The following is a 144,179-nucleotide window of genomic DNA, read 5'->3' on the forward strand; positions in this document are numbered from 1 at the left end:
GACTCACTACATGCCAATGGTTCTTACAAAATAAAGCATTACCTGCCATCCTCTACTAGGCAATATTATATATTCTCAATAAAATCTTGCCTGGGGACTCATTACTTCATTGTTGATAGCTGAAATGTGAGTGGATGAGATCCCAGGGAGGTAGTACAAAACAAGAAGACAAGAATGAGGCAAACTGTATCCAACTAAAATTTGAGCAAGTGGCACAATTTAAGGATATGACAGCTCAGGTGACATAAGCAAAATTGTTTTTTCCTGTATCCGTTTTTTTGAGATGAGTAATTCTCTAAACTTTAAAATCTCAAAGCCTCTTTCACTATTAAAAACAAAAACAAAAACAAATGTGTGGTCATTTTGACCTCTTGCTTAAAGTAAAGCAATGAGTTGGAAATATCTATGTATGACTTTTCTGCAATACAGCTCAGCACTTAGGATTAAAACAAAAATACAGCCATTCCCTATTCTTTTTTTTTCCTCTTTAAATACAAAACTTGTGGTTCTGCCATAAACTCTCCCCTTTTTCCAGAAGAGATGCTTTCTGCTTTTCATCCGCTACTTATCAATCCTCCAACAGACTAAATCCAATGATTAAAACACTATGGGGTGGGGGTAGAGAACTAATCCAGGAAACAAAGGCTTAATAAATTGTTATTTCTCTAACAAGTGCTAAGTCTTCCTCATGTATAAGGCAAGGGTCTCTTCTACTCATTCTACTTGGGAACATACAGCAAGAAACTCTAAACATTTTGGGGTTTTTTCTCTCTCTCTTTCCTTCTCTTTTTCTCTGGAGAGAAACCTTCCACTCATTTCCAGATACACATTAGTTTGCACACTGACAAAGCATAAAGAACAGTCTTGAACTCCCAATAAAACAAAGTTCTACTCTTGTCACTTTCTTGTACCATGCAATTTTTCTTTAACCTATACAATATGCATCCATAAGTAAGATTTGCTATCTTACCTTGTACACACCTTCATGAAGTCTGTCCTATGTAAGACAAGGTATAAGGATATGGATGTGACTAGGAAAGAATGCAGTTGGTTCTGTCCAGGGTACAGGTAGAGGATAAATGAATGGACTGAAAGTCCTCTACAAGCCCTTTCCAGCTCTGTGTTGCTGGTACTCATGGCACAAAGCAACAGTGTACCAGGCAAGCACTGGGCCCAGAGCCTCTGCAAGAAAAGCCTTTCAAGGTAAGAAGTTCCTTAGCCCAGCTACATGGACTGAGTCATAAACTGCTTATGATCCTTTCAGACTTATCTTCCAGGATCCAATAAGGGATGGTTCCCAAGGTGAGAAGTTTCTCTAGGAATGGAGCACTGATAATAACTCAGCAAACATGAGTCAGTTAACAAACCAATCCCCATGAACAGCCAGTTTGTAGATTTTAGCAGTTATGGCAAATGTCAAATGATGGGACTTTCCCTCAGAAATGATTTAAATATTATGTCTTAAAACTTCAGGAACCCCAAGATTACACAAGGTCACAATGCTCTGTCTTCTACCAGTATAAGCATCACAATGTTTCTAACGCACACCAAGGGGAAAAATCAGGTCTTTTTTCCACTTTATTCAAATATGCTTATACTTCCTATGCAAGGTGATTAAGGAGATGCTGTTAAAGCATACTTACCATGATAAATATGTCCAAGACATTTTATGATCCCCAAATCCAAGTGTGAATAGCTTCTACAACATATAATTTCCTCTTTTGAAGGTAGAAATTATAACTGAACAATTTAACTGACTCAAATTCTTTATTATTCTATAAAAAAAGATTGGAATAATATATAAAACCTTACAAATAAATTCTGCCACCAAATAATTTCTACCCCACGTTACATTATATATCATCGCTGTGGTAACACTAGCGATGAACTTACACATATCTTCAGTATCTACAAAAAATCAACAAAGCTGTGACAATGAACATGTTGCCTGCCCACATTATCAAATCATTCATTTCAGGACAGTGAGTTGGCTGTCTTGTTTAGAGACAGCATACTCGCAAGTAAAAATTCTCTGCATTATGCACTGAATAAGGCAATGAGCATTTTAATTCTATTTCTGATGAATTCTCATGTCAATGGGTTAACATATTAAGTTACTACGGTGGAGGCATCTACTATGTGCCATGTGCTTCAGGGAGCTTCAAATGTTTATTCATGAGTATAGAAACATTTGTGAGAGGGGTGCCTGGGTGGCTCAGTCGGTTAAGCCTCCAACTTCGGCTCAGGTCATGATCTCACCATTGGTGAGTTCAAGCACCACAGCAGGCTCCATTCTGACAGCTCAGAGCCTGGAGCCTGCTTCAGATTCTGTGTCTCCCTCTCCCTCTGCCCCTTCCCTGCTCTCTCTCTCTCTCTCTCTCTCTCTCTCTCAAAAATAAATAAACATTAAAAAAAAGTTTATGAGAACTTGTTAAAAATGATGATTCCAAGGCTCCAGTCCATGAATCTGACTTGGTATATAGGGCTAGGCCAGGAAGTATCCCAAAATTCCCTGGAAAATCCTAATGCAGCACACATTCAGAAATCCTGACAGTTATGATTTAAAAATGGTGTAAAGGGGTTTTAAAAGCAGCAGGGTGTAAAAAAGGAAAATAAAATAAAATAAAATAAAATAGAAGAGAAGAGAAGAGAGAAGAGAAGAGAAGAAAAGAAAAGAAAAGAAAAGAAAAGAAAAGAAAAGAAAGAAAAAATCAGCAAGTATTTCCAGACAGAGGTCAAATGAAAGATTGATACTAACAGTTTATTAAGAGACTTGGTTGTTTAAATCTTGGTCCCTCTGACCTGCAGGCAGGGACTCAAGCCCAGGGATTCAGACTTCAGATGAAATTCAGTTTTCTGAAGAAGCTCTTGGGAAATCACTGACTTTTCTGTTCTTAACAATGGGTAACTTGACATGAATCTCTTCTGTCTGTAGAGAGGAGCTGGGCAGGAAGATAGGCAGCTGCTGATTGCATTTGATACTTTTCACTCTGTGGGTCAATGACCACAACTGCTGCAGCTGCATTTTCAGAGATGGAAAAGGTGAGTGAGAAAGTAATTCCAGAAACACTTGGCTCATCTTGCATTATTGACCTGGAGGCTGAGGGCTCGGGAATAAAGGGCACTAGGCCTGGAAGTTTCCACAAAAGCAGAGTGGCAGTGGTCTCAACCACAGACCAAGGAGACTCTGATGCTCCACAGCCCATCTGGAGGAAGCAAAAAATGACCTAGAGTCAGAGCCAAAGTTCTGGTCTTATAATTAATCAAAACTAAATACTGAATCACAATGGGGACCAATCTTGTGATCTGTACATGAAGACAAACTTATTTGCTCCCCTTACTCAGTCCTTGGTGGTACAGAGGGGAGGTAAATGGTGTCTCTATTTAAAATCATATTATTTAATGCATTCTGTGACTCATTAATAAAAATGTGCAGCAAGACCCTCCACTGTCATCAATAATACTTTTAAGTCTCACCAACGTGTGTGTTAAGGGTATTTGAAAAATAAAACTGGCAACCAATGATTTGAAGGCACTAGAGTGGAAAATAAATAAATAAAACAAAGTAGAAAACACGTACTAAGAGCTGCAAACCTATTTACCTCCTAGCAATCTTGTTTGCAAGGTTTCATGCATCCTAAACTGAGCCTGTTTTGTTAAAATCACTCTTTCTTGAACTTCTGCGGAAAATGTAAATCTGTGGCCCACATTATCCTCAGTGGCCCATTGGGGCTCAGCACTTTCTTCAACCATTCCCATAGCAAAACCCAGCGCCACCATCTATCTTACTGAAGTGGGGCCCCTGCCACACCTCCCGACCCTTCATGCTTTTCGGTACAGTACTGACTTTTAATGCAAGTTGAAAAGCATCCTGATGGGTTAACAGATGGAGGAGAGCTCTCTTCACTCCTATGGAGTTCCTAGTCTCCCTGGCATGTCACCAAGTGTGGTAGTGCTGCACATCTCGCCCTTCAGATCTATAACTAACTAACAGAGTGCCAGTAATTAAAAAAGAAAACAAAACAAACAAAAAATCAGAAAGTACTCAACTGGGATTCATAGGCTTTTAAGGTTATACTTGCCAGGTTATACTCCCTGGCAAGTTTAATGTTCCAAATGCGTGTCTTCAGTGTCAGTCCAGCCCTCCAACAGGAGAAAACACAAACAGCAAAAAGGAGAAAAACACTAAGAGATAGTTCTCTTTGAAATGAACTTCAATAGAGATCCACACATTAAATAGCTGTGGAATTATGCCATGTTGCAGATGACTTGGTGGCACTGGCTTTACAATGACAGGGTCGGGGATGCACATTTCCTGTCTTTGTATGACAAACAAACACCAAACAAATAAATATATTGTTATGAATGGTGATAAGCCCCCTGATGATAAAAAGAAAATAAAAATAATAAGGCCAATGTACTCAGATTGGGTGAAGAATGGTCTCTCTGGGGAAGGGACATTTAGGTTAAGACCTGCCAAGAAATAAACCATAGGGAGTGAGGGAAAGAGTATTCCAGGCCAAGCGAATGGCATATGGAAAAGCTATGGATGGGAAAAAGCTCGATACATTTAGGGAATTGAAACAAAAGGCAAGCATGGCTGAAACATAATGCGCAAGCAGGAGAAAGACAGGAGCTGTGGTGGGTGAGTTGGAAAAGAGCCAGATCACTTGGGGCTTATAGGACTTTGGATTTCATTTGAGCCACAATGGGAGCCATTGAAGGATTTTAGGAAGAATAATGAGATATCCTGAACTCAGTTTATTTTTTAATTTTTTTAACATTTATTTATTACTGAGAGACAGAGAGACACGGAGTGCGGGCAGCAGAGGGGGCAGAGAGAGAGGGGGAGACACAGAATCCGAAGCAGGCTCCAGGCTCCGAGCTGCCAGCACAGAGCCTGACGCGGGGCTCGAACACAGGAACCATGAGATCGTGACCTGAGCCGACGTCAGATGCTCAACCGACTGAGCCACCCAGGCGCCCCCTGAACTCAGTTTTTAAAGTCCACATGGCTGAATAAGTGGAGGAAGCATGATTATAAGCAAGTAGAGAAATACTATAGGCAGATAAATATGGCACATAAGGTGATATGACAGAAATGGAAAGAGAGAGAGAGAGAGAGAGGTAAATAGACAGATAGAGAAAATCTTCTCCCAACCCAGAAAATCCCCCACAAAGACAGGAAAGAAAGAGAACACTTTTATTATGGAATAAGCATTAAGCCAGACTGTGATGCACATCACAGGCAACCTGCTAAGAGACTGCAAAGATGGAACATAATCTCACACTATTATATAGCTGAGCAGACACAACCATTTCCTGACATGTTCTCAAGATTAGCAACAACTAGCCCTCAAGTAAGAGGCTTTGACAGCACCATTTGTCATGCACAGTTCATCCTAGATTCATCCGGTAACTGCGGTGGCCTTATGTGTTTGTTAATTGGCTTTACCCAAAGGAAAAGTAAATTTCTCATTTCATTAGCAAGGAGATGGCTTTACACCTTGCAGCGAAGCACTGCCAAGTTAGACTCCTACTCTCCCACAGAGCCTGGGAGATAGGGGCACAAGCTTCCTCGATGATATCTCAAAGACATGGCTTCCAAGTCTTTGAGAAAGACATCCCTGGATCATAAAGCTGGGAAGAGACTATTTTCTTTTAGAAAGCTTTCTATACATTTCAAAGAGACATAGTTTACAAGTTTTCTGAAGTAAATTCTCCAAGGGAGGCGGGAAGGTAGTTAACCTCTTCCCTTATTTTCAACAAAGGGAATTAAACTTATTTTTCATTTGTTTTTGCCCACCAAATGATAGATTATAGACAGATTATATACAGATTATAGACAGATTATAGATAGATGTCTATAGATTATAGACAGATGATGGATAGATAGATAGATAGATAGATAGATAGATAGAAAATAGCAGACAGATAGTAGATAGATTTGAGATTAATGTATATCAGATTAGATGTGAGGATTGAAGAGGGAGGGGAAGTAAAATGATGACCATAAATTTGAACTATTAAGTCAGTTATACTGAAAAGATAAAAAGCTCTGTGTTCTAAAACACATAAAATGCATGTCTATAGTTGGAAGCAGCTGTCCCATGAGAGTGTGATGAAAAATACAAGTATATGCAGCATCTCCAGGAAACTAACTTCCCAAGGTTGTCCTCCAATAGCATTTAACACCAAAGAACCCAGGTGTTCAGCTCAGCAATTACACAGGCAGCCAGCCCCCAAAAAGAGCAGCCACTCATCTGAAGAGTAATTTGGGCACATCCAAGGGACTATTACTGAAGCAGGCAAAGAACTTTTTCCAGTTATGAAACGATTTTTCTCTCGGCCACAAAGTCACTCCTCTGTACTCTGCTTTGAGAGAGCAAGCATGACTTGGCAGGCTCCGCGGCTCCTTTAGCCTGTGAGTTCTTACTTGACTGAATCCTTTTGGGTGAGTGAGAGAAGTTTAGTGTAATATGCTCCTTAATAAGAGGCACTTTCACCTTTTCTTGAGCTCAGCCTCAGCTGTAACGATGGCAATTATAATAGTAGTAACATTGGTTAACATTTAGTGACTGCTTATTATGCTGTACATGCTAAACAGCTTAGCTCATATAATTCTTTTGACAGTGCGATGTGGCAAAACCTCATTTTGTAGATGGGGAAAGTGAGCCATTGAGAGGTTAAATAGTATACAGCTAGGATTTAAAGTCAAGTCCACTGCTGACAGACTTTGTCTGAGACTGTTCCGTTTTCATGGCCTCTGCAGACAGGTTTGTTTCCTCCTGCCTGGGGATTTCATAGCTCCTGCTCTCTGTGTGCTCTGTGGAGTTATGGCCTGTTTTTCTGTCTCCCCTGTCAGAATGAAGCCTGTGTGAATAGAAAGTATGTCTTGTTCACTGTGGCCTCCCCAAAGCCTAGTACTATACCTGGTACTCAGCAGACACTCAATGAATATTTTATAAATGAATTAATTATACATTTTTTAACGTTGCCTCCATAGTTACTTACCTCAGCAGGTTACATATTTTATTATTCCCATATAACTATGGCTAATTCAAACTTCAAAAGAATAACTTGGGCCTATATGATGCTTGAGTCCTCTATCCAGGAAGGAGAAATGAACTACAGACAGCTAAGCAAGATTTTAAAATTATGTTTAAGATTACTATCTGGCATGTATCATCTAGAGATATATGTGTTTGGCATTCTCCCAGATCTTTTCCCAGTGAAGATACTGTAAGAGTATACTATAACCACTGTTTAAAATGTGGAAAGAAGTTTCAGGATTGCCGAGGGGAAGATGGCGGCGTAGGAGGACGCTGGGCTCACCACGTCCTGCTGACCACTTACATTCCACCCACATCTGCCTAAATAACCCAGAAAACCGACAGAAGACTAGCAGAACAGATTCTCCGGAGCCAAGCACAGACGAGAGGCCCACAGAAGAGGGTAGGAAGGGTGGAGAGGCGGTGCGTGCTCCACGGACTGGCGGGAGGGAGCTGGGGCGGAGGGGCGGCCCGCCAGCCAAGCAGAGCCCCCGAGTCTGGCTTGCAAAAGCAGAGGGGCCAGACGGAGTGTGTTCTGACAGCAAGCGAGACTTGACATCTGGAAGGTTATAAGCTAACAGTTCTGCTCAGAGAATGGGAGGACTGGAGGACAACGGGAGGGAGAGTTGTTGAGCCCCTGAGGACAGAGCTCAGCTTGGTGGGGAACAAAGGTGCTCATGAGCACCGTCTCCCTCGCCCATCCCCCAGCCAAAATCCCAAAGGGAACCAGTTCCTGCCAGGGAACTTGCTTGCACCATGCAAACACCCAACGCGGTGCTTCTGCGGATCCATCCCTCTGGTGGGGGGTCTGACTCCCTCCCGGTGCCGCAGGGTCCCTCCCAAAGTGGATCACCCAGCGATAAGCAAGCTGAGCCTGCCCCTCCCACCCCCGTGCACCTTGCCGATCCACCCCAGCTAACACGCCAGATCCCCAGCACCACAAGCCTGGCAGTGTGCAAGTAGCCCAGATGGGCCACGCCACCCCACAGTGAATCCCGCCCCAAGGAGAGGGGAAGAGAAGGCACACACCAGTCTGACTGTGGCCCCAGTGGTGGGCTGGGGGCAGACATCAGGTCTGACTGTGGCCCCATCCACCAATGCAAGTTATTCAAGACAACACAGGGGAAGTGCCCCGCAGTTCCACACCACTCCAGGGACTATCCAAAATGACCAAACGGAAGAATTCCCCTCAAAAGAATCTCCAGGAAATAACAACAGCTAACGAACTGATCAAAAAGGATTTAAACAATATAACAGAAAGTGAATTTAGAATAATAGTCATAAAATTAATCGCTGGGCTTGAAAACAGTATAGAGGACAGCAGAGAATCTATTGCTACAGAGATCAAGGGACTAAGGAACAGTCAGGAGGAGCTAAAAAATGCTCTAAATGAACTGCAAAATAAAATGAAGGCGACGACCATGGCTCGGATTGAAGAGGCAGAGGAGAGAATAGGTGAACTAGAAGATAAAATTATGGAAAAAGTGGAAGCTGAGAAAAAGAGAGATAAAAAAATCCAGGAGTATGAGGGGAAACTTAGAGAATTAAGTGATGCACTAAACAGAAATAATATACGTATAATTGGTATTCCAGAAGAGGAAGAGAGAGGGAAAGGTGCTGAAGGTGTACTTGAAGAAATAATAGCTGAGAACTTCCCTGATCTGGGAAAGAAAAAAGACATTGAAATCCAAGAGGCACAGAGAACTCCCTTCAGACGTAACCTGAATCGATCTTCTGCACGACATATCATAGTGAAACTGGAAAAATACAAGGATAAAGAGAAAATTCTGAAAGCAGCTAGATAAACGTGCTGTAACATATAAAGGGAGACCTATAAGAATCGTGACCGAGCTCTCTACTGAAACTTGGCAGGCCAGAAAGGAATGGCAGGATATCTTCCATGTGATGAACAGAAAAAATATGCAGCTGAGAATCCTTTATCCAGCAAGTCTGTCATTTAGAATAGAAGGAGAGATAAAGGTTTTCCCAAACAAACAAAAACTGAAGGAATTCATCACCACTAAACCAGCCCTACAAGAGATCCTAAGGGGGATCCTGTGAGACAAAGTACCAGAGACATCGTTACAAGCATGAAACCTACAGACATCACAATGACTCTAAACCCATATCTTTCTATAATAACACTGAATGTAAATGGACTAAATGTGCCAACCAAAAGACATAGGTAGGAAGGGAAGGGACCCAGAGACCAGGTCAGGAATTGGTTTCACTTACAAATTCAGGGGTCATCAGTGTATAAGTGGAAACAGTGGGGGCCTTGAAGCCAAAAGGGAGAGCGATGGGAATAGAGTCACCAACATTTATATGTAATGAGGATACTCAAATATGACCATCACTGAAATACTGGCAGTCAAAAAGTAGTATTAAAGAAAAACATCAATGGAGAAGGTGGCCCTTGACATGACTATCCAACAACATACTGGTTTGGACCAAAGTCCCACAGGGATTTAACCTGACTTAATTTGTCAGTCAAGAACGTTATGACCATGGTAGATTTTACTTCTGTTGATATTGCTTTTCTCAATGTTCTATTCATAAAAGCAGTTTCAATCTTTTCCCAATAAATTTTGCTGCAACAGTACTCCCTGCCAACTTTTGAGATGTAGTTTTTATTTTCATGGGGAAGCCACTTTTTCTGTGCCCTAACCTTAAGTTGAACACTGTTTATTACTTTGTTAGAGGCAACAAATTATACTGGAGACTGGCAACACAGGGAAATCAAATGTCAGCTTCTAAATGATCACAAGTTTCCTTTAAAGTTTACCACTTGTCTTAATGGAATAACTGGAGATCCTAATACAATAGGCCAATCCCTAAATTCCTTTTTTTTTTTTTTTTGCTCAAAATAAATACAAATATCTGGCAGTGACAGCTCTTGGCTGACATTCCTCATGCAATCACAGGAAATACTTACTGATGATGCTACTTAGGAGCCCTGGAAAGAAAGAATACATCAGGGGTTATTATTCTTCTCTTCATGAGAGCATCTTTCCCTCTGTCTCTGTCTGTCTCTCTCTCTCTCTCTCTCACTCTTTTTTCCTCTCCCTCTACTTTCTCTCTCCTACACTCTCCCTTTGTCTTTGCTTTCTTCTTTCTTGTTTTCTGTTTTTCTTACTCTTTCTCTGACAGTCTGAAGGTTCAATGCAGTTTAGCAAACCCAACATTTATCATCACTATTTTAAGCTTTTCCTTAGTTTGCTGATATTGCTTAAATTTAAAAAATAAAATTTTTCAAAATGAATAGAAACAAAGGTAATTATTTGTATAAGCAAGTAATTACTTAGTAGTGATAATAACCAAATATTTGTAAAAGCTGGTTTCTTTACCTCAAACAGTGAAAACATAACAGATTTTTGTTTGACAATATTCTTCCTTTTGTAGTTTAGATCCCCTTTCCTTCAAAATGCATTCAACATTAGTATGTCAAAGTTTTAGACAATTTTATGAATCTCAATTTTTTGAAAATCTGACAATGGATAACCCCTGAAAATCTATGAGATAGTGGAATTGCTCTTCATTTTCTGTCCTGAGGTAGGAGTCTACAACCTAAACATACAAAATCCATTTAGAATCTCTCTTCTTCCTATATTTGAGTTAACTTTTTAGAGTAAAAAAAAATGTAAATAATCTGTTGACATTAGGACTTCCATTTCTAAAAAAATCCTATGTGTGTCTATATATATATCAGGATCAGGTAATTCTTTTTCAGATAATGATTTGATTTGCATAAGGAGGGAAGAGAAAAGTATTGATAAACATAAAGATCAATACATTTTTTCAAGTCCTAAGAGTAATATCCATTGAACTCATATCTATACTTCCTCCTGCCCCACTTATACAAATAAAAAATCTGAAAAAGCTATCTGAAAATATTTCACAATTTTGCATATATATGTATGCATATACACAATATCTTACATGTATATATATATATACACACAATACACTTATTTCTATTAGGTATATATATACACAAATGCATATATAAAATAGAATAGGGATGTAGTTATGTCTCCAGAATGATTAATAAACCTATAAAACTAAGTGCATTTAAAGGGAAAATTGAATTAAGTACCTCTACTAGTATATTGGAATCTCCTTCATGCCAGTGATGTGTTACCAGTGTGGAAAATACACTTGAACTACCTTGTAATTTATGTCCTTATTGATTTTCTCATTGTAGTTTTTGAAATGCCCATTTAAAGCCTGATTTCTCCATATCATATTTCACATGTGAGAACAGAAAAGAAGAATTTGCCAAATTGCAAATTTTCCATGCTCTCACTTAATTTCTTCCCAAAGGCCCAATTTACCAATCATTCAGTATTAACATCAGGAATGGACGTGGAAAAGCACAGTTGTAGCAAAACAAGGGCTGCATCTTAGCCAGTTACATCCTCCTAAGCAGCCAGATAGATAACACAGAATTCAAAACAGAAAAATCTTCAATCAGCACTGGGAAGAAAAAGTAAAACAAAGGGCAAAGTGGTCTAACATAACCTCATAACTGAAAAGCCAGAAATCTAAAGATTTTCCCCTTATTCTTTCCCTTATTTTCCCAGTTCTGCTCCACCAAGAGCTAAATAAACTTAACATTATTCCTGGGCCTCCTCTTAGACTATCTATTGTTTTTGAGTCTAGATGAATTTAAATGAACATCAATTAATGTATGTTAACTGACTGACTCTTATTCAGAGAACGAAAAAGCGATCAGCAATTGCTGCAATTGAACTTTCATGCTTAAGTTGTACATCTGAGTAATTGCTGTTTGTAATAACTACAGAGAAGCCTATTATCTTTTTTTAATTTTTATATTTTCATTTTTTAAATTTTATTTTTTATTTTTTTAAATTTACATTCAAATTAGTTAGCATTTAGTGCAAAAATGACTTTAGGAGCCTATTATCTTGATGACAGATGTTAGTATGAAAATATATTTGCACTTCACAAACATGGTAGGAGTTTCACAAATCTTACATCTCAGAGAATAATATTAAATTATCCATTAACTAATTAGCATTTGAAAAGCTACTTGCATTTGCTTGCTACCGACAAATATTTAGTTTTACAAATATATAGTTATTATATATATAACAGGAAAAAATTTAAATACACCTAAATTTCTATATGCATAGTTGTCTCTATATTTAATTTAGAATTTATGACTCCAATATAGACACAAAAATATTCATGCATCCATTGATTTTCACTGGAGGTTATAGTCTAATAGAGAGAGAGAGAGAGAAATACACCAAAGAAATTAAAAAAAAAAAAATACACAGAATGGCAAATGGGTGATGGGCATTGAAGAGGGCACTTGTTGGGAGGAGCACTGAGTGTCATATGTAAGCCAATTTAACAATAAATCATATTTAAAAATACACAGAGAACAAAAAGGCTAGGAAGAAAATTAATGGGTAGATGTATGAGCACAACTGGATGGTTAATTTAGTTACATGGAAAACAGTACTTAGCCTAACCTCACTGAGGAATGTTGAAGGATGTGACTAATCAAATGCCAAAATACATGTCAGAGGCGACCATAGAAGGTACTACTAAAGAATTACATAAAACAGAACGTCAGGATAGCTTATAATGTAAATACTATCATAAATATGTACCAACTATATACTAAAAGTAGGATAATGTATAACAACTGTAGCTTTAATTCCATATAAAAAGAGCTGAAAATCCATTACTGCTTTGCATCCACCTGCTGGCTATCTGTATGCATTCAGGGTGTTTCTTTTGCAAAACAAAATCAGTTAATTCTATATTTAATTTGAGTTGGCATGTTCCTTTGGGTCTTGATTTCTTCCTTTCTTTTTTTCCCTCCCTCACAACAGGAAGTTAAGGAAGGCTTCTGTGAAAAGGTGGACATTTCATATGATTATCTGAAAATCATGCAGATAATCAGAAGATAATTTCAGAGAGAGAACAGTTGAAAACAATTACTGTGAAAACTAATAAGTCACCAATTAAATATCTCCTTTAGCTTTGACTTTAGACTGCAATATTTTGTATATTTAGTGTCGGTCCATACAATTTATTCATAAGGAAAGTTCTCCTTACTTCTGGGTTTTAGAGTAAAGCAGATTGTCACATCACATAATGACCTCTCTCTTTTGTTTTGATTAAGTTAACTTTTCATAAGTACTCATGCACAATGAAATAAAATACATATAATAAAAGCTTAAATAATTAGAAATTGAATTTAAACTGTGCGGGGTCCCTTGGGGACATTTGCTAATGACAATTTCCAGCCAATCTTTTTATCCTCAAGGTCTTCATTCCTGCCATTTATAATTTATTTCTATTATCTGCAAAAGAGCTACCTCTAAAACAAATCTCTGACATTTTTTTCCCTCAGATTTGTAAACAATGTGATCTCCAGTAAAAATTAACATGCATTGGGTGCTTTCTTTTTTTTTCTAAATATAATTTATTGTCAAGTTAGCTAACATACAGTGTATACAGTGTGCTCTTGGTTTGGGGAGTAGATTCCCGTGATTTTATCACTTACATACAACACCCAGTGCTCCTCCCAACAAGTGCCCTCCTCAGTACCCATCACCTATTTTCCCCTCCTCCCCACCACCCCCCATCAACCCTCAGTTTGTTCTCGGTATTTAAGAGTCTCTTTTGTATTGGGTGCTTTCTAACAAAACAATGAATATTCTGATCTGTTCTGAGTGCTCACAGTCCACATTAATACCAAAAGATAGTTCTGGCGAGGAGGTATGATATGGTCCACATACCTTTCAGATGGAATCTGAAAAAGCTGAATTCCTGTTATCTAGATAACTCAGGCATATGCCTTTGAGTCATTTATATAATGTGGAACTTTTTGTCTATGAAATCTTGTGGTCAAACGGGAGTTATGAAAAAAATAAAAATAAATAAAAGGGAGTTATGTACCTATTTGAAAAGCATGGCCAAGGGGTGCCTGGCTGGCTCAGTCAGTTGAGCATCTGACTCTTGATTTCAGCTCAGGTCATGATCCCAGGGTCGTGGGATCAAGCCCTGTGTTGGGCTTTGCGCTGAGTGTGGAACCTGCTTTAGATTCTCCCTCTGCTCTTCTCCCATGCTTGTGCCCTCTCTCTCTAAAAAAAATAAAAATAAAAAAAATTTTGAAAAAATTTTGAAAAGCATGGCCAACCCATACAAAATATGTTATATTAAATCAAAACTATTCACATTTATTTTTAATATTTGAAAGTCATGCTTTATCTAAGATTCTGGCTATTATTTATGGAATAATTCAATTTGGAACATATCCACTCCAGCCATATTGGGGGGGTGGGGAATGAAACTTTATTAGGTTACAGTTAGCAACTATAGGTTATAGGTTTTAGGTTATAGTAGCAACACTACTCTTAAAAATATTTCATGGGTTTATATAGAACTATTGACAACAGCATGTAAAGCATAAAGAGAAATAGAAGTATTACTTTATAAACTATGTTGTATGTGAAAGAAAAATCTCCCTCTCTTTTCAGTATAATAAACTTAAAATTTTTAGAAGTATTCCAAATTTTAAAAATAAGTTTAAAAAAATAAAAATAGAGTTCAAATTTCAATTGATGCCTTCTATATATAGCTGTATTATAGAACTTATAAGTATATCCATATGTTATTTCCGATTAAACTGTGAGCTCTTTAAAATCAGGCACCAATTTTATTTATCTTCATATCCTGATGGTACAGCACAAGGCCTTGCCCATATAATATGTTTAACAAATAAATGTATATTGAATGAAAAAGTTAATTAATGAGTGGTGCCTGTGAGCAAAGGCTCCCAGTGTTTGTTTCCACATCCTGGAGTAATCCCACAACAAGCAAGACAAGGATATCTGAGAATCAGGACTCTTCTCTAAACTGTGCCCATTATTATGGGTAAAATGCACAGACAAAGAGTATCAATAGTTCTCAAAGAAAGCTAATCATCAAAATCACTTATGAGCTTAAGATTTGTTTTTAATATCAGGAGATTCCAATTCAAAAGATCTGATTGGGGTCACAGAATTGGTATTATTAAGTTTAATAACCACAGTTCCATGGGGTGTGATACCAGGGCCATTGAGAGGACCTCTTAGTGTGGATAGCTCCTCACAGATGCCTCATTTCCAGATAATCTACCCTTAGTACCATTAGAGGCACTCTTCTCTTTCAAATGCAAAGATTTAACTCTACGGAAAGATGTATATTAAATCACTAAAAATTTAATATGTGCTAAAGATATAAATAGAGATGATAGATGATAGATAGAGATAGAGATGATAGATAGCTAGATAGCTAGATATAGAGATGACACATAGATGATAGGTAGATAGAGATGATAGCTAGCTAGCTAACTAGATAGATAGATAGATAGATAGATAGAAGATAGATTCTAGAGCTTTGTTCTATAAGGCAATTAAGTTACTTGGAAAGAATCTGATCCTCTTGAGACTTGCCTTTTAAGTCTTTTGAGGAGAATGCAGAGCAGTATTTAGTCTAGGAATAATTTTTCCTCACTACTTAGGCAATGCTTTCCTGAGTATTCCACCCTATGAACCATGAGGTACTAGGTTTTCCACTCTGGCTGGTGGACACAATCTCTTTCCACCTTTTTGTTATCTCTGTATGTTGCTCCTTTTGGATAGTTTTTTTCCCTCACCTCAGATCATTTCCTAACATTCTGAAGACTTGCTAGATGCCATCTGTGAATCACTGGAGCTCTCTCTCTGCAATGCTCTCTACTCTCCAGTATTTGCCCCCTGAGAATTCTAGTTACCCTGGGCTTCCCTCAACTTCTATCTTTGTTTCCTCCACTCAAAAAGACAGCTGGACTCCACCTGGTTCTCTCCTCTGCACAGTAACCTGGGCACCCTATCCAGGCAGAAAGCTGTGATGATTGTAGTATTCACCACATTTATTTCCCTTCTTTTGGGAACCACTGTCCTTCCTTGCCAAATAGGCAATGTTTTAGAAATTGTTGTTTCATATATTTCATTTAGCTTTTTAGCTCTTCCCATTCTTTTCAGTTCTTTTAGTTCTCTAAATTGGTACTTGTTGCTGCATCTCAGCTAGATATAGAAGGGATTTTTTTTTATTCTACTTTGGCAAAGTGGTGGGGGATATAGTATCAGAGGTTTCCACTTGGCCTTACCTAATATGATGGCTTGACCAACACCAACCCCAGGTAGACTCACTGTAAGGTTTTCTACAACTGCCAAATATGTCAATCCAGCTAAATGTTCAGGTATTGGGAAATGACCAGAGCGAGACCACAGACCTAATAGACCCAGTGTAAACTGGATATTGTTAAGGACCCTATTTATTGCCTGGCTTCCCCTACTTGTCACCTCTCTAATAGGGAAAATAGGTGGCATTTCAGGTCTTCTGTGTTCAACACCTAGAAATGTCTGGGTATTCTCTTTTACTCACTATGTAATCATCTGAGTAAATAAATGCATGAACATTTTGGGAAGAACTGAGGGAATCATTATAGTATATATTTGCCACAGTGTTGCAGGGTTCTACCTCCTGGAGACTGAACAACCTCTATGGTCAACGAGTACTGGGTCTAAATATTGTTTCCTGTCTGGGTCTAAATATTGCTTCCATGTAATTTTATTGAGCTGAACACTCTGGTGTCCTATCCAACCATTCTTGCTTTCTTTTATTTGTTTGTTTAATTTTTATTTATTTATTTTTTACAAATAAAAATTGTATCTATTTAAGGTGTTAAAAAACTTAATTTAGTAGATCACTTTATGTTAGAGAGCTCTGGAGAACTGGTGGGGTGACAAAAGGGCTACAAAGGAAACCCAAAGAGAAGATGAAAAGAAACCACAAATAAATACAGACAAGAAAACAATTTACCAGAAGTCAGGATGGCCCTAGACTTTTTCTCTATGATGCTTAAGCTGAATAACAATAATCTAAAGAGAATAGACTGACCAAACCAGTGGAGATTCCTGATTTGCTCAATCTTACCATATGAAAATATTAATTCATGTATCAGGTGCTATCTACAAATTGACCAAAGTATAGTAGAGGGAGAGGGAAACTGTAAATGTTGACAATCCTGTTTCATCATAAGGATCTGAATTTCATTCACCATGTTCTGTTAGAGAAGAATGCCATCTCAAAACTGCACCAGTCACACTAAGGAAGAAGCTAATGTTCATTCAGACTGAGCAAATAAATGAAGGAGAAAGAATGATAAATGCTGCTTTATTAGGATTCTCTTTAAGATTCATTTCTTCTTCATCAGTGATTCACTGTTTTCTCTCCTGATTCTTAGGTCATCTCAATAAGCATTTGAAGAACTTTCACTTAGTAAAGGAAATAATGCCTGAAACCACTTCTCTTAAATAATTATTGACACTTGAAATTGTACTGAAGCAGTTCTCTTTAGCCTCCATACTCTGTAAAGAAGCTATTCCATACCAAACCTCCAATGTCATCACAAGGGGCATTTTAAATTTTGTTTTGTTTGGGAAACCTTAATTTTCCATTCCCTTTCTGAAAACTGATAGTAAAAATATATTCTACTTAATAATTGTTTTTATACTCTGAGGGAGGAGGCATCTTAGGGAATATTTAATTTAGTGCCTCTATTTTACAGATAAGTAATATAAATTCATGAAAAATGAAATTTTGCAGCATATGATGAAGTTGAATTCATAAAATGAATTATCTAAAGTCACATACTAAATTGGGGGCAGAGTGAGAGTTATATTAATAGCAAAACCACACTTACTTCAAGATATTTTCTTATCTCTAGAATTAAATTTATATGGTTTAAGCCATTTACTGCATATTAATAACTACAAAGCAATACTGAGAAAATAGTCATATTTCAATATAGCAGTGAGGTGAGTAATCGCATTCAGTCAAGGTAATGGCTTTTGTTTTTACTAAATGATGATAGGACTTGCATGTTAGAAAATAGAAGAGTTGTTCAAAAATATGTTTATCAAATTAATCACCAGTGTGTGTACGGCATAATAGTTTTGGTGGTGGTATACTTTTAGCCTGAATAGTAATTTTCTAAGCTGTGTTTGGTGTACTTTTATTTTCAAGAGCTCCATTTTTTAAAAATTATGTTTATGATAGAACCTACTTCTTTCTATTAAAAAATTATTTAGTGAGAAGTACTGATTCCAGGGTTTTGAGTGAATGCCTATGTCCTGATTATCAACTCATCAAATGTCAACATATTAGTTTTAGCCATAAAGTTCTTCAGATTTCAGAAAGATTTGACAGATCACTGAAATTTTTATTACACTTTATAGTTGATGTTATGACAATCCACTTGATACATTATAGAATATCCATGGGCTGTGTAATAGGCACAAATTTTGGTAAAAGCTGTAGACATTTGAAAGATTTGGTATCACTCTTTAAAGATGTGCTAATACTCCTACTATGAAGGAAGCTGTACTTTACAAAATTATAAAATGATTTCCCATGGGCAGTGCTAGCTCATAAACAGAAGCAACTCCAATGATATGTTTTAAAGTTTTCTTTTCTTCTTATGTGAGTGTCCCCAACCGTATAAGTCATGAAGCCCATTACTTTCCTTCTTAGATCTCAAGGTCAAGACAGGTATAGAAAGAATCTTGAAGAATTATTTTTTTCAAAGTGGTAAATTCATATTTTGTTTTTAAAATTTTTTTTAAGGTTTTATTTATTTTTGAGACAGAGAGAGACAGAGCATTAATGGGGGAGGGTCAGAGAGAGAGGGAGACACAGAATCCGAAACAGGCTCCGGGCTCTGAGCAGTCAGCACAGAGCCCGACGCGGGGCTCGAACCCACGGACCACGAGATCGTGACCTGAGCTGAAGTCGGACGCCCAACCAACTGAGCCACCCAGGCGCCCCCATACTTTGTTTTTTAAAACTAATTCTAAAAGTAGCACGTGGATGTCTGTTTTATGAGGTGAATTTAACCTCATGTAGGATTAAACCCAGCCTCAGCTTGTTTGCAAGAACTCAGAGGGTAAGTTACATCTCAGAGTTGTCCCAAAGGAGGCAAGGGATCTGAAGTAAAATGAGAACTCTAATAAACACATAAAATTAAAGATAATGAATTATGTGCTCCCTTTGGTAGCACATATACTAAAATTGGAACAATACAGAGAAAATTAGTACATCCCCTGTGCAAGGATGACATACAAATAAAGATAATGAATTATGGTCTTTATCAGTCTTTTCATCCACACCTACATCCTTTGGAGTTCCAGATGGACTGCTTGCTCATACTGTTTCAGATATATGAGCTCAGCCAGAGGAAGCCCTGGGAACTGGCATAATTTCAAGTCAGCCACCAGGTAGTCAGATGGACTCTTGGGTAAATGATCCATTATTGCCTAGGACTCATTAGCTTTGGAACAACCCTAAAACCAGTGGCATTCTCCTATATAAAGAGAGAGTTCAAGGCCCCACTTCCTTCATCACTTAGTGTCAAGGACAAGATACAGGTTGTCCTCAGTGCTAGTAGAAATGTTTTAGAGACATCAAAAATTCTTACTTCTTTGTAGATAGCCTATATTTGAGAGATTCTTCTCATGGTCTTTTTTTTTTTTTAATTTCTTAGTCCTTTTATGTTCTAGTCTCTTTTCTTACATGCATCTGGGGCAGTAAGATGAATTAGAGCTTTCTAAAAGACCAAGGCTCCCATTTTTAGAAGGCTAATCAGGGATCAGGGTGGAAAAAAGAAGACATGAAGTAAATGCCTTAGGCCATTATCATAGGCTTAATGGCATATATTGATATTAAGGAATGATATTAAGAAAAAACAGTGAAGGTAAACTACTCTCAAGAAATTTTCAGAGAAGCAAGGGCTGGAGATGAGACAGGTAAATTAAAATGTACAGGATCAAAGTATAGAAGTGTTGTATTCTACTCTGTTTAGTTACTACAGTAAAGATTACCCAAAAGAGTTAATTTGCTGAGAAGGAAAAATTAGTAATAACAGACAGTTGGAAGATGGAAAATCAGGAGACAGTAATTGATAAACAACTAAGAGGAAAAGCTTATATGAGAATACACCAAAATCACAGGTAAAGAAGTCAATCTTAAAATGGAAGAATCTTTTTTTCTTCTAAGAATGGGGATAAAAAGAGAAATTAAAGAGAGAAAAACTGTGAGGCTGAAAAAGGGAAGTATACACAAATTTCTCAGTAAAATAAGAATTAAGTATATCTGCTAAATGTGAGATAGACCTTGAGGATACTGAGGACTTAACAAATATGGAAAGTTTAGGTGTATTTGCCCTAAGGGAGATAATAGAGAATAGTCAAGGGACTGAATTAACAGTTTACAAATAATAGCAAGAACCTAAATATGTCTAGATAGCTTGAATTTTTAATGCATTTACTCAACAAAATTTTGTGAAAAAGTGTTGGTTCCTTAAGAAGGAGATCTGTTGGGGCACCTGGGTGGCTCAGTCGGTTAAGCGGCCAACTTCGGCCCAGGTCATGATCTTGCGGTCTGTGAGTTCGAGCCCCACGTCGGGCTCTGTGCTGACAGCTCAGAGCCTGGAGCCTGTTTCAGATTCTGTGTCTCCCTCTCTCTGACCCTCCCCCGTTCATGCTTTGTCTCTCTCTGTCTCAAAAATAAATAAACGGTAAAAAAAATGTTTTTTTAATTTAAAAAATTAAAAAAAAAAAAAAGAAGGAGATCTGTTGAAGTGATAGGTTACCTACATTTGGGGCAGAGGGTGGGGGATTAAAGGTCCAGGGCAGAAACTTCTGTGTAATAGAAAGTGCATAGTTGCATTGGATGACCATTGAATCCATTCTGAGTGAGACAGAGTGGGAAAGCATTAGAAAGAAAGAGTGGAACCAAGTTGCTGGATGACATACTGAAGGCTATAAGCAAAAAAAGCAAAGAGCTGGGAGAAGTGGTAGTCATGGAAGTTTAAATCAAATAAGGATATTTCACTGACAGGCAATACACACATGTCCTGAAGACAGACTTTCAGCAGCCAAAGCCTAGCTCTGCCTCACTAACTGTGGGACTGGGGTAAACAGAATCGTTTTGAGAATCCATACGTAAATACATGTAAAGTACTTCGGTCAGGATCTCTAATATAGCATCCATTTGATAAGTTATAGTTGTCACTATAGTCCAGAGTTTGCCATTGTAGAAGTAGCATAGCCCCAAAAGGTGAAGCATAACTCAAAATGATGAGGTATAATTTCAGTGATGTAATGGTTTGCTGATGGAGGGGCATCACTGAGAATAGATGGCGTTGTGTCATCAGAGAGCTGAAGTTCAGTAAAGGTAAAGTCAGTGGATTTAAGTAAATGATTTATATTCTATATTCTGAAACTCTACTATCAGTGTATAGGGATGACAAAGAGAGGACACATTAATGTTGATAAATGGAGAAGTATTTAGATGGACAAAATCTAACAAATTACTTTTTACTTTTCAGATTATTCTTACATTTGTGTACCTCAACACCTCAGCATTAAGTATGTCTCCTTGTCAAAAGACACATGTAATTAATTCAAAATGAAAACTTTCACATTTCTGAGTTGTCCTGCATAAATACTGTCATGCCCTCTTCTTTGCACTGTCCTACCAAGACTTAGGAGAAATCTGAGTAAGTCCACTTGCAAGATCATGAAGCTCCCTCATTTAAACTGAGATATGAGTTTGACATGCTTCGTAATAAAATGTTATGACAATTCAATTCCAATTATGAGTTAAGATATATCTTGGATACATCTCACAAAATCAAAATGGAATTGATATACTAATTAGATTAAGCAAGTCAGCACACCATCTACACCTGTTGATATACTAAATATCATTTCATGAGCAGAATGAAAAGAGAATCACTTCCAATTAGAACCTCATATGATTTCAGTGTGATTTTATTCAACTAATTAATTGTGTAATGTCCCTTTATGTTTACTATCTCAACAAATAGTTATTTAATGTTTATCATGTATATAACATATGCTACTTACTACCAGGAATAAGTGATAAAAATTGGGGCAAACCTTCATACCTTGGAACTTACATCTGTGGTAGGGACAAACAAATATATGTATTAATACTAGAATACAGGCCAGAATGTATAAATGTGAATACTAAAGGAGCAATTGATTCCACAGGGAAGGCTCACAGAGGTGACATAAACACAAACATCCATGGGGTAGAGATACTCAAGGCTAATGACCAACATGAGAATAAAGAAGGTGAGGGTATAACTTGGGGAACATTTGTATGAGTCAGCATATGTCTTTGCAAATTCCTAGCCTATTCAACAGCAGAGGACTGCTGACCAACACTGTGTCAAATTCACAGTTTTCAAACACTTCGTAAAAAGTAGTGCCATCTCTGGCCCTACCATTTTAATTTATTTTATCTTTTATCCTTTTATTTTATTATCATTTTATTTTTTTAGTCTTTACTTATTTTCAAGAGAGAGAGAGAGAGAGAGAGAGAGAGAGTGTGTGTGTGTGTGTGTGTGTGTGTGTGTGTGTGTGTGTAAGTACAGGAAGAACAGAGACAGAGGGAGACACAGAACCAGAAGCAGGCTCCAGGCTCTGAGCTGTCAGCACAGAGCCCGATGTGGGGCTCAAACTCACAAACCGTGAGTTCATGAGCTGAGCTGAAGTCTGACGCTTAAGCCAGACTTCAGTCAGGCATCTGAGCCACCAAGGTGCCCCTCATTTTATTCTTATTTATTTTATTTCATTATGATAAGTATACTCTTTAACCCCTATCCCATATTTCCCCCATCCACCCACCCACTTCCCATCTAGTAACCATCAGTTTGTTCTCTATAGTTAACAGTTCATTTCTTGGTCTGTCTCTCTCTTCTTTTTTTTTTTTTTCTTTTGCTTGTTTGTTGTGTTTCTTTTTAGTTAGTTTAGTTTCTAGTTAGTTAACATATAGTGTAAGATTAGTTTCAGTAGAAGTAATTCATCACTCATATATAACAGCCAATGTTTATGACTAGTGCTCTCCTTAATGCCCATCACCCATTTAACCCATCTCCCTTCCAGCAACCCTCACTTCGTTCTCTATAGTTAGGAGTCTGTTTGATGGTTTGCCTCTCTCTCTCTCTCTCTCTCTTTTTTACCTCTATGTTAATCTGTTTTGTTTCTTAAATTCTACATGAGTGAAATCATATGGTATTTATCTTTCTCTGAGTGACTTATTTCACTCAACATTATACTAGCTCTACATTTTGTTGAAAATGGCAAAGATTTCTTTCTTTTTTATGGCCAAATAGTCGTGTGTGTGTGTGTGTGTGTGTGTGTGTGTGTGTGTGTCTTTTTTATCCATTCATCAGTCAATGGACACTTGGGCTTCTTCTATAGTTTGGGCTATTCTAATATTGCTGCAACAAACAGGGGCACATGTATTCATTTAAATTAGTGTTCCTGTATTTTTTGTGTGTATAAATAACCAGTAGTGCTATACCTGGATCATAGAGTAGTTCTATTTTAAATATTTTGAGGAACCTCCACACTGTTTTCTACAATGACTACACCAATTTGCATGCCTACCAACAGTGTACAAGAGTTCTTTTTTCTTCACATCCTTGCCAATGCTTGTTGTTTCTTATGTTTTGATGTCATTCTGACAGGCATGAGGTGATATCTCATTGTACTTTTGTTTGCATTTCCCTGATGATTACTGATGTTGATCACCTTTTCATGAGTCTGTTGGTCATCTGTAAGTCTTCTCTGGAGAAATGTCTGTTCATGACTTCTGCCCATTTTTCAATTGGATTACTTGGGTGTTTGCATGTTGAATTGTATAAATTCCCTATATATTTTGGATACTAACCCTTTATCAGATATGTCATTCACAAACATCTCTCATTCAGTATGTTGTCTTTTAGTTTTGTTGATAGTTCCCTTTGCTATGCAGAAACTTCTTATTTTGATGTAGTCCAAATAGTTTATTTTTGCTTCTATTTCCTTTGCTTCAGGAGGCATATCTAAAAAAATGTTGCTATGGCTCATGTCAGAGAGATTATTGTCTGTTATTTCTTCAAGGATATTTATGGTGTCAAGTCTCATATTTAGTTCTAATCCATTTCAAGTTTTTTTTTTGTCTATGATGAAAGAAAGTGGTCCAGTTTCATTCTTTTGCATGTAGCTGTACAGTCTTCCCAGCACCATTTGTTGAAGAAATGGTCTTTTCCCCATTGTATATTCATTCCTCCTTTGTCAAAGATTAATTGACCCTATAACTGTGGGTTTATTTCTGGGTTTGGGTAAACTTTATTCCTAGGTATTTCTTTGGTTTTGGTACAATTGTAAATGGGACTGTTTTCTTTATTTCTTTTTGGTGCTTCTTTTTAGTGTATAGGAATGTAGCAGATTTCTGTACTGAATTCCTTTTTCAGTTCTAGTAGGTTTTGGGGGGAGTCTTTGGATTTTCTAAAGATAGTACCATATCATCTGCAAAAAGTGAAAATTTTACTTCTTCCTTACCAATTTAGATGTCTTTTATTTCTTTACGTTGTCTAATTGTTGTGGCTAGGGCTTCCAGTCCTATACTGAATAAAAGTGATGAGAGTGGACATCCTTGTGTTCTTCCTGACTTTAGGGGAAAGGTCTCTGTTTTTCACCATTGGGTATGATGGTGGCTGTGGTTTTTTCATACAAGGACTTTGTTATGTTTAAGTATGGTCCCTCTAGACCTACTTTGTTGAGAGTTTTATCATTAATGTTGTACTTTGTCATATGATTTTTGTGCATCATTTAAATGATCATATGGGTCTTATCTTTGTTTTATTAATGTAATGTATCACATTGATTGATTTGTGAATATTGAACTACCCTTTGCAACCCAGGAATAAATCCCACTTGATTGTGGTGTATGATTTTTTTAATGTATTGAATTTGGTTTGCTAATATTTTTTTGAGGATTTTTGCATCTATATTCATGAGAGATATTGACCTGTAGTTTTCTTGTGTGTGTGTGTGTGTGTGTGTGTGTGTGTGTGTGTGGTGTGGTGTCTTTATCTGGTTTTGGTATCAGGATAATAATACTGGCCTCACAGAATGAGTTTGGAAATTTTCCATCCTCTTGTATTTTTTGGAGTAGTTTGAAAAGAATGGGTATTAACTCATCACTAAATGTTTGGTAGAAATCACCTGTGAATTTGTCTGGTCCTGGACTTTTGTTTTTTGGGAGCTTTTTTATTACTGATTGAATTTCACTGCTAGTAATCAATCTGTTCAAATTTTCTATTTCTTCCTGATTCAGTTTTGGTAGGTCATATGTTTCCAGGAATTTATCGATTTCTTCTAAGCTGCCCAATGTGTGGGCATATAGGTTTTCATAATACTCTGGTACAATTGTTTGTGTTTCTGTGGTGTTGGTTGTTATTATTCCTCTTTCATTATAATTTTGTTTATTTGGGTCACCTCTCTTTTTTTATAATGAGTCTTGTTAGAGGATTAGATTTATCAATTTTGTTATCTTTTCAAGAACAAGCTCCTGGTTTCACTAATCTGTTCCATTGGTTTTTTTAGTTTCTATATCATTTATTTATGCTCTAATCTTTATTATTTCCTTCATTTTGCTGGGTTTGAGTTTTATTTGTTCTTTTTCTAGGTCCGTTAGGTACAGGATTAGGTTGAGATTTTTCTTGCTTCTTGAGGTAGGCCTGTGTTGCTATAACTTCCCTCTTAGAACCACTTTTGTTGTATCCCAAAGACTTTGGATCATTGTATTTTCATTTTCATTTGTTTCCATGTAATTTTTTATTTCTCCCTTGATTGTTTTCTTGACCCATTCATTGTTTAGTAGCATGTTATTTAACCTCCATGTATTTGTGGTCTTTCCAAACTTTTCCTTGCAGTTGATTTCTAGTTTCATAGTATTGTGGTCAGAAAAGATGCATGGTATGACTTCAACCTTTTTTTAATTTGTTGAGACTGGTTTTGTGGGCTAGTATATGACTTATTTGGGAAAATACTCCATGTGCACTTTAAAAAAGTGTGTATTCTGTTATTTTAGGATGGAATGTTCTGAATATTTCCGTTAAATCCATCTGGTTCAGTGTGTCATTCAAAGCTGCTGTTTCCTTGTTGATTTTCTATTTGGATGATCTGTCCATCCATGTAAATGGGGTGTAAAAGTACCCTAGTAATATTGAATTACTATTGATTATTTCCTTTATGTTTGTTACTAACTGTTTTATGTATTTGGGTGCTCCCAAGATGGATGCATCAATATTTACAATTGTTATATCCTCTTATTGGATTGTCCCCTTTATGATTATATAGTGTTCTTCTTTGTCTCTTGTTATAGTTTTTGTTTTAAAATCTATTTTGTCCAATATAAGTATCGCTACTCAGCTTTCTTTTGGAATCCATTTGCATGATAAATGTTTCTCCATCCTCTTAGTTTTAATCTGCTGGTGCCTTTTGGTCTGAAATGAGTCTCTTGTAGGCAGCGTATAGATGGGTCTTGTTTTTTTATTCACTCTGTCACCCTATATCTTTTGACTGGAGCATTTAGTTCATTTACATTCAAAGTAATTATTGATAGATATGCATTTTTGTCATTTTGTTACTTGTTTTGTGATTGTTTCTATAGATTTTCTCTGATTCTTTTCTTGCTCTATTTCATGGTTTGTTAGCTTTCTTTAGTGATATGCTTAGATTCCTTTCTCTTTATTCTTTGCATATTTATTAGTGGTTTGGGGTTTGTGGTTACCATTAGGTTTATATATAAAATCTTCTGCATATAGAAGTCTATATTAAGTTGATGGTCACTTAAGTTTAAACCTACTCTTTACTCCTCTCTCACACACATTTTAGGTATATAGTGTCATATCTCACATCCTTTTGTTTTATGAATCCTTTGATTTTTATGGAAATACTTTTACTGCTTTTGTGTTTTTTTATTTTAATACTATCACTTATGGTCTTTTTCCACTCAAAGAGTCCCTTTTAATATTTCTTATAGGGCTGGTTTAGTGGTCATGAACTCCTTTAGTTTTTGTCTGAGAAATTCTCTTACCTCTCCTATTCTAAGCAATAGCCTTACTGGAAAGGGTATTCTTGGCTATAGATTTTCCCTTTCAGTTCTTTGAATATATCATGCCACTCCCTTCTTGGCCCCATCATTTTTAGATGTGAGTTTACAGGCAGGAACTGGCACCTTTTTTTACAAATTTGATTCGAATTTTTGATATTATAATTATTTTATCCAAATATCAGAATAGCCTCTCATTTTAACCATAAGCCTTGGCATTTAAATTTTTTAATATTTATGTCCAAATATAGCATGTAAATAGCATTTATTGTATATATCATTAATATTTGATTGAGTATTAAAGATTTGTATATATTTTTTCAGTTGCCAACTTTCAATTTAATTGCCAAATTTTAGTTGTCAACTCAAAAAAGCTAATATGTATTCTGTCTCTTAATAATATTTAAAAATTCCGAAAGGACTGACTTTTTCCTCTTTGTAATTAATTAGTTTGGGGCAATTCTATTTTTTTCTTTCTTCTATCACAGTCTCATTTTTATTCAGTCATAAGCTTTTGTTTGGTTTATCCCAGCATAGGAATTACCAAGGGCTTACAAGTTATATGCTTCTCTTGCTGTAGAAAACCAATGCTAAAAATACCCATTCTGCTCTGCATAACATTTCTCCTCCATTTTGAGAGACTCCACTTTCATTGCCATGACCTCTTCCAGATAGGGGACATGCTGACAAGCTCAAATCCATTATTTACTGATCATAAGATACCAGAGTCTTATATGTCAAATGTTACATCATTCCCAGAAGAAATCCATGTCTAGATTTCTTTACATTCCAAAAACTAACCGTCTGCTTTCATTATCTAGGAATGTTATTGCAAATTTAACCTGATGTCATCCTTTGATGTTACCCGTAAAATCTCTCTTTCAGCAGAATAATTGCTTCTTACTTATAAATTCAGACAGGACGAGTGGCACCCTGAATCTTATGCCAACTCCCACTTCTGGATCTGTTTAGCTCATATCAAAAATTGTTGAAGTTTTTTTTTTTTAACTTACAACCAAAAATTAAAAGTCAAACATACATTACTATTTAATCCAAGGACAAAACAACGCTCCTGAGAGAAATTGAAAAATTTCCCAAATTTAATAGAATTGGAATTCCAAAGTATCCTGAACATTAATGAAGTATATAATTAGAAACTTTGATTGTGTGGAGCACCTGGGTGGCTCAGTCCGTTAAGCATCCAACTTTGGCTCAGGTCATGATCTCACAGTTCATAAGTTTAAGCCCCGCGTCAGGCTCTCTACTGATAGTTCGAGAATGGAGCCTGCTTCAGATTGTGTGTCTCCCTCTCTCTCTGCCCCTCCCCTACTCGCACTCTGTCTCTCACTCAAACATTTAAAATAAAAGAAAACATTTAAACATTTAAAATAAACATTTAAAATAAAAGAAACTTTGTGTTGTAATATTTTTTTGCTAATAAAACATATAGGAGGCAGGGGCGCCTGGATGGCTCAGTCGGTTAAGTGTCCGACTTCGGCTCATGTCATGATCTCGCGGTCCGAGAGTTCCAGCCCGCCTAGGGCTCTGTGCTGACAGCTCAGAGCCTGGAGCCTGTTTCAGATTCTGTGTCTCCCTCTCTCTCTGACCCTCCCCCACTCATGCTGTGTCTCTCTCTGTCTCAAAAATAAATAAACGTTAAAAAAAATTTTAAATATATAGGAGGCAAACAGAAATACCACTTACTATGTTTGCTTACAAAATTATAAGCAGTCATGTCAGGAAAATAGTGAATGGTTCTTCCATTTGAAATCTGTTATGAAAACCTGGGTGGTTTCCCAAGTGCACATCTCCACAAAGAGAACCCCAGGAGTCTTGCTATGTCTTGGGGTTGAGGAGTTTGGAGCTACTAAAGATCACTTTTCATTTTTCTCCATGCAAAGCACCAGTGAGAACAGGCTTTCTCTACCTGACTAGTTAATAAAGGTTTATCTATTAAGTTTGCAAACATATTTGTAGGACGTGCTACTTAAACACCCCATACTCTTTCCACTACAAAAAAAAAAAAAATCCCCTCACCAAATAGGACAGGGAGATTGGTGCTGATTTGACTGCCTCCTCAGCCTGGATTTTATTAAAATTGTAAATATATTAATCTATTGTCAAAGAAAGGGCGTGGTAATTCTGAAAACGTTGTGGTAATAGGGAATGATACTGAATACCCTAGAGGACATTTGATGTTTATTAGTTGTCTCTAGATAAAGCACTTAGAGAGTATTTGTCCAAATGAAGCCAGAAAATAATTTTAGGCTATTTACATTAAAATTAAAACCAATGATAAAGAAGTGACATGTTTAGTTACTTGTTACATGCTCAGGTAGGAGTACCCATCCTCTTACCTTTAGTCCACAAGTGCTAATAGAAACCAAAGACACAAGAAGAAAAACAAAAATTCACCAAGCCTAAAACCGCAGTTGTTTCCACTGAGTTATCTACAGAAAAATAACAAAATGGACTGCTTTTGTATTAGGTTTGTTTCCTTTCAAGTTTATTTGAAGGCAGAAGTGAGACAGTAGTATATTTCCATGAACAGACACTTGAAATACGGAGGAAAATTAAAAGAATTCTATTTCTGAAACCAATATTGTACTGTATATTAAGCAAAATTTAAATTTCAAAAAATTATCAAAAACAAATAAAAGTAAAAAAATCAAGGGGAAAAATCTTCTTGAGAGAAATTATACTAATATGAGAAGAAATATATATAGTAATGCAAATAAACTAGCATAATGTTTTATAATACTATTGTATATGTAACCAATAAATTCTAAAGATGGAAAAACAAAACAATCTAAAAATCCACATATGAATAGTTCCTTCAATTAATAATTTTTAGAATATAACTACTTAGTTGATTTAATGAAGATATTTTAATTTGATTTGGGCTTGACTTCCAGATTTTGATATGCCCCTATTTCACTAATGTAATATTCAAAAGATACCAAGCAATGTATATATATATATATATATATATATATACATACACATACATTTATCTCTCTCTATATATATATTCATTTATTTATATAATTATTTACTTATATATTTATATTTTAAAATATAATTTATATATTTTTATAATTTAGTGTTACTTATATATTTGTATATATAATTTACTTAAATATATATAATTTATCATTTCATTTCTCACAACTATCATTTACCATCTGCCCTCTAAGTAAGCGAGCATAGAGAAAAATCAAATCCCAGAGGTGTGTACAATCAGCCTGAAATGAAATATGCTTTCATTTTTCCTTCCCATGCAAACATAGTCTGGTTTACCCTCCTGCTATTTGTTATACTCTGGATACCATGGGAATATAAACAATCTTTAGAAATAGACCATGCTGTCAGCAAATACAGAACACTAAGCAAAACACTTACAATAATGATTATAAAGACTGGGTCAAAAATATTCTTCCCTTGTGACTTTTACTATCTCCTAATATTCCTACGATATCATTTACTATAAAGCTCATCTACCCAGATTTTCATCTAAACTCAACAGTTCAAACATCAATGGCAAAACAAAAATAAAACCACCACAGTCTTTGAATCACAATCAAACCTATTTCCCTTAATGCTGCTGATTATGGCAGTAGAAATAATTTCTCCTAAAAGGGTTAACATACATCTGAAAATAGATCATTGTACCCAAAGATTTGCAGAAGTTTCCCATTTTTTCTGCTTCTACTCTCAATGTACCTTCTTCATCACATGCACCCACACATCATCCTCTCTGTTCCTTCCTATATTGGCTAATGCCATCAGCATCCTCTTGAAGACTGAGACTCCAACCTCACCAAATGAGTTCTTGTGTCTTTTCTCTCATAAACTCTGTCTACATCCCATTTTTCTTTCCTGCTAAAGTCCAAGCTCCCATCATCACTCTCATCTGAACTATAACAACTTTGTAGTTAATCTTTAGGTTTCTAATTTCTCCCCTTCTGATTCATCCTGTGTTTTGCTCCCACCAGTTGTGTCCTTAAAACAATGGCTTATAGAGTCCCTGTTCAAAATTCTTACATGGTTTTCCTTTCCACTAAACACAAAATAAAATACAATCTCCTCAACCTGGAATTCAAAGCCTCTACAACACAAACTCAGTTTTCTTAACAACCATTTGCCTGTAGACACACAATGGACACACACACACACACACACACACACACACACACACACACCATATTCTCTCCATTTCTTACATTTTACTGTGTGGCTTTTATTAAGCTATTATCTCAACTAGAAAGTTTCTCTTCCTCCTAACTCCTCTCCATTCCTCAACATCCAGTTCAAATGCTAGTTTTTCTCATATACATTAGTTCAAATAAATTTTTCCTGCATTTCCATAATATTTTATTTGTACTTCTATTTTGATACTGAGCACAATTTTTCCTATAATATATATGGGTGCATCCCTATAGATTATATACAGACTTTTGAGTTTCCTAAAAGTTGGGGAATATACCATAGTAATCTTGATCATTTGGCGTCCTAAAAATAGTGTTTATTAACTTCTATTTCAGGATGATTATCAGGCAATGATATTTTCCAAATAAGAAAGACGAGAAAACTTTATTTTAAGTTGTTGATATTTTGGCTAATTGACTTATAAAATGTGAACTGGAGTACAGTGTAGGGTAGAGGTTAGATTAACACAACTGTGGAAATGCCTACAAAATAGAAAAAAGAGAGGAGCCCAATTATCTGACACTTTATGAATTTTTTACAATAAAATATAACTGAGTCCATCTATTCTTCCTTTCTATGTAAGACAGAAAAAAAAATGTTTATTTAATTTGCACCAGAGTCTCCTGACTACTTCTGCTACTCCAACAATGTTGCCAGTGAAGAGCATGTCATAGTCAAGGATATAATGGGCCTAAAACCTGAAGCTGAGGGTGAATATTCAATGAAAACATGCATTCTTCTTATTTACTTCTAGAAGCCAATTATGAAATATTATTATTTCTTCCATTTCTTAAATTCATGTGTCTTTAGTTATTAATTGTTCTTACTAGATTACACCAGGGTCAACTTCTAGAATATTTGACTACTATTCATTTTTCAGTTCACAGCCAAAGATCCAATTTCTATAAATATTTTCATGTTTTCCCTTCTGGATCAATGCATAAAGTTATTTGGACTTAGTTAAAAATATAGTTTTCTAGACTCACAAAGTTAGATAACAATGAATTTACTAATTTTAGAGAATTTGGTGTTTATTCAAAACATATGTTTCTTGGTTGTGATTAATAGGGGCAACTTTATTCATTTCAAAAATGAAAATCATACAGTCACAAGAAGTCAGGGGAAACTCTGAGCATTATTACCACACAATGAGTCATCATAGCATATCCAGCCTTAAAACAGCTTTAGAATTTTAAGAATCTAGGGGCGACGGAGTGGCTCAGTTGGTTAAACGTCTGACTCTTGATTTGGGCTCAGGTCATGATCTCATGGTTCATGAATTTGAAACCCATGTGTGGATGGAGCCTGCTTGGGATTCTCTGTCTGTCTGTCTCTCTCTCTCTCTCTCTCTCTCTCTGCCCCTCCCCGTGCACTTGCGCATGCTCTCTCTCTCTCTCTCTGTCTCTCTCTGTCTCAAAATAAATAAATAAAATTAAAAAAAAAATTAAGAGTCTAGGTTACTTTTGGTATGAAAGAGTAAATTCAGTTTTATCTGTTACTGTAATCCAGAATCTAAGTGTTCTTGCTATCATGTCTAATGTAGGTCCCATATTTTGGAGAACGTATTTTCTGGATTTTTATTTTTTGATAGGGGTAAAGGGGAGCTGCAGTTTGGCTCAAAATTGTATGAATCGGTCTCTTATTGAGTTGCAGTTGAATGCATAGGCCCTTCAGCCACGTAGAGAAAACTAGCCATTGTGCCATTGGGAGGTATTTTGTCACTTAACAATCTACTGCAGAAGAAAACAAGAAAGTAAATTTTTCGTGTCTTTTTTTTCTTTTAAGTATTTCACTGAGACCTACAAACCATTATATTGTGAATATATCCTTTGGCACTAGCCAACATATTTCTTTTCTATCTCTAGCTCCAGTAACTTCTGCCTTTGTTGAGACGAAGGTATGTTACCAGTGCCTTCTGGGGTCTATAATTTATCTGTATAACATTTTGTGGTACAGAGAATTGTCTATAGGTCTTTCCTGCCTCTGATTTAAAGTAAAATAAGGGATGTATACAATGTGAATTTTAACACCTGTTATTATGAAGGGAATAGAAATGAACACAAAAACCTGTAATTTTTTAAAATAAGAATACTGAATTGATCTCAAAGTAGAATAGGGAGTTAGAGTTATCAACTCTGCATTTAAAAACCAATGACAAGGCAATGATAATCTAAGACAACATTTGCACTGTTGCTTTATCAAGTTTTAGCTTTGGAAGGGAACTGTTGGAGACAGCACTGGATTCTGTAAAATGAAACAGTACCTCCTTAAAGGGGCTGTTGAAAGGATTCAATGAGATTAAATTTCTAAAGCACATATCCTGACACAAGGAAAACATAATAAATAGCAGCTGAAAGAAGTAGAAGCAACAGTAATCAAAACATTTTCATCACCTATTACTGGGCTTGAGCGTGTCAACATGTCTAATCCTCAGAATCTTCATAGAAAAAATAAATTATAAACCATACTGTACAGATCTTCCCCACATTGTTGTGAAATCAAACAAGCAAATTATACTGAAGTATCTTGAAAAGTATAACTAGTTGTAGAAATATGTTTTATATACATCTAATAGTTCAGCAACACAATCAGTAAAGAACTCATTTCTAAAACATCTAAATCAGATCATGCTTGAATATCAGAATGATTAGCAACTCACTACTTATAGTTCCAGCCAGCTCATGGAAAGCCAGGATGCACCCATAGACATTGAAGAATTTGTACTTTCCTTATCCCTCTTCCTGCTGATATTTCCCTGTTGTCAGTGGCCCATGAACTACCTTAGTGGGTAATCAATAGTACCTAGAGTTAGAAAACAAGGACATGGGGATGCATCCCAAAGTCTTTCATTCATCTCTTCAGAGCCAAGCCATATACAACCAAGAGTTTACTACATACATAAATTCAAGATAAAATTCATGAGAGTTGAAGGGAAGACAAATCTGTGAGTAATTACTATCTTCTAAGTCTTATCTTGACATTCCAGACAATATCAGGGAGACTTTGTCTTATTAAGGAAATTATTGATATTCCATTAAAATTTATTTATTTGGCTATCACATCCTATCTGGCCCTAATGAAAATAATTTGCTTTCTCTTTCAGGCATGTGTACCTTTTGTTAAGGTAGAACACAAAATGAATTGTATAAAATCAGTTAATTAGGTAGATTATAAGGCCATAGAGAGGCAGAGAGAAAGGAAGAAGACATAAGAGTTGCAAATGCTTTTAGATTCTGCTGATATCAATGGATCTCTAAAAATTAGTTAAGACATTAGGAAACTGAGAAATTAGACCAACTCTTCATTTTCTTTGAAGGCTAATTGACATGTTGATCTGTGAATTGGGCTGCAGGTTTAGAAAGGAGCTATGCACTGATTAGAACTGTTACAGTGGAAAAACTCTTCTATGCTCCATTATGGAGCTGCTTATAAATAAAAGTGCTGCTCTTCAACTTCAACATAAATAATTACACTCTAAGTATACGGTAAACAAGGAGTAAATAATACTATGTTGCTATGGTGTTATTAAACAGTCACTTAAATGTTGCACTATTTGTATAATTATATGCTAGACAAGAACACTTACAAAGTGCCTACATTAAAAAAAAAAAAACTGGAGTATTTTAAAAAGCATCAAACATTTTAACATAATGCCCTACTAAGTAGAATTGAAAATAGCAATGAAACCATGTCAAGCCTGATAAGATACTCAGGGCTAAAGGTGATGAATATAACTATGAATTAATATTTCCACAAGACTAAACTTAGACCAGTATCTACTTTGATCCAAAAAATTTCCTGGTATTAGGCTGGATGTGTGATAGACAATCATGAAAGAATCTAAGACTTTTTGAGACATGAACATAAAAGGAGTTCAGTGCTAACTTCTCAGTATTAAATATATCTGCCTTTAATTATTCAGACTCAAGCAAGGTATTAATAGAATCCATAAATGAACTAAAAGTGAAACAAATTGAGAAGTTTCATTGATGCTGAAGTTTGAAAGGGTTGACCAGAGTTTTGAGAGAAACTTCTAAAATTATCATCATCAAGTAAAGCTGATATATGTTGATCTGAGAAAACCTCTACCTGACCTTCAGTAAAGCTCATCTCCACATATAACCTTGTTTTAAAAATTACATTTACTAGAATTGAAATGTGGTTGATGAATAAAACATTTTAGAATAATGAAAATTAGAATCAATCTATGTTTTTTTTTTCAGCTGACCTGGTCGAAAAGTAATAGCCTCAGATTGCAACATAAAAAGATAATTGTCAATATAAAATAGTATGTATTTTAACAAGGTTATTATAAAAGGAAATGAATGAAGGCAGAAGTTCAATAGCCAAATTCACTAAAATTATATTACTTTTCTATCTGGACAAGTTAGGTATGCTCAAATAATTGATTTACTTCAAAATTGCCTGAAAGAAAACCAAGTTGGGTGTAGTGATTCTAATGCTACTCTCTATTTTTCAAATCTGAAATGTATACTTCTTTCCATCTGCAGCAGAGGGCCTGGATGGTATACTGCCACATATACTAGCTGTAAACACATGACAGAATCTTATAGATGAAAAAGGCCTTAGAGTTGTTTATTGTGGCCTGAGGAATAGTTCAGCAGACTGCAAAAGATCACATTATACAAGAAAGGTGACTACAGAATCTTGATTATTATAACCATATTCTCCTACTCCAGCCCCCAGTCAGAGCCCATTGCTATTCCTGACCCTGGGTCTGTTTTCCCTCATTGGAAAAGTCCAATGACAGGCAAATGTCAATAGTAGAACTAAGATATTTAAAAATATATGACCAAGCTTTCTATTATCTCTGAATCCCACCTAAATTAATAAGGTAATATTGTACTTTCAGTGTCAAAAATTAATAGAGAAGTTTTTATCTCAATCAGAAGCATGAAAAAGTTGTCTTTGCATATTAGTCAGGGGGGAATGGAATATTGAAATCACCAGAATGAGGGCTTGAAGTGATGTAACTTTTAAAGAAAGGCAGCCAAATCAATCATTTATGTGCAAGATGAAAGTTCCATGTTAATAAGATACTACATTGTATTGCATTTATAAAAACCTATCTCTTCTTCCCGAAGTTTATACACACACATACACACACACTTGTACACCTACTCATATGTGTGTGTGTTGGAAGAGAAGGAAGATAGATAAATCATTTAATTTTTGCAACAAAACAATCAAAAAGTTAAGTATTATACTCTTTTATATAATTTATATCTTGTGAGGTGAGAAATAGAATATATTTCATTGAAGAGGGATCAGAGACACTGGAAAACTAAATTCAAAGGCAGGCAAAATACTGAAAGAACTGGGATTAGAATTTGAATCTTGTTAATGTAACCAAGTTTCCTTTATACTAGATTAAGGCCTGTTTAGAAAGTATTATTTCAAGTTGATAGGACAGTATTTTTAAGTTATAACTCCCCTTTAGGTAAATAAAGTGATGTCGTCTAGTGACTCTCTTTAAAACAGCATTAAATTCAATTTACAAAGTCTTTACTGTAAAAATGCACACTAGGGATGTGTGGGTGGATCAGTCAGTTAAGTGTCCAACTCTTGATTTGAGCTCAGATCATGATCTCACAGTTTGTGGAATACAGCTCCACGCGGACAGTGTGTGTACCCTGCTTGGGATTCTCTCTCTCTGCCCCTCTTCCCCATTCATTCTCTCTCTCTCTCTCTCTCTCTCTCTCTCTCTCTCTCTCTCTCTCAAAATAAATAAATAAACTTAAGTAAATGGACACTAAATGATGGACACTAAAAAGTCACCTCACTACTTGGATACAGAGGGAAAATGATTACTGAATGACAAGAATCTAATACACCCCTGCATTTAAATAAAAGAACACTGGTATCAAAGCTTAGGTCTTTGCCCTGATCTACAGTTGCCACTTAGACATACTATGTATATCACTGCCATGAAATTCAAGAAATAGCTATTTGGATTGATTATAAGTAAAAAAAAAATTAGACTTTCATTAAAAAAATCTATTGCTGTGCTTTTTTATCATCCAATCTTCAATCTTCAACACTCTCACCAGTTCTCCTTTCTCTTGTTGATAACAAATCTAATCCTTTTTCTTAGTCCTTTCCTCTTCTTTATGGAACATTTGATCATATTAACAATTCTTTACTTTTATAGCCTCTCCCCCTATAAACTCCTTGGCATTTTCTCCCACCTTTCCTCTTTCACACTTGGGACCAAACTGCCTGATTTTTCCTCTACATGTGTGAAGTCCTTCAATCTGCAAATATTCAAATTCTACATTCACCCAGGACCTTTTCTAATGCCATCTTCTTCATGAAGTTTTCACTGCCCCTCCTAGTTAGTACTTTCTCCATTCATTGAATCTTTTATAGCATTCTATACAATTAGTTCCGAGGCCCCAACACCTAACCTAAGAAGCATCACATATGGTATCTATATATGGCTTGTCTATGGACATGAATACATGGTAATCTGAGATAGAGACTAATCTATGTCACATCAAAGCTCTCTTCTCCCACCAGACAACTAAGTCCTCATTACTAAGTTAGTCTATCTTCCTCATAAAATGAGCGCACTTCCAAAAAGGCCCACAGTCCCTATTAAAATAGACTTCCAGCACACCCACTAATTTGTCAGTTAGGGTTGTATATACTTACAATATAGACTCAAACTGGATTTTGTTTGTCCATCCCCATTCTACCTGTTCTAATTCCTAATTAAACTGTGGCCAATTTGAAGAGTAGGCTCTATACTTTTGTCATCACTTTTTCAATCAATCATAGTACAGAGATTATACACAGTAAGAACTAAAAAACAAACCTGGAGAACTAAAGATAGAATGCAAAACCAAATTCCATTTTTATCTATTTTTTATGAATTAATATATCCCTTCCATGTTGAGATAGCTATTTGTAATTAGTAAGTTTTTTTGTGTATAAATGATATGTAAAGATTTCAAATAAACCCTTAGGCTAAAAATACTTCCCCAAATTTATCACAGAATATGTTACTACTGCTATATGGGAAATATATTCTATCACAGAGTTTGATTAAAATTAGATTACATTTCTTAAATGTTTATTTATTTATTTTGAGAGACAGAGAGAGAGAGAGAAAGAATCCCAAGCAGGCTCCATGATGGGGCAGAGCCTGATATGGGGCTCATTCTCATGACTATGAGATCACCACCATGAGATCATGACCTGAGCCAAAGTCAAGAGCTGGAAACTCAACTGACTAGGCCACCCAGGTGCCCCCGAATTAGAATACATTTAAAGGTAAATGGGGAGCCAAGGGTTGTTGCTTTCCCAAGTCTTGTTCTATTTTAAATAAAGGGGAATTTTAAAATTATGTAAATAAATGCATATACTTGCATGGAGGTGAGTCTTTGTTTTCTATGCTTTGCAGCCTATATTTTTAGATTCTGTAATATAGCAATTGGGCTGTAAGTGGTATATTCTCAAAGAGTTCTGCTTTAGGGTGAGATTTTTCTTGGTTCTTCAGAGGAGCAACATTATCGTGGTGGATGTTATGTCAAAACACACTACCCACAAAGTCAAAGCTTGAGGAATAAGTACAAGAAACAATGAAGAAAACAAGAAATAAATGTTTATGAGCTAAGGTTATTGGATTTCTTTCTCTATTAAACAAAATTTATAATGGGAAAATCTGGTGTCTTCTGTGCAAGAGACCAACTTAAAAGAGATGGGGTTTTTTGTTTGTTTGTTTTATAGCTAGCTGTTCTCTTCATCACAGGCTGAAAACACAGTAAAGACAATCAAAAAAGTCTTCATTATAATTAGTGGAAATATACCATACATTTCATTACTCCCATGTAGTACATTTAGACACCCAATAGCTGATCATTACAGCCCACAGTATCTCTGGTTATGAATAATTATATTAACATCTTTATCCTACATCTTTAAATTAGCAGTAAATCAAGTTATTTTGTAGGTATGGCAGAATCTGCTAGATATTTCCCAATATCCACTTTCACTTTCTCTCTTAGTTGTACCCTAATATTTCAAAGTATTTCTACCTACATAAGAAATATTTTTTACCTCTTTGAAACTAGGTAGCCACATTTTGGTCTATTTCTATACACTAAATTTACTGCAGTTTGAAATTGTATTTCCATGCTAAATTTATCACAGTTCAAAATTATATTTTTCTAAACATTCAGACTTTTTCTTCTTGACTATTTGGATAAAATGTTATACAATATCCTGGCCTCTTACAGTTTCTGGTCCAAGTTTCCAAAACATCCCTAGTATGGGGGCACTGAAGCCAGAAAAATTTTAAGTCAGTTTCATATTTAATGTTGTCTGGTTCTTTACTTTTCTATTTCACTTTTTTTGTGACAATTTTGAAGTTTAATATTTCCATGAATAGGAAAGTCTCACTATAGAGTGGGAACCTGAAGAATATGTGCCAAGAGATCAATTCTAATGGGGGAGGGAGGTGAGGCAGGAAGAGGGTTTCTTTTTTTCTCCCAGCTTTAAGATATAATTGACATATAAAATAGTGTAAGTTTAAGGTGTACAAGGTGATGAGTTGATGTCTGTATATATATTGCAAAATAATTACCACAATAAGTTTAGTAGCATATTCATTGTTCAATTACTTCTCTTCTTTGTGGTGAAAATTTTTAGTATCTACAACCTTAACAACTTTGAAGTATATAAAACAGTATTGTAATCACCATGTTGTAATTAGATCCCCAGAACTTATTCATCTTATAACTGGACTCTTTTACCTTTTGACCAACTTCACCCATTTCCCCAGTGTCCCCACCCCAGGCCACCAATCTACTCTCTGCTTCTATTAACTTAGGTTTTTTAGATTCCACATTTAAGTGAGATCACACAGTATTTCTTTCTCTAGCTTATTTCACTTAGCATAATGTTCTCAAATTTCATTTATGTTGTCACAAATGACAGGATTTGCTTTTTATGTCTGAATATATAATATCTCATATATATTACATTTCCTTTATCCAATAATTGGTTGGCAGACACTTAGGCTGTTCCCATGTCTTGGCTATTGTAAATATTGCTGCAATGAACATGGGAGTGAGGCATCTATTTGAAATAGTTATTAACTTTCCTTCAAATATATACCCAGAACTGGGATTGCTGGATCATATTATAATACTATTTTTAATTTTTTGAGAAACTTCAATATTGTTTTCCATAGTGGCAATACCAATTTACACTCCTATCAATAATGTACAAAGTTTCTCTTTTCTCTGCATCCTCAACAGCACAAGTTATTTCTTACCTTTTTGATATTAACTATTCCAACAGGTATGAAATTATATATAATTTTGGTTTTGATTCATGTTTCCCTGATGATTAATTATGTTGAGCACTCTTTCAGGTACTTTTTAGACACTTGTATATCTTCTTTGGAAAAATGTGTATTCAGGTCCTTTTGGTCCATTTGTAATAGGATTATTTGTGTTTTTGCTATTGAGTTGCAGGAGTTCCTTATATATTTTCATATTAACCCCTTATCAGATATATACACGAGTTGCAAATATTTTCTCCCATTCCACAGGTTATCTTTTCATTTTGTTGATTATTGCTTTTGCTGTGCAGAAGCTTTGTAGTTTGATATAATTGCACTTATTAATTTTTGCTTTTGTTGCTTATGTTTTGGGGGTCATATCCAAAAAATCATGGCCAAGACTGATATTAAGGAGTTTTTCTCCTATGTTTTCTTCTAGGAATTTTATAGTTTCAGCTCTTATGTTTAAGTCTTTATCCATTTCAAGTTAACTTTGTGAGTGGTGTAAGATAAGGGTCCAAGTTAATTTTTCTGCATGTGGTTATCCTATTTTCCCAACAGAATTTATTGAAGAGATGATCCTTTCTCTATTGAATATTCTGGTTCCTTTGTCTAGTATTAGTTGACCATATATGCAGCAGTTTATTTTTGAGCTCTTGATTCTGTTCCATTGGTCTATGTATCTGTTTTTTTTTTTATTCTAGTATCATACTGTTGTGAGTACTATAGCTTTATAGTATAGTTTTATACCAGGATGTATAATGCCTCCAACTTTGCTCTTTCTCAAGATTGCTTTGGCTATTCAGAGTCACTTGTGGTTCCATATGAAATTTAGGATTGTTTTTTCTATTTCTGTAAAATTTCCATTGGAATTTGGATGGGGACTGCATGAAATTTATAAATGGGATTGAGTAGTATGAACATTTTAACAATATTAATTTCTCTGAACCATAAACACAAGATATCTTTCCATTTATTTGTGCCTTAAATTTTCTTCATCAATTTTCTTCATCAAGTTTTAGTGCACAGACTTTTTACCTTTTTGGTTAAATTTATTCCTAACTATTTTTGCTGTTTTTGAAACATTGTGAATGGTATTGCTTTATTTCTTTTTCAGATAGTTTGTTGTTAGTGTATAGAATGCAACTGAATTTTGTATATTGATTTTGTCCTGCAACTTTACAGAATATTAGTTCTACCAGTTTTTTGGTGGTGTCTTTAGGGCTTGCTATATATTGGATCATGTCATCTGCAAACAGAGATAATTTTACTTCTTCCTTTATTATTTGGATGTCTTTTATTTCTTTTCCTTGCCTGATTGATCTGGATAGGACTGCCAGTACTATGCTGAGTAGAAGTAATGAGAGTGGGCACCCTTCTGTTTTTCCGGTTTCTAAAGGAAGAGATTTCAAACTTTCCCCATTGAACATTATTTTAGTTGTGGGCTTGTTTTATATGGTCTTTATTATGTTGAGGTACACTCATTCTGTACACAATATGTTGAGAGTTTGTATCATGAAAGGATGTTTTATTTTATCAAATTTTTTCTGCCTCTATTGATGTTATCATGATTTTTATCTTTCATTCTATTAATGTGATGTATCACATTTATTGATTTGCATGTGTTGAACCAACCATTCTTGCATACCAGGGATGAATCCCTTTGGATCATAATATATGATTCTTATAATGTTCTGTAGTATTTTGTTGAGAATTTTTGCATCTATATTCAACAGGGATACTGGACTGTAGTTTCTTTTTCTTATAGTTTCCTTTTCTGGCCTTGATATCAATGTAACACTGGCCTCATAAAATGAATTTAGGAGTGTTGCCTCCTCTTCCATTTTTTGGAAGAATTTAAGAAAAATTGGAATTAATTCTTCTAAAAGTGTTTGGTAGAATTTACCAGTAGTCATCAAGTCCTGGGCTATTCCTTGTTGGGAAATTTTTTTTTAATTTTGTTTTTTTATTTTTTTAAATTTACATCCAAATTAGTTAGCATATAGTGGAGCAGTGATTTCAGGAGTAGATTCCTTAATGCCCCTTACCCATTTAGCCCATCCCACCTCCCACAATCCCTCCAGCAACCCTCAGCTTGTTCCCCATATTTATGAGTCTCTTCTGTTTTATCCCCCTCCCTGTTTTTATATTATTTTTGTTTCCCTTCCCTTATGTTCATCTGTTTTGTCTCTTAAAGTCTTCATATGAGTGAAGTCATATGATATTTGTCTTTCTCTAACTGACTAATTTCACTTAGCATGATATCCTCCAGTTCCATCCACGTAGTTGCAAATGGCAAGATTTCATTCTTTTTGATTGCCGAGTAAGACTCCATTGTATATGTATACCACATCTTCTTTATCCATTCATCCATCGATGGACATTTGGGCTCTTTCCATACTTTGGCTATTGTTGATAGTGCTGCTATACATGGGGATGCATGTGTCCCTTCGAAACAGCACACCTGTATCCCTTGGATAAATGCCTAGTAGTGCAATTGCTGGGTCTTAGGGTAGTTCTATGTTTAGTTTTTTAAGGAACCTCCATACTGTTTTCCAGAGTGGCTGCACCAGCTTACATTCCCACCAACAATGCAAAAGAGATCCTGTTTCTCCACATCCTTGCCAACATCTGTTGTTGCCTGAGTTGTTAATGTTAGCCATTCTGACAGGTGTGAGGTGGTATTTCATTGTGGTTTTGATTTGTGTTTCCCTGATGATGAGTGATGTTGAGCATTTTTTCATGTGTCAGTTGGCCATCTGGATGTCTTCTTTGGGAAAGTGTCTATTCATGTCTTCTGCCCATTTCTTCACTGGATGATTTGTTTTTTGGGTGTTGAGTTTGATCAGTTCTTTATCCATTTGGGATACTAACCCTTTATCTGATTTGTCATTTGCAAATATCTTCTCCCATTCTGTCGGTTGCCTTTTAGTTTTGCTGATTGTTTCCTTTGCTGTGCAGAAGCTTTTTATTTTGATGAGGTCCCAGTAGTTCATTTTTGCTTTTGTTTCCCTTGCCTCCGGAGACATGTTGAGTAAGAAGTTGCTGCAGCCAAGATCAAAGAGGTTTTTGCCTGCTCTCTCCTTGAGGATTTTGATGGCTTCCTGTCTTACGTTGAGGTCCTTCATCCATTTTGAGTTTATTTTTGTGTATGGTGTAAGAAAGTGGTCCAGGTTCATTCTTCTGCATGTCGCTGTCCAGTTCTCCCAGCACCACTTGCTGAAGAGACTGTCTTTATTCCACTGGATATTCTTTCCTGCTTTGTCAAAGATTAGTTGGCCATACGTTTGTGGGTCTATTTCTGGGTTCTCTATTCCTTTCCATTGATCTGAGTGTCTGTTCTTGTGCCAGTACCATACTGTCTTGATGTTTACAGCTTTGTAGTATAGCTTGAAGTCTGGGATTGTGATGCCTCCTGCTTTGGTTTTCTTTTTCAAGATTGCTTTGGCTATTTGGGGTCTTTTCTGGTTCCATACAAATTTTAGGATTATTTGATCTAGCTCTGTGAAGAATGCTGGTGTTATTTTGATAGGGATTGTATTGAATATGTAGATTACTTTGGGCAGTATCGACATTTTAACAATATTTGTTCTTCCTATCCAGGAGCATGGAATCTTTTTCCCTATTTTTATGTCTTCAATTTCTTTCATAAGTGTTCTATAGTTTTCAGTGTATAGATTTTTCACCTCTTTGGTTAGATTTATTCCTAGGTATTTTATGTTTTTTTCTTTCATAAGTGTTCTATAGTTTTCAGCGTATAGATTTTTCACCTCTGGTTAGATTTATTCTTAGGTATTTTATGGTTTTTGGTGCAACTGTAAATGGGATAGATTCCTTGATTTCTCTTTCTGTCGCTTCATTGTTGGTGTATAGGAATGCAACCGATTTCTGTGCATTGATTTTATATCCTGCAACTTTGCTGAATTCATGAATCAGTTCTAGTAGTTTTTTGGTGGAATCTTTTAGGTTTTCCATACAGAGTATCATGTCATATGCAAAAAGTGAAAGTTTGACCTCCTCCTAGCCGATTTGGATGCCTTTTATTTCTTTGTGTTGTCTGATTGCAGAGGCTAAGACTTCCAATACTATGTTGAATAACAGTGGTGAGAGTGGACATCTCTGTCTTGTTCCTGACCTTAGGGGAAAAGCTCAGTTTTTCCCCATTGAGGATGATATTAGCGTTGGTTCGTTCATATATGGCTTTTATGATCTCAAAGTATGTTCCTTCTATCCCTACTTTCTTGAGGGTTTTTATTACTGACTCAATCTCCTTACGTGTTATTGGTCTATTCAGATTTTTTCTTTCTTCATGATTCAGTATTGATAGTTTTGTTTCTAGGAATTTATCCATTTCTCATAGTTAGGTCAATTTGTTGGCATATAACTCTTCAGAGTAGTCTCTTACAATACTTTGTATTTCCGTGGTTGTACTGTCTCCTCTTTCATTTATAATTTCATTTATATTTTTACTTCCCCCCATGCACATTTTAAATTATTGATGTTACAATTTATATTTTTATATTGTGTAACCAATGATAAATTATTGTAGTAATAATTACTTTTAATACATTTGGTCTTTTTATTTTTTTATGTTTATTTATTTTAGATAGAGAGACAGAGCACAAATGGGGGAGGAGCAGAGAGAGAGGGAGATGCAGAATCTGAAGCAGGCTCCAGACTCTGAAATGTCAGCATAGTGCCCGACACAGGGCTCAAGCCCATGAATCATGAGATCATGTCCTGGGTCGAAGTCTGACGCTCAACCAACTGAACCACCCAGGCACCCCAGTACATTTGATTTTAACTTTTAAACTAGAGTTATAAGTGATTTATGCACACCATTACAATATTAGAGAATATGAATTTGACTATATATTTACCTTTACCATTGAGTTTTATATATTCAAATGTATATACAGGCAGGGCTACAGGTTGTACTCCATAACTGCTCCCGGTTCAAGTGTGATCTCAGGCTTGTGCTCCCTGACCAGATGGTACCACATGGCTAGACTCCATATTCAAGTGGGGCTGCAGGCTATACCTTGAAGGTGGGCAAGGCTATAGGCCATGTTTTGAATTGTAGAAGCTACTGGTTGTGCTCTGCTTTTGAGGAGATCACTGGCCACGGGGCTTCCACCTGTACTCTGCAGTTGGGTGGAGCTGGAGACAGGGATCCATGGTTAGGCTGAGTTGCTATTCAGGCTTCGTGGTTAGGTGGGGCTGCAGGCTAGGCCCCTCAGTTAAGCAGGGCCACTCAGTGGGCTCCCAGCCTGGGCCTGGCCACAGGCTGTGTTCAGCAATCTAGCAGGGCCATAGGCTGGGCTCTGCTGCTGGGTATGTTTGTAGGCTGGATTCTGCAGCTGGCAAGACTATAAGCTGAGCTCTAAGGCTGCTCAGTTTCATTGTTCAGGATCCATGGTTACAAAGGGCCAGAGGCTAGGCTAATCAACAGGGCAGGGCTGCTGTCTTGGCTCCCTGCCCAGGTGGACTATAGGGTATTCTCCACAGCTGCCAGACATCTATGGCCAGTTTTCTCAGAGGGGCAAGACTGGAAGTTATGCTCAGCAATTGGGCAGGACTACAAATTTTCTCTCCTGCCAGCCAGGGTCATAAAATAGGTTCCACAGCTAGTATGGCCTATTGGCTGGGATCTAAATCAGGCAGAATTGCCAACTGAGCTCTCTAGCTAGACAGGGCCACCAGCTTGGTTCTGCAAATGATCAAGGCTGCTGACTAGGATCTCTGCTTGGGTGCCATTGCAAGCAGAAATGCAATCCACCAAGATCTGACTGATGTTTGCTATAATCTGCACTGCACTTCTCTATCTCTATCCATTCCTCAACGGTCAAGCTTGGTAGATTCCCCCAGTTATCCTCATGAGATTACACCTGAGTGGGCCTCCCAGAAAATGTAATGCAGTGCTGAGAAAGTTTTATGTCCACCTTGGGCTGTCTTTTTCCCATTGGAGAAACAATAGGCCCAAGAAGAACTCTTGGTACAATGCTGTGTCAAGTTAGAGGAGGAGTGATGTAGTCAAAATGAAGCCACTCATCTTACCCTTTTTTTTTAATGTTTTTATTTGTTTTTGAGAGAAAGTAGCACAGAGTGCAAGCAGGGAGGGGCAGAGAGAGAGAGGAAGACACAGAATCTGACTTGGGATCCAGGCTCTGAGCTGTCAGCACAGAGCCTGACGCAGGGCTCCAACTTGGATTGGTGAGATCATGACCTGAGCCGAGGTCAGATGCTTAACCAACTGAGCCACCCACATGCTCCTCCTCTTACCCTTCTTAATGCAGTCCTTCTCAGTCCCTGTGGTCTCAGGGGGTGCTTCAGCCCCCTCTCTGGGTTCTAGAATTTTGAAAGTGGTATCATGTCTACAGATAGTTGCTAACTGATCATTTTACGATGGGAGCTGACACAGGAACAACCATCTTAATGATGCCCCACGTCAGCAAGATGCTTTTAAAAACAGCAACAAAAAACCATAAGCTAAGTTGTGACAATAAAAAGCATTTGGTCAAGAGTCTAAAGCGGGGGGAAATTTTGTGGCAAATATAACATTTACCAAGGAGGCAGGCTGTGAAGTAAGGGGAGCAAATGTTCTATAGTTGCAGGCAGAAAGTTAGAGATCATGCTACAAATGGAAAACTAAAGCTCAGATAATTAAGTGCCTGGCCTCACATTATTGGGCTATAGGTTGCTGTTATCACTTTATAGGGCTGCCTTGGGTAAATATGAAGTGGAAAAGCTGTTGGAACCCAGGTCTAGAAACTGATTTCAACGCAGATACTACAGAAGGCAATTAGAGAATCACAGAGGTACCAAGGCAAAATATCCAGAACAAAACATAGTTTGTCACTGGAGAGAAATCACTCATCTCTCTCTCTTCACTTCCTATAAAAGAAAAGTTGAGACTTCCATTCCCTCCCTCTGAGGAGGTGGCAGACTGCTGAAGTGAAGATCTGAGCTCTCAACACTCATAAGAGGAAAAGAAAAATATGATTAGTCAGCATCTGAGACATAGATATAATCACTTTTTTCACAAGGGGCGATATTACTGCATTGCAAGGATTGCAAGGACAGTTCAAATTGCCTCTCATTCTCTGTTCTTGCCTTCATCCTGATGGCCATAAATGGGCTTAGAGTCTGATGTATAACACACCTCTGCCCACAGGTTCAAGAAGGACCTACCAATGGAAAGAAGTAGGGAAGCCCTGAGAAACAGTGGAATTTGGGGTATAAAATAACTGTTTAAAAACAAAAATATTAGATAGAGGATCATGCAATGTGAAAACCAGTATTTCTGAGTTCCCCTTAAGCAACATATATACTAATTTTTAAAACAGGGAGAGACCTACTTTAAATCAATCATGAGGGATTCAGAGATGGTTTGGTATATCAAATTAGATAAATATGAAGTGGGAGAGGTCAATGAAACAAAGGCCATAGCTATTTGGAACCAAAATAAACAAACAGCATATCACAAGTCCATAAAATAATGGCCTCACTTTGTATAACTTTAGAATAACACATTGAATTTTGAGAACCTCAGTATAATAAAATGTAGGTTAAATGAAAAGATCCACAGGAAAGCTGAAAAAGTATTTTGAGAAACAGTGGTATTGATTTATACCACTGATTTATAGATTAAAGACACTAAGTATGTAGACCTCAACTAAATAATAATTTACCCTATGCCTGAATAACCGACTATAAATATTTTAAGGGTATGTAACCAAGAAAAAAAGAAAAGTGATTTAGCTGGCAATTAGGAGGACAAATTGGTAAATACAATTGAATTAGTCATTTTAGTTTGGGCAAATTAATTTGTTATATGCTCTAACTGGAGACCTTCCTTCCTTGTGGCTGGGTCAAAGCTTAATCACTGTAGACACAGTACTATGTGCTTTGCTTTGACAAAAGTGCTCCATATACCCAAAATCTTTTTCTGCACTAGGATTTCTTTTCATCTTGCTTTACCAGAAATTGAAATCACTGCAGTGTGTGAAGCCCTCGCCCAAGGCCTTATCTCTAAAAATTCCTCTGATATCATACATGTGTTATTTACAAGGAAGAGAAGCATCCTGGGACCTGTTTAGAACATTAGCCCTAGTTTATTCATAAAGATTTTCAATTTCCATCTTAGAAAGGACAGTAACATAGCCCCCAGGGGAAAAGTTCTGAGGAAATTAATTTCACTGGAAATATGACCTATGCTTAGCCTTGATAACACTTTAGCTGGCTGAACATCATAATTTTGTAGGAATATGAAGGGCAAGCTCAGAAAATAGGTGCTGATTGACAGATGGTCTGTTAAGTGGAAAAACTTTTCAAAACTCTTAAATGTTATGTTTTAAGTTAAAAATTTTGAAAATTGGTTAAGAATGGCTTTGCTATTTATGTGCCTCAAAGCTAACTTGGTACTCTCCTATGTGTGATCTTAAAACTCTAATTCAGACATGGGCAATCTACAACCCAAGTGCTAAATCCTGTTTTTATAAACACAGTTTTATTGGAACACATCTATACTCATTTGTTTATGGATTGTCTATAGTTGCTTTTCCCACACAACTCTGCTACAACAACAGTTATGTGGTTGCAACAGAGACTGCATGGTTTGCAAAATACTATCTGGCCCTTTATAGAAAATGTTCACTATCTCTGCTCTGGTTTTACAGGACACTAATAAGTATTACCTGATCAAAAAGTTTGGGAAATACTTGGTTAAGTAAAATTAAGATTTTTGTGTAAGATTTCTCAGTCTTTAACATACTAATACACAAGAGGAGTATTCAGTGTCTCACAAACTAATTCGAGGTCACAATTTTTTTTTTCATGGAAAATCTTGAAGGATCTGTTTTCTGTAGAACATTCTTAAGGGAATGTTTAACAAACAAAAGACACACTAATAGAGTATTTAAGAACTATTAAACATTAGAGATTCAAAGATGTGTAAAATACCATCTTTGCTCTCAAAAACCTTGCTGCCCATTGAAGATCCAAATATTAAACAAAATAATTGCAGTACAGTTCAGGAAGTGCTAAAACTAGGGCATACAAAACGATCAGTACTAGTTAGAAAGAAAAATCAACTTTCATTTTAGGGTGGGTAGTAGCTGGAAATCAGAAGAAAGGTACAGAGGAGAATATTCTTGAACCATGCTTTGAAAGATGTATAAAAAACTTCCATGCAGAAAGTGTAGAGAATGTCATCTCAGACAGAGAGACCAACATCTCTATAAAATAGAATTTTGATTTTAGAAACTGCAGAGAATTTGTCTTTGAGAGGTCAAGAAAATATGTGGTTAAAGAAGTAGTCAAAATTCATCTCCCTAATCTTGAATGACATATAAACATTCAGGATTAGTGGCCAAATTAGAGAAAGAGATTTTACACCATCTGTATTGGCACCACACAAAACGATGTTATCAGCAATACTTCTATTTCCCACAAGAACAAGAGTTTGAAAAATAAAACATAATATGAAATTCAGGAAGAACAGGGAAAGTTTTAGGCAATCATTGTAGCTTCCTTTGTGTGGCAATTTTCAGCTTCTCTTTTGGGTAAGGAATGGAAAAATGAGTTGAAAATATGGGTACACCAGAAGAGAGGTAATTTTGACTTTAGAGATAGAACATAGGGGTGCCTGGGTGTCTCAGTTGGTTAAGAGTCTGACTCTTGGTTTTGATTCAGGTCATAATCTTGCAGTTCATGGGATCAAGCCCCCATCTGGCTCCTTGCTGACAGCATGGAGCCTGCTTGGGATTCTCTCTTCCTTTCTCTCTGCCCCTCCCCACTGCTGAAAATAAATAAATAAACTTAAAAAAAGAACACAAATTTAATGGGGGAGAAATTCTCCTATCTGCCTGACAAGCTACAGATTTCCACAATGTTAGCCTGAATCCACTTGGAAGGCCAACCAACAAAAATGCCTGGCACAAAAACTGGCATGATACAAAGCTAGAGATAGATAAAATCTAAAATAAAAAAGATGTTTTGGAAACCATGGATAAGCTAAAGACCCACAGTGTCCTGATAAACAGTTGGTTATTAGTGTACTTGGCATTTTGTGTCAGGATGATGACGAGGACTTTGTTAAATGTGGCTATGGTAAGATCTAGAAACACTAACATATCTTTTCTGTTCATAATTTTCAAATTCTGCCTGAATTTTCAAAATATTGCCTCTTCTTTTTCATTAATTTTCCCCTGATAACCTTCCTACCTATCTCTAACTGATCCCTAAAGCATCTACTCTTTAGCTTTCCAAGATTGTTACCTTTACTCAGCTTGTAATAGTAACTGCACTTAGATGACAAGGCGCTCTGCTATACGACCTATTAATTTTCCTCTCTTTTTACCTAAAAAAGCCTAGAGACTTTTTTCAATTATCTACTCTTTCCCCTTTGTCTTAAAAGAATAAATGATGTTTCTCCTTTCTCAGGCTGGCTTTTCAATGTTACCTTTGATTTCATTTAACTTCCAGAACTTGCCTCATAAATTCTCTTTTTTCATCACCTTCACTCCTATCTTCCCTGTTGGCTTCTTTCTTCATCTACAAATATGCTAAAGGTTCTCCAATTCTAAATAAATTGTTCCTCAACTTTGCCTCTCTACCTTTTTCCTTTTCATTCCTATGAATTCTCATAGGAGTCATTCTGCTTCAATTCCGCTATCCTTCATTGTTAACTTTCACCTTATGTAGATAGTATACTTTCTATCTACAGCACTTCACTGAAACTTTCCTAAAAGTCACAAGTAGTACAATTGGCAAATCTCACATTGACTCTTTTCCTATCCTGCTTTACCACAAGCATTTGACAATATTAAACTTAGGTTCCTTAGTGAGATTCTTGCCTCCTCTGGCTCCAATGGTTCCTAACCTTTTACTCCTGTTTGTTTTCTTACTTCTCCTCCCACCAAGTACATCATGCGTATCTTACAACTCTGGCCTTTATTCTCCCACATGGCCTATCATACCAACACCCAAATTGGACAGAGAGCCCCAAACAAAATCAACCCATGGAGGTGACACCAAGACACATAATAATTAAAATAGCAAAAAGTAGTGACAGAGAATTTTTAAAGCAGCAAAATAAAACAGTTATGTACAAGGGAAACCCCATAAGGCTATCAGTGATTTTTTCAGCAGAATCTTTGCAGGCCAAAAGGCATGATATATTCAAAGTGTGAAAGAAAAAAATCTCCAACCAAGAATACAAAGTTATTACTCAGAATAGAAGAAAAAAATAAAGAATTTATCAGTTAACAAACATTAAAGGAATCCATAGCCACTAAACTAGCCCTGTAAGAAATGTTAAAGGGGACTCTGCATGGAAAAGAAAGACCATAAGCATGAGTAAGAAAAGTAGGAAGCACAAAAGCAGTAAGATTATGTATAAAAATCAGTCAAAGGATTCAAAAAATAAAAGGATGTAAAGTATGACACCAGATGCCTAAAATGTGGGGGGAAAGGAGTAAAAATTTAGTGCTTTTAGAATGGGTTCAAACTTGAGGTGCCTGCGTGGCTCAGTTGGTTGGGCATCTGACTTCAGCTCAGGTCATGATCTCATAGTTCATGAGTTTAGGCCTTGCACGGGGTGCTGTTCTGACAGCTCGGAACATGGAGCCTATTTCAGATTCTGTGTCTCCCTCTCTCTCCGTCCCTCCCTCACTCATGCTCTGTCTCTGTCTCTCTCAAAAATAAATAAATATTTTTAAAAATTTTTTAATTAAAAAAAATAGAATGGGTTCAAACTTAAGTGATGATTAGCTCAATATAGACTGCAATATACATGAGAAGATATAATTCAGACCTAATGGTAAGCACAGATCAAAAAAAAAAAAACATAGACTGTTATAAAATAATAAAGAGAAAAGAATCCAAGTATACCACTAAAGAAAGTCAGCAGACTGTGAGAGAAGAGAGCAAGAAAAGAAAGGAACAGAGAATTACAAAAACAACCATAAAACAAGTAACAAAATGGCAATAAATACATACCTATTAATAATTACTTTGAATGTAAATGGACTAAATGTTCCAATAAAAGATATAGGTTAGGGTAGCAGAATGGATAAAAAAGCAAGACTCATCTATATGCTGCCTAAAAGAGACTGGTTTCATACCTAAAGACACATGCAGATTAAAAACAAAGGGATGGAAAAGCATTTATCATGCAAGTTAAAGTGAAAAGAAAGCTGGGGTAGCAATACTTATATTGGACAAAGTAGACTTTAAAGCAAAGACTGTAACAAGAAATGAAGAAGGACACCATATGATCCTAAGTCCCAAAAGTCCAAAAAGAAGATAGAACAATTATAAAAATTTATGCATCCAACATGAGAGCACCCAAATACAAAAGTTAACAACAACCATAAAAGAAATAATCAATAGTAATTCAATAACAGTAGGGTACTTTAACAACCCCCCCTTACACTGATGGATATATTATCCAAACTGTAAAACAACAAGGAAATAGTGGCTTTGAATGATACACTGGACCAGATGGATTTAACAAAAATATTCAGAACATTCCATCCTAAAACAGCAGAACACATTCTTTTCAAGTGCACATGGAACATCCTCCAGAATAGACCATATATTAGCCACAAAACACGTCTCAGTAAATTTAAGAAGACTGAGGTCATACCATGCACCTTTTCTGACTATAACACTATGAAATCAACCACCAGAAAAAAATCTGCAAAGTACACAAATACATGAAGGTTAAATAACATGCTACTAAGCAATAAATGGGTCAAACAAGAAATCAAAGAGGAAATTAAAAAATACATGGAGACAAATTAAAATGAAAATGCAGCAGTCCAAAATCTTTGGGATGCAGTAAAAACAGTTCTAAAGGAAAATTTATAGCAATACAGGCCTATATCAAGAAAGAAGAAAAATCCCAAAATAAATAATCTAACTTTATACCTAGAAGAAAGAAACTAGAAAAAGAAGAATAAAGAAAGTCCAAAGTGAGCAGAAGGAAAGAAATAAGAAAGATCAGGGCAAAAATAACTGAAATAGAGTGTAGCTGCTCACTGACAAAAAAATTCTCAGACACTTAGACTGAGCAGAAATGCAGGGCTGCCTCTGCCAGCGAAACAGCTGCAGCAACAAACTGCACAAAGCCTTTATTTCATATTTCATTAGATATCAGTATCAAAGAATATCAAAGCAAGAAAAGAGAGCACAAAGGATCTTTAGACATTAGCCAGACATATGTCTAGTGGCTATGTGAAGGCATGAAGGGAGTGCGTGTGGTTTCAAGGAATGTTAGGGAATTATAGCAGGTATTGTGTCTAAACTGTCCTTTGGGGGATCATGGGGCTCTGATCTCATAATGTTATCATGTTCTACAGTCTTGAGACCAGAAAACATTGCTGACTTTTCAGCAATTACCTCATTTACCCTTCAGGACTTACAATATACTCTCTAGAAATAACTCTACAATAGAGACTTCAAAAACAATAGAAAATACCAATGAAACCAAGAACTGCTTCCTTGAAAAGATCAACAAAATTGACAAACCTTTAACCAGACTCATCAAGAAAAAAAGAGAGAGGACTCAAACAAATAACTTCATAAGTGAAAAAGAAGCAAAAACTGACACCATCAAAATACAAAGGATTATAAGAGATTATTATGAAAAATTATATGCCAACAAATTGGGCAACTTAGAAGAAATAGATAAATTTCTAAAAACATATAACCTACCAAAAGTGAATCAGGAAGAAATAGAAAATTTGAACAGACTGATTACCAGCAATGAAATTGAATCAGTAATCAAAAAACTCTCAACAGGGGTGCCTGGATGGCTCAGTCAGTTGAGAGTCTAACTTGATTTCAGCTCAGGTCATGATCTCATGGATCATGAGATCGAGCCCTGCATCAGGCTCTGCTCTAACAGTGCAGAGCCTGCTTGGAATTCTCCCTCTCCCTCCTTCTGCCCCTCCCCCATGCTCTCTCCCTCTCTTTCTCTCCCTCTTAAAATAAATAAATAAACTTAAAAAATTTCTCAATAAACAGAAGTCCAGGACCAGATAAATGCTACCAAACATTTAAAGAAGAAATAATACCTATTCTTCTCAAACTATTCCAAAAAATAGAAGAAAAACTTCTAAATTCATTCTATGAAGCCAACCAAAACTCATATCAAAACCTTAAACTAATATCAAAACACTACAAAAAAGAAAAAAGAGAACTACAGGCCAATATCTCTGATGAACACAGATGAAAAAATCCTCACCAAAATATTAGCAAAACGAATACAACAATACATTTTTAAAAAGTCATTCGCCATGATCAAGCAGGCTTTATTCTTGAGATGCAAGTTCAATAATTGTCAATCAATCAACATGATACATCATATCAATAAGAGGAAGGATAAAAGCCATATGATCCTTTCAGTAGATACATTTGACAAAGTGCAACATCCAACCATAATAAAAACCCTCAACAAAGTAGGTTTAGAGGGAACATATCTCAACATAACAAAGGCCACATATAAATATCCCATAGCAACATCATACTCAGTCATGAAAACCAGAGCAGAGCTTTTCCCCCATGATCAAGAACAAGACAAGGATGTCCACTTTTATTCAATGTAGTACTGCAATCCCAGTCACAACAATCATACAAGAAAAAGAAATAAAAGGCATCCAAATTGGTATGGAAGAAGTAACACTTTCATTATTTGCAGATGACATGATATAATATGTAGAAAACCCTAAAGACTCCACGAAAAAAACCACTAGAACTGATAAATGAATTCAGCAAAGTTTCAGGGTACAAAATTAATATACAGAAATATGTTGCATTCTTATACACTAATAAAGAAGCAGCAGAAAGAAAATTAAGAAAACCATCCCATTTACATTGAATCAAAAAGAACAAAATATCTAGGAATAAACTTAACCAAGAAGGTGAAAGACCTGTACTCTGAAAACTATAAAACAATGATGAAAGATATTGAAGATGGCACAAACAAATGGAAAAATATTCCACATTCATGGATTGGAAGAACCAGCTTTGTTAAAATGTCCTTACTACCCAAAGCAATCTATAGATTTAATGCAATTTGTATCAAAATACCAAAGGCATTTTTCATAGAACCAGAACAAATAATCCTTTATATGGATCACGAAAGATCTCAAATAGGGAAGCCTGGGTGGCCCAGTTGGTTAAGCATCCAACTCTTGATTTAGGCTGAGGTCATGATTTCAGGGTTTGTGAGATTGAGCCCTACATCAGGCGACATGCTGACTGGCAGAGCCTGCTTGGCATTCTCTCTCTCCCTCTCTCTCTTCCCTTCCCCTGTGCATGTTCTCCCTCTCTCTGGAAATAAATAAACTTAAAAAAATATTTTTAAAAATTTAAAAGATCTCAAATAGTGAAAGCAATCTTGAAAAAGAAGAACATAACTGGAGGTATCATAATCCCAGATTTCAAGATATACTATAACAGACACATGAAAAGATGCTCAACATCACTGATTCATCAGGGAAGCACAATTCAAAACTACAATGAGCTATCACCTCACACCTGTCAGAATGGCTAAAACAAAAAACACAAGAAACAACAGATATTGGCAAGGATGTAGGGAAAGGGGAACCCTCTCATACTGTTGTGGGAATGCAAACTGGTGCAGCTACTCTGGAAAACAATATGGAGGTTCCTCAAACAGTTAAAACTAGAACTACCCTATTGATGGAAGGAGGTGGGTGGGAGATGGGCTAGATGGTAGTGGGTATTAAGGAGAGCAGTTGTTATGATGAGCACTGGGCGTTGTATGTAAGTGATGAATACTCTTGAACCAATACTGCACTGTATGTTAACTAAAACTTAAATTTAAAAAGAAATAGAGCTACCCTATGACCCAGCAATTGTACTACTAGGTATTTACCAAAGAATACAGAAATACTAATGCAAAGGGATACATGCACCCCAATGTTTATAGCAGCATTATCTACAATAGCCAAATTATGGAAACAGCCCAAGTGTCCATGAGATGTGATATATATACATATACATACAATGGAATATTTACTCAGCCACAGAAAGGAATAAAATCCATTTGCAACATGGATAGAGCTAGAGAGTATTATGCTAAGTGAGTAAGTCAGAGAAAGACAAATACTATATGATTTCACTCTTATGTGGTATTTAAGAAACGAAATAAATGAACAAAGGAACAAAAGACAAAAAACAGTCTTAACTAGAAAGAACAAATTGGCGGTTGTCAGAAGGTGGTGGGTAGGGGGGATGGGTGAAATAGAGGGGATTAGGAGTACCCATACTGTGACGAGCACTGAGGAATGTATAAAAATGTTAAATTATCATACTGTACACCAGAAACTAATATAATACTGTATGTTAATTGTACTCAAATAAAAATAGAAAATAAATAAAATTTAAAAAAAAATTTAAGGCCCACGTATATGAAAGGTATTGTTCCTGTAACATTTCTGCTATGATATGTGTTTCATTCTGCTAATTAACATGTCTTCCCACCTAGACTCTTGTTTTCTTGAGGCAAGTTGCACTTTTTTTATCCTATCCTCCCTCTCCCTAACCGAAAACACTGTAACTTGCACAATTATATGTATAAAAATATGGCCTGTTGATAAATGTTATCCTCTTTATTTTATAGATTCACACTTATAAGAATATTTAGTGTGAATCTATACCTTAGAAAGCCTATGCAGCTTAGCTAGTGTTCAATTACTTTATCAAAGAGTGAGTGACTTAAACTTAGTATGGTGCCTTAGGTATAAATAATCCGATTTTTGGAAGACAAAATGGAGATTGTTATATAAATAAATAAATGATCTTTTATGTCAATACCAGACATCTCTTTATTTTCAGGATATAGGTGATTAATGCAATAACACTGATATATATATACTCTTTCTTGGATATTTTCAATTTTAATAAAAAATAATTATTGTTCATACTTATTTTAGAGCTCTTATTTTCACATCGTTTGCTTATGTTCTGTCCTAATTTATACATCAAAGATAAGCTCATTATTATGAAGAGTTAAAGAATATTAACAACGTTATGATTCTAAAAATACTATGCTTTCATTGTAGACATTTTGGAATATTCAAAAAGTAAAACAAAATAGAGATCTTCCATATTTACATTGCCAATGAGATAATCACTCCTAGTAATTTAATGTGTTATTAGCATCCTGTTTTTCATCTACATAAAACAAAACTGAGATCACTGCATATGCAATTTTATATAATGTTTTATTCACTTAACATTATATCCTAGCATGTCCTCATGTCTTTAAATATTTTATAAACACCATCTTAATGCCTCAGAGCATTTTATCATGGATGCATCATATTTTATTGAACTATTTTTCTATTTTGGTGTTTTAAATTACTTTCCATTATACTATTACAAATAATGCTATGATGAATAGCTTTGTACATAAATCTTAATTTATGCCTCATACTGTGGACTTATAAAATCATAACTTCATATTTTGATTCTGCCTTGTTTACAACTTTGTTTCAAACCATAGTTTATATAGGTCATTAGAGTATTTGATAATAAATCTTAGGAGTAAAAGCATTTGAGAACATAAAATATTGGGCAAAGCAATCCACTTTGGTGTCAGTGGAAAAAGCGTTGAAGAATTTTATAAATTAGATACCATGAAGGTGCTGAAAAGAGAAGATTAGCAGCTTGGGTAAAGGTCCTGTTTATATTAGATCTATACATGTTCTGTACCTTGTCATCACAAAATTGAATTTGTCTAGATGGTTTGTTGAGAAGGGCAAAAAGAGATTTTCTTTAATAGTCTGCTTTTAAACCAGGGGATTCTTTGTCATCACCAATGGAATACAACAATTGTCCTTGAGGCTATGAATACTGCAAATCTGGTTTTACATGTTTGTTGTAAGAAACTGAATTTACTCACTATGTTTGTTAAAGTGAATTGTATTTATTAATATACATTGCTGTAGGCAATTGAATTTACTTCCCTAAGTTGTAATACACACACAGAACAATAATGATTAACTAACACACTATGACATTACTAATTTTATTCTGTAACTTTACCAAACGGTGTAAATTTACTGAAAATTACAATCTTTGTCTTTTGCTTGCTCCCTACATTGTGTCTGAGAAAAATTAATTACTCCAACAACAAAAATTGCTTCTTCATCAAGATACACTCCTAAAAATTGGAATTAATAGAAAATCCTATGAAATGTCAAGCTTCTTTATACTTTTTGCCAAAGAGATGGTCTAAAGGTTTATTTATTCAACAAATGCATATTGAGCATGGGTAATGCCAGACACTGCACAGGTGGCTAGGGACACAGTCCCTAAGAACAAAATATTTGTTCCAAGTCATATTCCCAATAACAGTGGATGAGGGCTTCCATGGCCCTGTGCCTTTGCCAACAATGAGCATCATTGTTCTAAGTCTTGATGATTTTATTTACCAAATAAAGTACATTATTTTATTAATTTACCTATTATTACTACAGATGCTAAAATTCTCATTATATCTATTTTCTTTTTCACTTACTTTTCTATTAAGGTCTTTAATATAATTTAGCCATGGGCAGATTATATATTAGGACTATCTATTCTTTGTCTATATTATTTATGACAAATACAGTTTATATCAAATACATACATTATATATGCTACATATGGAAGAGTCATCTCTATCTATTGCTTTTTCTTTGTGATGCTTTCCATTGTTTTATAATTTGAAATATTTTTACCACCCCAAGATCAGACATATATTCATTCATATTTTCTTCTCTTTCTCTTGTTTTTATTTCACACTAAATCTCTAATCCCTCAAAAAGTAACTTTGGTGTATAGTATAAGATAAAAAGCTAGATTTGTTATCAAATTTCTTATGAGCTGACTACAAATCAACTTATATTAACATTTTTATATCTCACAATTATGCTACTTTTTCTCCTTGTATGTCTAAGAATTGCAATGTAGATATTATAGATATAATAATATTTGTTCTTCTCAGTGTAACAAACCAAGACTTTTACCTCCATGATAGATTGTATATTAATTTTAAGTTCCATTCTTGACCCTTCTTTGTTCCCAAAGTAGTTGCCACCAGAAAGATGATTACTGACATTTTGCCAGTTTGCAAGTATTAATGAATGAGTAAAAATCTTTTCTTCCTTGTTTTGTCTTGCTGCTGTATTTCAGTCCTAAATACCTCTTAGTTAAAAGAGAATAATCATGTTAGACTGAAAAGAGAGTTACCATGGTAGTATTTTTTTCTCCTACTGTATCACTTTTCATGGCATAGCACTTGCTCACACCCAATCAAAATAGGCAAAATAGTGGTATAAATTTCAGTCACCAAAATGCAAAAATTGTAACTTTTTTTAATTTTTCAATAATAGATTTAATTTCTAGGTAGGGCTTCTAATGTATCAGATAGCAGTAGTCTCAATCAGTTCTCTGCTCACCCACCCCCTCCTTCCCAAAGTTTGTTTTTACGTTACATTTATGAATAGTTCTGAAGCATATAGAATGGGCCAAGTTTGAAGTGAAGTTAGGGGGTTGGAATCTTGCCCTTCTCAGTACATGCTGTCATCCTAGTACCAAGCATCTTCCAATCTGGTAAAAATGTATTTCACTATGTCATCTCTTGTTCCATTAAAGTCTCTTACGTAGGGAAACTCTCCTTTTATGCCTTTGCCATCTTGGCTCATGGCTTATTCTGTTGGCCCAATGACTAGCTAAGGCCACTCTACTCAGTTATTCTCCCTGGCTCTCCAGTTCATTCTGCTGCCCTAGCAGTACTCTGGGTTAATGGAATTCTGTGAGCTACCCACATGGAAGGCAACATGAACAGCACCCTCAGCAGATGCATAATGTAGTAGATCTGAATACACATACCATCATGCCATCTCTACTCTAGAGTGCTTTATTTATTTGTAAGTCTCCACTGCTCTCAAATTCCCAAACCTTTATTTTAGTTGCAATCATGCCTCAAAACACACACACACACACACACACACACACACACACACACACACACACAGAGCAAATAGAATATGGGAAAAATGGGGTGCCAGAAATTTCATTCTTTACAAGTTAAAATTCTAGCAGCCTTTATTCACATAATGCTTTCTTCTGTCTTTTTCTAGGTCTGCCAAATTTGCAGGACCTTTGTCTACACTTGGGAGTGAGAAACCTAAGTCTGAGTCAGCAGTGATTCTCCTAAACCCTGAATTCTCTTAGGTAGGTTTTTCAACCTACAAAAGCCTTTTTATTTTCACTAGTACCAGTGCAAACATTCTAATTAATTTTCTTATTGATGTTTGAGCCTAAGGAAGATCAGAAGTGGTCATTTTCCTTTATCCCCACTTTCATTTGTTTGTATCTCAAGTCCTGGTCAGTCATATAGAGCAGAATTTAAACATTTTTAAAAGATGACCAACAAGCCAGGATGAAGGCCAAGGAGGAGAAGAGGCAAAATCCAAAAGATTTTAAAAACCAAAGGGACAGAGGAATAGGTACTGAAAGGAAAGAGAAAGTCCCTGAAGAAAGGAGAGACTTCCAGACAGATCCATAATTGTTTTATCCCTAGAAATAAGAAAGATCCTTTTGAGAATAGATCCCTGAGAAGTAGATAAGACAAGATCAACAGAGTAGAGCAGCATACTGACCCATTAAAGGAAAGTCCGTGTGAATTAAAACAAGCAACTTAAGGTTCACATTGAAAACAATTATGTCCAGTGCTCTGGACTTTGAAATATGCACCCACATAATTGAAAATGCAAGGCTTACAGAGACTAAAGAGTCCAAATGCATTTGAAACTGATGATAAAAGGATGCCATTGATAGGCCTGCACTTTGGCTGATATCATCAAGAATATACATATAGTAATTAATTATTCCTTTTTTTTTCTTTTCAAATTTTTATTTAAATTCTAGTTAGTTGACGTATAGTGTAGTATTGTTTCAGGAGTAGAATTTAGTGATTCATCACTTCCATATAACACTCAGTGTTCAACATGACAAGTGCCCTCCTTAATACCCATCACCTATTTAGCCCATTCTCCACCCACCTCCCCTCCAGCAGCTCCCAGTTTGTTCTCTACCATTAAGTGTCTCTTATGGTTTGCCTCCCTCTCTTTGTTTTCCCCCTTCCCATTTGTTCATCTGTTTTGTTTCTTAAATTCCACATATGAGTGAAATCATATGAATTTGTATTTCTGTGATTGACTTAATTCGCTTAGCATAAAACACTCTAGCTCTAACCAAGTATTAATTCCTACAAGAATATTTAATAAAATCAAAGAAGGAAGCTTTAATTTTCAGTTTTTGCTAAATCTTGTATCAAATTTAAAATATGCTCACATTTCATTAACAAGAAAAGATTTCCTGTTTTATGCTTCTACCTCTGTTTTATTGTTTTGTTTTATTTTCAGAATTCATATCTTCTAGAAGTCTTACCTGAATCCCATTCACATCCAACAATATAGCTCTATGTCTCTAACTGTTTTTAATTCCCACACATTTTTTTAAAGTTTTTTTTAACGTTTATTTATTTTTGAGACAGAGAGAGACAGAGCATGAACGGGGGAGGGGCAGAGAAAGAGGAAGCACAGAACCGGAAGCAGGCTCCAGGCTCCGAGCCATCAGCCCAGAGCACAACGCGGGTCTCGAACTCACAGACCGCGAGATCGTGACCTGAGCTGAAGTCGGACGCTTAACCGACTGAGCCACCCAGGCGCCCCATAATTCCCACACATTTTTTATCTAAGTAAATCTAATAATATTTTCTAAAATTGTACAATTCCCCTTTACTTTATGAAAAATCAGTCTTGTGACTTAAGCGAGCTTTGGGCTTGTTTTTATTTATGTCTCAATATTTTCATTCTTTAATCCAGAGAGCTAATACCAAATAGTAATGCTAACTTACAACAAGCATATTTAATATATCAAACTATTCCTCCTTTCTAGTTCCTAGGAGTAAATGAATTCATTATTTGTTGTTGTTGTTAGATATACTTACCAGAGTGGACAGCAAGGTTTTACTGGATATTTGTGCTCTTTTGGCCAAGTAGCATTCCTCTCTTCCCTTCTCCCACCTTGTCACCTCCTTCCCATTCTCTTCTAGGCTCTCTTTTGTATCACAGAGGATGGAAGCCTAGAAACTGCATTTCTCCAACCCCCCTGCCCCTAGTATTCTAAATGCAATTAATGGTCTGCCAATAGGATCCATTTGCTCAAGATTTGGGAAAAGAAGATGGAATCACTTTGGGTTCATTTCTCTTTTCCAGCAGAAGGCATATACATGGATATCTCAGATATAGGTGTTTGCATTCACTTTCCTTGGGGTTGAATTGGACTGGTCCAGCGCTAAGGGATATTTCTAATGCTCCACACACCCAACCTAAACATCTAGAAATCACTGATGAAAAATTTAGAAGGGGAAAGCTAGAATAGGAAAAAAAAAACACTTCTAATTAACTGACTCAAAACAGAGATCAAGAGTTCTACAAAAAGAACAACTGAATTGTCCTGAAACAAGACCAAAATATAAAATAAAATTTACATAATGTGTTTCTACCTCTTATGAGTTACATAAGGGCAGAAGGGTCTAAAGACAAACAGGTATTTTTCTCAATTGTCCCCAGAGTGATCTGTTCCTTGGAGCAATGAGGTAAGATAGGATAAAATGGGAAAAGTCAGAGAATTGCTACTCCCTCAAATCATACCTTGGATTATATTCCCTAGAAACAGGACTTCAGACAGCAATATGTGTACAAGAGACTTTTTTTGAAAAAGGAAATGAAGATGGAACAGAGGAAGTAGATAAGCAAAGATGCGGTTTCAGCTGAAGTCTAGCCTTCATCTGATCCCAGGAGATGCATGAATGGATTCAGAGTTTTCCACCTAGAAGAAAGGGCAATGGGCTTGGCTGAAAAACACTCAACTAGAATTTGGGAGATGAGTCCATCTCTCCGGGAACGAGATCTGAGGGGGCACCAAAATCTACTGCAAACCCTACCGCAGAGTCTTTTGCTCACATGCAAAAGACATGCACACCTGTACTCACCGACACTCAGCCAGACCGCAATCCATGTTTTATCACAGAAGACATTTCGTGCCTAGAATACTAGTGTCAGGATACAAATGTTGCTAATTCTGTTCAACTCTCCTGAAATAAGTTATTTTTAAGGAGGTGATAAGAATCATAAGCTTTCTGATAGTCCAAAGGAATAGGTATCACCAAAGTTATGTTTCATACAGTGACACACATTCAATCCAACACAAGGCAACAGAATAAAATTAATCTTTAAAAAGAAAGTCAAGGAAATATACTTTATTATAAAAAATATTTCTACCAGGTATACTAGTTCTCATGAGGTGGAAGTGGGGGTTGCTGAGGGAATAACCAAACTATCTTTTCTATTTCTTCTTACTAAAAGATGTCAAAACCAGGTGAAACAAGAATGTAGGAAGGTTGACTTTAATCGGCATAGATGATCTCTATTGCAAAAGATTTAACCGGTGCTGTGTAACTTCAAATCAAGTTTGCAAGTATATTGCTGTGTTACACTGAGAGATATCAACCTGAAAACTGGGTACCCGGCATGATTATGCCAATTTGTAACTGAGTAGGAAATGTGTCTTCCACCTCTTCCTTTGATGCAGTTGATAGTCTTCATTAAGCTCCTGTGAAACTCTGCTTTCTCTAATAGTTGTGTTATTGTTAATAAAAGCTGAGCCGTTCTCATTCAATCTTTTTTATAATACTTTTTCAAGTAGGAAATTTATTCTAAAATAGCAAATTTTGCCCCTGACTTACTGATCCCCTAAGTATGTCTTAACATTCCTAGAGGGTGACCCTACAGGAAGGGAGAGGGGTGGTGGAGCACAGAGGGTTGAGGTGCTCTTGGGGCCTCTGCCACTTAGCACAGCAGAGGGTAAGAAGAGAGAAATCCCTGGTCACCATTCATATGGAGATGATGCACCATGAAAAGGAGGAAAGAAGGAGAAAAGCCCACATATGTGGACATTGCAGGAAAGCTTTGAGGCAACAATTGAGAGCAGGGGTTAACAGAGGAGAGGCTCAGCACAGCTGCTGAGGTGTGGAAGAGATAGGAGAAGAAAAGGGATTTTAATATATGTAGCTGCAGGTAACAAATTAAACACTCTTCTGAGTTCTTAGAGGAACAGAAATAAAGTTTGGAATTGTATCTAATTACTTCATCTACTGGACAGCCTTTCTTTTGGGACACAGGATTTTTTTTCATGTATTCATTCAATCAGCCAAGTAGTCACTTACCCAACAAAATATATTGAGCACCTGCTAATGCCAAGCTCTGTTCTAAGCACTGGGATATAATGACGAAAAAAAAAATCCCCTAGCCTTATAGAGTTAACACCTTAGGGAACACAAACGATACACAAATCACAAATCACTGAAGGCCTATAGTATATCAGATAGTGATTAAATTTATAATACTATAGAGAAGTACTAGACCATATTGTATACAGTATGTACTACTATAGAAAAAGGCAAAGCAGGAAGGGATATAGGAAGCATTGGGGAGGTTGCAAAGTTAAATAGAATATTAAGGAAAGCCTCTAAAGGAAGTTGCTTTGAACAAAGTTCTGATGAAAGTGAGTTAGCTACCTGGGTAAGTTAGAGAAGAACATTCCAGATGGAGAGAACAAGTGCAAAGGCCCTAAGGTCAGGGCATGCCTGGAATATTGTGTTACAGGTAAGATTTTCTTCCTGCTTTTAGCTATACACATTTGTCTTCTAGTTGATAGTACTGACACATATAAGGTAGTTGACTGTTCTTGAAACAGATTACTACCCATTGATTATTTATTTCAAAGAAACATTTCATTGATTAATCATTTTTAAAAATAGAATGAATTAGAAGAGAAAATAAAAGTACCAAAGCATTTTTAATTGAAAGGTTTATTTCAATAGTGTATACATTCGTGTTCATGTTGGAGAGAGCATGGGTATGAGTATAATGGGTTGTAATGTAAAATATATTTCTTACTATATATTTTACTTAAAAATGTCTGAGAAATACAGAACTAGCCTGTCTTTCCCTTCTAGGACTTAAAATCCTTACTTTTGTATCTATCTTTAGAGCAGTGATTTCAATGGAAGTAGAAGTCACCCAAAAGTAGGAAAAGTGGGACATTTAAGAATCATTTAGGATGCACTACTCTCCACCCAGAAATTCTTATACCTCTTCATCCTGATAAGGAATCTCTTTAGTGATCCATCACAATTATTGAAATCAATTTGTCACATCCACCCTCTAAGTAGAGGCTTTACCACTTTAGGTAGTCATATTGCCCACTGGGCTAAATCTAGCTTCCTTATCACAAATATAATTGCAATGAAAGTCTGAGCTCTCAGACTCAAGGTCATGACCTAGACACTATCACAGAGAATAATGAGCATCACTTCTGATAAACAGGGCTGGAAGGGCTATCCTTGCCTAATCTCTCTGAATGCATACCTGTACACCATACAGTCTTTCACCTATGACTGTCCACATTTGAAGAATTAAAAAGATCTCAATCCCTGTATAGGTCTCTATTTGGGGGAAAGGAGGAGTATTGAAAAGACCTATGTGCACAGAAATACTGCACTTATTGTATTTTATGTTTGTCCTGAAATTTCATTTGCAAGCCCATTTGTTGTTCCCAGCACAATTAACAACAATATTTACACACTAAATTATCCTTTACTTCTTTGTTATAAGATAAAAACGTCCATCCTACTTGGCCTGGTACCCGTGCTTCTTAAGAACCCTTACTTACTACTGGCTTCACAAAATTTGTGTTAACCATTCAATTTTATTATCTGCTTCTCTGTTGGTGTATTATTATTACTGCCTTTTAATTAAGTAGAAATTTTCAATGACAGTTTTCAGCTCTAAAGAGATACTGTTTAGTATTTTTATTAGTGAAACAGGTAGTAATACCTTGTACATAGTCTTACATCTTTAAACCACAAGCTCTGGATCAGCATTTTCTTTATATTCTGTAGACTTTTTACAATGTTGTATATTATCAGTCACCATACATAGGGCCAACATCTGTCTAGTTCTTCATGCTTTCCAAAAGTGTTTTTAAAATATTAAGTAATAACTGCTCATATCATATTGTACAATGTAATGGGCAAAGTCATGGGTCCATGACTGGTGGGACTATTCCATTCCACAAATAACAATTTCATCTGCCTTGGCAATCCTACATTGTGGCTATATTAGTACTAGAAGAAAAACATCTCCAAACATATGTTTTACTACCATGTCAATTACAGCATCATAGAATGCTATTGGCATTGCAAATAATTGTCAAATAATGTGTGTTTGCATAGTTTGATTGAGCAGTCCTACTAAGATTGAATATTTAATTACTTTCTTTTATGTGTAACATTAAAAAACATTCATACATAATTTTATAATCTAAATCTAGAAAAGAAATATGAGAAACAGAACAGATTAAGATTCACATACTTAAAAACAAATATCACAGGGCGCCTGGGTGGCTCAGTTGGTTAAGCGTCCGACTTCAGCCCAGGTCACGATCTCACGGTCCGTGGGTTCGAGCCCCACGTCGGGCTCTGGGCTGATGGCTCAGAGCCTGGAGCCTGCTTCCGATTCTGTCTCCCTCTCTCTCTGCCCCTCCCCCGTTCATGCTCTGTCTCTCTCTGTCTCAAAAATAAATAAACGTTAAAAAAAAATAAAAAAAAACAAATATCACATGTATACGTATAGATAAATCTTTCCTCTACCAGCTAATTACATTAAATAAATTTTGACTATCAGGAACGATTAGGAATAAAAGCCTACATAGAAAACTCAATACTACTACATGTATTTAAGTACTCACTAAATTTTACGATCATGTGTGTGAAGCATTTATTTATTGTTTTATCTATTCAGTGAGGCAAATTATAAATGGGTTTTGGTTAGACTACTATGTCACCAAATTAAATAGAGATTTATGTTTGAGGAGTCATATTTCCGCTTGGATTCAAAAAAATCTTTGTGAATACATTTCTCCAGCATTATACATTCAGTTGTTCACTATTGGAGACCTTATTTCTAAACAAGCAAATAGAATAAAAGAAAAGCTGCAGGCATCTTGAATTAAATTTTTTTTAATTTTTAAAAATTTTTAAATTTATTTTTGAGAGAGAGACAGAGCATGAGTTGGAGAAGGGCAGATAGAGAAGGAGACACAGAATCCAAAGCAGACAGAGCCTGACACAAGGCTTGAACCACGAGATCATGACCTGAGCCGAAGTCAGATGCTTAACTGACTGAGCCACCAGGTGCCCATAAATTGTGGCATAAATTTCCCAAAAAATGTAACATATTTTATAGGAAAAGTATGTGTTTTATCCCACTGAAATTATTTTCTTATAATTTTTAATTAATCATGAAAAGATTTCCAGAGTTTTACTTTAAAAATAAAATGGAAAAAACCATGGAACAATAGGACACACCCAGTATCTAGAAAGAAAACAGAATTATAATATAACATTTTCCCACATAATGCCCTTAAAATTGTGATGTTTGCTTGATATTGTCACTACCAGAGACAAAGCATACAAATTTTCTATTCTTAAATTTTCTCTCTACTTTTAAAAATAAAATCCATCTGGCCTCCTTAGGGAACCAGACTCCCTACCCATCCCCTAATATTTTTATCCAATTAAACACATATTTAATGAGATTATACAGTGTTATAGACATCTGGCCTCAGACTGTAATATATATTTCAAATTTCAAAGAAATAGAGGAAGTTATGTAATGTATAATCAAAACTCACTGACTCATAAGCAGATTTTTTTTTACTAGGTACCGCCCTAACTCAATGGAAGTCATTGTTCTCTTGTCAACCAAATCCTGATGAAACCATCTTCTTACAAAGAGGTAGTCTTTGTAAGTCTTCTTACAAGCAGGTAGTCTGGAGAGTGGGATGACCGAAGAGATCTTTCCTCCTCATCCCACCCACCCCCCCACATACACACCAAAATGCAAGTTTCTTCTGTTCTGGGAAGAGAATCTATCCTATTTGCTTTTGTTAAAAAAGAAAAACAAAAACAAAAACAAAAAAAAACCCTACTTCTTTCTTGAAAATATAAAATGTAAGTAATTCCCACTCATTCCTGGCCTCTAAGGAGGTAAGTATACATAAGGGACTGCGATATTAAGATTAAACTGTGTTCACCAAGGCTATACCAATTGATTACCAATTTTCAAAATCTTAGAACACAGTAAAATAAAGGTTAAGAATAAAATACTCCTACACCAAACATATAGCATCTCGTTGGTGATTCAACAGTATCTTACTATACTTGAGGTTCAAGGTTATTAATATCATTTTTTCATGGCATACCACAGTAGAAATACTAAGTACGTATCAGGCTGAATCTGCATAGACTCCATAAAATATCCTGGAAGTTTGATTTTTAAATATATCTCTTAAGCCAACTGATTTATTTCACAGTTGTTTCTAACTTAATGAAAGAAAAGTGACACAATTTGGAGCTATTCTAGGTCTCAGATTCAACATAAATGGGAATATTTTGAAGTGGAAAGCATAAAATCAATTATCACACTTAGAAAGTTATAAGACATATGTTGTTCAATATTGTCATGGTGATTGGTATGTGCTGTACAATTGCCTGCCTGGGAACAATCTTCATGCCTGATTTACTAAGGACAAGACCTTGGGCAGAGCTTTTCTCTTCTCAGTGTCTCAGTTTTCTTATCTATAAGGTATGGATAATAACACCTACCTCATAAAGTAGTTGTGAATATTAAAATAATTGATGTGATCCTTGATTTCCCATTTTTCTCATCCCTTGTGCACTTGATTATGAGGTCCTATTTGTCTTCCTCTGAACAAACCCCAAGCCTTTCCACTTCTCTCATTCTTCTCCATGCCTCCTCTCATTAAGACCACCATCATTTTACAGATGCAAAACTAATCTCCCTGCATCTCCACTTTTCCATTTCCAATTTATTCTCCAAAGTGATTATTTTAGAAGATTTAACCAAATTACATCCTCCCCCTTTAAAAACCTTTTAATAGGTTCTTTTTGCTCCTTAAGAAAAAACTGTAATTTCTTTTTTTAACTTAAATCCAAGTTATCTAACATATAGTATAATAATGATTTCAGGAATAGAATTTAGTGATTCATCACTAACATATAACACCCAGTGCTCATCCCAACAAGTGCCCTCCTATTAAGGACGGCATTGCCCATTTAACTCATCCCCCCACCCAACACCCTGCCAGCAACCCTGTTTGTTCTGTCTTTAAGAGTCTCTTATGGTTTGTCTCCTCCTCTGTTATCTTACTGTTGCTTCCCTTCACCTATGTTTATCTGTTCTGTTTCTTAAACTCCACATATAAGTGAAATCATATATTTGTCTTTCTCTGACTGACTTATTTTGCATAGCATAATACACTCTAGCTCCATCCACATTGTTGCAAATGGCAAGATTTCATTCTTTTTGACTGCTGAAAAATATTCTATTGGATATATACACCACATCTTCTCTATCCATTTATCAGTTGATAGACATTTAGGCTCTTTCCATAGTTTGGCTAGTGTCCATGGTGCTGCTATAAACATTGGGGTGCATGTGCCCCTTCGAATCAGTACTCCTGTATCCTTTGGATACATACCTAGTAGTGAAATTCCTGGGTCATAGGGTAGTTCTATTTTAAAAGTTTGAGGAATCTCCATGCTGTTTTCCAGGTGGCTGCACCAGTTTGCATTCCCACCAGCAACACAAAAGGGTTCCTCTTTCTCTACATACTCACCAACATCTGTTGTTGCCTGAGTTGCTAATTTTAGCCATTCTGACAGGTGTGAGGTGGTATCTCATTGTGGTTTTGACTTGTATTTCCCTGATGATGAGTGATGTTGAGCATCATTTCATGTGTCGGTTGGCCATCTGGATGTCTTCTTTGGAAAAGTGTCTATGCATGTCTTTTGCCCATTTCTTCACTGGATTATTTTTTGGGGGGTGTTGAGCCTGAAAAGTTTTTATAGATTTTGGATGCTATCCCTTTATCTAACATGTCATTTGCAAATATCTTCTCCCATTCTGTCGGTTGCCTTTTAGTTTTGCTTATTGTTTCCCAAAAAAGCCTGGACTTTCTAACAGGCAGAACATTGTCCAGCATAATTTATTTCCTCCACATCCACCAATGCCATCTCCCTACAAGTCTGCCGTTCATTGATTCCCCATCCTCTTGTCATTCCTCAAACCTGGCAGGTCCTTCCCCATTGCAGAGTCATGGGATATACTCTTCTCCAGGACTGATCCCTTCCACCAGCCCTCCACATGAACATCTCCTTTTTATTCCTGAAGTGTCTTTTAAATACAGCATCTCTTTTTACATGCCTTCCGTTACCATTCTATTTAAAGTGGCCACCGTATGTTACTCACTATCCCATTACCTTTAATACCAATTATCACTAATATTGAATTATCTTATTTATTTGTTGTCATCTGGCTAGTTTCCTCAACTTCTCAGGGATAAGACACCTTCTTCATTCTTCTACCCTCTGTGCTTGGCACAGAGTAGGTGCTTAACAAATAAGATGTGAATAAAGAAAAATTTTACCAGTATTTGTGACACTTGTAAATGCTCAATAAGTAGTAGCTTCTGTCTTGAGAACAACTTTTTTTACGACAATTATGTAAGTTACCATGTAAAAGAGTAAATATAAATAACTTGAGAGGATTGCTTTGGCATTCAAAAACTCACCAACTCAATGAATAAACACTGTGATTGTGGATAGCACTCAAATGGATTTTATCATTTGGTAATATATTTTGAAATCCTGGGAAAAAAGGCTTAGTTCAATAGAGATATGATTTAGTTTTATCTTTTAAAACTGCAGAAATAATTGTATCTGCTACAATTAGATACAATCTTTTTGGCTTCTTCATGGCTATGTACCTAACCCCATGGGTAAGCTCCTCATGGACAGGCACAATACACCACTTCTCACAAGCACACACACACACACACACACACACACACACACACACACACAAGTTAACATGCAGCTGAGCAGATGGTAGGTGTTCAAATATTTGTTGGTTGAATTGAATTTGATAGAAACATGAGACAATGCCACAGAGAAAGGAGATGGAAGATTCATTACTGAGAACCACACAAATACTTGCATACTTGCACAATATCTTGGACCAAGATTTTTCTGATTACTCAGTGACTCTAACCAACTGGACAGAATTAGTTTATTGACTGAATCACAAACAATTAGTTGTTAACTAAACATCAAACTTGTAGAAATAAGTATCCAGAAAAATTCCCCAGGTTACCCAAGGTGTGTAATGGTCCCTCTACATGAGATCTTTCAAAATTCAGGAAACAGGTACTTTAATATAATGTGAGGTGATAGAAATGCTCTTGGATGGGAGGGAAAAATGAAAATGACAGGAGGGCTGAAAAATGTGCCTAGACTTGATTGGAGCAAAAGGGAGATATATTGTCATAGCACAGAAAAAAAGAAAAATAATGAAGAGAGGTTGTACCTGATAGAAACAAAATCAAGTGACTAGATAGGGAATTTGAGGTAAAACACAATTTCATTTATAGAAAACATGAAGAGTTCAGAGAAAAGCAGACATAGAAGGCACAAAAAAAAGTTTTGGGAAGCTTTCATCATACTTCAGTATTCAAAATATCCTATTTAACCCTATTTAATATAATAAAAAAGAATATGCTTCAGTTTCAAAATTAAGTCTTTGATTTTTAAGATGTTGGTAAACTTTGCTCAAAAAAATTTACATTTCAAAAAAGAGATCTAGATAAATGACAATTCAGAGATCTAACAGATGAACTAAAATGTGCATTTTAAATGCAAAAGCTTTCATCGATACCTTAAGATCTCTGTGCTTTATCAGAAATTTTATAGAATAAAATATCCTATCTACACAGCATGTATAGAACTGAACAGTTTCTAATATTCCTGCAGTTTTCAAAGATCAAATCCAAATAATATCTCCATTGATTAAATCTTTCTTCTCAGGATCAAAGTACATTATTGCTTGATAAAATTCATTTGTTACACTTTCTCAGGTGACAATACATGTTATGTCTATTTTGTAGAATAGGAAATTGAGCAGATTTTGTGAAATTTCTCTAAGTTAAAGCAATGAATCAAATCAAAGAAAACAGTTATGATCTCAGGCCTGAACCCTGCTCACAGGTCTTTTCTCTCTTATTGTCAATAACTAAAATTAATATAAAATTGAGCCACTCGTTAAATTTTACCTACTCCTTGTATGTGGTACTATACAATAGGTTCAATTAAGTGAAAATTTTAAAATTAAAAGTTAAATTATATATTTTATCATTAACTCCAAATAATTTTGTTCATTGGAAAATGTAGCCTTTGGGCCTTTCTAGAATAAAATACATGAAAATGGACACATGTGTTTGGGTGAAAAAATTTAAGACTGACTCTCCTCTTTCTTCTTAAAACTCATATACTTGGGCTCCTGGCAGAAGTATCTGAAACTCAAAGATTACTGATTTTAAACTCTCATGAATCTGCAAGTGCATACTCAGCCTCTCTGGCACATTAGACATTACAAAAAGATTTTCTGAGAAGCTTGTTAAACGTCTAAGCATCTAAGTGGTTCTGATCCAAGTAATCTATTTTGAAAATATTTGATCTAGGAGTTAACAATGCACTCATAAAAAAAACAACAAAAATGTATAACACAGGAACAACACACAGCTATCAATGCACAACAGATGTTGCTACATAGTGAATTGTGTGGTCAATAGAGTGTACAGTCACGATCAATACTTGCTCCACAGGGTTGAAGTTCTCCAATTTACTTAATTAAATGATTCTCCCTATTTGCTTTCTTCTCGTGGAGGTTTAAGGAACCAGGCATCTAAAAGAATGAAATGTGTGACTTCCTACGTCCCATAAATAAATAAATAAATAAATAAATAAATAAATAAATACCTAGAGAAGTATTCTTCTAACTAAAACTGAACTAAATCCTACAAGTGATCAATCCAAGTCTGCTTCTGATCTTGAAATTTATAAACAGTTAGGAAAACCTCTCTTATACTCTTCCTTCAGAGTCTGGACCAAAGGCTATACTCCTTTACTTATAATTCCCCAATAAGTAGATTCCTGGTGCTTTCAACTTTAAATTCAAACTCTTCAGAATGGTATACAAAGTTTTCATGGTATAATCTCTACCTCCCTTTCCAGATTCCTATTGGACCACTACATCACCCTGACACTGACACTACTCCAGCCAAAGTAAGAGGTTTTGAGATTTTAAAACAAGGAAATGTATTGGTTAACTTAAGAAAAGCCTCATATTGGCACCTAGGTGGCTCAGTCAGTTAAGCCTCCGACTCTTGATTTCAGTTTAGGTCATGATCTCAGAGTTGGGTTTGTGAGATTCAGCCCCATGTGGGGCTCTACACTAACAGCACAGTGACAACTTAGGATTCTCTCTCTCTCTCTCTCTCTCTCTCTCTCTCTGTCTCTCTCTCTCTCTCTCTCTCTCTCTCTCTGCCCCTCCCCTGCTTGCATGCTCTCTCTCTCTCTCTCTCTCAAAATAAATAAATAAACTTTTTTTAAAAAGCCCCACAGTGTAATGGGCTTTACAATTGGTTGATAAAGTGATTCTCTGATAAGGTAAAGAACTTGTGGTCTCTCCATCTCTAGGCTCTATCAAGTATTAGATTCATCCTAAGACTGGTTCTCCTGAAGTTGCATAATGTTGTCCAATAGCAAAGGAGGCTAAATGCATATTTCTATTCATGCAGCAGGAGACAAAAGGAAGCTTCTCACAGTTTCTTTAAAGATTAAGAAACTTCTTTCTCAGAATTTCCCAGCAAGTCCCTCTTTGGGTCAATTGGTCCAGATTACTGTAAACATGTCCATCTCTGAACCAGATACAAGCTAGTAAAATCCATGTTCTCTGGCAGTGCCATGCAAATCACATTCTTTTGCTTTCACCTTGAATTTTTTCCCCTCAAAATGCTTGGCCAGATCTTACTCATCTTTTAATACTCATTTCAAATGTCACCTATTTTTAAAAGAGTTTCCTCATCATCTTACCCCCTCCTTAAATTGATTGAGTTGCCTCCTTTGTACTCCCAAACACCCCATAAAACCTCATTGTAGTTTATTTTCTCGTCTAAATTCCTAACAGCATGGACCATGCATTGTTCATCTCTATAATCACAACACTTAGCTCAGTGACTATTAGTAACTAGTACTTATAGTAGGTAACTAAAAAAATATTAAATTAATTAGTGGGAAATAAATGAAAACCTCATCACCATGAAAAACTCTCCCTAAGTAAAACCAAGAGCTACCCTGTAGTTATCCCTAACATTCCTGTCATTCAAGGAGAGTCAGGTAGTGACACTAGCAAGGAAGTGTCTTGAGAGCAAGAGGGTTAACACTGGTTATATACTCAATAAATTTGAATAAATGCACACATACATAAGAAAGAAAGAAAGAAAGAAAGAAAGAAAGAAAGAAAGAAAGAAAGAAGAAGCAAAGAAAGAAACAAAGAAACAAAGAAGGAAACAAAGAAAGAAAAAAAAAAAGAAAAGAAAAACTGAATGAATGACACATAAATGTTATAAAGTTCCTACAAAACAGAAATACAATTCTCTGACAAGTCATCCTCTGGGGAGGAATCAAGTCATAGTTCTAATGTGAATGACCACATTTTGTAAACAGAAAACTGATAGTTTCTCTTCTCTGGGAGGAAATATCCTACCTCACTCATCTAAACCTCATTTCACAAACTAAGTTGCCCTCATTGGTTTTACCAGTCTCTTAACTTAATGGTTTTCTTGCTCTGTTTTTCAGAAACATGATTTCCTAGAATAGGAGCTGCATTAGGGTAGCAATGGGGTCAAGAGTCTGACCAAACAGCCAAGGATCCCAATTTCTCCTCCTGTTTTTATTAGATATGCTCTGATTTTTATCCATTGTTTTACATTAAAGCTCTTTAAGATTTTATTCTAATTTTTAAATCATTAATTAAAACACTAATCAAAATGGCTAGCATTTATTAATTGCTCATGTTATATCAGGTTAAATGTTTACCATGGATTATTATGGCTTATAAAAACCCTATAAAATGTGTACTATTACTATTCCCATTTTTATAGACTTGGAATATGAACTTAAATGAACACTCTAATGGTGAAATTATAACTTAATAAAATTTTGTGGAGATTAATTTGATAACATACATTCAAAACTTAAGATGTTTATGTCCTTTGAAAATATTAACTCATTATCTTTAAGTTATATGGGCAGCAATATGGACCAATAAGACCAAGGTATTTTTTTGATAATTATGGCCTGCAATGGTTATTTTCATTCTATATAACTTATAGACAATCATTCTTCCTCAGAAAAAAATATGCAAGATTAGGTCATACGTTAATCAAGGTACAGATGTGTATATTTTAAGTATCTAGTGCTCCTGGGACTTCAGCTTCCTATTACAAGCTTTTTGGCTCAAGTTTGCGTGAAAGTCCAATTACTGCACAAAGCTGCAAAGTGTTATAAAAAAATAAGAGGTATAATCCTGAAAAGAGAGAGAGTATTGGGATTGGACTAAAGACAATAGGTAACACGGTACAAAATAGATCTTGCAGCTACCAAAATACATTAGAGTCCAGCATTGAAATAGTAAGCCTTTATTGGAACATTTAGAAATTTAAATTATAAAGAGGTGAGCTATCTCAATAAGAATTTGCCTGTAAGCTTAAAAATGTGCTCAACCCCCATAGTAGTAAAGAACTATGAATTAAAAGCAAGATGTCATGTGTTGATTATTCAGTTATCAAATATTAAAAAGAATGATAGAAGTCATTGTTCAAAAGCAATAAATTAGAGAAATGGACATTTAATATAAGGCACAACTGAGTATAAGTGCACGTAAACTTTGAGGGGGTGGATTTTGACACAGTTTATCAAACACTTTTTATTAAATATTTTTGCATCCCCCTCCATCCTAAGAAATAATCAATGAGGCGCACAAAGTTAAAAGAATTTATATCTTGGGGCGCCTGGGTTGCTCAGTCAGTTGAGTGTCCAACTTTGGCTCAGGTCATGATCTCATGGTTCCTGCAATCGAGCCCCACGTCAGGCTCTGTGCTGACAGCCCAGAGCCTGGAGCCTGCTTCAGATTCTGTGTCTCCCTCTCTCTCTGCCCCTCCTGTGCTGGTGCTCTGTCTCTCTCTCTCTCTCTCAAAAATAAATAAATGTTAAAAATTTTTAAATTTATAAATAAAAAGAATACATATCTCAGTATTATTTACAATGCTGGAAAAACTTTAAGCAACTTCAACATCCAAATACAGCAGATTGATTAAATAAATTATGCTACATTCAATAGTGAAATGCTATTATCCACTCAATAAAATTTAATGACAAGGAAAATGCTAAAAATACTTAGCAAGTGTTTTAAAAAAGCAGTCTTTAAAATAGCATTTACCGTATGAACTCATTTGCATTTTGAGAAAAAATAAAGAGACTGAAATGTTGCATGGAAAACTCTGATTAATAGAATTTAAAAGATCTCCTGTATTTTTGAAGTTTTTTCAATAAGCGTATATTGAAATTATGCCCTAATAATTTGGAAAATAACTGAACAGAACAAATTCAGGGCCTACTGAGATAGGAGAACAAAAAGGGGATGACCACAGCTAAACAAAGAAGTGGGCTAGGAAAGGACATACTTACACATTTGGGGAGCAATGCATTGAAGAGAAAAGGGATAGAAATGAATAAATAGCCCTCATTTCTTGCATTTTGGACCAAAACAACTCAACCATACTTTGGTGTCTTCAACTGACAGATTTAGGACAAACCAAAATACATGTACTGAACACTATGAGGCAGGTTTGCAACTTTGGAATCCTTCCAGGTGCCGAGATTGTCTCTTCCTGAGAGAAGCAGTCATTAAAATGAAGACCTACTACCAGTGGAGTATGAAGTTTTCAGAAAACACTGTCCTCTGCACTGTTGAATCACTTCAAATTAGCTAATACCCTGCTAATATCCTTAATAAGCCTATTTCTTTAGCCTAGAATCCTAAGGATGACCTTGTCTGTGGTGAGAAAGAGGGAGAAGTGAAGAAAATCTTTCCTATGGCTCCCATTGAGAATTATGGATGTCTGATTCAGTTAAAAGTAAATAAATTCCTCAGAGTGCAGAGCAATCTGCTTCTGATATCAAACTTCAAGGCTTCAACCAAAGTACTTGATGGTGTCCCCATCATAATAAGAAATGTTATCAATGGGGCTCCTGGGTGGCTCAGTCAGTTGGGTGACCGACTTCAGCTCAGGTCATGATCCCACAGTTCATGAGTTCAAGCCCTGCCTCGGGCTCTGTGCTGACAGTTCAGAACCTGGAGCCTGTGTTGGATTCTGTGTCTCCCTCTCTCTCTGCCCCTCCCCCACTCTAGCTCTGTCTCTGTCTCTCTCAAAAATGAATAAACATTAAAAAAAATTTTAATAATAAAAAAATGTTATCAATAAAAAAATATTTTTTTCAATGTTTTTTCTTAAGTATTTTAAAGTAAGAATTTTTTTGTTGTTATTAACTGGGTAAACATTCATCTCTGAATCATCAGCACCTAGTACACAGCTTAGATCATAGGAAGCATGCAATACATGTCTACTGAATGGATAAACATTTCTTTTCACTTTAGATTCCTAAGGAATCTTTGGATTCACTCAATCCTAAGGATCTCTAGAAGTCACTGAATCCTAACAAGTAACTTACAGGGGTGCTTGGGTGGCTCAGTCAGCTAAGCTTCCAACTCTTCATTTCAGCTCAGGTTATGATCTCACAGGTAGTGGAATCGAGCCCCGCATTGGGCTCTGCGCGGACAGTGTGAGGCCTGTTTGGCATTCTCTCTCTCCCTCTCACTCTGCCTCTCTCCCATTTGCTCTCTCTCTCTCTCTCTCAATATAAATAAACATTAAAATTTTTTTAAAAAATTTTAAAATAACTTGTAATCACTAGTCATAAAACATTTAGATGACTTTAAAAAAATTATCTTTTAAGTTTTTTTGCCAATATTCCTATTAAGTATTTTTAATGTCTTCATTTCATTGTATGTATTTCTCTCCTTGTGTTATGAGGTTTAGAAAAAAATAAGTACACGGGACTATCTTTATCTTACACTGGTAACATTTATCCTTCACCTATCTTCTTATAAAGTAGGATGGTAGGTCTTTCAGCTTCAATAGAAGAGTCTCAACTGGCACATTTGTCCCCATCTTCACTTTGAGAAATAGTATTAACTGATACACTTAAGGTTAACATGCATATTTAGTTTTTAATTTTTTTTACTAGAGCATGCAGAACGTATTATACTGCATGGTGAAAATTTAAATATGGTATATTCTGAGAAATCCTGCCAAATTCCAGTCCCTTCTTTATGTTCTCAGTGTTCTTCACAATCTTTAGTAATTTCATTAAACTACGGTCTTCTTTAATTTTGTCTTACTTATTTCCTGATGTTAAAAGGGTATTAACATAAGTTATAAGCTCAACAGAGTTTTTTTTTTCCCTTTCCTATTTTGAATGTGTCAAGTTTCTATCAATCTCATTGAGTTTGATCTCCATTCAAAAGTTGACAAGGCTAGATTAAATAACACTATCAAGCCATGTCAATTTTATTGGCTCATAGAAAAATAGAGTTGGAAGGAGCCTTAAAGGATACCAATGACTGTCCCCCAAACAGGAATTTCCTCTTCAGCTTTTCTATGAATGATCATTAAGAGTCTATTTAAACATGAGCAGTCATGAGGAACTTTATATGCTGGACATTGTGATATGCTTCCAGACATCATTCAGTGGATGACTTGTTGCCCAGCTGCCACAGTGCTAAGAGTAAACAGGCTTCTCCAGGGATAGCCTCGGCTACATAGAGCTACCTTGACCAGCGCCATGCCCATTTCAGGATGCCCACAGTCAATGATAGATGTAGGAGTAAGAAGGCCCAACTGAAAATGTACCTTCTTTAAAAAAATACAAAACACAGTAATTTTACCTACTGGTAATCATGATCAAAATGATGTCCAGAAAGTTGAGTGGTCCATCTGGAACTGCCTCATCCTTGAGAGAAAATTCAGGGTGATAAGGAAGCAATCTGAAAACACTTCTCATATCATTCTCTACTTGCCTCTATCTTGAAATAAATATATATTTTTTAAAAAACACAAAATAAAACTCTTCTGTGTGATAATTTTATGTAAGATTTCTTCTCTCTAAAATATGCCGAGAGCTGGGTGGTTGTCAGTAAAGCATCTGACTTTGACTCAGGTCATGATTTCACGGTCTGTGAGTTCGAGCCCCATGTCAGGCTCTGTGTTGAAAGCTCAGAGCCTGGCTTGGATTCTATGTCTCCCTTTCTCTCTGCCTCTCCCCCATTCATGTTCTGTCTCTGTCTCTCTCAAAAATAAGCATTGAAGATTTTTTTTTAAATAAAATAAAATATGCCTTAAATCTTCCCTTCTAAATACACACATTTTCCCTCCAAATTAAACATTTTTTTCTAAATTTATAGTCTAAGTTTAAAATCTAATGACATACTTACTAGCCATGTGGTTCTTGGCAAGTTTTTAAAACTCTGAGTCCCTATTTTCTAATCCTAAAAATGTAAAAATACATCCTACAAAGTGTATTTTGAGAAATAAATAAACTATCACATGTAAACTGACACAGTGGTTAAGAGCACTGGAGTCAGATGTCTGCATTTTAAGTCTAATAAAGTTACTTAACCTTGCAAGATATCATTTTTCCCATACATAGATTGGAGATAATAATAGCACTTCCTTTATGGCTATAGCTATAAATTTTATATTTATATAAATGAAATAATCCACATAAATAATTTAGTATAATGATTGCTTAACTATTATTAGCTCCTATTATTTTTTAAGAACCTGGAATACAACAGACACTCAATAGTTGTTGGTGCTATCACTCTCCTCTCTATTCCCAACCTCTATATCTTTTATATTTAACTATTCTCTATGGAACGTCCTTTAACTATCCTGTTCTTATCAATAATGATGGGTAAGGGACACATATCTTTGGGGTTTTTTTGGCAAAGAACCCTAATTAAAAACCTCTTTGATGCTTTAGTCCAATTTTTCAGGATCTTTCTCAGGATTTTTTTTGAAAACTTCATCCAGTTTAACACCATTAACTGGTGCTAAATGAGACCCAAGATAGATGGACAAATAAATGTAGGCAATTTTTTACATAGGCAGCACATGTAATATTTTATTTAGCATAACCCTGGCTATCTCTTTCTACCCAAAAGGTAAGTATTCTTGAATAAATATAATTTTTAAAGAATATAAGCATATTAGTACATACTTTAATGATTCTCAAACAGCATGGATGGGATTTAAGAAGGGGAAAGAAGTCCTTGTGATCCAACATAATCTTTCATGGCTCATCAGAGCTTTCACTATGTCATTTTCTTTAATTCATACTGATTACAGTTGCTTTTTTTTTTTCTTAATGAACTACTCTTACACAAAATTCTTTGACCAGTCATGTACTTTTTTAAAAATATGCCTTGTTATCAAGGCATAAGTTTACACAAAGACAGTTATTTAGTGTTAGTACTTTTCTCTAATTCCAATCTGACCCAAACACTAACTCTGCTATTAGTCATAAATGTTCTCATTATTCTTGGCAGACCACCAGGCACTATAAAAATAAGTTAATTAATTATCAAATCTTATTAAATTCCACTTTAATTCAATAATGTTTTGACTTCACAAATTTCCTTCAAAACTAAGAAAGATGATTCTGAATTAAAATACAATTTATCAGGGCACCTAGATGGCTCAGTTGGTCAAGTGTCTGAGTCTGGATTTCAGCTCAGGTCATGATCTCACAGTTCATAAAATTGAGCCCTGCATCAGGCTCCATGCTGACAGCACAGAGCCTGCTTGGGATTCTCTGTCTCCTTCTCTCTATGCCTCTCCTTCTCTCTATCTATCTATCCCAAAATAAATAAACATTTAAAAAAATAAAAATTTTCTAAATTTCATATTAAAAAAATACAAATAAATCAAAATAAAAACGCCATTCTTTCTCCACAAAAATAAAATAAAATAAATAAAAATTTTCATTTTCCCATGATGCTAAAATGCTTCAAATATTCTTGGGCTAAATGATAGCACATTAGTTTTAGAGTAACAAGTACCCCCAACAAATTCCATTATGCTAAGACTAATTAAAATTCTAACTTAGGGTAAAGTCAAATCAATCTATTCAGAAATAGAGTTATCTATTGTTACTCAGCATGGCATGATGGAGACAGATTAATCAAACCAACATCTATACATGCATAGACTCTTTAAATAACCCTAACTTCTAGATGCCTCATTTCCCACTTTATCAATAAGGAACAATATTTTCCCTCCTGACAAATCTGCAAGTTTCTTTTGAAAATGAACCATTCCCATCAACTTTGAAATTAAAATTCCTTAACTAACAGAATGACAAAAGATAAATCTCCTACTATGTATTGGTAACTTGGAAGTCAATGAAAGCACTTTAAATAGGAAGGAAATATAAATAGGGAACTGCAAGGAGAAGTAAGTCCACTATTATATTTGGAGACTTCAACATCTTTCTTTCAGTAGGAATAATTCAAATGGAATGCAGAATACAACAAAAAATCTAGCTGTATTTATTACAAATGTATAAAACAACCTCACTGAAAGGGGTGAGGGAAAAGGTACTGCCTGGGTAACTCTGGAAATGAATGGAATCTATAAAACTAGAACCAAAAGGAACTGCACATAAGAATTGTACTCTAGTTGACAAAGCTGTTTCTCTGGATGTACAGATTAACAATTCAGACTGCTATACATGAACACTGGAATTGAACAATTAGAAAAGTGGATGGCAGTGGGTGGGAGCCAGGTTTCTCACTATTGGAGTGGAAATTCACAGACAAGTAAATGTAAGAGGCTGCAATGATCCACATAATAATGTATTAGAATTGGAGCCATCAATAAGAAATTTTACTCGTTACATATAGAAGTATGTATGTATGTTGTGTGCGTATTGTGTGTGTGTGCATGGGTTAGAATATACACATACATTCTATACTCTTCCAGTTGAAGGGGCCTAGAAGTAATGGCATCTCAGTAGCAATAAGAATACTTAAGGCCCAGATCTTGGTTTCTAATACCATTTTTCAGGAAAAGGAAACAGAGAAATGGCTGATTCTAGGAATGGAGCAGGAAATATATGAGGTGAGCTCTTGTAGTGACAGAAAGTAAGTTCCTATGGATTATTCAAAAAAAGGCAAGATGTGATGATAGGGGTATGTCAAACAGGCAAAAGAGTCAACTAAAAGAGATTCCAATGGCCAAAGTGGAACTACTTGAGCAACAAAATTAAGTAGTATTGGATTACAGCCCGAAGTATAAAATAAATATTATAAGTCTATGCTGATTTATACTGCTATAAATAAATTGCTAAATTAATAAATGGAGAAAAGACAAATCTCCCTTGCAGAAGAATTCTAAATAAATGTATATAAATACTCCACCTTACAGGAAGGGAAGCAAAACTCCTTGCTCCTTCAGTGTAGGCTGCCTATAGTAACTCCCTTGCAAAGCGTACAGTATGGAAAAGGGAAAAAAAGAGTAACTTTAAGGTAGAGAAACCTAAAACCACTGTTTCAGCCAGGTGATCAAGGTCAACATCAACAGTTGTAAATCATGTTGACAGTATGTGCCCTTGATATAATGTGGTAAAAATGGCACTTTACCTCTGTGATCTTCCTCCTAAAAACCCACAACCCCAGTTAATTAGGAGGAAATGTTCAGAAAAATTCCAAAAAAGGGACATCCTACAATATACCTAACCAGTACTCCTGACAATTGCCAGCATTTTCAAAAATAAAGCAAGTCTGAGAAACTGACACAGCCAAGAGGAGCCTAAGAAGACATAACAATAAATGTAATATGATAAACTGGATGGGACCCTAAAGCAGAAAAAGAAAGTCATTTAAAAAGGGATAAATGACATCTAAATGACCTGCTACTTTAATTACACTTGGAAATCAACAGACCCATGAGGCATATGAAAATAACCAAGATGAGCTCAAAGTATGTACTGAGCCTTAAGCCTTCACTATTTAACCAAGAAAGCATGAAAATAAACCAACTAAACATTCAATTCATGAGAAAGGAAAAACCTAAAAATAGAAATATAAGAACAACAAAAGAGGAGAAATAAAATCTTAAATATTTTTTTAAATCCACAAATAAAAAAAGAAAAACTAGATCTATCAAATAGTCTAAATTTTATTTAAAACATGACATACCTCCAGCAATTTGGTTTACTTTAGTTTTGCTTTGTAAAGAAAAAACACTGGTATATATAAGAAAAAGAAGAAATGAAATTTAACAGGTAAAATTATATGGTTTTGAATTGTAATAGGTAGACTGAGGGAACAGGAAGTAATTTTAGATGCAGACTCTGCAATGCACAATCTTATAAGCCAGCCCACAAGTTTACAAATAACTTGTAGATGAGTTAAGTATCACATGAATACTTATACTACAACTATAAGTAGAGCCAGTTACATACAGGAGGAAAAACAGGATATTTCAATAACATGAAAGCCAAATAAGGAGAAAGTTTCCAGAAACAATGGTTAATCAGTAAACCAAACCACAGTGAGATCAGGCAGAATGGATTCAGCATGGATGGAAAGCCAGAGGGTCTCTTTCTGTACTACAGTCTTTGAAATGGATACACATGAGGGGCACCTAGGTGGCTCAGTTGGTTGAGTGTCTGACTCTTGATTTTGGTTCAGGTAATGAGCCCAGGATCATGAGCCCAGGATCATGTCAGGCTCTGCACTGAGCGTGGAGCCTGCTTAAGATTCTCTCTCTCTCTCTCTCTCTCTCTCTGCCACTCCCTCCCCCCTCCCCCCAGGAACACATGTGTGCTCTCTCTCACACACGCATGATAAATCACACTCGTGTGTGCTCTCTCTCTAAAACAAACAAAATAATAATAAAAATTTTTTAAAAAGTGACTGGTTGCCCAAGGTTTGTCAACAAAATAGCAGGTCAATTTTCAAAAAACGGAGCAAGAGAAACGGAACAGACAGAGGAAGAAAGACGAAGAAGGAACTAGAACAAATACAATCTGGTTCCCTCTAAGGAAGCATCATCACAAGAATTCCATTCCACTAGTTTTCACAGACTCATACTATCTGATGAGTACCTCAAAGACAATTTTCTGAAACCCCATCATTTTACACATGGAAACATATTCCCAGATGAGGAACAAGGAAAGTCACACATTTAAGAAGAAACTTCAGACTCCAGACTTACAGTCCAGTTATTATTCCATTACACAGTATAACCTCCTATTTACTCCAACAAAAGATATAAAGTAACACTCCATGATCTTTCATGGATCTTTCATGATTTTTTCATTTCTTTGATATTCTTATTTTTTGTATGTCTTGAGAAACACCTACATTGCAGAGGGGTAGGAAAAGAAAGGAAAAGAAAAAAAAGGAAGCTATCTCCAAACTCCATTTGGTTCCATTTCTACAGGGCCATTTCTGCTGAACCCAAGGCATTCAGATTCTTGAATAGAAAAGGTCTTACAAAGTGCTGTCCTATAGGGACTTCAGCACATCCATTCTGATCCTAATTCAAATGCGTAAATCTCCTCAAAGCCCCCAGTAACAGGACGTAAATACAGCTTTTGCCTTTCAGTACAAGATCAAGACACAATTTAAAGCACTTTGTAATACTCTCAGCATCCTAGTCCCCAGGCCTCTGAGAGCACATAAGGACACAAACCTGCCACTGGCAATGTTTTGCAGTTCAATTAAGCTGGAAGTAGGAAGTAATTCTAAGAGTCTGAATAGGTTCTTGATGAAAATATTGGTTAGGAAAATGATTGTGCCCTCATGCCCATCCAGCACATCTGGCAGGAAAGGATTGTTACTTTATTTGCATTCCATGAACAATTAAAAAAGTAATTTGCAGTTTGGGACAAACAAAGAAATGTGAAATAGCAGTTGACTTACTGAAAGCTCCTCCATTAAAGAGTAAAACTGACTGAATGATTTTAAAGTATATTTTTTCCTTAAAACCTCCATTAATTGAGTTCCATTACTTTATGATTTATTGTGGTTTGATATTTATCTTTGCACCAAGTAATTCTGCAGAAATTGGGGGTTGGAGAGAACTGTACTATAGAGAAAAGGGTTAAAAGACATGAAAGGGAAGAGGTTTACAAAGATCCAGTGGACAAAGGGATCACAATAACCTGGAGGGAGGTAGAGAAGGAGGAAGAGAGAAGACAGAAGGTAGCTGACAAGACTTGCCACAAACAGAATAGAAAAGAAGGCAACACAGAAACTTTGGTTTCTTTCTTTTCACAGGAAGGTCAGGAGGTTTGAACAGAGGATTTGCCAGTAGTCCAGGCAGATAAGCATGTAGCAAAGTCCGCATCATCTTAATGGTATTTCCTACAGTACTGAATAGAATGGACGTCTGATCCTCAGCTAAAGCACCTTGCCTATGAAGATGTACTATCTTTCAGGCACATGGCTGAGAGGCAGGACATTTACAGGTTCAGATTTTGCTGACCTAAAGAACTACATTTACCTTAGGAAATTTCTTACCTAATATCTGGTATACTTCATTTCTCCTTGTTAATTAATGTTACATGGAGATAATTCTGCTTAAAAGTGTTTAGAACTCTATTTCAGATGTGCTCATGTGTTCTAGAAGCAGTGGTTCCATTCTGTCAACTAAGTATCTGTAGATCAGGAAGTGAGTTGCAAAGGAGGCAAGTTTGTTTGGAACAGGGTTTAACCCTGTAGTAATGAACATAGGAAAGTATAACCTGCTGAGTTGCAATATGGGGTACACTCTTATTTCAGGACTTCCCCTGAATGTGAGACTCTTTTTCCATTAAGTAACCTAGGGAGAATAATCGCAAGATCTGTATACCACAATCCATACCGCTTCCAACCCCTTTTCAGACATTACTAATTAATCACAGAGCTCTTTGCTGCCTTAGGCAGGACTCTGCTTCATCATAGCATTCAATTGATTAAGAGCTGGCTTGAGAGTCAAAGAAATCAGCTTTCCGCCTGTGATCTATCCCGTTCTCTTCTGAGGTGCCTTACTCAAAAATAAGTAATTAGTAACTGCACTCAGTCCAAATACTTAGCACTGAAAAATAAAACTAGAAAAGTTTAGACAACTACAAAACCCTCTTTAAAATTGCTATCAGGCTTCCTACAGTGAAAAGTTCTATTTTAAATTCAGTTTTTCCGTAATAAACATGTAGTTGTATAGTATTTTATAATCTTCAAAGATACTTCATATACAGATTTTTTTATTTGATTCATATTGCAACCCTGTGTGATAGAGGACAGAATTAAAAGCAAGAAACAGGCAGAAGATAAGAAAATGAGGCTCCAGTAATTTTGCTTTGAGGATTTTGAAAGGCAGAAGTATTTCTGTTCCCACAGTGCAAGGTGGGGCTCATGATTTCTCCTCTTCTTAATTTAGCATGAAACAGTCTCTTCAACCTGATTTACTTATGTGGAACTGCCATACCCACGGTTCTTCTTTGTATTTCTAACTCTGTCTTTCTGAGACTAAAAATAAAATTGAAATCACAACTGTTCCATGATCTGAAGCCAAAATTTGGTCTTAGAAACATAAACAATAACCAAATTAATATGCTTGAAGAATACTTCTACTCTCACACGCTTTTTACTATACAGAAAATCAGATGCATTTTTCCTAGATCTAATACATTTCAATACAAGTGATCTTAAGTATAGGTGATTAAACCAGACATTTGTCACCACAAATTGACATCAAAGACATCTTTGTCCTCTAGTACAAAAAATAAAAATGAATCAGTCTGAATAAAAACTGAGATCCTTTCAAAACTTCAACTCTCCCCTCCTCTAGTCATTTAGTATAGACAACACACACCAATTGATCCCACTGAGCTCCTTATAACTTGGTTTTTGATTGCTAAAGTAAACTTGTTATTTGTATATACTACTGTGATATCCTTTATTACAATGATTCAAATTATGTATGGTCCAAAAAGAAATCAAGTCCTGACTCACGACAAACAAAAACCTAGTATAGAAAACCCCACATATTCAATCAAATTAATTTCTCTCATTTTAAGATGTACTTTATTCTAGATACATCTTTTCTTATATTCTATGTAAGTTTTCTCCTAGGATTTTATTTTTTACTGTGAATCATTGCCAGCAAAAATGCACTCTCATGAAATCCAGCTTACAGAAATGCTAGTTACATTAAACAAATTGATCTCACTCCACTCAAAGTGCCTACCTTATTTTTCTATGTCTTCCAATTTAGTACCTCCATATTAGATTTGAGAGATTAATAACAAAGTTAGAAATGTAGTTTCTGGGAAAAGTGTCCATGTCATTGTGTTTTTATTCACAAACTGTTCAGGAGTAGGAAGCCTAGAGCCAGGAGGAGGATGTGACCACGGTGTCATTTAATGATGAGTAAAAACAATTCAGAAATGTTTCCTTTTAAACACTATTTAAACACTATTTCCTTTTAAACACTGATGGGGCGGGGGATGTAGCTAGAGAAGTAAGCAGTCGTGATGACTACTGACAAATTTACCTTACCGGACACATCACAACACCCACTTGATATGAAATGCTACTCACAAACTTCACTACTTTCCAACATTCAGTTAATGTGAGATGAAACTCACATTCAGTTAATGTGAGATGAAAGGGTATAAATAAAGTGTTTTTACTTGTGAAAGTGGATACTTGCTCATTATTCATTTGTACTGTTTTCATTTGTATTGTTTTCATCATCAATCTAATATTTACTCACTGATATGGGGGAATTCCCTAGTAGGATAAATAAAACATTATTATGCCAAGATTTATTTACTCGGTAAGTTTTTCAAACCATCTTCTAGCAACAAACTTCCTGTTAGCAAACTGAGAAAACCAAAGCTGGCAAAAGCCCACTCATTAGTTTACAGTTTTGTGTACACGATGCTTGAACTTTTGGCTCTTTTAACTTTTGAACTTTTCTTTTCTTTTTTTTTTTTTTTTTGGCTTTTCATTGAAGTATTTATTCTATTCACATTTAATTAATTATGATATATCAATATCAAACATCTTGCTATTTAATTTTTCTTTCCTAACTGAACTATTATTTCTTTTTTATTTCATTTTATTTTAATCCCAGTATAGTTAACATACAATGTTATACTAGTGTCAGATATACAGTACAGTGATTCAACAATTTTATATATTCCTCAGTGCTCATCAAGGTAAGTGTACTCTTAAGCCCCCTTCACCTATTTCACCCGTCCCACCCACGCACCTCCCATCTGGTAATCATCTGTTTGTTTTCTATAGTTAAGAGTCTGTTTCTTGATTTCTCTTTTTTTCCCTTTGTTCATGTGTTTCATTTCTTAAATTCAATGTATGAGTGAGATCACATGCTTTTGTCTTTCTCTGACTGGCTTATTTCACTTAGCATTATACTCTCTAGATCCATTTGTGTCTTTGCAAATGGCAAATTTCATTCTTTTTTATGGAGGAATAATACTCCATTGTATATATATACCACTTCTTCTTATCCATTTATCAGTTGATAGACATTTGGACTGCTTCCATAATTTGGCTATTGTAAATAATACTGCAATAAACATAGGGGTGTATATATGCCTTTGAATTAACATTTTCATATTCTTTGGATAAATACCCAGTAGTGCACTTACTGGACCATAAGGTGGTTCTATTTTTTATTTTTTTAATGTTTATTTATTTATTTTGAGAGAGACAGACAGAGAGAGTACAAGCACGGGAGGGGCAGAGAGAGGGAGAGACAGAATCCCAAGCAGGCTCCACCCTGTCACCAGAATTCGATACTCCGACATGAGACTCAATCCTACAAACCATGAGATTATGACCTGAATCAAAATCAAGAATTGGATACTTACTTCACACCCGAAAATCAAATAACCCAGTGAAGAAATGGGCAGAAGACATGAATAGACACTTTTCCAAAGAACACATCCAGATGGCCCACAGACACATGAAATGATGCTCAACGTCACTACTCATCAGGGAAATACAAATCAAAACCACACTGAGATACTACCTCACACTAGTCAGAGTGGCTAAAATGAACAAATAAGGAGACTATAGATACTTGAGAGGATGTGAAGAAATGGGAACCCTCTTGCACTGTTGGTGGGAATGCAAACTGGTGCAGCTGTTCTGGAAAACAGTGTGGATGTTCCTCAAAAAATTAAAAATACATCTACCCTATGACCCAGCAATAGCACTGCTAGGAATCTACCCAAGGGATACAGGAGTACTGATGCATAGGGGCACTTGTACCCCAATGTTTATAGCAGCACTTTCAACAATAGCCAAATTATGGAAAGAGCCTAACTGTCCATCAACTGACAAATGGATAAAGAAGATGTGGTTTATATATACAATGGAATACTACTTGGCAATGAGAAAGAATGAAATCTGGCCATTTGTAGCAACGTAAATGGAACTGGAGAGTGTTATGCTAAGTGAAATAAGTCAGGCAAAGAAAGACAGATACCGTATGTTTTCATTCATATGTGGATCCTGAGAAACTCAACAGAAGACCAGAAGGGAGGGGAAGGGGGGAAGAAAAGTTACAGAGAGGGAAGGAAGCAAGCCATAAGAAACTCTTAAATACTGAGAACAAACTGAGGGTTGATGGGGTGTGGGGAGAGGAGAAAGTGGGTGATGGGCATTGAGGAGGGCACCTGTTGGGATGAGCACTGGGTGTTGTATGGAAACCAATTTGACAATAAATTACATATATATATATAATATATATATATTATATATATATATAAATTACATATATATATAATATATATATATTATATATATATATATATATATTATATATATATATATATAAGAATTGGATACTTAAACAACTAAGCCACCCAAGTGCCTATTTTTAATTTTTTGAGGAACCTCCTTACTGTTTTCTACAGTTGATACACCAGTTTGCATTCCCACCAACAGCAACTGAGGGTCTTTTGCCTACACATCTTCACCAACGTTTGTTCCTATTTTTTATTTTAGTCATCCTGACAGGCATGAGGTGATATCTCACTGTAGGTTTTGATTTACATTTCCCTGATGGTGAGTGATGTTGAATATCTTTTCATATATCTTTTGGCCATTTGTATACCCTTGGAGAAATGTCTATTCATGTCTTCTGCTCATTTTTTCATTGGATTATTTGTTTTGTTTTGTTTTTTGATGTTGAGTTGTTTAAGTTCTTTATATATTTTGGATACTAACCTTTTATTGGATATGTCATTTGCAAATACCTTTTCCCGTTCAGTTTTGTTTAATGTTTTCTTTGCTATGCAGAAGATTTTTATTTTGATGTAGTCTCAATAGTTCATTTTTGCTTGTTTCCCTTGCCTCAGGAGACATATCTAGAAAGATGTTGTTAAGGCTTATGTCAGAGAAATTACTACCTGTGCTCTCTGCTAATATTTTCATGGTTTCAGGTCTCACATTTAGGACCCTAATCCATTCTGAGCTTATTTTTGTGTATAGTGTAAGGAAGTGCTCCATGTTCATTCTTTTGCATGTAGCTGTCCAGTTTTCCCAAAACCATTTGTTGAAGAGACTGTCTTTTTCCCACTGCATGTTCTTGTCCCTTTGGTCAAGAGTCATTGGACATATAACTGCAGATTTGTTTCTCAGCTTTCTATCCTGCTCCATTGATCTATGTGTCTATTTTGTAGTTCCATACAAATTTTAGGAATGTTTGTTCCATTTCTGTGAAAAATGCTGTTGGAATTTTTATAGGGATTGCATTAAATTTGTATATTTCTTTGGGTAATATAGACATTATAACAATATTTGTTCTTTCAGCCCATAAGCATGCAATATCTTCCCATTTGTTTGTGTCATCTTCAACTTCCTTCATCAATGTTTTTTAGTTTCATAGCACAGATCTTTCACCTCTTTGGTTAAATTAATTCCTAAGTATTTTATTCTTTTCAATGCAATTGTAAATGGGATTGTTTTTTGTTTTCTTAATTTCTCTTTCTGCTGCTTCATAATTGGCGTATAGAAATGCAACAGATTTCTGTCCATTGATTTTTGTATCCTGTGACCTTACTGAATTCATTTATCAGTTCTAGTAGTTTTTTGGTTGAGTCTTTAGGGCTTTCTATATACGGTATCATGTCATCTGTGAATAGTGAAAGTTTTACTTTTTCCTTACCAATTTGGATGCCTTCTATTTCTTTTTTCTTGTCTGATTTCTGTGGTAAGGACTTCAAATACTACACTGAATAAGAGTGGTGAGAGTGGACATCCTTGTCTTCTTCCTGACCTACCAAAAAGACTCTCAGTTTTTCACCTGAGTATGATCTTAGCTCTGGGTTTTTAATATAAGGCCTTTATTATATTAAGGTACATTTCCTCAGGGTGCCTGAGTAGCTCAGTAGGTTAGGCGTCCAACTATTGGTTTCAGCTTGGGCCATGATCTCATGGTTCGTGAGTTCAAGCCCCATATCAAGCTCCACACTGGCAATGAAGAGCCTGTTTGGGATTCTCTCTTTCCCTCTCTGCTCCTCCCCCACTCACACTCTCTCTCACAAAATAAATAAATAAACTTAAAAAAAAAAGGTATGTTTCCTCTAAACCTACTTGTTAAGGGTTTTTATCATGAATGATATTATAATGTGTCAAATTCCTGGCTTCAACACTTACTACCTATGTGACTTTGGGCAGTCCTTTAGTATTTCTAAGGTTCTAATTTTTCACCCATATATGGAAATTATACTCTTCTCTCTTAGAATCATGCTAAGTCCTAGGACATAGTAGCCCTTTGGGAACAGAGGGAGGAGACATGAATACAGCGGGAGTAGAAGGACGTTAAAAAAAATTTCAGTTTCTATTTCAACCAATTCAAAATTTTTCTAACAGTGTGTACAAAAGCTACAGGCTCTATGAATCCCAGTCCTATTCACAAGCAAGCCTTGCTGCTGAGAGGAGAGATTAGGGAGTGGGGTTTAGGATGGTAAAAGTGAAATGATGAAAAAAAAATCACTGGTTTGTTAGTTTGCCTATTTTATATAAATTGCCATGCAGGCAATTCAAAGGTCCTTAACTTCAAATGTATGTAATACACTCATTCTTACCTCACAGACTCAAAATTCAAGCCACAACCTGAAGACATGAACAACATCTAATCACACATCAATGAAGTGGACAAATTTCTGAGACTGGAGCTGAAACTGAAGGCACTGTGCTTAAATGCCTTTATTCTATGTGCCACTGAGGCACAGTCTATAATGTAAGGATCTGCAAGAACACCACTGCCTGAGAACAATCTAAATTGACTGTGTTGCATGCGTTGGAAGGTAACAGGGACCACACCCTATAGAGTGCCCAGTAGATTTCCTGATGTCTTGCTGGTATAGTCATGGATAATAGTTTCTACTCTTTGAAAGATGATTCCCCCTTTTTTAATTGAGAAGAAACAGCAATTGAATAAAACATTTCAGTATGTAATATCTGATTTGTCAAGAACAGTCACTGGGCCCAAAGCCTTAGTCAAGTGATGAGGCAAACAGACAACAGCCCTCTACTCTGGACCCCAAAATCCCCCTTAGGTACAGATAACTCAACATGGTTATTGTCATACCCAAGCTCGGTGATTTAATTTGACAAGAAAACAATGATTCTAGTGCTCAGTGATCTGCCAGAGGCTTAATACCCAGGATTTGTGGCCAGTCACCAGCCCAGTTACTTTACCATGTGGGAGCCTTTGAGGTTAAAGTGAACATCACAATCCCAACTCTAGTTGAAATTTCCCATGACCCTCTCACCTCCACTGGACACTGAAACCACTGGCCTCCCAACCGTGATGTCCTTTCCTTTCTGATCTTGCTCTATAATTCTGGCTTCAAGCTATAAAAATGATAGAAAATGGATTCTTTTTTCTCTACATAATTCTCCTTATCTGATGAATATAGTTTAATGTGGTGGGAGAAGAGACAGAAAGTGACTATTACATTAGGAGGCAGGTGTTAGGAACCCAGCTTTGAAGTTGAATCCTGAGGATCTAAATGCTGACACTGAAGTTTGCTGGTTTTATCTTGGACAAATTACTTAGCCTCTCTATGTCTCATTTTCTTCATCTGTAAAATGGACTCAAATAAATAAGAAAGAAACAAAAGTGTTGAGGTCAATTACTTATAGGGTACATTGATGACTGATATGTACATTAGCTCTTATAATATGGGGTACTGAGCATAAAGACAATTGATTCTTGAGTGCAAAATCTAAAAGAAGCTTGAAATATTTATCCAGGTGAATTCTGAGTAGAAAAGTCTTACCTATAAGAAAAGAAAAATAAATGTACACTTAATAAACACATATTCTTTTCTAGAAATTGTGTTAGTCCCTCATATGTTATCTCATTTCATTTTCAAAACAAACCTACATATTAAATATTACAAGTATTGTGACTCTACAGAAAGAAACATGCCTAAGAGACTTTATGTCACTTGCACAAGACTACACAGCTTATTTGAGGCAAAGATGAGATTCTGCATGGGTGGATCCAACTTCCAAAATCACATGGTTTCATCAAACCAAGATGCTTCCACAATATATTCAGTGAACATTTTCCACCAAGGTTTGTGTCAACTCAAATAAATCAATATGCATGGTGTGAAGACAGCAGCTTAAGTTATTATGAAGCACTAATAGCAATTGTAGTAGTTTCAACAAACAGAATACACAACAATTAACATCCCGAACCACAAGGGAAGTAAAGAGCTGGTTCATTTTAATTGTTATTAAACCCCACCACCGATCTTACTTAGTTAACCTGACTTTTACTACTTAGAAAAACCCCCTTTGCAGGACAATATAGAAGGAACATTTAAAAAGCCAACCTTTATAAAACCCCTTTTTTTCACAAAGAGGAAATGTCAATTGACTCGGTGATATGCCTTAAGTCACATGAGAACCTGTCTTGCCAACTATTGGTTTGAGGCTAATATTTCACTATTATACAGCGACTTCCCATCAGAGGGTTTCTAAGAGCTTTATAACTTTACAAATAATCTAATGTCACTGCACTCAATATTCTTCCTCTCCTAAATGAATATAAATTCTGCTCAAATTCACCAAGGAAAAGGCACAATGACTGCTCCACTGCTTCTTCAGTGCTAGCTATGCCCACCACTGGACTCCAGCTACATTTTTTATATAACTATTATAACTCTTATGAAATTGTGGCATAATTTTGTTTAATTTTTTTTAATGTTTTTATTTATTTTTGAGACAGAGAGAGACAGAGCATAAGCAGGGGAGGGGCAGAGAGAGAACGAGACACAGAATCTGAAGCAGGCTCCAGGCTCTGAGCTGGCAGCACAGAGCCCGATGCAGGGCTCCAACTCACGGACTGTGAGATCATGACCTGAGCCAAAGTTGGACGTTTAACCGACTGAGCCACCCAGGTGCCCCTGTGGCATAAATATTAATTTATTCCCCTGTATCTCCAAATAGCCAGCAGATGACTTGGTGGTAAAACTATTTCATTCACTTTGAAAATGTTTCAGCTCAACAACTATTTAATGAGCTTGTACTTTGTGACAGGGCCCAAGCTAGATGATTAGACTATAAAGATAAATGAGACACAGCACTTGCCTAGGGGGGAAGCTATGGACAAATGGAGGATTCAGGCACATTAATTGATCATTTCATTTCAACACCAAGTGGGAGACACTACTATGGTATTCAGACACGGCATGAGCATGAAGTGGTGAGAGCATGAGGAGACCCCGAACCCAGCCTAGCTAGTTCAAAAAGACTCCTAGAGGAGATGAAGACTTAGGTAAGATCTGAGGATGTGTACCTCTAATTACTAGTGCAGAAAGTGGCAGATAACAAACATTCAATCAAAACACCATGAAGAGGGGCATCTGGGTGGCTCAGTCAGTTAAGCATCCAGCTCTTGATTTCAACTCAGGTCATGATCTCACGGTTTGTGAGTTCAAGCTGCACATCAGGCTCTGTGCTGACGGTGTGGAGTCAGCTTGGGACTCCCTCTCTCCCACTCTCTCTCTGCCCCTCCTCTGTTCACATCATGTGTGTGTGTGTGTGTGTGTGTGTGTGTGTGTGTGTGTTTCTCAAATAAACAGGCATTTTTTTAAAAGCCATGAAAAGCCATGAAGGAAGGGAAGGTGGGAAAAAGGAGAATACAGGACAGAACAGGACTAATAAGTCTTTTTATTTCCACCAATATCTGGGTGTGTATATTTTGACACCTTCACCACATTTCTTAAATTGCTTTCACCCTTTAAGACCTAAAGAAAATGCTCTATTCTCTCTCTGCTCCAGAACTTCTCAGGTTCTTTTTACATCGTGGTACATGTAGCAAACGATGTTTGTGTGGCTCACTAGATAAACAGGAGAAGCTGGCTGTGGTTGGAGGTGAACCTATCACCCAGGCCCCAGTCACCCACTCCAAAGACTGAGGGATCAGTGTCTCAGCAAAATACTAAGCCACTTGTGTCTCATCAATGTGCTGAAGCAAACCAATTGGGAAGTATGTTCTAAACTAACTCCTCTCATTTTTTCTTCACTTCAATCCCATCTTGTTCCTCCAGGAAACTTACAGACGAATCATTCATTGTATATGATCTTCCATCATGCAGCTTCCCTCAATCTTTAAACGTCATCAAATCTCCTGTAAAGAAGCCCTCCTTGAACCCTATTCCTCCTTGAAGTGTATCTCAACTATGTTATATACTAACCCTGAAAAAAAAGTTTATTCACTTACTGACTACACTTCTACTCTTCAATCCTCTAAAATGTACATAGTGTTTGAGATACTGGGGTAAGATTGTGAACAAGAAGCCAAAATCCCTATCCTCAGGAATCTTAATTCTTTGAAGGAGACAGGCCAATCAAAAAATACATACATAAGATAATATCATATAGATAACTGTTTATAACACAAGGTCACAGACAAGGATGGTGGATACTACTTTAGACAAATATTCTATGAAGGCCTCTTTGAGAAGGTAATGTTTAAGCAGAACATTAAAGGAAGTACAAGAGAAAGCCAAATGTATATATAGGAGAACAGAATTATAGAAAGGAAAATTCAAACATCTTGATGTAAGAACATGCTAGTTATGTTCAGAGAACAGCAAGAAAGTTAATATACTAGAGCTCAGTATGCAAGGGATAGTGTATTAGGAGACAGGAACAGAGATCAGAGGCAGGAGGCAGTCTATGTGGGGTTTTAAGGGCCTTGGTAAAGACTTTGAATGCTATTCTACATGTGCTTAGAAGCCTTGAGAGGGTATTGAGCAGGGAGTAAAATCTTTTGACTTAATATTTTGTAAAAAACCCTTTGACTGTGACATGAGAAAAGACTGGAAGAGGCCAACTGCAGCAGGGACCCCAGGTACAGTGATCTAGGCAAGAGATTAGGAAGGTAGAGCCAAGAGAATGAAAATGCTGGATTCAGGACATACTAATATAAAGCTTATAGAATTTGCTTAAGATTTAGATGTTGTATATGAAATAAATAAGTGAAGTATCAGTCCAAGTTTTTACTCTGAACTAGATGAATTGTGCCATGAAAAAGACAGGGACCTGTTGAAAGGAGCATCTACATGAATACTACAATAGACAAGAATGTTGACAGGAGTCACTGGGAGAGAGGGCCATGGATGACTTCAACAAGGAGGAGCAGCTGAAGGGATTATGTAGTATCCCTCTCCTGCTCTTCTGCTCAGAAATTTTCTGTTTCTTCCCACTGTTATTGCTTTTTGAGGGCAGGAACCATGCCCTGTCTTCTTTACATCAATGTTTGGAATGCCTCAAACAACCTGGGAGCTCAGTAAGTATTTGTAAAACAATGAATGAGTTGGATGAATGGACTACACAATAGAATACATGGCTCTTCAAGATTTCTCACTTATCTCCCACAACCCCATCACCTACTTCCTGTCCAGCCCACCATACTATTCTACATTTTTTAATCTGCACTGAATTTTTTTACGTTCATGGTTGTCTTGTTCATTAGTATCTCGTAGCCCAGATGATTTCTCCTACTCTATCACCTATATGCCTTTTGAAAATCTCCTCATATTTCAAAACTCTGACCTCATGTCTTCCAAGAGCACATTCATCCCTACTCATGTGACAGGCTAGTCCCGCCTTCTGCTCTGCAATTAGTTAGCATCTAAAATTGCACTTCACCAAGCACTTCCCTGGATTGGCATTTAGATTTGCCTGTTCCTCTAGGTTATCAAGTCCAGGGCAGTAGAAACTTTTCCTTATTTTTATTTCTGCCTTCCTAAACATTTTTCAAAATTCTTTGAGGTTGCACCACAAATTATAATTGGATTCAATTAAAATGAATTTAAAACAGGAAAAGATCTCTCACAGCTAAACACAATTAGTGTAATATCTATACTTTCAAATTATTTTGCTTTTGGAAAAAAATCTGAAATCACTGGTTGTTTGTTAATGAACATTCTGTATTTGAGGAATGCAAAGTTCTGTTCACTTTTGGAAAATGATAAGGATTCTGAAGCTACATGCCTGTCTTAAAGTCTTATCCTCCAGCCTCATCCTATATCTACCCCCAAATACCTCTGGGCTCAACCAGGCTCAAGGACTTGTTATTTCCTGCACATAATCTCTCATACTCTCTGCACATGCTCCTTCCTCTGGCTGGAATATCCTTCCCCACTTTTACCCTTGGACAACCTCAACTCATCTTTTTTATTTGGTTCAGATGACCCCTTCACTAAGAGATCTTCTCTGTCAACTGAGAAAAGTTGAGCACAGAATTTGCTGTTTCTTTAATACCTTCTACATAATTCACTTAGTGTACTTGTCCTAATCCAATGCTTATCTATCTTGATCTCTTTCCTAACCTACCATTGTGAATTCTTCTAGGAGAGAATTTGTGTCCAATTATTTTTGTACCACCAGGACTTAGTATTGGCTAGGAAAAAGTAGGTACTCAACAAATAATTGTTGAGGTGAATGAACCCTGAGAATCTCAGTTTGCAGCCTCATAGTTCTACAAGGCAATTCTGCCTTTATTTGTCACTGCTTCTTATTTCAAAGATAAACTCTGATTAATTGTTGATCTGTAGCCACAAGCATGGAGATAGCCCCTACCAGCTTTAGGAAACCTACATTGCTGTGCGCTACCTTCCGCTACCCCCCCTCCCCTGCAGTAATCCTCCTCCCCCACCCCAACCACTTAATCCCTCCAGCCCTTTCAATTACTTATTGTGTTATCCAGTTGTGTAATCAGCCTGGATGATAAGCTGTCAACAGTTATTTTTTCATGTAAATGATTACTTTATCCCCAGATCAGGGCTGTGTGTTTTTAAGCCCGGTGGGGGGTGGGGTTTCAGGATAAGGAATGAAGAGTGCTGTCTAGTGAAGCATATTATGGAGTTTTATGGCTAATCATTTGTGATCTACATATAAATATGCATGCATCCTGGAAGTAATTACCAAAATAGTTCTGACCTAATTATGCTTAAAACACAAGGATCGGTTCTTAACTTCAAGTAATAGATATTGCTAATCTGATTTAGCCCTGACCCTATAGGTTCACACTTAAAGCCAGCTAACTTCTCTAAGTCTGGGTTTATTCCATGAAGAAAATGGCCCTCTCCAACTAGAAAATCAACCCAGGTTTGTGGAAGAACAGAGGCAGGGATCAGAACTTGGGCTCTTCATTGCCAAAATCTCCTGCCTCTTCCCAAAATACATCCATAAAACTATATTAGACTAGTAATTACCAAGTGTTTGCAAGACAAGAAAATTCTGCTCTAAAGTTTTCTCATAAGAACACATGCAAACAACATTTCTTTCTCAGTTAAGGAAAAGCCTCCCTTATTTATCATCTCATCAATAAGCCTGAAAACAGGATTTGCTTTCCACAAGAAAGAAAAACTATCTTATAGAGAACATTCAAGCTCACTGCTAGATCAGCTAGTTAGTTATTATACAGGAATGAGTACAGACAAAATGCCAGTGAATAAGAGACAATACTAAAATAGAATTAACCCTGGATTCCATTGAGGCTCTTAAATAAGCATCTACCTGGCACCCAGTACTCAAACATTTTTTTAAGTGAACAAATGAATGAATGAGTAAATGAATAAATGAACGTATAAGCAGTTCCTGTATATGTAAAAGCCAGTTCTGCACAGCCCACAGCCCTGGGTATTAACAGCCTGAAAGGGAATTAACATTTATTGTGCTATTTAAACTCTCACACTCATTCTTGCCAGTAGTATATTATTATCTCTATAAGAGAGAAAACGAGGGGCACCCGGGTGGCTCAGTTGATTAAGTGCCTGATTTCTGCTCAGGTAGTGATTTGGCAGTTGCTGGGCTCGAGCCCCATGTCAGGCTCTGTGTCTCACTTTCTCTCTCTGCCCCTCCCCCACATTTAAAATTTTTTTTTTAATTTTTTTTTAACGTTTATTTATTTTTGAGACAGAGAGGGACAGAGCATGAACGGGGGAGGGTCAGAGAGAGAGGGAGACACAGAATCTGAAGCAGGCTCCAGGCTCTGAGCAGTCAGCACAGAGCCCGACGTGGGGCTCGAACTCACGGACAGTGAGATTGTGACCTGAGCCGAAGTCGGACGCTTAACCGACTGAGCCACCCAGGCGCCCCCCAAAAAAATTTTTTTGAAAGAGAGAGAAAACCAAGGTTATGATGTAAAGGTTGTGGCAATAAACTGGGTTAGAGCACAAACGTTACAGTCAGAAAAATATGGCTCTGCTAGTTAAGGTTAAGAAATGTGTTCACGATCATACATTACCTAATAAATGGCAAAATAGGGATTAAAATCAGTTCTGACTTTCTTCAAAGCCCATGCATTTAGAACTCTACCAAAATGCTTCTTTGATTTCCCAATAGCTAAGCATGGATTTAACAATCAGCTTGGGCCATTATTTCCTCTCTGACTCAAGATTCCAAGCAAAAAGCTATTTTGTATACGTTGTAAGCTATGAAGCCTGAACATCCTAGGAGAGGGTTTGGAGCTACCATCAGAGAGGTCTTCCAGGCAGGTAAATTAAACCAGTTCTTTAAAATGGGTATGAGGGGCGCCTGGGTGGCTCGGTTGGTTAAGCGTCCGACTTCGGCTCAGGTCATGATCTCACAATCCGTGAGTTCGAGCCCCGTGTCGGGCTCTGTGCTGCCAGCTCATAGCCTGGAGCCTGCTTCAGATTCTGTGTCTCCCTCTCTCTCTGCCCCTCCCCTGTTCATGCTCTGTCTCTCTCTGTCTCAAAAATAAATAAACGTTAAAAAAAATTTTTTAATAAAAATAAAATGGGTATGATTTGTTTTGTGCTGCACTGCAAGCAGATACAATTTATGACTTCAATGACTATAAATTAATTCTTGCATGTACTCATAGAAAGTATTTCAGAGGTTCGTTGTTGGAGGGCAAGAGGAAAATTAGACATGTCTAAAGCAGCTCTGAGCCTTTCTAAACACCTAAAAGATTGAGGTATCTAGTATCATTAGTTCCCCATCTGAGAGTCACCTACTGCTAAGCTCACAGCTAGAAGAATATATATACCCAGGTCTACTAAGATTTATTTCCCCTATCTGTCCCTAAAGCCCATACATGCAGAATATTCAGTCCCAAATTACAAAATGCAGAAATTAACTTTGTTTAATAAGTATCCCTTATAGGTAGGAGATATCAGGCAGTTACAACTTAAAATCAATTGATTCAAGCAGTTCCCTCCTAACTCCTGGTAGAACGAATATACTATAAATATGATAGTTTTAATGGATGAAGAAGAATGGATAAAAATTTTGGAGAGAAGGGTAGAGCAGGAAGAAGTGCCACAGGGCAAGTAGCAGAGGGCAATGAGAAATTCAGAAGTCCTGTTTTTTCTCCAACCTTGACAATGACATCAATCTTGCATATGCATGAGTGCTAAAGTAGGAAAATAAGTTGGTTATAAGAAGCAACTATAATGGCACTGCTTAGGGGAAAGATACACATATTGGGTTAGAGCCCAGCTTCCCAACCAACATGCTGCCAATACTAAACCCCTCAGGTCTTACCTGGGAGGGTAAGATGTTGCTATCCCTTTCCTTGATAGTACTTAACATCCAAAATGTCTACCAGAGCAAAGAATGTCTACCATGAATGCTCTTGCTGATGCCTATCTTAAAATTTCTGGCCAGCAGTCCTGTGGGGACCTAAGTTCCAACCAAGTCACCATGAGTTAAACTGCAGGGGCGCAAAAGGTAAAAAAGCAGTTTAAATTGTATTTTTGTCAATTTAATAACCTCATTAAAGCTTGAAAAATGTGTTTTCCATCTAAGTAAAAATATGTATATGTACTAATCATTTCTTCTATTGCAAAGATTCAACTTTGCAACATTTCCTTTCTCTTTTTCTGATTTTAATGTCAAAAACCATAATTTTGGTTGTTTTCTTTTAATAGAGTCTAAAAACAATTCTTTAAACTCTGGTCAGCATTAGCAGCCTAAGAAAGTTTGGAGGTAGCTTTCATCATTCCTCCAATGTATTTTATCCTCATGCCCTATCATACTGTGGTTTTATGGGTAGAAGTACAACTTTACCCAATTATAAAGGTGCTGGCAGGAGAATGGAAAAGTTGAGCTAGTTCTCTCTTAAGGGAGTGATGATAAAAATCTTAATTTGGAAATTGCCTAGTCTGCACTGACAGTGTGGGCCCTGCTTGGGATTCTCTCCCTCTGTCTCTCTCTGCCCCTCCCCCACTCATGCTTTCCTCTCTCAAGATAAATAAATATTAGAAAGAAAGAAAGAAAGAAAGAAAGAAAGAAAGAAAGAAAGAAAGAAAGAAAGGGGGCACCTGGTGGCTCAGTCAGTTAAGCATCTGACTTCAGCTCACATCATGATCTCATAGTTTGTGGGTTTGAGCCCCATGTCAGACTCTGTGCTGACCACTCAGAGCCTGGAGCCTACTTCAGATTCTATGCCTCCCTCTCTCCGTCCCTCCCCTGCTCATGCTCTGTCTGTCTCTCTCAAAAATAAAATAATAAATATTTTTTAAAAAATAATTTTAAAAATAAAAAATAAAATCTAAATAAATAAATAAAAATAAAGAAAATTGCTTAAGACTTCTCAGTCAATATAAGGGGAAGGAAATTCACCTAACTATGTAAAATATTATCAAGAATTCACAAGTATTGTCTGTATTTTATATATTTCATTTAAGCTCTCAGGAAAATTCCACTGCAGTCCATTGTTATTAAAATGACTTTCTTTACAGAAACTGCTAGTAACTATTCCAAATCTAGGGAATACAGAGTTCCCCTATGCCAGATTTGTATACAAACTCTTAGAAAATCTTAGAATGAAGCAAAGCATTTCCCAGCAATATTTTCTGGATTGCTTGCTCCTCCATGAGGTTTAGAAGATACCTTCTAGAAATCACAGACTTAGTCTTCAAGAAAATTTTTACTGGGTAGCTCTTTATCAAGTCAAGTACAAGGAGCTGCTTTTGCTTCCACAGAAAGTACATTTGATAAAAACTGACACCTTATTTATAAATTCCTGAAGGTTAGTCAAAAATATTTTAATGACTGCAAGGATATAATTTTAGTTTGTCACACATTTTGTGGATAAAAACAGAAGTGATATTCTCAATTTTAATTCTGCATAGAGTAAATGAGGAGGTAACTTTTAAATAGCTGTACAGTAAGCAGGAAAAAAAGATGTGGAAAGGAATGAAATCTCTTTCCGTGTGTCCAAATGAGACAATAAAGAATCATATTTTAGACCAAACCAATATTTCTCTTCACCAGGTAAGTTGACAAGAATTCTAGGAAACTGCAAAGCATGTGAAGCCACATCAATCAGAAAGTGTTAAATGGTATACATATTTTCAATTTCTCTAGTGTAACTCCTCAAGCCTCAGCTAGGAATATGACTTAAGTATACTAATGTAAAACTAAAGCTTTGCAAAAATTTACCCAGACTTTCTTCTATAGCTGAACACTGGGAGATAGATCCAAAGCCCTGAGCCACAGGGAAAGCACTCATCCAAAAAGACTAATTCGAAAAGGTGTTAGCAATATGGATGTGTCTAGTGGCCATTTAATAAACAGAGCCTTTGGGGGATAAAAAATAATTCATCCAGTTATAAAAGTTCACCAAAATACAACCTATTATAAATTCATTCCCCCTAAAGCAGTGACAGTTAGCTAATTCTGTTCCTTCCATAAGAAGGCTACAGAACAACTGGAGACAGAGCACAATTTATGAAAAATGTGAAGAAATGAATAAATGTTAAATGCTAGAATTTTTCTGGTTTTCCCTTCCCAAACATCAAAGGTGGCCACCTCAGAAATTAACCAGACTGCCTTTAAGTGCACTTGACATTTCACCTGTTTAAAGGTGTTGAGGGGGAGGGGTCCCAGAAAACAAGAGATGTAATCTGAAAAACATCAGGAGCAGCTACCCTCACCCAATCTATTTCTAACACTGTCCTGGCATAGAAGCTAAAACACTCATTCATGAGGTCACTTCTTTGACTTAAGGTTTGGCTCCCATAAGCCATCTTATGAAATGCAAATGTATTCCTTGAAAGAAAATACACAATAATGTTAATTCATAATGTTAATTATAATAACTTATAAATCCATGTCTCCAATTAACCGAAGTGAGTTTACTACTAAAAGAACAGAATAAGGACAAGAGTATTTGGGGGAGGTTGGAGACCATAGCCTTAAAAACTTGAACTGAGGAGAGCCAATACAGGATATGGAGAGAGATATAGATAGATCATAACATGTTGTAGAAAGTCAGAGGGCTGTACCAGAACCTGACACGTGGGTTCAAGAGGAAATGAAAAGAGGAAAGACTTAATTTTTTCCCTCTTCACCTTTTTTTCCTCAGCATGGTCCTAGGTAGTGAGGTATAAGCTAGGGCAGAGTCAAACAGAATTCTCTCCCTAACTTTCTCTCTAGCCCCATAATGCAATTTTGTCTTCTCTTTGCTTTTCTCTCTTCATCTTCCTGCTATTATCCCTGTACAGAACATGCTGTTTCACATAATAATTTATTTTCTATACTGAGTTCTTGCTTTATGCCAGGAATTGCTCTAAGCCTTTTTCATGTCTTGTCTTATCTAATGCTCATAGGAACCCTCAGAAATGGTCGTTTTTAACAATTATGTAATAGTCCACATAGGTTTAGTAATAGTGCATATTAAAATCATTCCAGACCTTCCGTTTCACCTCTTGGTGACAATGTTGCCACTGCTAGAAAATTGCTTGCTCTGAGGAAACAAAATCTGAAAGCATCTTTAACCATCCTCCCTCCCTCCATTATACCACTTCACTTCACGGACTCATTTTGTGTCCCAGGGTACTCTCTGGAATACAAAATGATACTACAGGAGATCTATCATAAGAAAGATCAACCATCATGGAGCCCCAGTGTTTAGCACAGGCCTGGAATATGGTGGGCATGCCATAAATATTTTTGAGTGAATAAAGGAAAGCACTCTACCGCATTTTTAAATTAAAAAATATATATTGTAACATTCTTTGTGCCCATAGTTCTGTTAAAAACCAAGCATTATATAAAGCTCAGAGGCAGCTAGGACTACTTTCACATCTGCCATCTGTCATATTCATTTTCTGATGAAGAAATGCTTAGAGCACTGAGAAATCGCAGGTAAGACATTTCATTAAGTGAGTTCTACTGATGTTTTATTTGAGTTAACTACTAGTTGGATGAAATATTAGCCAAGTCAGAGACTTGAAGGATTGTTCTCAATAACATAGACCTTCTTCAAGTCCATTCAGGTCATCCCTTCCCCAGGCAGAGTAAAGATCACAGTCACCCCCACACCAAAGGGTGTTGATTATGCAGAGGCTTCTCTCATTTTACATTCACAGAAGACTGAGACTGGAAATAAATCTAGGATATGGTGACTAATTCCCCTGGCAGATATCAGCTTTTAACATGCATGAGATATTCCCACTGTCATTTGCCTGAAGGGCATCAGAGGGAAAGAGGAAAATGTACTTCTTCAGAGTGAGCTTAGTCTAAGTTCTCACACAATCAATATTATTACATTTTCTTGGGTTCAAGACACAAGGAATTGTGACAGATAAGTAATAAAAAAGAAAAAAAAATCTGTCACTATTTCACCACCACATTTCAGTAAATATCATAGTGCAATGGTTCAGATGCAATCAGCAATTTCTTCCAACAGGATTTAATAGCTTAAATAACCAGACATTATCTGATTGGATGGACTCAGTTTGGACAGTTTCAGTGCATCCTAGTGCTCTAACTACAGCATCTTCTTGCTGATATAAGCACCTATGACCACCATAGGACTTGAATTGCTCACCATTACTCACCTTCTACAAAGGGATACTAGACTCATTGCTTATGTTCATTGAGTGTCTCATTACAACAAACCCAAGTCATTTGTTTTCTCTCTACATTAACTTAACCTAATGGGCAGCCAACTCCAGTTGTTAGAGAGAAAAGCAAAAGGCAATTTAAGAAGATAGTTTTTTAAATCTGAATCAGTTATAACCTAACATAATATAAAAATATTTACTAAAAAAAAAAGCGGAACAGTGGGGACAATAATGACAAGGTATACCTTAGAGTCTCCAAAAATTCAATACTGATAAGTTACCTAAACAATCTCAATGACAGCATTCTCTCAGGTAGAAGAACCCCTCAGCTTTACAAAGAAAAGTAATTTCATTTCATTATTCTGTATGACTAGTATGAAAAAGAGCAATAAATTTACAGAGACTTAGAAGAAGCAAAGAGAAAACAGAAAGAACATAGATGAGAACAAGAAAAAGAGAGAATAACAAATTAGGAGAGAAAGTATGCCAGTGAGCAGAAGATGATACGAGTAACACAAATCTTAGTTTGTACCTTCTTCCCCAAACTCTATGGCCTGTGAATGTTTAAAACTCAATTTAGGGGGTACCTGGTGGCTCAGTCATTTAAGCTCCTGACTTTGGCTCAAGTCATGATCTCACAGTTCATGAGTTTGAGCCCTCCACCGAGCTCTGTGACAGAGCTCTGAGACAGCTAAGAGTCTGGAGCCTGCTTCAGATTCTGTGTCTCCCTCTCCTTCTGCGCGCTCTCTCTCTCTCTCTCTCTCTCTCAAAATAGTAAATGGTAAAAGATTTTTTAAAAAAAGATGAAAACACATCTTGAGATTTTTGCAAATGGTAGGAGTTGGGAGGAGAGAGAGACTTCACTGATTTCAATTTTGAAAGCCTCTAGTAAAATTCTGAAGCCATCCTAATATCTTACCCCTTTTAGATAACTGGATCTTGTCATTCAAACATCCTAAGTTTTTCTCTATCTTTGAAGTTCTATGAGAAGTAAGGATTAATTTGTGGGAGACTTATCCCTTGTAGGGTAAGTCATATAGGATGGCCTTCCAAAAAAGTGTTATCTCCCCACAAAGTTCCTTGGAACTCAGCCTTAAGCAGAGCTATGGAAATCAGTCCTGGTCAACTTCAAGGCTAGGTGCACAGTCACCTCATCACACCACAGTGAGTACAGTATCTCCCTTTTTCATCCTTGAAAGCTGAGATAATGAATTATGCTACTAACTTACTATGTCATATAGGCACAACTACAAAGTTTGACCCCAACCCCCATATTACATCAGGGGAACATCTGGGACTCCCCTAACCATGAATGCCAAATTGGCAGGTTAGAGTGGGAACCAAGAATTCATTTCCATCCCAGCTCTTGATCAATCAGAAGACAACCAATGGTTCCTTAATAATGCAGCTAAAAAATTTCCCAGCCCAAGAGTTAGAATCCATCCCCCTGGAATCTGACATCCGGCTCTGCCAGAACTCTGGGCACTGCCCAAGAACACAATACTCTCTCTTGTCTCCTTGAATGTCCTGCTAATAAACACCACTCCACAGCCCAACATGTATTCTATAGGGTTATGTGATATTGTTTGCACATAACCAGTGATTTTGCAAAATATATTTTATTATGGAAAGAGTCTCCAGATTTTAACATGATAGACTACTAAGACTGTGAAACTATTTGAATTTAATGCTACCTAAACTACTATTCTATTCCTCACTCCAAAAAAAAAAAATATATATATATGTATGTATATGTGTATGTATGTGTGTGTGTGTGTGTGTGTGTGTGTGTGTGTGTAATACACACACACACATACACATACTATATATGTAATTATTGGGACTAAAACCAACCCAAATATTAGTTTGAATCACAGAGCCTCTTCACTCCCACCTCACCCCCTCTTGAGTATGCAGCCAGTACACAACTTTTGGAATATATATATATATATATATATATATACATACCCCATATATTCTAATTCCAAGGCACTTCTCATGGCATCACAGAGAGATGGTTAGAAGAATATCATAAGAGGCCAACCACACATTGGTTCTCCAGGTAAAAGAAGTTGTGATCTCTTCCAGATACCAGATTACTATTTTCATTGCAGTCAGCCACAGGTGACAAAAGTAAAAGAACAAGGACAAATTGACACAAACCTAGTAATCCTACAGAAAACAAACAGATAGCTCTATAGAGCTATCAAGATGTCATCATGACTGGGGATTAAGAGATATATTGAGTGGGGTGCCTGGATGGCTCAGTCAGTTAAGCTCCCAACTTCCGCTCAGCTCATGATCTCTCTATCTTGAGGTCTGCTGTCCTTGGGTTTGAGCCCCATGTCAGACTCTGTGCTGACAACTCAGAACCTGGAGCCTGCTTCGGATTCTGTCTCTCTCTCTCTCTAACCCTCCCCCTGCTTACACTATGTCTCTCTCTCTCTCTCTCTCTCTCTCTCTCAAAATAATAAATAAACACTAAAAACATTTTTAAAAGATACATTGAGTAACAAAATGGGTTTTGCACACAGAGAAGGAATATGAATTCTACTTGAAGAAGAAAATACCAATTTCCACAATTATAATCCATTATTCTGATAGCCTTTTCTCTAATTAGAGGGGAGCCTCTCTGATTGTGATAATTCATCATCAAATCAGTAGTATCCTTGTATGTGAACAATTTAGGAAACATAATAAAAGATTGGATTAAACAGCATTAAGGACTTTCTTAGTATCTAAAAAATATAACATCATATAAAAGTGGGTATTTGGTGTGGCACCTGGGTGGCTCAGTTGGTTGAGCATCTGCCTTCAGCTCAGGTCATGATCTCATGGTCTGTAAGTTTGAGTCCTGCGTGGGTCTCTGTGCTGACAGCTCAGAGCCTGGAGCCTGCTTTGGATTCTGTGTCTCCCTCTCTCTCTGCCCCTCCCCTGCTCACGCTTTGTCTCTCTCTCTCTCTCAAAGAATAAACAAAAAAAAATTGTTTTAAGTGGCTATTTGGCTAATTTGAAAATGGAATTCAAAATTCATTTCTGTGGTACCTTTAAAAATTTGATAGTTCTTTGAAATTGCATTTTTAAACTACTTCTTGTTTTGTTCTAAAAAGGAGATTTTTTCCCCTATTTCCTTCTGAAAGTTTTCCCTCAAACAAAATTTTTATCTGAAGTTCTAAAAAATATGCTGTTCTGTCCTCTTTTTTTATTTTGAATTACTTCTCCTTCCTAGCTTGTTTTTTTTTTCTCTTCTGATTTGAAAGGAGAGTTGGAAATTCTATGAGAAGTGGAAGCTTTGAAAAATAAAAACCGACATAACCTTCTCTCCATCAGTTAATAAAAATGCAGCCTTTTTTCTAGGTGCTTTTACTTATGGAGGCTCACTTGCACTGAACTAGCCCTCCCTCCCCCTCAACTAAACAAACTTTAAAAATCTGTCAGTAGGCATTTCTCAGTGTGAGAGGCCTCAAAAAGACAACAGCAAATCTACTTAGTTCACTGGAGATATTTCTGTTATGATGTTGATTTTCAGCCTGTTTAAAGAACTAGTTACCCCCAGGGACTTATTATAAGCTATAGTATCTTTCATAACTAAATAACTTGAATTTGACCATCTTGGCACCACACCTAAATCTATGCCAACTGAAGACCTCTTCTGATCTCATGGGTGAATTCTTTCCCAAGAGATATTACTAACAGGTTATGTGCTTTACAGGTTAGAGCACAGGCTCTGTGATCCTGGCTCCACCCCTTATCAGCTGTGCGTCCTTGGGTAAGTTTCTTAATGTCCTTTTGCCTTAGTTTCCCCATCTGTACATGCAAATGATTCTGGTGAAAGAAACTAATTCACCTTAGGAGAGTCTGTGGCACAGAGGAAGCACTCAAAAGCATCAGAGATTGCTCTGAAATCACATGTTCAAAGAGCAATGAATTGTGCTACCTTACCACAATTCCTACAACTTCTCTTTTCCAAATCTCTTGACAATATTAGTCACTTGTCTATAGTTGTTTGATAGGAAAATCTGCTATAGAATAAGAGCAGGTTCCAGAGACACTATGGAAGGTTCTTGTTTCCCTCATCTGACAGCAGCTCTGTTCACAAAAGTGAGAAACTGGCTTTATGAGTCTATGGATCCAAAAGAGTCAGTTTCAGAAATCCAGACTCAGAAGCGCTGACCCTGAGCCTATTAAAGAGAGCAGTTCCTTCGGGATAACTCAGCAATTGGGCGTATTTTCAGCAATTATACTCCCTAGACTAAGCCTTATGCTCCCACCTAGTATACTAAGTCACGCATAGCTAAATTATCTTGTTTACAACCTCAATCCCTGAATCAACTGAAAAATACACACAATGATGTTATATAATAATAATCTCTCAATAAGCCAGATACATGGGAGTAGGCAGTATATTTGCTTAGAGTCTCATAAATCTGTTTTAGAATCCTTCTCTACCCTGAGAGACTTTGGACAAATTACTTACTCTATCTCAGTCTCAACCTTTACATATGAAAATGTGGATAAGAAGAGTTACCTTACAGCATTTATTTTGTGAATTCAAGATAAAATGTTTAAAGCTCCCAATACAATTCTTAACAAAGAATAGATTTTAAATACATGGTTATTATTTTATTATTCTTATTATCATATAGATTAAAAAATAGCATATATGATTCTTTATCCTTGAGGAACTCTTGGATAGATATGCTCTTAGTGAAGCTAAGAGAGTAGAATAAAAATAATAGGAAAAGTAATCACAGTAAAACATGGGAGAGAACTTAAGAGTTGAGTGATAGACCTAATTAGCTTGTCTTTATGTATCTTTATATCAGAGGCAGTAGACCTTTTGAGAACCTGATAAAACTTAAGAACCCTATCTCCAGAAAAATAAATCCACACATTAGCACATAAAAATTTATGGCTCCAAGAACTCCAGGGCATGGAGCATATGAGAGGCTATATCAGTGTTTTCCAAACTGTGCATCACAACCCACTGTGGGTAAAAGCAATTTAATCTGTTTGACCAGTTTATTTTAAGGAACTACATACCCATATCTATATCTATAGAAAAAAAAACATGACATGGAGGTGGGGATAGTGGGTGTTCTGTTTAGAGGACATCCCATTAAATCCTGTGTCTCCCCTCCCCACCCCCGCCACCCCAGAAGAAAGAAAGAAAGAAAATAACATGACAATATTGGAAAGTATCACATATAATAGGATTATTTGATAAAATCTTTGTTTCATGTTGGGGGTGGTGAACTCCTAGGTATATCAGATCGCAAGTTTAGAAACTTAGTTTATGGCCAAAAATGTTTGAAATAGACCAGTATTGTGATTACAACTATGTACCTCCAAGACAGATTTCTCTAATAATAACCAACCCATTCTTTTTTTTTCTAGCCTAAATTCTATTTATTGAAAAGAACAAAGAAAGAGTAAAGCACCCCCCCCCCCCAAAGAACAGGAAGGAACAAAACAAGCAGTGCAAGTCTACTTCCTGCACAGCATGTTCTCTTATCACCCCACTGGGCCATCTTGTTGTTGATGGGCATCTTCAAAAGTGAACCCACCCAGTTTTAAACTCCTCTGTGATAAATTGCTTAAGAAATATCCAGACCTGGGGTGCCGGGGTGGTTCAGTCAGTTGAGCGTCTGACTTCAGCTCAGGTCATGATGTTGCAGTTCGTGAGTTCAGGCCCCGCGTCAGGCTCTGTGCTGACAGATCAGAGCATGGAGCCTGCTTCAGATTCTGTGTCTCCCTCTCTCTCTGACCCTCCCCCGTTCATGCTCTGTCTCTCTCAAAAATAAAATAAACATTAAAAAAATTTAAAAAAAGAAAAATAAATACCCAAACCTTCCTCTCATCCTTTAGACATAATAGGAATACGAAATCAAAGATATTCATTATTTAGTAATAGGCATGTTATAATAAGAATGTAAATTCTTTTATTGAATAATATAGATCTGAAGCCCTATATATAAAATCCAAAAGATTCTCCAGCTAATGTACTGAGCACATTGTGATTACAGTCTTACCAATAAGAAGATTTTGAAATTTGAGGCACCTGGGTGGCTCAAGTCAGTTGAACATCCAACTGTTGATTTCGGCTCAAGTCATGATCTCATGGTTTGTGGGATGGTGCCTGCATCAGGCTCTGCACTGACTGCACAGAGAATGCTCAGGATTCTCTCTCTCTTTCTCTCTCTCTCTCTCTCTCTCTCTCTCTCTCTCTCTCTCTCTCTCCCTCTCCCTCTCCCTCTCCCTCTCCCTCTCCCTCTCCCCGACTCTCACATGCTCTCTCTCTCTCGCTCTCTCTCTCTCAAAATAAATAAATAAGCATTTAAAAAAAGATGTTGAGGGGCACCTGGGTGGCTTGGTTTGCTGAGTGTTTGACTCTTGATTTCAGCTCAGGTCATGATCTGAAGGTTCATGGGATCAAGCCCCACATCAGGCTCTGGGCTAAGTGTGAGCCTGCTTGGGATTCTCTCTCACTCTCTGCCCCTTCCCCCAACCTCAAAAATAAATAAACAAACTTTAAAAAAAAAGATTTTGAAATTTAACATCCACCTTTTTGCTTTGTGTGAAGAGTGAACAATTAAGCATATTAAGAAATCTAGATCATCATCTGAAAATTTCATAAATGCTTTCAAAAAAGTATCAGGGAAAAGAGACATTGAGCTCTTTTCAAATTTAACTATAAAATGTGAAGTCACTCTAGCAAGGGCAGCCTCTCATCTATTTCAAAATGAAGAACCAAGGAGAGAACACTCTGCTCTTCAAGTAAGTAACATATATCAAAGGGTAAGGCTGGATTCTAGAAAGCATGTTCTCTAAATATACAATCCAGGAGTAACCATTGTGTTAAGAATGGACCACCAAGAATCACAACAGCTTTCACATATACATAATAGCAACCCACACATGATAAAAGTACCCCACCCTTTCTCTTATTCCCCAGAACTTTAAGAGAATTTTAGGGTGCCTGGGTGGCTCAGTCATTTAAGTATCCAATTCTTGATTTCAGTTCAGGTCATGATCTCACAGTTTGTGGGATCAAGCCCTGTGTTGGGCTATGCACTGACAGTGCAGAGCCTGCTTTGGGTTCCCTCTCTCCATCTTTCTCTCTCTGCCCTTCCCCCACTCATTCTCTATCTCTCTAAAAATTAAAAAAAGAAGGGTGCCTGAGTGGTTCAGTTAATTGGGGATCTGACTCTGGCTCAGGTCATGATCTCCAGGCTTGTAAATTCAAGCCCAACGTCAGGCTCTGTGTTGACAGCTCATAGCCTGGAACCTGCTTTGGATTCTGTGTCTCCATCTCTCTGTCCCTCCCTTGCTTGCACTCTGTTTCTCTCTCTCAAAAACAAATAACATTAATTTTTTTTTAAAGAAAGAAAGAAAGAATGAAAGAAAGAATCTTACCTATGCTCATGCTCCTCTCCATCAGTCATTTAAAACTTAGTATACTGTCCTCCTCACTACAAAGTTTCACCCTTAAGATGTGTGCCACATAAACTTAAAGTCAAAATGTTGTAGAAAGAGAGTGTGGATAAGAAAAATCTCTCATCTCAATGTTTGTCCTATATTGTTACTTAAAAGATGGAAACATATATTCCTTCAGAATTCCTTAACATTCCCGTGTTTGGGAATGGGAGAGGTAGGAATGAGAAATGGCCTGATCTCTTTTGAATTCCTCTATCAAACCCATAATTATAGGACATATGTTAGAAGAGGAAACAACAGGACACTGCAGTGAAGGGGTTTGAAGTGAAGGTACTCCATAGTAGTAACAACCTTACAAGAGACCTATGGTGATGGAGCATTTTTTTTCAATAAGCAGGCAAAAAGTTTGCTCATGCTTCTGGTTATCTTATCTATGTTTTCTCAGTATAGCAACAATGAAAGAAATATACATGGCTTCATAAGATAGATAATGTAAATGATGCTCTTAACTCTTAAATGTGACTAGTATTTTTTTCTTCCACTTGAATCAGCAGTTTGGGATTGATACAAACCTAAAAATCTAGTGTCACAGAAAGCGAAGAAAATATTATTAGCACAAAGTCTGGAGTAGAGTATGGCCATAATCACTAAAAGTGGCAGCTCTTCTAAAACTAAGGAGCACTGAGAGCTTAAATACTGACAAGAGACACTATGCCAATTAATACACACATTATGCATAAACAACACATCATACTACCAACTTATAAAGAGCAAAGGAATAATATCTCAATTGAATTCTCTAACAAGATTCTCAATCTCTTGTTGAATTCTCTAACAAGAATTCAAAGAACATTTTTTCAAAAAGAAATGACCAAACTAAATCTAGCAAAATAGAAACACTTCCTAGTCGAAATTGGCTCAGATAATCAAAATTTCAAAATAGGATACAGAAATTCTGTTCATAATATCAAAGCATTAAAATAAGAAGTACTGGGGCCCCTGGGGGGCTTAGTCAGTTAAGCATCCAACTTTGGCTCAGGTCATGATCTCACAGGTCATGGGTTCAAACCCCATGTCAGGCTCTGGGCTGACAGCTCAGAGCCTGGAGTCTGCTTCGGACTCCCTGTCTCCCTCTCTCTCTCTGCTCCTTCACTGCTCATGCTCTGCCTTTCTCTATCAACATACAAATAAAAATTTTAAAGATTAAAATAGTAAGTACTAAAATATTAGAATAAAAGTAATAAACATTTCCAACTGTAGAATAACATGACTAAAACTTACGGTGTCACATCTCCCCATCCACCAGACTAATAAGCACAAAGCGACTGATAACAGAGATATATTTTCGCTAAAAGAAGGGCCAGAGCATTGAGAGAGGCACAATGTAAAGGAAAAACCAAAAACTGAATATGAAGCACACATTTCAAATAACACTCTGGAAAACCAGCCTCTGACAAACACAAGGTAACTTGAAAGGAAAATAAAACCTATGGAGAACTGAGATTAATGACAGGAACAACAAATCTTAAACTCAGCTCAACTTCTGACTAGATTTACTCAAAACACCATACTAATGGCCTAATAGAAGAACAGGAGTGCCTGTATCCAGGTACAATAACTATACACTTCACCCTCTACTCTTCTATACAGGACATCTGCCTTTCAGCAGTAAATTAAGAGACATAGAAAAAGCAACGGGAAAAAAACCCTAGCACACTGTCAAGAGACAAAGGAATCAATATAACCAGACTAAGATATGACACAAATGCTAGAACTGTCAGATAAGGTTATAAAATAATTATAATATGTTACCAGCTCTTGGAAAAGGTAGACACATGACTATGCATTCATCAAAATTCATAAAACTGCACAATAAAATAAGTGTATTTTACTGTATATAAATTAAACACATAAATAATTTTTTACTATGAATCAAAGAATTTTAATACTGTACAAGAAAATGTTTTAAAATTGTAAATGAAAGGGTTCTCCCATGGACCCAGTTTTATAATAATAAAAATATATATATATATATGTACAAAATGCAAAGAATAAAAACTGGGTAAAAGTATAACAGAACACAGATGGTGATCTTCTGTGTGAAGCAAAATATAAAATTATTTATATTTTCTGGTTTATATCTTTCTATGATTATCAAAATAACTATATACTATTTTAATAGGAATAATATTTAAAATACATCATGGTTTTATTCTATTATAGTCTAGAAAACAAGAAAACAAAGTTTGTCTTGTAAGTTTTACAAAGTTCAATTTGATGGTTACAATCGGAAGTGTTTATTTATACAAGGAAGATAAAATGGAGTACATACAAAAAGACATGGAAATACATTGCTTTGCCTTTTTATTCAATAAAAAATTAAGGTCTTGTATCAACAAGCCATTTGAAATGTCCCACCTTTACATTCTCTTCAACAGAGTAAAACTTACATAAACGCTAGACCAAGAGAAAATAAATGTACTCTTTTCCTACTATATCAGGGTACTTTGGAACAAATTTTAAAAGCTATAATACTAACTTTATTAAGAGGTAGATATAGCCTTCACATGATATAACCCTAATATATGCTAGTTACCTATGAGATATTTATTGTCTTATATAAACTTGTGGACAACTAAATTGATATAAAATATTAAAGAAAACTACAAATTTAGGAAAATATATTTAAAAAAATTAAATAGCATAATATATTCAAAGAAATTCAAATGAATGCTTTTTATAAGAATGCATTATCAATGATCATGACCAAGACAAGGCTGCCTCTTACATCCACACACACACACACACACACACACACACACACACACACACAAAAAGCTTTTTACAATGAGTGAATAACCAACTAACAGTAGGAAAAACAAATAGGATGTCTGTTTTTTGCTTAGTAAGTTTAGATATAGATAGGCAAGGGTGGGTCTAAAAGTTCAACAATATCCTCAAGACTCAGACTTTTTTCCATCCTTCCTATCAACCATCATCAGCATGTTAGTATGTTTAGTATTTATTGTCTAACAGTCTCACAAGTCCAAGCATCATGACTACATTCACAGGCAGGAGAAAAGGGTAGCTAAGCTACTCTCTCCTTTTTAACAGAGAGAAAAAAGTCTTTCTCTGACCCTACAGCAGAATTCCCTTTACATGTCACTGGGTAGAACTGGGTCACATGAATCTTTCCAACTGAAAGGGAGTGTGGGAAATTGACAATGTGGCCAATAGCACCATCGTGATTGGATTAGACAATGACATACTGCTTCACAACAAATTCAGGGTTATATAAGAAGGAAAAAAATTGTTTTTGCATAGCATCTCTCTCGCATCTGTAGTTATATAGCCAGTCTTATACTGAAATAACAGAAAACTGGATGTGATATTTCTACAAAAATCCCCTGCCTACTAAAAATATAGTTTTCCGAACTTTTGTCCATTCCTATAATCAACGTTTTCAAAATTATGTCGCCAATATAGTCTGAACTACGTATAACATTTCCTACGTTCTGCCTGATAATATAATTTGTTTTCCTGATGTTGATAATTCCCTCAGAAACATGAAGGTGACCAAGTAACTAAAATTCCTTCTCAGGTCTTAATAAAATAAGAGAGGCTGCTTTTATTAACACTTGTCTTCCATTACCTTGTGTGAAAGGACAACGGTGAGATGGACACCAGACCACACCTGTGAAGCATGCAGACTATATCAAGGGTGCTATTAGAAGGCAAGCTGTTCCTAAGACTTTCCAGAACTAGAGATGAGTTATTCCTGGTACCTCCAGAGCTTGAGAAAATTCTTAGCAATCTCAGCAACACTAAAGGTGGGGTAGAAGCTAATTTACATTGTAGCCTTAAAGGCTCACCAGGGCAGTAGCTGTCGGGCAGCCTCCATGAAATCTATGGGATTTCTCCTGAAGTCTGAAGGGTCCAAAAAAGTACCCCCTTTTCTTTTTTTTTTTTTAATTTTTCTAATGTTTATTTATTTTTGAGAGAGACAGAGAGACAGAGTGTGAGCATGGGAGGGGCAGAGAGAGAGGGAGACGCAGAATCTGAAGCAGGCTCCAGGCTCCAAGCTGTCAGCACAGAGCCCAATGTGGGGCTTGAACTCACAAACTGTGAGATCATTACCTGAGCTGAAGTTGGACACTTAACCAACTGAGCCACCCAGGCGCCCCAAAAGAGTACCCGTATCTGAACATCTTCAGATTCTCATCTTCCCACCCTTTCTTGAATTGTCACAGATACAAACAGAACCAATCATTCTCCCATAATCTGGAGATTTTCCTCCGGTAAGAAAGAAGTCATAGGGTAGGAGAAATAAGAACATGTAGGGAAGCAAGCAAGAGGTAACTCTTTCAAAGTGGAAAAGGTTGTCAATATTGTGCAGTACTACAAGGTGATGGAAGAGGATGAAGCCAAAGAAAACCCTGAAAACAATCCAAGCTTTTAAAGGGAAATTTCTAGGGGCACCTGGGTGGCTCAGCCAGTTGGGCATCTGACTCTTGATCGCAGCATGGGTCTTGATCTCAGGATCACGAGCTAAAGCCCCGCGTTGGGGTCCATGCTGGGTATGGAGCCTAGTTTAAATAAATAAATAAATAAATAAATAAATAAATAAATAAATGGAAATTTCTATGTAGTGGCAGAGCTTGACACCAGAATCTGAGGGAATGGGAAATGAAGAAAAGACAGACTACATACAGACCACCTTTTCTAACTACTTTGGTGAAGACAAGAAAAACTAACAACATATCGCTGGCAAGAAAAGAAATATGAAATGGATGTTTCCCTATACTCCAGATCACAGAGAGCTCAGTCAGTCATTTGATCCTCTTCTAGAATAGTTTAAATATATAAATTACCATCAAATGCTCATTCTTAATACTAATCACCCGGTAAAATGCTTCACAGAGAGTTGAGCACTATTGAAAGTTTTCTTAAATGCTAACAAGAAATAACATGAAATATCCCTTTTTTAGTGTCTTGAAGGGGAAAAAAAATGGATGTGAGGCAAAAGTAAAGACAAGCAAACATAAAGCAATTCCCTAGGGAAAGTAAATGGTTCAAAAGTCACGACTGTGTGAGGAGTGATGCTGACCTATGAGGTGAACAAGAAAACTCCATTAGTGTGTTTTTTCTTTCCTCTGAGCTGGAAGGCTCTACCCTTGAGAATGCTAAGGGAATTTTTACAGCATAAGGGCTTCAATTTATTGCAGTGGCACTCCATTCTCACAGAGTTTTTCAAATAAAGGCCCTTTTGCTGTCCATCATGGCATAGTTCAAATAATTCAGTGTTTCCTACTCAGGCTTAAAGCCAAAGTCTCTTAGGCCACTGCAAGATGCCATGTGGTAGAACTCCTGATGTAAGCTCATTTTCTCTTTATTCAGGGGGTTCATAAAGTGGGGGGCCACATAGGTTACTTTTCAGTTTCTTAAGTCATAAGTAATGTCTCTAAGTCAAAGTCTTCTTTGTTTTCCAGCTTTCAGACTAACCCTTTTCCTTTGGTCTCCCAAAATATGGAGAAACTATGATGCAGATACAATATAGCCTTTCTTAGAAGACTCCCTTCTCAAGTCACTAAATCCTACTGGGGCGGGCGGGGGGGGGGGGTGCAGGGAGATGTTTTTATGATGCCTGGTATAACAGATGCTCAATAAGTAATTGTTAAAATAAAACTGCATTGTCAAAGACCAAATCTGCAAAGACTACTTCTTCTATGAGCATTTTTCATATCTCAGCCTATTGCTGTCCGTATTTATGTTTATTCTGAGTCAAATGTGATATCAAAATTCTGATATAGAACTGAAATAAGATATCCAGGAATAACTAGTAACAAATATGAAAACTGCTCTGCAAAATCGTAAGCTTTTGGCAAGCCACTGCGTAATCTCTTCTTAGCTTGGTAGATGGCAGCTATGTATTTATTGGAGACTAGCAGAGTGATTGAGAGAGCAAACTCTAGATGCAGACTGCCTGAGTTTGTATCACAGCTCTACCACTTACTATATAACCTTGGAGCAAGCTATTTAAAGTCTATTAGCCTCAGTTTCCTCTTCTGTAACAGGAAAAATATCTTCCAAAGAAAGATGATTCAGAAATTAGATAAGGTCTTAAGAGAATACCTAGCTCAAGGTAAAGTTTAAAAAATGTTACTTATTTATTGTAGGAAAATACTTTTCTCCTATTATTTTAGTAATTTCATTCTTGGCACCTTCCTTCCAGGACTTAGCCTTCACTTTCTCAGTACCAATTCAGACTTGCCCCTGAAGGAAACGTTAAAAGCCAAATTCCACCCCTCTCAGCAACAACAACAACGACGACAACTATAAGGACAAATTATCAAAAATTGTCTTTTATTTGGTTTGGGACAAGGTGTTTTCCTTTAAACAGACAAAAAATTACACATTCACTCCACATATCTTGGATTACACTGCCATGGATTTGGGCATTTGGGGGTTACCATAACAGCAGAATCTTAGAAACTGGGTGAGAGGAAACACTACAAATAAGAGATTTTATTTCCTCCTTTCTAAAATGCCACTCAGGGCCACTCACCATTCAACATTCAGACCTTATAACAATTCTTCTGATTTACACAGTAGTTTGGCACTTCACTTTCTAATGCAAGATCTTTCTCTCTTTTTAAAATATCCACAACAATCCCCGTGAAATAGAGAAATAAGCTATCAGTTACCCTTTTCTAAATTAGAAACCTGAAGCTGCTAGAGGTCAAATTTTTCAGCCAGGGTCACACTGCTAGTTAGTGTTTGGACAGGGGGTTGAACCAAGGCTTTCTGTCTCCAAGGCTGATACCCTTTAATATTTTCCAAACTTCCTCCAAAATACATTTATTAACCAATAAAAATGACAGATATACCAATCCTTTAATTAAAACCTTTTGGAAACACTGAGGCAGTTAAACAGCAACCAAATCAACTGATGCTCTTTCAGCACCCTAGGTCATTTACTGAAGGAGTCTTGAGTCAGTTCCATAGTTCTCTACATTTTATTGAATACTCAGAAAAGGGTATTAATGGGCAGATCCTTTAAGTATTTAAAAAGTGCTTCTAGGAGCACTAAGAAATGTGAAAGGCCATAGTTTTTAAACCTATCATGTGCACTCAATAATTATGCTCACACCCTCATCCAGAGCCTGTAAGTATAGCAGGCCTCTTTTTATATCAAAAATTCCATCATCCAAAATACATTAAAACTATGCCTGAAGGATCAACACGCTCCAATTAGTAATATTAAGTTTTGAGATTATTTTAGATCAAGTAGTCATTAAAAAATATGAATTTACTTGGCTTGGACTATACTGAAACTGCTTTTCTGAAGGAAAGTCCTATTGATAATCAATCCTCTTTGTTTAAAAACTAGTATTTTAATTTACTTTGTTTGGTTACTGGATAAGGGTGCCATGGTGGAATGTATCAACCCCAACCATTCTGAAGAAGCAAAATAATGTTAAAGAAAAAGTATGAGTATTGGAGACAGATACCCTAGATTTATATTTCAGATCTGCTATTTACTAGCTGAGAGCTTTGGAAAGACCCTACTACACCACAGTCTGTGTTACATTGTGTAGAAAGGGGCAATTATAATGACGTTTCACTGGGTAGTTGTAAAGATTAAAACAGATAATTTATGTAAAGGGCCTGTGGTATTTATTATTAGGTTTTTTGACTATCCAGCATTGTTTGAACACCCTTCCAAAGTCTGGGAGATTTCCAGCCTTATGGCCCCTTCTCCTGAGAGTAGAATCCTAACCTTTCTTATACTAGGGTGCACACATGTGACCTTCCTCCCCAGTCAGATGCCCCTCCATCAGCATGCCCAGTGTTGACTGAATGAGCTGGGGCCTATATCCTGCGGTAATACCAGCAGGATCTCACTAAAACAATCCAGCAATGTGATTTCAGTTAATATCACTTCATAAACCAATATAATTTAATAAACACTTTTAACAAGACTAGCTACAGTGGTTTTGCTAAGGGTTTAACCAAGGGTTTACCAAGAAACCCTGATTGAAGCAGCAGCTATTCTGGCTATGGCAAGAAGCACATGCTCAACAAATAATTGTTCCCCGTCACGCTTCTGTGTAGGGTCCATTATATTAAAAAAAGTACAACCTAATAACAGTTAACTTTTGTTGAGTACTTAGTCTGAGCCAGAAAAATGAGAAAACTAAAGTAGGGTGATTTTATCCATTTCCAAAGTTCAAAGGGCTAGCAAATAGTAAAACCCAGCCAGATTGGATCATCATCATCATCATCATCATCATCATCAACAACATCATCATCAGTAAAAATTTGCTATGTAGATAAGGAAACTGATGCCAGAAGGGTGAATAACTTCCCAAGATCACAGAGTTCATAAGCAAAGCAGCCAGGGTTTCATATGATATTACAATGTTTTCCTCTATTTCTAATCATATAGAAATAGGTCTTATCTTTTGAATATTATCTACAAATTACAAGGACAATTTAGATCATGGTTTCTAGAAAAACTCTCTCTTTGACCTCTTTCAATAAGAATAATTTAAGAATTCCAAACTATTCACCATGAATGGAATCCTATATTTCAATATTCAAGTAGATCTTTAAAATGAGTTCATTATAGTAGCATATTCTATAACTGAAGGGTAAGGAATGAGGTCATTATTTCTTAATCGATCTTAATGCCCTATTATCTTCCACTTTAGAATTGCAGACTCTAAATTATATAGTCAATAAATCTCATAGGGCTCATTATAATTATAGATTCTAGACATCAATTCCTGATTCTGGTACTTTTGCTGGTTAGCTGACTAGATAGCATCAAACAAGTAAAAACAGCAGCATTATCTATGAGAGGCCCTTTACTCCCAAGAGCTGTTTATTATCTCTTTGTTATTACATACCAACTCTATTAAAGTCATCAAGTGTGGCTTTACACTAAGGATACTGAAGTAGTTGTTATTGTTCCAATGGCAAAATGGTTAGAGACTGTCACGACACATAGTAGGTACTCAATAGATGTCAACTGAATTTTTTTAATGAGTATTTACAATACCCATGTTGCTTTGTACTGGAGATTATGCTGAACACAGTCCATACATATTTTGTCACTAGAAACTTTTTTTTTTAACAAGGAAGGCAAAATTTCAGCTTTGAGGGTTCTAAGTTAGAAGCGTGGGGTGGGGGTGGAGGGTTCAAATTTAACCTTGCCAATTTTTTCCTTTGGTGCTTGTGTCACTCCTGGAAATACAATAAATAGGAAAAAAAAAAAGTACCAGAAACACAGAAGCAAAAAATTGTTCAAAGTGTTCACATTATATGAATATGGGAAACCATAAAACCTGAAAGAATATTTTTAGTCTCATTTCAACCATAACCAAATTTGAATGATCTAAAGGACTGCATGCAACTGCATGCAATTTGGCTTCACGCAACACAACACTTGATGTTCATCTGAGATATCAGGTTTCTCTTGACATCTCCAATATATGAAGTAACACAGCTGTGCATACAGGATGCCAAATCCACAATTTCAAAAATAAAAAAAAACTAGGCAACAATTTCAATGTTTGAGAAAAAGAGGATAGACTCATTTTTTTACTAAATCCATTTGATCACTTTTCTTTTGGCTTCATTGCTTTGCAATAATTTTTTAGTTCCAGAACAAAAGGAACATCAAAAAGGTAGCATACCTCTGAGAGTCATATTGGGACAATGGAAGTACATAACAGAAGACTGGCAAGTCAGGAGAGGGGGCATTTCAGAGAGTGAGCAGCAAACCTGAAATTGAGGGAATGTAGAGCGTCTAAGTCTCCTAAAGACAACACAGCTTGAGGACTGCTCTCCCCTGACCTATAGCAGCAGAGACTGTTTGATCCTTGAAGTTTGAAGGTGAGCGTATACATGACTGGATTACACTCCCAAAGATGCCCAATGCTGAAGAAAGGGAGACAGGGTACACATGCAACAAGGCTGGGGATACAGAAAGAACTCTTTGAAAAAAAAAGATGTGGGAGATGCATAAAATGCCAACAAAAGGGGATTTTGTTTCCTTGGCTCTGAATGTAGATGATCACCCTCAGCTAATTATGCTAAATGCCAAGATGTAGCATCTTCCCCATAGAGCTGTAAGAGAGATGTCTGAGAAAATACTGGTAGGATGCTTGTAACACTGAATTTCCAAAGTAGCTTCAAAGGGAGTTGTAAGATGTGAGAACATCAGGAGAAATCAGTGCTACACGTGCAAGGGAAATGTTTAACCGTACTTGCTTCACCAGGAGATTCATCAAAGCTTAACTGAAATTTATATAGTTACATGAGAGGACATGTTACATGAAAGAGTGGACAATTAAGATTGGGTTAAGATGTCTCAGTGTTCCTTGGTCATTGACAACTTGTTTTTAGTAAAAGAAATTTAAAGTCTTGTTTAGTCTCTTGCTCATTTTCCTCCCTCCTAATTATTAACCAAAATTCCCCAATTTGAGTCACCAATATGAGTTATTATTTAGATTAAATTGGCATTTAAAAGGAAGTAAGATACTTAAACCTCTCAAAGAGAATTTTCACCCCAGAAAGACTCTTGTTAACCAAAATCAGTTTCTAATTAGCAGATGATTCTCCCTTCACTCTCTAAGAATAGGTATTTCAGACAAGAGGGACTTTTTGTCAGCATTCTTCAAAACATACCTTGGAGGTAACTGCATGTGACTAAGCCTAACACTAGCTGTGATCAGTGCATTGGATTTGTACCCTGAATTCCCTCTGGTGTTAATTAATATTTGCAAAGTAGAAATATTTGATAAAATTTTCATCACTGAAGTATAGTAAGTACCAACATTTATAAAATATTTTGGGCCTCGCTGAAAACGAAATGAGGTGAAATGTCTTTTTGTCTCCATATGAAATTTAGAGAAGGTTTTAGTCCAATATAATGACATATTTTTACATAATATGTAAAATTATAGTTTTAATTACTAGAATCAAAATAAAAATTTACATGTAAACCTAGCATAATGTGTAAACTTGTCTAATCACTAAGGTGTACACCTGAAATCAATGTAACATTGTGTGTCAACTATATTTTTTAAAAATTCACATGTCAACACATGTCAGGGAGTCTTTTTTAAAGAATACTAAAAATAGTCCACAATATTGCATCATCTCATTTTCCCTTGGAAACTTAATTTCAAGAAAAATAGAAGGCTGTCATTATAATTTATATTATAAAAACTTGACTTTATAAATACATTTACTGAATAATTTAGACATCTTACAAATGTTCATCTTAGAATAATACATGAAATATTACATGATAAATAAATACCAAAAGAACCAAACCTATAGCATATCTGTTTCAGACATGGGTTTTTAAGTAACAGAAATCTTTTTTTTTTTTTTAATTTCAAAAGGTAAGGGCACCTGGGTGGCTCAGTCAGTTAAGTCTCTGGCTCTTGATTTCAGCTCAGGTCACAGTCTCATGGTTCATGATTCCAAACCCCATGTCAGGTTCTGTGCTGACAGCATGGAGCCTGCTTGGGATTCTCTCTCTCCCTCTCTCTGCCCCTCGCCAACTCACTCTCTCTCTCTCTCTCTCTCTCTCTCTCTCAAAATAAATAAACATGAAAGAAACGTTTTAAAATTTCAAAAGGTGAAAAACTACATTGTATCTTGAGCCAAAAGCTAGAATAATAATCTGGGATCTACTAAATTACAGTTCTAGTCATCATTATCTACATTAAGTATGGGTTAATTTTATGTGTCAATCAGACTAGGCCATGGAGTATCCATTCAAACAAACATTATTCTGGGTGTGTCTGTGAAATTGTTTCCAGATGAGATTAATATCTGAATTGGTAGACTGAGTAAAGCATATTGCCCTCTCTAGTGTGGGTGGGGCTTATCAAATCAGTTGAAGACCTGAATAGAAGAAAAAAAGGCTGATCTTTTCCTTTGAATAGAGGAAAATCCTCCTGCCTGACTGAACAGAGACATTGGTCTTCTCTGAATTTGGACTCAGACTGAAACATCAGCTTTTCTTGAGTTTTGAGCCTGTGAGCTTTTAGAGTAGGACTTACACAATTGATTCAGGCCTTCAGACTCGTACTAGAATTATGCATTGGCTCTCCTGGGTCTCCAATTTGCCAACTGCAGATGTTGAGACTTCTCAACCTCTATAATCACATTAACAGATTATTTTATATATATCCTATTGGCTCTGTTTCTTTATAGAACCCTGACTAATACACTAAGTTATAGAAAATAGTGTTGTGATCAAAGAAAGGAACTCACTAAACCTGCAAGTGACCCAAACTTCCCTTTTATGAATGACTTTGAGGAAGTCAATATTTGTGAAAAAAATAATGGACCCTATTTTCCAATGACCAAATTCAATCCTTATTTAAAATATTGAAGATAAAATAGTTTACAAGACCAAAAAACTATCAAAACTTTCTTAATGGGTCAACAGATTCCAAACAAATATGAGAAATGGACAAATAAGTTAACAGGATCTGAAACTCAGTCAATTCTTTCCTAGACTTAAATAACAAAAAGCTCATTCGATATTTTATCAAAAATACAGCATCATAGTATTCATTAAAAAAACTGGACTAGGAAAAGGAGCCTCTCTCTGTCTCTCTCTCTCTCACACACACACACACACACACATACACACACACACACACACACACACACGCATTTAAAAGGAAAAACAAGAATTCCCTTTATCTATTTACTACCATCCAGAAAAGGAATCAAAGGGAAAGGGAGAAAATTCTAACCAAAAGCAACTCAATGGCATTTCAATAAAAAGTTAACTTTCAATATCTGAGGTGTTTACAGAAAAGTGAAATATTTTCTTCTCTTTAAATTTATACCGTCTTTCAAATTACTGCCCACTCCATATTTCCAATAGATCTTTTAATTCACAGTATTATAGAAACTTAAAATCACCTAAACTTTGGTTAGCCAACAGATCTTATTATAAATGATTGTACCAAATATTTAGAAGGTACCTCACTATTGAGAAAAAGACACACTACTGAATAGAGTGTTGACATATTTGAGGGAAAAATATGATAAACATCTGCATCTCACACCAAATATAAAATAAGTTTCAGATAAACTAAAGAGTTAAATCTAGGTAAAAAAAATATAAAAGTGCTAGAAGAAAATATAGAATAATTTTTTATAGTTTTCTGGTGGACAAGTTCTGCCTAGGCAAGACTCAAAATTGAAGATTCACAAAGAAAAAGACTACTAAATTGGATTATATAAATTGCTAAATTTCTGTGAGACAAAAATACTTATCCTATCTACTATAAGAGCTAGCTACAGTCTTCAGTTCCAGTCAATTACCATTAACTCTGTAGGAAATGCTTTCATTGACAGTTCTAGCAAATATTTCACTCAGTACATGATACAAGCAAGTATATCCATTCCCACCCCACCTCCTCAACCAGTCACCTCTTGCCTTACTACTTGTTGCCCCAGTAGTCCAAGTTCTGTGGAGATCACAGTGCATATAAATTTGAGAGGACACCTCCATGAAAAATAACATAATATTACAAATATAAAATTAGATATGCAAGTGAATGCTTATTGAAACTGAGAAAATAAATCACAACTTATAAAATTAAGAAATGATATATGACACAAAATTTTTTAAATCTAAGAAAATAACCTAGTATTTTTATTAACTTATGCCAAACATTTTTCATATTTTTGTTTCCTATTCTTTGATCACATTTTATGACAATTGTTGATGGAAATTTATTTTGTTAGCAGATTTACAAAGGGTTTTTTTTCCTAGCTTCATAACAACAGGCATCAGAGAACACATTCATATCCACATTGGTCATGAATCTGTATGAAGCATAGGTTTTCCTGGAAGCCATTCCAACATGAGAAGATCTAACAATAGCTTAACTATATATACAGTGACTAAGAACCACACATAGCCTACTAAATCCAGACTAAATGATGACCTATCTCATTCTCCTCTTAGATCTCAAAAATATCTACAATAACTCCAAATCCACCTGATGAAAGAAGAAATGAGATGGAGGGGAAACTGGGATGGAAAAAGACAGTAGTTTTAACTTATTGTGGTTAAAGCGTCTTACTTTGCAAATTTTACAAAAGCATATAACCATATAGAAGCATTAAAAGAAGCCCTCCCAGAACCTTCAAAGGTGCCCTTCACAGTGAGGGGCCTGAAACTTAAGCTTTAGTAGGTTAACAGTAAATCCATATCTGGTTTCTACTCATGACAGGACAAGTGGAAAAGGAGCTAGAAGAACAAGGGGTATGGCAGAAGCGGTGACTTCAAGAAGTCCATAATCAGAAAGCAGCATACATCCGATTCCAGGCAAGTGGTGGGTGGGGAGTGGGACAGTTGGTGTGAAGTAGAGAAGGGAATACAATCTCAAAATGAAACACATTAGAATGTATCACTCAGAGTAGGAGCCACGGGAGCATTGAATATACAGCATCATCCTACAGGTATGCACATATGGAACATATGATATGATGAGTTCTCTTGAGAGGAAGGAAAGACAGAAGACAAGTCAGCCTATTTAGCTGACTAAACAGGTTGCAGACAAGACTGTGTTTAACTCTCACAACAATCCAGAGAGTGGGTATTATTATGCCCATTTTAGAGGTGAAACTGAACATCAGAGGGGTTATGTAACTTTCTCAAGGTCACAGCTAGCAATTACCAACCCTGACCCCCACCACCTTTGTGCCATACTGCCCACCCTCATTGGCAATATATTTCATGCACCTTACACAGCAAATGCCAAAACATAGGAACTTTTCAGTATAAGGTCATAGACATTCAGATGGGCTTCTGAAAGTGACCAAATTAATAGAGAAAATAAAGCAAGTGATTTAGACTATGGCCAATTCTGTGTAAAGTTGTTGAGGACAAATGAGAGAGGACTTCCCCCCAAATGGCAATTCAATACCAAGGCTGTTCTGCAGCCTTCAATCCAACTTTCTACCTAAAGTCTATTGGAGTAGTTATCTGAGCTTCCTCCTGTGTAATGAAATTTGACTAGAGACTATGAGCTTGAGTCAGGATGGTATTGAATGAGAGGTGTCTACTCACCTGGCCAGGGGTTTCCAGCAATTTCTCTTAAAATAAAGTATATATATATTTATAATGTACTATACATAGAAATACATGGTGATATTGTAAAAGAACTAAGAACAAATATTTTAAAGGCAGATGATTAAGATGGGAAATGAATGTTTAAAGTAGAATTTTGAAAAATCAGTGACGGTAGAGGTAAATGATATGTGAAACTATATATTTCACTAACATAGGCATATAAAAGAAGATAGCTTTTAAAAAATTGAATTCAATGAAGGTTTTATTATACATAGATGCCATGGAGCGAAGCTAAATTTAGGATGATCATAAAACTGCCTCTCATTTGCTGTCCTAAGCATTTGGAAGTGTAACAAATTTCAAGATTAAGCTGCAGAATCTCCTCAAAAGTGTTTTATATATTTGAAATCCATATAGCCACATGAAATGAAAGCTAACACCTGGGTTTCATGGATACACCTAGTTCTTTAAATATTTTCTCAGATGAGGGTAATACTAAGGAAAACATGAATCTACCCGGAAAATTATCTCATTTAGAAAAATAGTTAGAAAAATTCTATCTCCAGCAAATTAAAAGCTAGAGAGAATAAAATATTTTGAAGTTTATTTTTCATTTCTCTTTTTAATATACTTTATTTTTTAGAGTACTTTTAAGTTCATGGAAAAATTGAGAGGTCAATACAGACATTTCTCAAAAATCTTTGCCTCCACTCATGCATAGCTTCCCCCTCATGGACATCTTCCACCAGACTGGTATGTTTGCTACAACTGATGAATCTACTATGATACCACATGATCACCCAAACTCCACAGTTTACATTAGGGTACACTTGGTGGTGTACATTCTGTGCGTTTGGACCAACGTATAATGACATGTATCAATCACTATAGAAAATATTTTTACATTTTGAAATCTAACTTACAGTTATTCATGGTTTTGCTTTCTGCACTTCTCCTTCCCACAGTTTCAGTTACTCTTGTTCAACCACCATCTGGAAGCAGATGTTGCTCCTTCTGATAGCCAGAAGGTGATTAGTAGCCTAAAGCTATGTCACAATGTCTGTGTCTTTCACCTCATTACGTAGAAGTTTTATCACCTCACATCACTTCAAAAAGATGGGTGAGTACAATACAGTAAGGTATTTTGAGAGAGACCACATTCATGTAACTTTTATTCTAGTGTATTGTTATAATTGTTCTAGTTTATTATTAGTTATTGTTATTAACCTTGTACTGTGCCTTATTTATAATTAAACTTTATCATTGGTATGTATGTGTAGGAGGAAACATAGTATATATAGGGTTAAATACTATCCTTGTTTTCAGGCATCCCCTGGATGTCTTGGAATGTATCCCCCATAGCTAAGGGGGAACTACTGCATTCACATTTTAACTAAAACTATGAGTTGTGGTTTTTCCCAAATCATCTTTTCTTTTTCCCAGACACTACAGTAGCTAAACATGATAGTTACTCGTTTTGTTCTGTATTTTTAGATATAGGTCAAGGTACTTTGGTTAGATAATCTTCCTATTCAAGAAAGAATCACTGTATAAATAAACATTAAAAATATACCATTAAAAAAAAGGGGAGGCGCCTGGGTGGCTCAGTGGGTTGAGCATCCGACCTTGGCTCAGGTCGTGATCTCACAGTTCATGGGTTCAAGACCCACGTCAGGCTCTCTGCTGAAAGCTCAGAGCCTGGAGTCTGCTTCTGATTCTGTGTCTCCCTCTCTCTCTACCCCTCCCCCTGCTCATGCTCTGTCTCTCTCTCAAAAATAAATAAATATTTAAAAATATCATTATAAAAAAAAGAATCACTGTATCTACTGTAATAATTAGAACATAATAAAATATACCTAAATATAAAACCATATTAAACATAATTATTTTATTGTAATGGTAATTTGGAAAGGAAATTATCATAAACTCCCAATATCCTCTCTACAAGGTGGCTATGGAAGTAATTGAAATATCCTATTGACAGAGACCTTGTTCACCAGATTCACTTGGAGTTAGTGTGAGAGCTGACTAATCAGATAGTGGGACAGGTATAAGGTGTTTGTCTCCAAGCTCCCAAGGACAGCTTTTTAAATAATTCGTAACAACTAAAATCTAGTGCATTATTAGGAGGAAACACTTCTATCAGTGAAAATAGGAGTGGGGGCATCAAGTAAGGCTAGGAGAGATGTCAGTCTCAGTGCAAATCTGAGGGAAGTTTAAATGGAAGCTTCCTAGACTGCTGTGAGATATAAGCAAAGCCTTCAGAGGGTCCTCAAACCAAAGCTGACAGAGGAAACCTTTATCTGACCTGGGGCTGTCTTAGTATTCCTGCCATATTCAATTACTGATTACAAATAGCCCATGGGAAGGGCAGCCTTGGTGCTTTACATAATACATTAATTCCTGCGCGATCACTTCCTTCAGCCTCTTTCTTCCTACGTGTAATACCTGCCAGGACAACTTGGGCCATTCTACTTCACTGAGAAGGGTGGTCACGATTACGTGTTTCTGTTAGCCACCTCAACAGCAAGTTTGCCTCATCCCCTGTGGTCCTAGCTAGGGTGTAATGTAAAGTCCTGTGACCCAAGGAAGTTCTCCCAAGTCAAAAAGTCCTAATAAGACCATTAAAAACCCCCCACTGAGATTGTCCGGGCCTCAAGCCTACCCAGCCTAACTACTGCAGCCCCAATCTAATGCTTAGAGACAACAAAAACAGGTAAGCAGTGCCCATTACAGAAGCCCATCACAGAGCTCAACAGGGCTCACTGGCAAAATTAACATTCCTAATTAAGCATCATTCTCAATATCATATGGAATATACTAATGGATCCCAATCCCAGCTCTTCATCAAAACTATCTGGGAAAATTTATTTCTAATATTGATTCTCAGCTGTCCTCCAGAATATACTGAATTTAGACTCTTCAAAACTAGAGTTCAGTAAGTTAAAAACTACATAAACTGAAATGAATTCTTGTGTGGATTGATTAACTGGTTTTGAGGGAAATTCTACAAAGGCATTTCAAAAACCCTTTTAAGCAAGAGCAAAATTCTGAATATAATTTGACCCTTATTTCCTATTCATGTTTTAATATAGTTATATTTTATATTAGTGTTTTCCTAACTCAGTAAGTAAGAAAGTACTTGCTTTTCTGGTAGTAGATGTCTAAGTAGTCTCTTTCCAGTACAAATAATAGAGGTTCAACATCTTGACCTCCATGCTAATAGATAATCAAGACCATAGCATTAAAATCAAATACTAGTAAAGTAATAGAATATACAACTAATCTAGTGTCTACTAATATAATGGACTTTCAAGATATTTACTCAAGTAAATATAATTACTCTTGTGATTCTTTTGCCTTTGTGAACATACTGTTTGTAGAAGTTTTAATACAAGATGGACAAGAAAAATAGTCCCTTTAGTACCAAAATCCCAGCAGCATAAACATACACATTTTGTTTCTCTGTTCAAACAAGTGCAAGAATTCCCTACAATCTCTAAAATAATCATTATATTGATATTTCATGATTAAACACACATTTACCTGAAACAGCTTCAGGAAAATGTGACACAATTTTTAATACATCGCTAGGCATACAAGTAGCTTGTGTTTTTATTGAATCACCTCTCAATTCAACAGCAGTCTACATGGACATTCAATATAGACACAAAAAAAGCACGGTTAAAAAAAGAAATCTGCGTATGTTGATGATGCTTCTTACATAACTAAAGCCTTTGTAAACAGTCTAGTTTGTGTTACTATAATCTGAATGAGCTTGTCAGATTTTTATACTAAATTAGTATCATTCATTCAATATTTATTCAACATATACCTATTAGATGGATGGATGGTGAATGATAAAGTGAGAAAAAATTAAATGGCATGTAATTTCAAAGAAACCATGTGGCATGCAGCATGGTTAAAACATGAGCTTCAAGCCTTAAGTACAGGAATAACATCTCATATTCATTTATACTAGCTGTACAATCTTGGGAAGTTATTTAGATTCCCTAAGCCTCAAGTTTTCTGCCTGTAAATTAGAGATAGTAATATTTTTTTCTGGGCTGTCTAGGAAGATTAAACAAGCTAATGAGGAAAAAAAAAACCACCAAGTACCACACCTTACATCTTGTTACCAGTCTCTTTCTTTTCTCCTGATAAATGTAATGCATCCAAGCCTAGCTACTGTGAGCATTTGGCATTTGCCATTGATCCATAACATAAAATACTTTTTCCACTAGACCTACAAAATGTAAATAAATTCTGTCTCCTCTATTAACTTTTTATTTTTTCCAAAAGTGTACTTATATAAAAGAAAAAGTAAAGACACGAAGCCACACACAGGAATTCTCTAAGTCTAAATATAGGTCTTTAGTAACATTAAGGCATATATAAATTGTCAACATAAGTTTTATATACTAAGCAAAAATCTGGGCTCAAAAAATTTTCACCTGCCTGAAAGACAAGTTTGTTAAATGCCCCTATAACAATTTATGTTTTTAAATTATGTTGTTCTTCTTTGTAAATAATTATACTTCATGTTTTTAATATATTACATAAGTATTTAACATCATTTTAATGGCAACAGGTTAATTACCAGCTTCCCTAAAGCAATACCACAAGGGGGAAGTAAAATTAAAAGTTAGAGTATGAGAATAACAGTGTTTATAGCAGTACTATCTGATGAAAAGTAGAAGAGGAGGGATTTGGATGATATGATTTGAGAGGCAAAATTAAGGACTCCCTGTCCAAAAGCATGGTGTTCCCACCACCCACATGTCAATATATATATTAATGTTTCATTGTCTTCAGAAAATTTATGTATTTCTAATAGGCCATTTAGTTGCAGTACACACAGAGAGAATCTCATGGACAATATAATGAATTTTCACAAAGTATACCTACCCATGTAACCATCATATCATCAGCACTCTGAAGTATTGCTCCTGTCTCCCAGAACTTAGATATCAACACATTCTGTTCCTCAAAGTTAGTCATTATCCTAACTTCTGATACCATAGATTAGTTTTAGAACTACAAGCAAATGGAATTATACAGAAAAATTCTTTTAATTTTCAGTAAGTTTTCTGATTCTGAGATTCATCCATGCTACTGTATAATTGTGGTTCATTCATTTTCATTGCTATATAGGATCCCATAGTATAAATTTACCATAATATAATTATCTATTATACTGTTGATGGGCATTTGTATTGTTTCATTATGAACTGGTTCATAGTGCCACTATGAAAACTGTGCATGTCTTCAGGTGCATGTATGTATGTGTGTCCATAGGGTATATACCTAAGAGTAGAATTGCAGGGTTTTTGGATATACTCATGGTCAATCTTAGTAAATACTGTCAGTGTTCTAAAATTCAGTCTCTTACCAGTTCATTCTCTTACCAACAGTGTATGAGATTTCCACTTAATATTCTTGTCCAACTCTTGGTATTTTCAGAGTATAAATCTATCCATGAAAGTAGGTGTATAGGCTTTCCTATTTTATTTTTTTTTAACGTTTATTTATTTTTGAGACAGAGAGAGACAGAGCATGAATGGGGGAGGGTCAGAGAGAGAGGGAGACACAGAATCTGAAACAGGCTCCAGGCTCTGAGCAGTCAGCACAGAGCCTGACGCGGGGCTTGAACTCACGGACCGCGAGATCATGACCTGAGCCAAAGTCGGACGCTTAACCGACTGAGCCACCCAGGCGCCCCTAAGCTTTCCTATTTTAATTTAAGTTTCTATTACATTGAGTACCACTTCACATGTTAAGTAACCTTCAAATTTCCTTTTCATTGAGTTTTTTATCTCTCATTGGCTTGAAAGAGACATAATGGAAACAAGTCCTTTGTGAGATATATGTTATATAATTAATAATGTTCCCTAAAATTCATATATTGAAGCCCTAACTCCCAGTGCCTTATAATGTAACTGTATTTCAAGACAGTGCCTTTAGGGGCGCCTGGGTGGCTCAGTCTGTTAAGCCTCTGACTTCAGCTCAGGTCATGATCTCACAGCTCATGAGTTTGAGCCCCACATTGGGCTTTGCTGACAGCTCAGAGCCTGGAGCCTGCTTCGGATTCTGTGTCTCCCTCTCTCTCTGCCCCTCCTCCACTCGCACTGTGTGTGTGTCTCTCTCTCAAAAATAAATAAACATTAAAAATTAAAATAAAAATGTAGTACCTTTAAAGAAGTAATTAAGGTTAAATTAGATCATTAGGGTGGGGCTCTAATCCAATATGACTGGTGTTCTTATGACAAGAGCAAGAGACACCAAGGATACTTGTATACAGAAAAAAGGCCACACGACAACACAGCAAGAAGTTGACCATCTGCAAGCCAAGGAGACAGAAGTCTCAGGAGAAATCAACACTGCTGACACCTTGATCTTGGGCATCTAGCCTCAAGAACTATAAGTCAAATAAATTTCTGTTGTTTAAGCCACTCAGTCTGCAGTATTTTGTTATGTCAGCCCTAGAAAATTAATATACACATTAAAAATATCTTTCCCAACTCTGTGGCTTACTGCTTCACTGTCTTAATATTGTCTTTTGATGAATAAAAGTTCTTGATTTTAATGCAATAATATTTCCTTTATGGTTAGTGCTTTCTGTTATGTTTAAGAAAATATAGCCTACCCAAATTCATGAAGATATTCTCCCAAGTTTTCTTCCAGAGACATTTTTATTTCCCTTTCTCTTATAGCTTTAGAGCTATAGTCATCAGAATCTAATATTTAATATGGTAGGAGATAAAGGTCAAGCTTCATTTTTTTTCCATATGAATAACAATTTGCCTTGCAACTGTTTAGTCAAAGGACTTTTCCTTTACCCAGTGTTCCATGGGATCACTTTAAAAATCAAATAAATGTATTATATGTATAGACTTGTTCCTAAATTTTCTAAAGAGTTGCTTTAATCTATTTATCTACATTTGTATCAAGACCACACTGTCTGAATGATTTTTCATTTACTTTAGAATAATTTTTAATTTTTCATTACTTTACAATAATTCTTCATTTCTGATAGGTAAGACCATCAAATTAGGTCTTCTTTCAAGATTTTCTTGGCTATTCTTGAAAGTTTGATTTCCATATAAGTTTTAGAAACAGCTTGCCAATTTCCATAAAATACCTCTAGGAATTACACTGAATTTATAGATGCAACATATCAATTTGGGATAAGTGACATCTTTAAAGCAATGAGTCATCTAAGCCATATAGTATCTTCCTCCATCAATTTCACTTCTCTTTAACTTCACTCAAAATATTCTGTAGCTTTTTGTGTGCAAGTCTTACATTCTTCATTAGATTTATTCCTAGGTATTTTATATCTTTTGATGCTATTCCAAATGACATGCATTACTTAACTTTGTTTCTTAACTTTTTGTTGCTAGTACAGTTGACCTTTACCAATGTGATGGTTGGGGATGCCACCCCTACACACTTGAAAATTTGTGCATAACTTTTGACTCCCCCAAAACTTAACTACTAATAGCATACTGTTGACTGGAGGCCTTACCAAGAACATAAACAGTCAACTAACACACATTTTGTATGTTATATGTATTATATACTGTGTTCTTACAATAAAGTAAGGTAGAGAAAAGAAAATATTAGTTTTTAAATTTTTTTAACATTTATTGATTATTGAGAGACAGAGAGGGACAGAGTGCAAGCGGGAGAAGGGCAGAGACAGAGGGAGACACAGAATCTAAAGCAGGCTCCAGGCTCCAAGCTGTCAGCACACAGGCGATGCAGGGCTCAGACCCACGAACCACGAGATCATGACCTGAGCCAAAGTTGGACACTTAACCGACTAAGCCACCCAGGTGCCCGAAAAATATTTATTAAGAAAATCATAAGAAAGAAAAAATACATTCACAGTACTGTACTATAAGAAAATCCATGTATAAGTGGACCCATGCAACTCAAACCCATGTTGTTCAAGGGTCAACTGTATATAGAAATAAAATTTCATTTTCACACAGATTTTGTATCCAGTGACTGGGCAAAATTCACCTATTAGTTTAAATAATTTATTTTATTTACATTGGATTTTCTATTTATGCAAATATATCTGTGAATGATAACAATTTCATTTTCTCCTTTTGAAACCTTTTTACTTCTATCTTCTTTTTCTTGTTATAGTGCATTGACGAGGTTAAGTTCTTCATTACAGTATTGAATATAAGTGGTAAAAGCAACATTCACTCAATCTTGCAGCAGTGGGGGGGGGTACTTTCAATATTTCATGATTAGGTATGATATTTGCGTTAGATTTATTGTAAATATTCAGTTAAGGAAGTTGCCTTCTATTCCTAGCTTATGATGAATTTTATCAAATGCTTTCCATTGTTCTATCAAATTTCTCTCCTTTATTCTTGTGATGAACTATATTGATTGATTGAATTATAGTGATGGATTTTAGATGTTAAACCAGTTTTGCCTAGCTACAATAACTTGTACTTAGTTGTTATATATTATCCTTTTCATAGATTGCTGCATGCTATCATTTAGATAATATTTTCTTTAAGATTTTTACACCTGTGCTCATGGGAGGCATTAGCTTGTAATTTTTTTCCCTTGGAATGTCCTTGTCAAGTTTTGGTATCAAAGTTATGGTAGCCTCACAAAATAAATAGGAAGTACTCCCTTTTCTTTTATATTACCTGGAATCTATGTAAGATTAGGGTTATTTGTGTCTTATATGTTCATAAATTGACTGTAAAACTTCTAAGCATACAGTTTTCTTTGAGAAGTGGGAAGTTTTCTAATTAAGGATTTAATTTTTAATTTAATTTTTTTTAATTCTAGTATAGTTAACATATAGTATTATATTTGTTTAAGGTATATATACAGTGATTCAACAATTCTATATATTAAGTGCACATCAACCAAAGTGTACTCTTAATCCCCTTTACCTATTTCACCCATCACCCTACACACCTCCCCTCTGGCAACCATGTTTGTGGCAACCATGTTTGTTCTCTACAGTTAAGAGTCTGTTTTTGGTTTCTCTCTCTTTTTCCCTTTTTTAATTTATTTTGTTTCTTAAATTCCACATATGAGATACATCATATGCTATTTGTCTTTCTGTGACTTTTTTTCACTTAGCATTATACTCTCAAGATCCATCATGTTGTTGCAAATGGAAGATTTCATTCTTTTTTCATGGCTGACTAATATTCCATTATACATATCTGTCACTTCTTCCTTATCCATTCATCTATCCATGGAAACTTGGGTTGCTTCTATAATTTAGCTATTGTAAATAATGCTGCAATAAACACAGGGGTGCTGGTATCCCTTTGTTTAGTGTTTTTGTATTCTTTGGGTAAATAGTAGTGCAATTACTGGATCATAGAGTAGTTCTATTTTTAATTTTTTGAGGAATTTCCATACTATTTTCTGCAGTGGCTGCACTGCATTGCCAGCAGCAGTGCACAAGTATTCCTTTTTCTCCACATTCTTGCCAATACTTGTTTCTAGCGTTTTTTTATTTAACCATTCCAACAACTGTAAAGTGATATCTCACTGTGGTTTTGACTTGCATTTCCCTGATGAGTGATGTTGAGCATCTTTTCATGGGTCTGTTGGCCATCTGTACATCTTCTCATGTTGTCTGCCCATTTTTTAACAGGATTATTTTGGTTTTTTGGTGAATTGTTTAAGTTCTCTATGTATTTTGAGTATGAACACTTTACTAGATGTGTCATTTGCAAATACATCTCCCATTCGGTAGGATTTCTTATAGTTTTGTGTTACATTTCCTTTGTTGTGAAAAGCTTTTTATTTTGATGAAGTCCCAATAGTTTATTTCTGCTTTTGTTTCCCTTATTTCAGGAGACATATCTAAAAAGATGTTATGGCCAATGCCAGAGAAATTACTGCCTGTGCTTTCTGCTAGGATTTTTATGTTTTCAGGTCTCACATTTAGGACCCTAATCCATTCTGAGTTTATTTTTGTGTATTGTGTAAGAAAGTGGTCTGGTTTCATTCTTTTGCATGCAGTTATCAGCTTTCTCAACACCATTTGTTGAAGAGACTTTTTCCCACTGCATATTCTTGCCTCTTTTGTCAAAGATTCATTGACCATATGATTGCAGATTTGTTTCTTGGCTTTCTATCCTGTTCCATTGATCTATGTGTCTATTTTTGTGCCAATACCTTACTGTTTTGACTACTACAGTTTTGTAATATAACTTGAAACCTGGAATCGTGATACCTCCAGCTTTGTTTTTCTTTTTCAAGATAAATTTGGCTATTCAGAGTGTTTCGCAGTTCTATACAAATTTTAGTAATGTTTGTTCCAGTTCTGTGAAAAATGCTGTTGGCATTTTGATAGGGATTGAATTACATCTGTAGATTGCTTTGGATAGTATGGACATTTTGACAATATTTGTTTTTCCAATCCATGAGTATGGAATTTATATCATGTTCAATTTCTTTCATCAATGTTTTATAGTTTTCAGAGTACAGATCTTTCACCTCCTTAGATAAGTTTATTCCTAAGTATCTTATTCTTTTAGATGCAATTGCAAATAGGATTTTTTTAAATTTCTCTTTCTTTTAGAAAAAAATATTTATTTATTTTTGGGAGAGCACAAGCAGGGGAGGGGCAGAGGGAGGGGGACAGAGGATCTGAAGCCAGCTCTGTGCTGACAGGCTGACAGCAGCGAGCTGGATGTGGAGCCCAAATTCATGAACTATGAAATCATGACCTAAGCCAAAGTTGGACACTCAACTGACTAAGACACCCAGGTGCCCCCTTAATTTCTCCTTCTGTTGCTTCATTATTAACATATAGAAATGCAACAGGTTCCTGTATGTTCATTTTGTATCCTGTGGCCTTACTGAATTCATCTATCAGTTCTAGTAATTTTAGGGTTTTCTATATATTGTATCATGTCATCTGCAAGTAGTGGAAGTTTTACTTCTTCCTTACCAATTTGGATGGCTCTTATTCATTTTCTTGTCTGACTGCTGTGGCTAGAACTTCCAGTACTATGTTGAATAAAGTGGTAAGAGTGGACATCCTTGCCTTATTCCTGACCTTAGGGGGAGAGCTCTCAGTTTTTCACCATTTAGGATGATATTTGCTGTGGGTTTTTCATATAAGAACTTTATTATGCTGAGGTATGTTCCCTCTAAACCTACTTTGTTGAGGGTTTGTATCATGAATGGATGTTGTACTTTGTCAAATGCTTTTACTGCATCTATTAAAGTGATCATATGGTTTTTATCCTTTCTCTTGTTGATGCATCACATTGATTGCTTTGTGAATATTGAACCACCCTTGCATCCTGGGAATAATCCCACTTGACTGTGGTGAATGATTTTTTTAATGTATTGGTGTATTTGGTTTACTAGTATTTTGTTGAGGATTTTTGCATCTATGTTCATAAAATATATTGCCCTGCAGTTCTCTGTTTTGTAATGCTTTGTTTCTTAAGATGTTTTTTATTTTTATGCAATCTCTACACCAATGTGGGGTTTGAACCTACAAGCCAAAATCAAGAGTCTCATGCTCCACAGATTAAGCCAACCAAGCGGCACTGTAGTGTTGTTATCTGGTTATGGTATCAGGTTAATGCTGGCCTCATAGAATAAATTTGGAAATTTTCGTTCCTCTTCTCTTTTTTTGGAATATTTGAGAAGAATATGTATTAACTCTTCTTTAAATGGTTGGTAGAAACAACCCATGAAGCCACCTGGTCCAAACTTTTGTTTCTTGGGAGTTTTATTACCTATTCAATTTTGTTACAGCTAATTGGTCTGTGCCAATTTGCTATTTCTTCCTGATTCAATTTGGGTGTTTATCTGTTTCTAGGAATTCATCCATTTCTTCTGGGATGCCCAATTTGTTGGTATATAATTTTTCATACTATTCTCTTACAATCTTTTGTATTTCTCTAATGTTGGTTGTTATTTCTCCTCTTTCATTTCTGATTTTATTTGAGCCCTCAATTTTTTTTGATGAGTCTGTATAGAGACTTATCAATTTTGTTTTCAAAGAATAAGACTTTGGTTACAGTGATCTGTTCTATTGGGTTTTTTTAGTTTCTATTTCACTTATTTTTACCATAATCTTTATTATTTCCTTCTTTTTTGTTAAGTTTGGGTTTTGTTTGTTCTTCTTTTTCTATGTCCTTTAGATGTAAGGTTAGATTGTTTACTTGAGATATATCTTGCTTCTTGATGTAGGCCTGTGTTGCTATAAAGTTCCCTCTTAGAACCACTTTTGTTGTGGGGTGCTTGGGTGGCTCAGTCAGTTAAGCATCCGACTCTTCATTTCAGCTGACGTCATGATCTCATAGTTGGTGAGATCAAGTCCTGAGTAGGGCTCAGCACTAACAGCATGGAGCCTGCTTAGGATTCTCTCTCCCTCTCTCTCTCTCTCTCTCTCTCTCTCTCTGCCCCTCTCCTATTAGCACTCGCACTCTCTCACTCTCTCTCTCTCTCTCTCTCTCTCTCTCTCAAAATAAATCAGTAAACTTTAAACAAAAAAAAGAACCACTTTTGTTGCATCCCAAAGATTTTGGATTTTTGTGTCTTTATTTTCATTTTTCATTTATCTCCATGTATTTTTTTATTTTCTGTTTGATTTCTTGGTTGACCCAATCATTGTTTAGTAGAATGTTGTTTAACCTCCATGTATCTGTGCTGTTTTCAGATTTTTTTTCTTGTGGTTGTTTTTTAATTTCATTGCATTGTGGTCAGGAAAGATGCACAGTATGACTTTGATCTTTTTGAATTTGTTGAGACTTGTTCTGTTGCCTGATATGTGATCTATTCTGGAGAATGTTCCATATGCACTTGAAAAGAATGTATATTCTGCTGTTTTAAGATGAAATGTTCTGAATATACCTGTTAAATACATCTGGTCCAGTGTGTCATTTAAACCCACTAGTTCTTAGAGGTGGCCATGTGTTTATGCTGGGGGCAGGGAAGGAAAATGGTGCCTGTCAGCTCCTTTGTTCCTGGAGGAATCTGCTAAGGACCCCGGTCCCTCCAGGACAATCCTTGAGATGAGTAAACAATTCTCTGTCATCTATGTCCTAGGCATTTTTCAAACTGCTGCTTCTATGGTATATCCCTGCAGGCTGTTTCTTATACTGTCTCTTTAAGGACAGTTTCCTCTCACCTTCCCAGCTCTCCTGGAGCCAAGCCTGCAGATTTTTAAAATTCCAAGTTTTAAGTCCCATTGGTTGTAGGAATTCACAAAATTCAGCCCCTATAGTTTTCAAAGCCAAACATTATGAGGATTTGTTTTCCCTGTGCGGGCTCCCTGGTGTGATAGTCTATTTCTCTTCTATCTCTACACCTGCAAGTCCATCCCTCCTGTGAACAGTCTGCAAGTCTGTTTATCTCCCCACTGTGTCTCTGTCTTTCCTACTCTCTCCAGTGCAGCCTCTTCTGTACATTTAACTGTGGAGTCTGCTCTGCCAGTCAGTCTTTGGGTCATTTCCTGGGTTATTTAATCTGATGTGAGTGTTATCTCGTTGTATCCAAGGAAGGAGGTAAGCTTAGGGTTCTCCTATTCCACCATATTCCCAGCAAAAACCCTAACAGACTTAATTTTTAATATGTTTTATATTTCTTCCTGTTACAGATTTGATACACTGTGGGGTGTTTTCTTCCAGAATTTGTACATTTCATCTGTTTTTTCAAATGTATTAACATAAAGTTGCTCATAATACCCTCATACTAACTCTTTTAATTTTGGTAAAGTATATATAACATAGTAATTATCACTTTAACTATTTGTAAGTGTACAATTTAGTGGTTTTAAATACATTCACAATATTGTATAACCATAGCACTCTCTATACCCAAAACATTTTCATCATCCCAAACTGAAACTCTGTACCTATTAAGTAATAATTTCCTGTTCCCTCTTCTCCTCAACTCTTGGTAACCTTTAGTCTATTTTAATTTTCCTATTCTAGGCACCTACATTAGTGGACTCATACAATATTTATCCTTCTGTGCCTAGCTTATTTCACTACGCATAATATTTGCATGGTTAATCAATGTTATAGCATGTATCATAAATTCATTCCTTTTTATGGCTGAATAATATTCTATTCTATACATACACCATATTTTGTTTATACATTTGTCTGTTGATGGACACTGGGTTATTTCCCTAATGACCAACGTGTTGACTATATTTTCATGTGTTTATTGTCCATTTGTATATCTTCTTTGGAGAAATGTCTATTTGAGTCCTTTATCAAGTTTTGAATTGGGTTGTTTTAACAGTTTTTTATATATTCTGAATATTAATCTCTTATCAGATATACAATTTGCAAATATTTTCTCCCATTTTATAGGTTGCCTTTTCACTTTCTTGATTGTATAGACTTTGATGCACCAAAATCCTTTTAAGTTTATTTATTTATTTTGAGAGACAGAGACAGCACAAGTTGGGGTAGAGTAGCAGAGAGACAGGGAGAGAGAATACCAAAAGTAGGCTCTGCACTGCCAGCACAGGGTTCCATCTCACAAAACTGTTGAGATCATGACCTGAGCCAAAACCAAGAGTTGAACGTTTAACCAACTGAGCCACCCAGCTGCCCCTGATGAATCAAAATTCTTAATTATTAAAAACCATTTTTCTATTTTTCTTTTATTTCATGTGCTTTAGGTGTCTCTTATCACTTTTTAATAACTGTATTAAAAGTATTGCCACCCCCATTTCCATTCCTGATATCGGTCATTTGTAACTTTTTTTATATAATGGTAACAGTTTGTCAATGACATTCATCTTTACAAGGAACAAACTTTTGGATTTATTTATTTTCTTTATTATTCCATTTTTTATATTTAATAAATTTCTTCCCCTATCCTTTCATTCTTTCAATCTTATTTAGGTTTAATTTTCTAACTTATTAAGATAAATATTTAGTTCATTGCTTTTCTGCTTCTCTTTTTCTAATATATAAATGTAAGACCATATACATCCTTCTAAGCTCAAATTTGCCTACACCCCACAAATGTGATGTATTATCATTATTATTTAGCCAATACATTTTATAACCTCATTGTTATGTATTCTTTCCTATGGGTTATACTGCTGGAGAATATCAGTGAAAATGGTGAAAAGAGGAATTCCAAAATTCTGCCCCTTCATAAAAGTGATTAAAAAAAAAAAACCTGTCAGAATCAGTTTTTCAGAACTCTCAAACTTAACCAAAGGCTCCAGTAACATGGAAAGCACTTATTCCAGAAAAATATTTGAATCTCAGTAAGAACAGAAAATTTCATGGCATTTTAACTTATCCTAGTCCCATCTCCTACTGACATCTGTTTAAATGTAATTTATATTCTAGCATACGGTCAATTTTGGTAAATGGTCTGTGT

The 144,179-nt window shown here is 36.0% G+C and overlaps 1 long non-coding RNA gene and 1 other non-coding gene across 2 annotated transcripts; both read left to right on the forward strand.

The window, feature by feature from the left end:
- The first annotated feature begins 19,160 nt into the window (after positions 1 to 19,160).
- LOC122238890 lies at positions 19,161 to 19,268 on the forward strand. Its single transcript, XR_006218040.1, has one exon. It is a non-coding gene; the product is annotated as a U6 spliceosomal RNA (small nuclear RNA).
- Positions 19,269 to 32,515: 13,247 nt separating this feature from the next.
- On the forward strand, positions 32,516 to 93,289 carry LOC122238677. Its single transcript, XR_006217723.1, has 5 exons — positions 32,516 to 32,558; positions 33,167 to 33,198; positions 60,774 to 60,867; positions 73,916 to 73,966; positions 92,988 to 93,289. It is a non-coding gene; the product is annotated as an uncharacterized LOC122238677 (long non-coding RNA).
- The last annotated feature ends 50,890 nt before the right edge of the window (positions 93,290 to 144,179 follow it).

This window comes from Panthera tigris, chromosome B2 (genome assembly GCF_018350195.1).
Source record: "Panthera tigris isolate Pti1 chromosome B2, P.tigris_Pti1_mat1.1, whole genome shotgun sequence".
Classification (NCBI taxonomy): Eukaryota; Metazoa; Chordata; class Mammalia; order Carnivora; family Felidae; genus Panthera; species Panthera tigris.